The sequence below is a fragment of the Zingiber officinale genome, chromosome 1B, assembly GCF_018446385.1.
Source record: "Zingiber officinale cultivar Zhangliang chromosome 1B, Zo_v1.1, whole genome shotgun sequence".
NCBI lineage: Eukaryota > Viridiplantae > Streptophyta > Magnoliopsida > Zingiberales > Zingiberaceae > Zingiber > Zingiber officinale.
Window position 1 is genome coordinate 109,357,587 of NC_055986.1, and position 144,179 is coordinate 109,501,765.

The window sequence follows — 144,179 nt, forward strand, 5'->3', positions numbered from 1 at the left end:
AAAGCTCGAACCAAGCTCAAGCCAAGCTCAAACCAAGCTCAAGTCAATCTTGAATTGAGAGCTTGATAATATGTAAATAAACCAAGCTCAAGCCAAGCTTCAAACAAGCTCAAGCTCATAAAAAATAAATCAAGTCAAGCTTGAACATTCATTTCAAAAGCTTGGTTCATTTTAAGCTCGGCTCGGCTTAGCTCGGCTTGGTTACGTTATCAAACAAGCTTGAACACCCCAAAGCTCAGCTCGGCTCAGCTTGTTTACAGCTCTAGTAGAGACAGAGGCGGTGCTGCGCCTTTATAAAGATTGGCTCGACCGACCAGAATCGTCCGATCTAGGGCACAAGAATCGAGGTACACATCCAGCCATTGAATTCAAACCGCTAAACGTCATATCTGCAGCTGTCACCTCGAACGTGCGGCGGCTGCGGCAACGACATGTGGCGCCCTCCCACAGGGCAACATTTAATGGGTGGGGGCGCGTGTTAGACCTTAATGGGGGTGATTTGCACGAATTTCAAGGAGATTCAAGAGACGTCAGCATTGACCGCGCAGGTCGCGTCCATCCGAAGATGCCGAAAGAGAAATATCCCAAGTCCTCAGGGTGTTGAACGACCTAGGAGATTAGCCCTACATGGACCGATCAGGACGCAACCAACCCATTGGTCGATCGGCCAATCGGTCACCAGACTGTTAGGACCAAAAGTAGCTAGAAGGGGGGGTGAATAGCTCGTCACGTTGGCTCGTTGCTCGGCGTTGCTTGTTTCTTCAAAGATGTGCAGCGGAAATACAAAGAAACAATCACACAACGCTAACACGGTTGGTTTACTTGGTATCCACCTCACAAGAGGTGACTAATCCAAGGATCCACACCAACACACACACCCTCCACTAAATAAAACTCTCCTTTATGGTAACTACCAAGGGCGGAGAAGCCCTACAAGTCTCAATACAAGAAGAGAGGGAAAGGATACAAGAAATACAAGCTTACAAGCTTACAATGAGTATAAACCCTAACCCTAGCTTCTCTTCTTGGCTTTGATCCGCCTCTTGACTTGGAGAACTTCCAAGATCCTTCAAGAACTGGCGATCTGAGCTTTGTGAGTGCTGTGGAGGAGCTGGCGAGAGATCTGGAGTGAATCGGAGAAGCGATGCCGAAGGAATCATGCGCCTGCGGCCTTTATCGACGCCAACGGTCGGATCCCGATCGATTCGAATGTTCCCAATCGATCGGGGAGGCTTTGGATCGATCCACGGATCGATCCAGAGCGCCTCTGTGCTCTGGGAAAAATGCCTGGATCGATCCATGGATCGATCCAGCGCTTATCGCGCGAAGCAGCCGCGTCCCAATCGATCCACTGATCGATTGGGACATCTGGATCGATCCACGGATCGATCCAGAGGCTCTCTGTTCGCTAGGAAAGGCTTGGATCGATCCACTGATCGATCTAGCTCCTGGATCGATCCACTGATCGATCCAGTACTTGGTTTTTGCCCAAAACCAAGTCCCAAGCCTACCAAACCAACACCCGGTCAACCTTGACCTGTTGGTACACCATGCCTAGCATCTGGTCACTCCTTTGACCTGCTAGGACTTCCCACCAAGTGTCTGGTCAATCCCTTTGACCCACTTGGACTTTTCTATTCATGCCAAGTATCTGATCACTCCCTTTGACCTACTTGGACTTCCTCGTGCCAAGTATCCAGTCAATCCTTTGACCTACTTGGACTTCCCAACACCAGATGTCCGATCATCCTTGATCCATCTGGATTTTCCCTTGCCTGGTTTCACTCACCAGGACTTTCACCTAGCTTCACTCACTAGGGTTCTCCATCTGCCTAGCTTCACTCACTAGGGCTTTCACCTGGCTTCACTCACCAGGACTTTCATTCTACCTAACATCCCAGTTAGGACTTCCCAGTCAAGTATCCGGTCAACCTTGACCTACTTGACTCTTCTTCAATTAATTTCTTATTGTCAAACATCTAAACTCAAACCAAGACTCAGCTTGGTCAACCAGGTCAACCTTGACCTGAGGGATGTTGCACCAACAATCTCCCCCTTTTTGATGTTTGACAATACCACAATAACACTTACAATACCACATGTAAGTTAGGCTAATCCTATAGCCTCAATCTTCATGCCACTAGGTAATGAACACATAAATTAAGCTCTTCATTCTCCTCCTAAGAGGGCACACTCCCTCTAGATAATGAAAGCCTAACTTACACCCATTCACAGGTCCTTTCATTCTCCCCCTATTGGCACACATCAACCCATCTTTGGGCACACATCAACCCATGCCCCAATTTTAGGTACACATCAACAAATCAATTTGTTGACGACTCTCCCCCTGAAGAGTTGCTCCTCGTTGTTCACAACATCACTTGTTGTGATCAACACGATAATGAAGGTCTCATACCCTTCATTTATCCTTAACTTCTCCCTCAATGTAGACAAATACCCAACCTTGAGTATTTTCTAACCACTTGAGTTCCCACTTGAAATAATGAGGATATCCACTCCCCATTTCAAGTTCAAAAACTCATACATGAGCATTTTCTTTAAAAAAGGTTAACCACCTTCCAAGGTTTATGAAAACTAATTTTTCATGTCTTTAAAGAGTCCCTCCCCCTAAAGACATGGTGGTAACTTCTGTCATTGCACCAACAATGACTTGGAATCTCTAAACCTTTAGGAAACCCAAATTTAGAAGTTTTGAGGTTCAAATACTTAAAATTTGAAACAAACCTCAACCTAAACTTCAATGAAGCCTTCCTTAACCAATCCATCCTTGTTTTCACATGAAAACACCCTTGTATGTATACAAATATATTTTGGGGGGTTTGGAATGGTTACCTAGACTCAAAGGGGTTCAAAGATGCTGAAATCAGGCCTTCCCAGCCAAAATCAGCAACTTGGATCGATTGGAGTTGGGTTCCAATCGATTGAACCTTTCTGAATCGATCCACTGATCGATTCAGACTACCTGGATCGATCGGCTGATCGATCCAGCGAGCTTCTGCTCGCGGGGGACTTGCCTTCTGAATTGATCCACGGATCGATTCAGGCACTCCAATCGATCCATGGATCGATCGGAGCTCTGATAGTTGCTGAAATTCCATTTCAGTCAACTTCAGAAACCCCTAGAAAATTCTACAAAAATTCAAAAATCATGAAATTTCGTGTAGACATTATTTAGGGCATACTTAATCATGGAAAAATAGTTTTCTATGAAAATACATCATATTTTCAAAGATTGACACAAGATTGAAAACTTGCTAAAACTTTAGCGTTTTCTTTAAGTTTGTGTCTAACTATTCAATGGTGATTACTATCAAAAGATAGCCTTCACCATGGTTTTCCAAAAGCATTTTTAAAACATTTTTAAAACCAATATCCCATCATGTTCCTTGGGCATAATGCACATGACTTGTACATTAGCTTTCCCAATGATGGGAAAACACATAACTATGTGTTTTGATGAACCTAAAAACTCAAAAGAATGCACTAAATCAACATCTTGAGCTTTGTTCATCATCCTAACATCTCACTTGTATCTAATGTGCACTAAACCACATACAAGTCACCTTATAGTCTTTGTGAGATGTAGATTTTGGTTTTGCCCTAATCTAGGGATCATGCATATCTATCTAGGCATTTTAAAGATATTAGACATCCACCTAGGATGTCACTTGTTAATAAGTGTTGCTAAAATGTCATTTGTCCTTAATTACAAGGAATTAAACTAATGCATGATAATGTTATGGCATACATCAAAATAAAATAACTTTCAAAAGAAAGATTCCTATAACTACATGATGTATGAATGTCATGACATGGTATTTTTGGATTTTGCATAATAAAACATGAATGCAAAAATAGACATAATGTCATGGCATATGATGGGCAAACAATCATGGCAAGATTTAGCATAAATAAAATATACCTAGATTAACTATCTAAGTATCCTTAAAATCTTAGCTAATCTTACAACTTAAACCTAGATTGCCCTAAAGTGCTTCAAGAAAATGCCAAAGCCTAAATTGACATTTCTAATTTCCTTGATTAATTTATGCCAGTCGAAATTAAGCATATCCTCAAATGTTGGCATATTTCATTTTTCACAAGAGTAGCACTTTTAAATTAAGGCCCGGATTGCCTTAAATTTCCTAAGAACATACCAAAATCTCAACTTGGTAGTTCTTCTGAATTTTCCAATATGCGCCATTTAAGATTAAAATCAATTCTTCCACCATTAGGCACATTTTACTCTTTCAAGGAGTAAATAATACTTCCATTTCATTTTCAAAGGTTAACAAAACCTTGAAAATGCTCCTTGAGTGTCAATTTCCTCAAAGTTGGGTTAACTACCCTTCTAATCGGAGTTGACACTCTCTAACCCATTTATGGGGTAGAGAAAATGCTCCTAGGAACCCAACACCTATTGGTGCTCCTTGGATGCTCTAGGTACTCACTAGGGATAACTTCCCTAGAAACCTTCCTAGTGACCTTGTTGGGCTTCTTAGAAGCCTTGGTCACATTTTCTAGGTCAACTCTAGGGATAGCCTCCCTTGTGACCTTGTTAGTGACTTTCTTAGACTTCTTAGAAGTCTTAGTCACTTTGGTTGCAAAGAGACTTCTAGGGATATCTTCCCTTGTATCTTTGACTTGACCTCTAGACTTAGGGTTTGTTCCATAGCTATATGGAACCCTATGATAACTAGGCACATCCCTTTTAGCTTTGGGTTTGTATCCCAAACCTAGGTTATGCTCATTTTGCACTTTTAGAATATTTTCCATCCTTTTTAGGGTCTTTTCCATTTTATCAAGTCTTGATCTCAAGACTTGATTTTCTATCATTAAATCCTTAGATTTTGATTTTTCATTACACCCATGAGCATTTTTGTTTTTGGGCTTGTACCTATTTTCCTTAGTGTTCTTGCCCAAGTGTCCATCTACCTTCCTAACCTTAGATTGGGTAGTTTTGGCATGTAGGGCCACATGTTTTTCCTTAAAGCCCTCATGCTTCCTATTCTTATGGTAAATCGCATTAAAATGATAAAAATTAGAACTATCATGCTTTTTACCATAATGTAAAGGGGTAGGCTCAATAAAAGATACCTTCTTCTTTACCTTGGAGGCTCCCCCTTGACTAGTGCCTCCTTGAGCCTTGACCACCTTCTTCCCCTTGGGGCATTGACTTCGGTAATGCCCCTTTTGATTGCAAGAGAAGCATATAATATGCTTCTTGCTCTTCTTTGTGTTGGGGATGATCTCCTTGGGCTTCACCTTGCCTTTTTGTGCCACTTGGCCCTTCTTCTTGGCCAATTTAGGGCACTTGCTCTTGTAGTGCCCATGTTCCCTACACTCAAAGCATATAATATGATTTTTATTATTAATTGAAATATTTATACCTTTGCTTGTAGGGGTGGCATTTTCTTTGGATCCGGAGGTAGAAGCTTCCTCTTGATCGGACATTGATTCTCCTCCATTTGATTTTTCTTGACTTGTGGAGGTAGAATCTTCTTCCTCCTCTTTGTCTCTTGACCCGGATGTAGAAGCTTCTACTTCTTCTTGATCCGGCGTCACCAAGGATTGCTCCCCCTCAATCCTAGAGGTGGAGGCTTCATCATCTTGAATATGAAACAAGGAGTATGCTCCCTCCTTGTTCCCTTCGTTGCATTCCCTTGAGGATGAAGCTTCTTGGATTTCCTCTTCTTCGGAGGTTGAGCATCTCTCAACCTCGGAGTCCTCCTTTTGGTCTTGCTCCAAAGAGTCACCCTCTCTGGATACTTCTTGCTCTTGTACAGTGGAGGGGATCTCTTCATGAAGCTTGGCCAATTTGCTCCATAATTCCTTTGCATCTTCAACTTCTCCAATTTTCTCCAAGATGTTGCTCGGCAATAGATTGACCAAAAGCTTGGTCACTTTGTCATTGGCCTCACATCTTTGGATTTGTTCTTGGCTCCATTTGCTCCTTTTGAGAACTTTGCCCTTTGAATTCCTTGGAGCCTTAAAACCTTCCATTAGAGCAAACCATTGCTCTATCTCCATCATCAAGAAATTTTCAATTCTTGATCTCCAAGAATCGAAGCTTGTGGATGTGTATGGTGTAGCCACCCTTGTATCAAATCCAAGTCCATCTTGGAATTGCATCTTGAAGTTGAGCTTCTTGAATTCTTTGACTTTGATGAATTTGCTCCAACTTCTTCACCCTCTAGCTTTGCTTGTTATGTTTGCCCCTTCCGGCGGTGATTCCGGTGAAGAGCAACCTTGCTCTGATACCACTTGTTAGGACCAAAAGTAGCTAGAGGGGGGGTGAATAGCTCGTCGCGTTGGCTCGTTGCTCGGCGTTGCTTGTTTCTTCAAAGATGTGCAACGGAAATACAAAGAAACAATCACACAACGCTAACACGGTTGGCTTACTTGGTATCCACCTCACAAGAGGTGACTAATCCAAGGATCCACACCAACGCACACACCCTCCACTAAATAAAACTCTCCTTTATGGTAACTACCAAGGGCGGAGAAGCCCTACAAGTCTCAATACAAGAAGAGAGGGAAAGGATACAAGAAATACAAGCTTACAAGCTTACAATGAGTATAAACCCTAACCCTAGCTTCTCTTCTTGGCTTTGATCCGCCTCTTGACTTGGAGAACTTCCAAGATCCTTCAAGAACTGGCGATCTGAGCTTTGTGAGTGCTGTGGAGGAGCTGGCGAGAGATCTGGAGTGAATCGGAGAAGCGATGCCGAAGGAATCATGCGCCTGCGGCCTTTATCGACGCCAACGGCGGATCCCGATCGATTCGAATGTTCCCAATCGATCGGGGAGGCTTTGGATCGATCCACGGATAGATCCAGAGCGCCTCTGTGCTCTGGGAAAAACACCTGGATCGATCCATGGATCGATCCAGCGCTTATCGCGCGAAGCAGCCGCATCCCAATCGATCCTCTGATCGATTGGGACATCTGGATCGATCCACGGATCGATCCAGAGGCTCTCTGTTCGCTAGGAAAGGCTTGGATCGATCCACTGATCGATCTAGCTCCTGGATCGATCCACTGATCGATCCAGTACTTGGTTTTTGCCCAAAACCAAGTCCCAAGCCTACCAAACCAACACCCGGTCAACCTTGACCTGTTGGTACACCATGCCTAGCATCTGATCACTCCTTTGACCTGCTAGGACTTCCCACCAAGTGTCTGGTCAATCCCTTTGACCCACTTGGACTTTTCTATTCATGCCAAGTATCTGATCACTCCCTTTGACCTACTTGGACTTCCTCGTGCCAAGTATCCAGTCAATCCTTTGACCTACTTGGACTTCCCAACACCAGATGTCCGATCATCCTTGATCCATCTGGATTTTCCCTTGCCTGGTTTCACTCACCAGGACTTTCACCTAGCTTCACTCACTAGGGTTCTCCATCTGCCTAGCTTCACTCACTAGGGCTTTCACCTGGCTTCACTCACCAGGACTTTCATTCTACCTAACATCCCAGTTAGGACTTCCCAGTCAAGTATCCGGTCAACCTTGACCTACTTGACTCTTCTTCAATCAATTTCTTATTGTCAAACATCTAAACTCAAACCAAGACTCAGCTTGGTCAACCAGGTCAACCTTGACCTGAGGGATGTTACACCAACACAGACTACTTGTCCAATCAGTCGGACTTGCAACTTCCTTCGACTAGACTTGAGGGAGAGACACGTGATCCGGTGGTAAGGTGGGGCCCGCCTAGCAGGAAGTCAAGGTGGTCAGTGCCCTGGGAGTTCATCCGATCAGGCGATCCATCTGCCAGATTGGCACGGGGGATATCCGACTCGACACTACGACAGCTCATCCAGATACCGAGCTTCCAACACCTAAAAAGCCCAAGTATGGAGGAACGGAGGCAGAGTGACCGACCTGCTCGGCCGAACAGCGGACACATCCCCGACCTAGTAGGCATGGCTCCCTCTCTCGACAGGATGGAGCCAAGATACCAGACCATTGGCCGAACGGACATCCCACTCGGCCCATCGCGATATCAGCCGGATGACAGACTGGCTGAGCGGCTCCCCTGCTCGGCTCAGTAACGGACAAGAGGAGCAACTGGTGATATCCTTCTAGGAACCCTCGCTACTAGTAAACGGCGTGGTCAGCGCATGGTCAGGCGGAGGATTGTACGGTAGAAGCTTCCGCTGTCTTGTCAAAGACAAGCGTACACGCGCGCTCCCGGGGGTCCTATATAAGGAGACCTAAAGCTTCATTAGAGGTATGTTCACTACTATAGCTACAGTTATGTTGCTGCTCTTTTCTCTTCTCTACTTCATTCGCTTGCCGTCGGTGACTGACTTGAGCGTCGGAGGGTCATCGCGGGGGAACCCCTCCCTAGCTCGGCACTAATGACTTTTGGTTGCAGGCTCAACTCGTTGGAGGTCCACGTCATCTTCAGTCTACATCCAGTCAACGTGAGAGCCATCTCCCCAGCGTCCGTCGACTCGATTCTCGGATAGGATCATCGTATGATTTTGTAGATCTCAGGGATGTCTGGATTGAATTTAGACACCTAAAGTTGAATCTAAGCATCTAGATTCAATCAAGGTAAGCAAATTGTATTTTTTTTTTTGTTTTTAATTTATATTTTGTTAGATATATTATGTATATTTATGGTTCAAAATTTTAAAATTTAAGGGTAAGATTATAATGTATTTGAATAATTAATAAGATTTTTCTTCTATTGTTCATACTTACCTCTTAGTTAATAGTGTTTAAGATTAACAGTTTTAGATTCTCATGAGGTATATTATATGGATTTAGAGTTTAAAATTTTAGAATTTAGGAGTTGGATTATAATAGGTTTAAACTAATAAATAAGATTTTCCTTCTAGGGTCAAGACTTCCATATTGGGTTATAGTGTTCACGATTAAAAACTTTAGATGTTTACAAGGTATAGTATTTTCTTAGGGAAATATTGATTAAAAAAATCTAGGTGTCTGGACTGTGGTCCAGGCACCTAGACTACTGTTGCACAATTCATAGTAGAGATTTTATGTCACACATCTAATATAAACCTAAAATTTTTTTCTATTTGAAATTTTTCGCAACCAGTGGTGGGCAGTGGCGATGGTGACCGACAATGACATCTATGACAGCCGACGTCAGCGGCTATGACGGAGGCAGGCAACAGTCGACAACAGCAGTGGCCTCAATGACCGGTTGGTACAAGAAATAGACTAGGGTTATATTTGACATTTAAAGTTTAGTTAAATATTGAGCTTGGAATGTAATTTGAATTATGTGTTGTTGGCCTTATAATCCAGATTACAAAACTTTATTATCTTTTGTAATCCAGATTACATTATGATACAGTGATGAAGAGGGGTCTTACCAAAAGTAGGCCAAAGTAAGGAAAACCGGCTGATGAGGAGGTCAAAGTCAAACAAGGTGTCAAAGTCAGCTGAGCGGATCAGTTATGGTTGCACGAATGGAAGGACCGAACAGACGAGCGAGGGCAAGCAGATAACACAAGATCAAGAGGCGAATAGACAGTGCCTTCCCCGATCATCGTCCTTGCCAAGCAACTGACGTGTTCGTCCGGGTAAAAGGCGGCCCTCCGCTTAACGAAGAAGACGAGCGGAGGAAGATTGCTCTGTTCAGCATGACCGAGCGGGGGTGCCCCGACCGAGAGGACGCTGATCGACCTACAGCGGGACCCACTTATGTATCTCCTTGTACCCTTTTGGAGGTTTGTGTCATTGACAACAGAGCATGTTCCGTAGGTAAATCATACTTTAGAAGCTTCCAACCTGTTGCATCAAAGATATGCATGCTTGCTTAAAGAAAGGTATCGGTGATACTTTTTGACTTGTCTTTTAATAGGACACTTGGGAAAAAGTACGCACGCTTTGAGATACGTGCGCAGACCTTACAGTTTGAAATCCCAAGGATACAGTTGTACGAGCCTATAGAACAGATCATGTTCAAGTAAGGTCGTAACCTTACAGTGATACTATAAAAGGGGGATCCCATTTACAGGTGGAGATATGTACAACTTCATTATTCTACACACTTTAGCTACAGTTTTCCACTATTCTCTACATCACCGGAAACTAACTTGAGCTTCGGAGGGCCAACACTCTGACCTGGCACTAACGATTTTGTGTTGCAGGACTACGCGGAGTCTTCGTTTCGTCAAACTTCCAGTCACATTCCAAGCTTTCCATCTTCCCTGCTTTCGGATAGGAATATATTTGGCGTCGTCTGTAGGAATCTTTTCTTGCATTCAAATCAAAAAGATGGAAGATGCTGGACGACTCACCACCGTGACGCTAACATAATAAGAGTTGGAGATGCTCATAAATGCTCGAGCTACAAAAATGGTGCAACAGCAACAAGAAGCAACGACTGAAGGCTGAGTGCCAAATGACCTTGTCGTGTCATCGACGGTTTAGCAAGCTGATCCCAGAGGCCGAGCGGAAAATCCTGCTGTGCGCTAACCAAACAACATGCCGACTGGTGTCTTCGGAGAACCACTGAATGCACTAATTCCTTACCACCATGCATTATTCCGCATGCCATCGGAAGAGCAGAGTCGGGTGAAAAAACCACAGAGTTCCTCTTCAAAGGATGTGCTCCTCCGGGATGGACGGAAAGGAAAAGCACCTCGACTTGATGACTCTCCCAATCGGATCAATAAGCAATTCTTTCAGGAGATCCTTGACGACCAACTGCCATGTCATTATAGACCACTGACGATCGGGAAATACATGGGGGTAACCGACCCCTAGGATCATCTGATCAAGTTTGACAACATGGTCACGCTTCACTAGTACACTGATGGACTCAATTGCTGAGTATTCCTCACCACGCTCTCCAGATCAGCGTAAAGGTGGTTCAAATGATTGCCGATCAGATATATTCGCAACTTTAAAGACTTTCGAACGGTGTTTATTCATCACTTCGCAAGTAGTCGCCGCTATCAGAAGAAGAATGTCAACCTATTCGCGGTCAAATAAGGGCCCAAGGAAACATTACGGACTTATATTAAGAGATTTAACTAAGTGACCATGGAGATTCCATCAGTCACTCCAGAGATCTTAGTGAGTTCTTTCTCACAAGGACTGGTGGATGATGAATTCTTTCGGCCACTCATCAAGAAGCCCCCGAGAGGCTTCGATCATCTACTCAGGCGGGTTACCGAGTACATCAATGTCGACCGGACGCAAGACCGATGAAGTAAAAGAAAAGAGATTTCAATGTGGAGCATAATTAGATCATCCAAGCGGAGGTAGATAAGTTACTTGAAGTCAGCCACATATGCGAAGTTCAGTTCCTAAGCTGGCTCACCAATGTGGTGTTAGTCTCTAAGCCAGGTAAGAAATCGCGAGTCTACATCGACTTCCGTTATCTGAACAAGGCTTGCCTGAAAAATTACTACCCACTGTCGCTTATCAATCAGATGGTGGATTCTATGGCCGATTGTGAGCTGATCTGCATGTTGGACGCATACCATGGCTACCACTAGGTTCTGCTCACCAAGGAAGATCAAGAGAAGGTCAGCTTCATTACGGCGGACAGAGCCTTCTACTATAATGTCATGTCGTTCAGGCTGAAGAACATTGAAACCACATATTAGAGGGTGATGAACACGGTGTTTCACCACCAGATTGGCCAAAATATGGAAGTATACGTAGATGATATTTTGATAAAATCCCTATAAACTACTAACCTCTTTGCAGATATAGAAGAAACCTGTCGAATGCTAAGGAAGTATAGAGTCAAGCTCAACCCGAGCAAATGCCTATTCGGGGCATACAAAAAGTGGAAGATTCCTCGGTTATATCGTCACCGAGCGGAGGATTGAAGCAAATCTGAGAAAATTGAAGGCACTCCCGGACATATCTCCTCTGAGCAACTTGAAGGAGGCCCAGCGTTTGACTAGACGGATTACGACCTTATCAAGATTCATCTCTAAGTCATCCTATCGTAGCCACCCATTTTTCAAGGTGTTGTGCCAAGTTACGAAGTTTCAATAGGACACCGAGTACGACAAGGTGCTAGAGAAGCTTAAAAGTTATTTAACTTCTTTACCTGTACTACAAAGCCCATTACTGGCGATCCGCTCTAGATGTACTTGTCGTCCACAGAGAGAGCGGTTAACTTAGCGTTGGTGCGACAGAATAGCGTTAAAGAACATCCGGTGTACTTTTTAAGTTACATATTGAAAGATGTTGAATGTCGCTACACCTGTCTCGAGAAACTGGTGTACGGGCTCGTCCTAGCTACTCAAAGGTTATGCCCATACTTTTTTGTCACATCCAATAATTATGTTAACTAACAACACTTTAGGAAGGGTTCGATACCTTGAATTGGCCAGACTCGCAGCTCCTTCAAGGTAGGTCGGCGAGCTTCGGTTCCTCATGAGCGGAGGAGGTTAGGACAGTTCAATCTGCCAGCTAGTCAAAAAGGTTGGCCGAGTGGGTAAACACACATAGAAATAATGCTTTTTCAGTGTTTATTCGAGGAGGGCATTTTGTCAAAATATACAGCGCCCACTTGGGCTTGGAAAAGGAAGGTTCCCGGATTGAAGAGCTTCAGGTAATAGAAGTAATGAAAGACACGAGGCACAAGAGGAATCCCGTACAGATGAAATAATACAACAACTCCGCACAGTAGTCTGAAGGAGTTGGGTACTAACTGATACATGAGAATGTGAAAGTATGTGTAAATTTCAGAGAAAAAGGGATGGATGGGAAAACATAGGCCAACGTAAAATTGGTCCTTGAAAATGGGCAAAAAAAACATCTGGAGGTGTGTGAGGACGATCGTGTGCAGAGGGAATGACAATTTGATAACCGCCGGGGATAGGTAAGTTTCATTTGATAGGCCTCGTCACCATTAAATTTAGACTCGGTGCAGATATATCAAAGCCCAAGAACAACCAGGGATGGAGGAGAGATTGCCATGAAATTTTAGGTCAAAAGGGAGAAAGGAGAAGGAACTTACCGGAGAGAAAGAGATCGCCGACGATGAACTTAGGCTGAGAAGTAGGAAAGAAGAAGGCAGGAACGAAGAAGACAATGAGGTGAAGAGAGATGTTTAGGGTTTAAAATCATTATCTGCGATCGCCTAGAGCTGTCCAATCCAAGGATTTGGAAAATGAGGCTTCATTATGACCGTTGAATTCGAAAAGGCAACCATCACATCAAATCCAAATAGTCGCTTGTCACATCACACATGCGGCGACATACAAGGGTTGTTGGTGCAGTTTACACTAACGATCTAACTCATGTTTTGATAAATGACATGTAAGTTAAGTTAGGTTTTGTTGTGATCTAACCACTTGATTAAGTGTGCATGAGAAGTCCAGATAGGTCGACAGGTTGACCGGATATCTGACAGAAAATCTAGCTAGGTCAATGGGCCGATCAGATAGCTGGTACGAAGTCCAGATAGGTCGACAGGTTAATCAGATATCTGGCAAGAAATCTAGCTAGGTTAACAGGCCGACTGGATAGCTGGTACAAAATCTAGATAGGTTGACGGGTTGATCGGATATCTGGCAAGAAATCTAACTAGGTCGATAGGTCGATCAGATAGCTAGTATGAAGTCCAGACAGGTAGATGGCCTGACCAGATGTCTGGCAAGTTGTTAAGGTAAGTCACTGGAGGAAAGTGACCTTGTGAGGACGCGTCCCGGTTAAGGGACAGTAGGCGTCGATCCAGATTAGGTTCATTTTGGATCCCTAATCTGAGACCTTGACTAGTTCCTAGTTCTGGGAGGACAAGAACTTAGAGCATCCACATCAATTACCCTAAACTAAACTTTTACCTTAAATTTTACATTTTGCATTAAAAAAACATCCGCATCAGGTACCCTACTCATTCCCTAAATATACATTTTATGAATAGTAGTTCTTTAAATTTAGGGAATGGATTTCATTCCCTAAACATTAAAATACTATTTCTCTCTCCTCCCTTTAATAATAAAAAATTTCTCTCTCCTTTCTCTATTAATAAAAAATTTCTCTCTCCTCTATCTCTTTCCTCCCTCTAATAATAAATAAATATGAAGGAAAGAGAAAAAATAATAAAAAAAATAAACATATGACAAATTATAGGGAAGCTGATGTATCATGCAGTGGAAAATAGATATCTAAATTTAATAAAGTAGTTCTTTTACCTTAAATTTTAGATTTTGGATGAGGATACTGATGTGGATGGTCTTATTAATACTACTCATTATTATTGTACTAACATTTGTCTTGCAGGTTATTATTTTGTTTATTGGACTAACGTTGTTTTGCAAGACAAAGGAGTACATTTGCCTTCGGATGAACAGTGTCCGAAGGCGCCTTCAAGCTTGATGGAAGACGCCTTCTTACTGTTCATCAAAGGTGTCTTCCATGGCTATGGAAGGCGCCTTCCGCAGGGTGAAATTTTGACCGCACCGCGGATAAGCACCGGGTTGTTCGAGATCAAGTTTAACCCATTGAAGGCGCCTTCAGCGGCTATGGAAGGCGCCTTCCATGCCTTATATAAGGTTGTCTCGAGAAGGTATTCACACAACAATGATATACGAGCTACCGCACATCCTTTTGAGCTTCCGAATGCCCCAGGCTTCTGCTACGACTCTGCTGCGAAGCTACTGCACCCGACAACTGCTCCGAGAACTTCTAATTGCGGCTGGTAGACCGACACCGACACACGAGTGCTCCTACATCTATTTCTAAAAGTGTTGGTAACATTTCATTTGTGTATTTGATTAATGCAAAAGGACAAGTGCAGTATGTTGCACTTGTTCGAACTTTCTTTGTACTCGATTTTCTCTTCCGAAGGTACTAGAAGAGGACTTTAGTGGATTACCCATCGATAGATTCGCGGGACTTGGGTCTTGGAGTAGGAGTCGCCGAAGGTTCCGAACCAAGTAAACCGCTTGTGTCTTTCCGTGTCTTTTTTTTAATTTCGATTTCACACTTACTCTCCGCTGTGCCTACTTTTGATTTTAAAACCGACAAAACAAGTTTTTGAAAACCACGAGATTCATCCTCTCTCACGTGCAATCGATCCAACAAGTGGTATCAGAGTCAGGTTCTACTCTGAATTAGTGCAACCACCAATCAAGCCGGGGGAATTATTTTTTTTTTTGTTATTTTCCGCATTCTATTTGAATTGGTAAAACTTTACTTATTCAGATAATTTTTTTCGTTCGATATTAACTTGAAGTTGGTGCAACACCTCTAAAGTTCTTTTATATTTTTTCTTTATATATCTCAAACTCTGCTAATCCAAGACCAAGTTTTGGCACCTCTTTTTAGTTTTCTATCTACGACTGTGAAATGACCCAAAACAAAGGATACAACACCGTTCGCCCCCACTCTTCAACGGTGACGACACGAAAAATTGGAATTCCAATGGACAGCGCCGAAATTCCAATGGACAGTGCCGAAATTCCAATGGACCCGAAAAATTGGAATCCGGAAATGAAGAAAAAAATATAAATTAACTTCAAGACCCTCAACATAATCTAATGCGGGATAACAAAAGAAGAGTTGAACCGCATCGGACCTCACCAAAATGTCAAAGAACTATGGGACAAACTTATAGAACTACACGAGGGGACCAACGACGCAAAGGTAACAAAAAGAGACTTATATCTAAATAAATTATTTAATATAAAAATACAGGAAGGTGAGACTGCCAGTCAGCTGCACGTGAGAATAAAAGATATACTCAATGAACTTCACACCATTGGCTACCAGATGGAGAACCGGAATTTAATCAAGTATGCTCTAAACGTGTTTCCTCGAAATGCACTGTGGGCACTCATTATGGATGCCTATAAGATTTCGAGGAATTTATCAAAATTAAAATTAGACGAACTATTTTATGAATTAGAACTACACGAACAAACTAACACCAAAATCGAGAAAGATATTGCTCGTATTGCAGGGACATCAAAAGAAAAGTCCAAAACCAAACCTGAACCTGAAATTGTGTCTGACCAAGACTCAGAGGATGAAGAACACCTGATGAAGCTGGTAAGAAAGATGTCACCAGGAGAAAGAAGAATTTCAGCAAGGACATACAAAAGATCAACTCCACCACCAATTCTAACAGCAAGAATGTGACCTGCTTGAGATGCAACAAGAAGGGGTACTACAAGACCGACTGCCCGAATTATAAGAAAAAGAAGGCCCTCAAAGCGATGTGGGACGAATCGTCCGGAGATGAATCAGATGGTGGAGAACCACAGCACACCAACTACCTCGCGCTGATGGCTTATGAATCAGGATCGAAGAACGAATCAGAAGACGGGTCTGAACTTGAATCGAGCCATAAGTCCGCACTCGATTCTGAAGGTTCTGATGAAGTATACTTTACTTTAAGTAAAAGTTTTTTTTCAGAATTATTGCATGTTTAAATAAGAAATTAACTAACTCTGAAAATTGCATAATGAACTAACAAAAAAAAAACAAACTTAATGAACAATTAAAATCAAGTTCAACAATTAAACCAATTCAACCTGAAATCCCAACTCAAGTTGCAAAACTTGAGGATGATAATTTCAGACTAAAAAATGAAATAATTGAATTAAAAGAATTACTACAAAAATTACAACTAGATCCAAGTACCTTGACATGATACTTTGATCACAAAGAGCTGTGTACAATAAGTCCGGACTTGGATACAAGTCCAGCTCAACCAACAAAACTTTTATTTCTTTAGTTAACCAAAATAAAAATCAAATTAAAGCTTGGGTTCCAAAAGCGTGTCTAACCACGCAAGTAAGACTCAATCAATATTATTTACCTAAAGATAAAATTCATTACATAAATCAAAATAAATCAAATGACTCTCCCTTAAATTCTAAATTAAAACTTTAAAAATAAATACAAATCAAAGGAAAAACCTTAAGTTAATTAAACCTAACTTAAAAGAATACAACATAAACACAAGCTATAACCAAGTACACTATAACTATAAAATAAATCGACGTAAACTCAAAACTTAAGCCCAAATGTTCAATAATTCAGGGGGAGACTCAAAATTAGTTGGCACCTCCAAAAATCAATAACTTACCCAGCTGGGTAATTAGGACTAGCCAAAATAGGGATAAAAATTTAACTTGACCAATAGTACTGGTGAAGTTTTAGATGATAGTAGGTTAGGGAAACTCTGTCTATGCATGTCTAAGAAGATATGACTTCAACCTGGTGCATTTAACTTAGTGGAACTAACTGTAGCTACCCTTTACGAATTCTAACTAGTTAGACCAAGATTTTGTACTAAGTTCAGTGGATGAAACTATTTGGAAAACCTCGAAGGAATGATTATTCTAATGATGTCCAGGTGACTCACCATAGCCAGAAGTTTATCCAAAAAATGTCTATTTGTTGAATCTAAAACTAAATTTGAATCTAACACAAAGTTAAACTAAACCCTCAAATTAAACTTAACTCATCTCACAAAATTATAAAATTTCCTGATTGAAAACGTAGATCGGGTGAGATGACTAAGGATCTTAAATTTAATTTTTAAATTTTAATTTTAAATTTAAATTTAAAATTAATCTTAAAATTTAAAAAAATTAAACTTAATGTTAAACTTAACTTATTCACCCTAATCGAATTCCAACTCATGTTCAATCTAAATTAGTTTTTAACTTCTACATATTGTAGGAAACTAAGTGGATATTAGACAGTGATTGTTCCAAACACATGTCTGGGGATCACACCAAATTCACTCAATTAATATATAAAAATTTAGGATTAATAGTTACCTTTGGAAACAACGGGCTTATCATCTTCCTCGCTTTCGGACAAAAACACATTACATTACAACTTTAAAATAAGGGAACATCAAACAAAATAATTAATATTATATAATCTTAATTATATTATAGTGATGATTACCCCTCATCAAATATAATCTTAAGGTTGAAGAGTTGGATTATAATAATAAACATACAAAAAAAAATTAAATTGAAAAAAAAAATATTAGGTTCTCATGAACGTGAAAGGTAAGATGTGCACCCAAAATCTTATCGGCGTAATCAGATAACGGGAATTTAAAAAACTATGTAGGACGATGCTGATGGTTATGCTTGGGTTGAGTCCCTGTCAAGGTTGGCACAGCCTAGGAGAGCCACTCCGGCATGATCTGCACCACTGGCAAAGCTAGGTACGACAGAAGACGACTATTGTTATTTGGAGCACAAATGAATCGAGCTTTTCAACCGGTTCAAAAAAATACTTAATTTGTATTTCAAATTATCAAATTTGAAGATATTTTTTTTTAATCCGAAAGATTATTCACGAACTGCAAATAAATCAAACTCAAACCAAATTCTCTATTTATTTTTACACAATTTTAATTTAAATATATTTAAATTAAAACTCGAATAACTGCAACAAAACTCAAATTTAAAATTTCAAACTGTAGTTTAGTTTAATTCTACTAGAATCCAAGTTCAAAAAACTCTAACAAACTGGAGGTCCAATTTCATTTTGAACTAAACTCTAGCAAAAATTCGAATGTCTATATATATATATATATATATATATACGGACTTATTACTGTGGAATGCTACGGACTTGTTGATGTGACAAAATTGCATCATTTTTTTTTTCTAAATTCCCCCTTTCTCCTCCCTCCTCCCCTCAACAATCAGCATGTCGCGTGCCACCACGGGGAGAATCCACGACGTGCTCGCGATGGGGTTCTGCACGACCTCGAACTTGCCGACGCCTTCCTTCAAGAGGAGGATGGTCTCGACGACGAAGCAACCGTCGAGGAGCATCATCTGGACGAAGTCGTTGCTGGTGATGGAGGCGAGGTTTGTTGCTATTCGAAGGCAAAGTCTTCGCTGCCGGCAAGCGGCACTAAGTCTTGCGAGGGCTGAGTTTCAGCAGCAACAACTGCTGGCCGGGACAGGGCTGTTCGACGACCATTAACTCAGCAGGAATAGAACTTCTAGTAGCACAGCAGCATGGCTGGGCGGAGCAACCCATCACCGGTGGCACAACTCATCTACGGAGGTTTAGTAACCACGTACTAGCAACAAATACTCTTGGCTGGAACAGGACATGCTGGGCGGCACAGCTCCTTGGGTGGAACAATTTCTGCCGGAGGGAGCAGCAATGCAAAGCTTCCACCAGCGAGAGCAGCACCTTGAATGGAGGCAGCAACCTGGATAGCAGAAGCAGCCTCAGACGGTGACAGCAACAATTGCTGGCGTCGATAGCAGCCTTAGGTGATGCCCCTTTAGCCAGAGCAGCAACGGACGCCGAGGGTTGGCCAGCGTTCGGTAGACAGCGGCGGCAGCAGGAAAGCTTGGGCGGCGACAACACAAAAGGCTAAACCCTTTTGTTGTGTTCTATTCTGTTCCATGAACCGTCTCAAGTGGCGCAGCCTCAAGAAGTTCCTCGGTCGTAGCACCTGCTACGCGCTCGTCGGCTACCTTCGCCACATCAAGGTCTCCGAGCGTCGCGCCCGCGCTGCGTACGCCGACGACCTCGCCTCCATCACCAACAACGACTTCGTCCAGATGATGCTCCTCGACGGTTGCTTCGTCGTCGAGACCATCCTCCTCTTGAAGGAAGGTGTCGGCAAGTTCGAGGCCGTGCAGAACCCCATCGCGAGCACATCGTGGATTCTCCCCGTGGTGGCACGCGACATGCTGATTGTTGAGGCGAGGAGGGAGGAGAAAGGGGGAATTTAGAAAAAAAAATGATGCATTCCGCAGTAATAAGTCCGTAGGATAACAATTCTTTATATATATATATATATATATATTAAACTTGAATATTGATATTTTAATAGTATTCAATTCAGCTCATTTCCACCCTATTTGCGCTCGCGCGCGCTCTCTCTCTCTCTTCAGCTCATTTCCACCCTTTTCTCTCTCTCTGAATTCATCACCTAGGAGCATCCATAATAGTTTGAGATATTTCTCCCAAGTATTTGTGGACTTCACTTCCACATCAACTTTCAAATATCTCACTATTCAAATATCTCAACTTTCACAATGAAATATCTCACCATCCAAATATTTATTTGGTCCCACCAATCAAATATCTCACTCTCAAATATCCTCAACTTCACAATCAAACCTCTCACCAATCAAATATTTATGGGTCCCATAACCATTTTATTAACTTACATATATTTTTGTATTTAAATAAAATTAATATATATTTTTAATATATTTCGTCTATCATTTATTCATAAATATATTTTAGACAATTATTCAATATAATTTTTTTAATATTAATATTTTATTTAAATGAAAACAATACAACATCAACAATACAACATCGAGCGTACACATTTAAAAAAAAAACTACAACATAGTTCAAATATTTCACAAAATTAGAATTGAATAACTAAATATTTCATATATAATAAATTAGTTATTTACTCGTCACGATGGCATATTTCCCATATGTGTTCAACCAAATCATGACGAAGTTGATGATGCACCTGAATATCACGTAACTCGAAATTTCTTCAAATGTATTCAGCAAATTCACTGGTTGAGCCATGATTCGCTGTGATTGTATCTTGCACGTATACATGATTTCTTTGCATTTGTCCATAAACAAATGTCGCCCTGGACCTCTTATAATTGCCCAACGAGCTTGGAGTACCCCAAATGCCCGCTCGATATCTTTTCTTGCAGCCTCTTGTCTTTCCTTAAATTTAATTCTTTTCGGATCCAGAGGGCAGGAAAAACTCTTGACGAAAGTGACCCATTCCGGATATATACCATCTGTTAGGTAGTATCCTTTTGTATATTGTGTACCGTTCACAATAAAATTAACTTCCGGTGCATTTTCTTTCAAGACATCATTAAAAATAGGTGACTCATTAAGCACATTGATGTCATCATTGCAAGATCCAGCAACTCAAAAAAATGCATGCCATATCCACAAATCGACAGATGCGACTGCCTCAAGCACAATTGTTGAATAGCCATGATCGCTTCGCGTGTACTGTGCCCTCCACGCAACCGGACAATTTTTCCAGACCCAATGCATGCAATCAAGACTTCCTAAGATCCCAGGGAAACCATGCTTTTGCTCATGCATTTCAAGCAAACGAGTGATGTCAGTTGCATTGGGTTTTCTTAAGTACTCACCTCCATATATTTGTATCACGCATTGGCAAAAGTTGGACAAGCATTCGAGGGCAGTTGTTTCACCCATTCGCAAGTACTCGTCAAATTGGTCGGCAGAACCGCCATATGCCAGTTGACGGATAGCCGCCGTGCATTTTTGAAGCGACGACAGACTTTTTCTCCTTGCTGCTAGGGGTGGAATCGGGTAGGGACCCATCCCGTAACCATCTTACCCAATCCCCGTCTCGATAATAATTGGAAATCTTTTTTTTCTCCCGATCCCGTACCCGACATGTGTCAGGACCCAAATGTTTGGGATCCCGAATGTTCGGGATCCCTACCCGTTCGGGATCCCGTCGAGTAGGGAGATGATATCCCGAATGTTCAAATATTTTCAAAAAGAACTAATGAAAACATGACGCTGGTCTTAAATTTAATAAAAAAAATCAGTTGGCCATTGACTAAATTATGAGCTGCATTTCATTATGCAGTAGCATTTTGCCTCCTACTGGATTCACATTGCTTAATGAGTCCGTGACCAATTTGCATGCAAGAAAAATAACAGAGATACATATCAATAGCTCGCTCACAACATAAAATGGCTCAAACTATCCAATAACAGTGCATAAGCAGTGAAACACAATGATATCCGCATATGACTTTGAGTCCAAGATAACAACCATTATATATTGTCAAACTCCATTGTCAAGGAAGTTAGCTCAATCAAACTAATCCAGTCTAGTGTTACATTTTGATGTAGTTTGTATGCCAATGATGTAGTTTGAAACATGAATTGGACCACTAGTTTTCTGGCATGGAGCTGGTAGAAAAATCAATCTGCTTCACCTTAAACACAAATTGAAACCTGCAACCAAAATAGAGGACATTGATCACTGAGCCTGTAGAGATTGAAGTAATACTTCTGAATAAATTGAAGTCTAAAATGTTACATTTGATTACATCCAAGACAACGACCTTAGAGAAGGCTATGCGCAATAGGATAAAAATGCATAATTCATATCTGAAGTTCGTTCAGAGAAATTTCTTAAGCTGACATGAGCTTCAGTTCCTACAATCACAATTTACATGGTACAATAAATCTGAATACAGTCAATGCATAAGTATCCAATAGATTAGATGTCCCATAACTTCTATGATATCATATCATTTTACATATGTTTAATGAACCACAAACTGCAAAATGTTTAACATGCAAAACTTGAATGCATAATACTAAGGAAAGCACCTGATATGGGAAATAGGTAACAAAACATCCTTATGCATTGGACTACCAAGGAAATTGCACCGGTGTCTCTTCATATTCACAAAAAAAAATGAGCACCAACCCAGAATGATTCACAATGAAAATCATTGCAATGATAAATTCAAGCAATAATGAGTAAATATGTAAAAAGTTTATTGATGTTCAGCTGATGATGATAACACTAAGATGAAACAATTTTTTAGTTAATCACTTAATCCAAGCAAATCTAAAATAAAATTTAACATATCAAGTCATTGTCTCGTTAAACAACTATATCAATTAGTTATTCTTTTACCATAACTTCATGAGACCTTTAGACTTTGGAGTTTACACTTGAGAAGGATGCATTACTTTGTCATGTCAATGAGGGTACCTACAAACAATAACTATCATATAAGCATAATCTATAGTCTATACCAAGATTAAAAATTACAAATGAAAAACTAAAGCAATTATCTGATCAAACAATAAATCCAAATGAACATGCCATCTTTTATAGTTACTGATTACTAGGTTTACCTAACTAAAGAGTAGCTAGAAATACAATAATTACATAAACCATAAATATATATTATATACCAAGCACCAACAATAAATCAAAGTACTCATAAAAAATAAAATTAATAAACAAGTTAAATATTTACTTACTTGTGACCACTTCTTCACAATCCTTATAAAAGTTGAATTCATCTTCTGTCGGCTCCTTGTATAAGTTAATTTCTTCACCTCTAAGCCAGTCACTAGTACACACTAGTGCCTCCACCATTTTAGGATGCAATGATGCCCTAAATGGATCTACAACTCTCTTCCCAAGGCTAAAAGCATTCTCACTAGCAACAATAGATGAAGGAATTGAAAAAATATCCTTGGCAATCTTAGAAATGACTGAAAATGTCGTTGTATTCCCTTTCCACCATTCCAAAATATCAAAACTTGAACTCCATTTCACAAAAGGATCTGAGAAGTACTTGTCCACCTCATTGGTTATCTCTGCTTGCTTTTGAGTTTTTCTTACTTGAGCCATTTTCAAATGGTAGTTTAGTTTAATGGGATCATTCTTATACATTTCCATCAAATCTTTGTCTATATCACCATCATCAATCCCATTAATATCATCCAAAGGCAAATTTCCTTTATATGCATGATACAACTCCATTAGACAATTCTTTAAACTGTCAACAAAGGATTGTATTTTACTAGCATCCAATTTCATATCTCCTAAATCGATTCCAATCATTTGAAGTTTATAACGAGGATCTAGAATGTGACCTAGGAAAATACGCTTGTTCACCTTCTCAAGATTACCCCAATACTTCTTGAATTTACTCTCCATTCTCTTAGCAACTTCTTGCAATGAAGGATCAGTAGTGTCAAGTATTTTCTCATCAATAACTGTTCTCATTGCAACTATTTCCTCCCAAATCAAGGGTGATGTAGTTTTCTTGGTAGTACTAAGTTGCAATGTAGTATCATGAAACCTCTTAAGAAAATTCACAAAGACTTGTGCCTTCTCCCAATCTTTTTCCATAGGAGGCCCCACTCTCTTTTTCTTCTCCAAACCATCTACCTCTTCAAAGTATTCAACAAATTGAACATTCTCTGTCATCCTAACAAACACTTTCTTAAACTTGTATGCAACAAAAAGCATTGTATAGGTGGAATTCCATCTCGTAGGCACATCCATTGGAACGGTTGACATTTTATCCATCTTTAATAGGATAGCACACTCTCTAAATTGGTCCAACCGTGCCCCAGAAGAGTGAATATACTTCACACAGTTTCTAGTGGACTCAACTGATTCATTAAGAAACTTCAACCCATTCTTGACAATTAAATTTATAATATGACAACAACATCTAATATGCAAGTACTTACCATCAAATAATAGAGTACCCATTTCCTTTAGCCTCTTTCCCATGTACTCCACTGCTTTATCATTTGTGCTAGTATTATCAACTGTGATAGTGAAAACTTTATCTATCCCCCAATTGCTCAAGCATGTTTCTAAAACTTTGCCAATGTCATCTCCTTTGTGAGAGGTAATCTTGGTGAAATTTATTATTCGCTTATGCAACTTCCAATCATTGTCTAAGAAATGAGATGTGATTACCATGTAATTGATATTCTGAATTGAGGTCCAAGTATCAGTCGTGATACTTACCCTTTGATCACCAATGACACTCTTTATCTTAGCCGCTCCCACTGCATATAATTCTCATACAAGAGATGCAATTTCTTTCTGTTGGGAATCTTGAATCGAGGTTGAGCTTCCTTCATCATCTCTACAAACCCTGCCCCTTCCACTACCCTAAACGACATCTCATCTTTAACAACAAATGCGACAACCTTTTCTTCAAGCTTTTTTTGGTTAAAGATGTGGGGTGTCAAAGCATTATTCATGGATGACTGTGTTAAGATTGGTTGAGAAGAGCCTGACTTCACCGCATTATGAGGATTCTTTTTGCATTGCTTCACATGCCCATCAATGACATTATTCCCATGTGTTCTGCTATGGGCAGGAACTTCAGTTTTACAATAATTGCAAACAGCAACAACAGCAATTACCTCATTTTTGTCATTTCTCTTTATAATTTTCTTGGCATGTGACCATACATCTGCTACTTTTTTCCTTTTGCCTCCAATATCTACTACTTCCTCATGAATGATTGGTGTTTTGGAGGGAGATGATGTGTGAGGTTGGGTGGTGGAAGGAGAGCTACCACTTCCGCTAGATGCATCCATGAATAACGATTTTGAACGTAGTTGAATGTGATGTTGAATGATATTGAACGAGAGGGGCTGTTGTACAGTTGTTGAATGGCCGTTGAATGCGGCTGTTAAGTAACAAGGTCTGCAGTTAGACAAAAATAAAACCAAGATCTTATCTTCTGCAAGTTCATATTTTTTATTTAGCACAAAAATTATCAATTGCTAGAGTGCAGATTCACAATGGTGAGATGGAGATCGAGAATGAGATAATGATGCACGAAGAATGGTAGGGAGCTTTACCTCAATTTTCAGCAGATCTGTATTTTGTGGCTTAATCCACGATGAGGAGGCAGTGAAAAGCAACCTGTTGCAATCAATCCAGTGGGAAAACAAAGAGATCGTAAGTCCAAACTCTCTATTCCTCTTACCCTTCGTCTTCCGTGGGAGATCTGGTCATCGTCAAAGGAAGCGATCCCGAGCGAGACCCCTTCGGTAGTTGGAAACGAGTGCCACCATCACAATATGGATGCAAATCTTAAAGCCTTAAATATTTGAACGGCGAAGGCGTGCGGCTGTTGAACCTTGAACGAGAATATGAGAATCCAGATGTGTTAGGGTGCTACACACTTACACGTTTTTAACCCTAGGCATTTTTTAAAAAGTCAAATTAAAAATATTAGTAATACTAATATTTCCAGATGTGTTACATGTCTTTAACCCTAGGCATTTTTTAAAAAGTCAAATTACTAAAAAAATTTAATTATATTTGGGTCGGGTCGGGTCGGGAATCCCGCCGGGTAGAGCTGGGGTCCCGATCCGTTTCCCGATTTTGATCGGGTCAAAAAAAATCCCGATAACTCGGGTCGGGTAAAATTCGGGTCGGGAAAAATTTGGGTCGGGAAAGGGTTGGGATTCGGGAAGGGTCGGGAATTTTGTCTCAAATGCCAGCCCTACTTGCTGCATCTTCCCTCCATTTAAAAAATCCACTAGGATGATTTTCCAAATGAGTGACTATGCGCAAAAATAACTCTTTTCTCATTCGGAATCGTCTTCGGAACATATCATCAGTATACACCGGCTCAACACAGAAATAATCATTGACAAGTCGAGTGTGTCTAACTACACGATCTCTGTTAATTGTTCTTCTTCTTTGTGTACTCCCATGATAATCTTACACGAATTCAACTACTCTAAATTGATTGTGTACTACCATCATAAATAACGCCTCACGGGGATCTGATATTGTAGATCTCATTGTGTTTTCGGGAATATTATGACGAACTTGAGAACCTTCTTCACTAGAATTTTCGTCGTTACTTGGAGAGTTGAACAAATCCATTTCTCTCTAAATTTTTGGTAGACAATGAATATGGAAATGATGAAAATAGATGAAAAAAAGGATGTATATATAGAGAGAAATTGAATGCTACCCAACGTTTAAATTTTCGAACGTTTATTTTTCTGAATGTTGTGTTTTCAAACTGATTTTACTTTAATTAAAAAATATATATAAATTATAAATAGTGACACCCACTTTTAATGTTTTGATTTCGAACATTTATTTCTCTAAATTTTTTAATGTTCTGATTTTTATTAAATAAGTCACCCACTTTTTTGGGTGGGACCCACCGTATTTATTTTTAAAAAAATAAAAAAATTGTAAATAATGGCAGTCCACTAAAATGGTGGGCCCCACAAGGGGAAATCACCGAGCACTGATGAGTGCCCAGTGATTTTCATTACCCCATCAAATATCCCCTACAATGGAGGATATTTGGGAGTAGGGGATATTTAGAGAAATATCCCCTCCAAATATCCCCCATTGGAGATGCTCTAAGAAAATGCAGTCCTCGAAGTACGGAACAAAACAAGAATATCACGAATCCCGCAAAAATAAACAATGGAATTATGAACCATCAACATCTGACACTGAGTGCATACCTCCTTTATGTGCTAGTCATTATTCCAATGGCTAATAGCCGTCCGTGATTTGCCTCCTCCGTGTTAGCCCTGAGACAGATTGACGAGGACGCTGGAGGCGAGCGTATTCACCTTTTGCCACAATAATCCGAGAGCTTTTCGTCCCGGTGTAACATTGAATTGGTTAATATGGGATAAAATTATTATAATGTAAATTGCAATAAAGTCAAAAGTCGAGAAAAAAAAAATCCTTCTTGCATTAGTTAATTATAATTTTCTAATTTAATTTTTCATAGAGGATCATAGGACCGATCGTATGAGATCATTGGGATAACAGATTTCACCTTTTATTACAATAATCCGAGTGCTTTTCAAATTTATAAAAAACTTAAAGAATATATATCTAAAAAAATTCTAAAAGAACTACAATCCCATAGGTGGATAAGTTGGGGACCATAAGGACAATCAACAAAGTATCTTCTAAGGTGGTAAATAAGTCGAGTTCAAAGTTATTTGATTCGGTATTTGAGTAAAAGTCAAGCTTAAAATAAATTAAGTTTTTAAAATAATTATTTAAACTTGGCTTGGTTAGGGAAGTAAACAAGTCATACCGAGTCAAGCTTTGGATGTTCAAGCTTGTTTGATAAATTAACCGAACCAAGCCGAGTCTAAAATGAACCAAGTCTTTGAAATAACTGTTCAAGCTTGACTTACTTATTTTTGATAAATTTAAGCTTAGTTTGTTTAGATATTATCAAGCTTTCAATTTAAGCTTCACTTAGCTTGATTCATTTAGATGTTATTGAACTCTTAATTTAAACTTATTTAATTGTTTGAAACTTTTACTTGTTTAATTATTTAAATGATTATTGAACTTGATAATTCAAATTTATTTATTTATTTTTTTAAATTATTTATTTATCATGTTGATAAGAGTTTTATTAATGAACATGGTTCAAAAAAACTGTTCACAAATATTATTCATGAACATTGTTCACAAACGTTGTTTATGAACATTAACGAGCTGAACACATGTGTTTAACGAGTTGTTCAAACTTATTTATTTAATTGATCTTTTGTGTATTAAACAAACATAAACAAACTCTTACTAAATTGAGGACTAAGTTTAATAGTTTATTCATGAACGTTTAGTTCATTTACAACCCTAACCTTGATTTATTTTTTATAAGTTTGAACTTGTTTGAAGCTTGACTTGAGCTTGATTCATTAAGATGTCATCGAGCTTTCAATTCAAGTTTGACTTAAACTTAGCTCGACTTTAATTCATTTAGATGTTATCGAACTATTAATTTAAGCTTATTTGGTCGTTTAAAATTTTATTGATTATTGAATTTAATCATTCAAACTTATTTATTTTATTTTATTCTTTTTATTTATTTAGCATATTGATAACAATTTTATTAATAAATATGGTTCGTGAACATTGTTCACAAATGTTATTCACGAATATTAACAAGCTGAACACATATGTGTTCAAACTTGTTTATTTAATTTAACAGAATTGTTCAAACTTGTTTATTTAATTGATCTTATATATATTGAATGAACATAAACAAACTCTTACCAAATTGAATACCAAACTTATTCATGAATGTTTGTTCATTTACAACCCTACTAACACGCCATGGAATCACAAGATTAACGTTCATTAACACCCCTTTTGATCCTAACCACCTTGGTCTAATCAATTTATATGCCAACAACTATGCGTTTTTAGACTGCCAGTACAAACCATCGTGCTCATTTCTTAAGCGAATGTGAAGTTCCATGTATAACACAATCAATAAACCTATTAACAATGTGACAACAGTTGATTGCTCGTCCTCAACGTTCCTAGACAACACGGAGGAGATAAATTACAAATGACTAGTAGTCATTAATGTCATGGCTAAGACATGGGAAAAAACACTAAACCTATTACCAATCACATATGACAACTAGCCTATTAACAATGAAACGAGCACTAGTGGTATATAGGGCAGTAACTGAACATTAATTTGCATGATTCTTTTGACTTGGAGGGTGAGATTTGGTTGAGGGTGCAAGTGACTGACCTATGAATGAAATGTCTATAATCATCTTTTGGGCTTGAGAATTAATAAATAAAAGACAATATCTATCTAGACTACATTTCAGGAAGCCAGTAGCAAAAAAATGTGTGCATATTAGCATGTTGTGTTGTTTAGCATAGATAAGCTTTTGATCACAAAGATTTAGGTACAGGCATATGCACACATCTTTTTTAGCAATGACCACATCCTTGCCTATCCCTCACATTCATGTCGATAATGCAGTTCCTGAACAACAAATTTTATGTGTTGCTCTCAAATAATTCACAAAAAAAAAAAAAAAATCTGAGTTTACCTGATTTTTGTGTTTTGACCCACTCCACCAGGAACCTTTACCCTTTTCCAATAGGGAAGCAGTTTCTTCTCCGGTCACATATGTATTCGCACCAAACATTAATGTATTCTGAGAAGATCCAGCAAAGATAATATATGCTAACAAAAGTTCATCTCAAATAACTTCTGTCTATCAAGAATTCAGCTATCAGTTTCACGTTTGAAAGTAGTTTTGCTAACCTTGAGTTCGGCAGCACAGCCAACAATGCACACACACACAAATGTATTCAATTGCACACTTATACAAAAAGCATCCATGAGAAATAACCGCTGCCTCTGGGCTCCTAATGGCGCTGCTTGAAAAAACTGCAAGACATGCTTCTAGTACTAGTAATGTAGCACTGCCTATTTATCGGGCATCGTAGTATTCTGCAATATCTTGGGCCAAGTGTCAAACCTCTGGTTGATTCCATCTTTTTCACTATATATCATCATGTGTTCCCATAGTACCAGATCATCGACCATATACATGCCAGTCAGCCACATGACCCAAGCCATGTGGTAGATTTTCCCATATTACTAATAAGTTCAGATTAAAATACTATATTGTCAGTAATTTAGAGTTTATCCGCCACAACTTCATTAAGAATATATTCAGTGTCTGCAAGGTAGACTTTTGCATGGGGATATTGAAATTAAGCAATTTGTTTTAGGCACAGCAAAATGAAAGGAAGAGTTCCGGACAAGAGTTGTTATACATAAAAAATGGAGTAAAGTCACACCATACAACCCTGAATGTCAATCAACATCAACCTAAGATTATTCATAGTAAACCTAGAAGATACAATACATTTCCACCCAAAGTAGACGCATTGTATGTTTAGATTGGCTACACATGTGTGTTTCATGAAATTCAAGATCTGCTAGTTCAACATGATTATCCCAAGAGGCAAATATGAAACAAAGATGTCGGTTGGTTAATATAACTCACAAGCATTGTCAAAACTGCTTTCTCTTGCTCCTCAATATCTTGTCCTTCTTGGCATAGACATAGGAGAAACCAACAAGAAACATACCAAACAGGGAAAGTGAGGCCCATGGGAAGGGTGGATCCTTGAAACATACGAGTGAAGCCTCCTGCTTTTGTGATGCCTCATAAACTAGCGTGTGGATGGCATATAAATCATGATCCGATGACCGCATGAAGTACATGGCTTTGTCAAAATCAAAGTGGGAGACAGCAGAAACAACCTTTTCCAGCTTGTACTTAAGCAAGTTCCACCTTTGAACAAACTCAATGTGTTTATTTTCCTTAAGCAGCCTACTATGTCCGCCATGTGCAGCCAAAGATTGCAATACATCAATGGCACTTGTAATTGTGTAATTCAATGTGGTAAGAAGAACATTCCTCCGTGCTGCATCTCTCTGAGCAAATGACAGAGATAAAGAATCGGAGAAGGGGCCAAATGGAGTTTGACCAACACTCCAAGTGTAATCAACCAATGTATTGTTATGTTGTTGGCTCCATAACTGGTGAGTAGACGAAACTCCCCACATACTCTGAAGCACAGAGCCCACAATTGGACGGTCCAGGTTGCGCGTTTGTGTAAGCACATGCCGACCATTGCAGCTGTAATCACTTACTGTCTGTGAGTTCTTGGTTCTCACAGCAACAACCATATTTCTAAATGCAACTGACTGGTGATACCGATCGAGCAAAAGGAGCTTGTCATAATCTAAATCAAAAACATAAACTGGAAGGATTTTTCCATAATCTTGTTCATCAGGAATTCGTGCAGCACGGTGCACTTCTTCGACAGAGTCTGAAAGAATCTGATGCAAGCGCTTTGAGTCCAAATATTCACTCACAATTAGAGTGTAATTTTCAAAAAGGAAGCGTGAAGTGTATGAACTCATAGATCGGCTAATTGCAAAAGAGCAAATTGGGCACTCTGAAAACTTCACACTATATGATTTGAACAACAAAGATTGCCCTTTGTAAGCAAGCTCACTTTCTAGCAGTGTCTGTTTGATAATGCTCCAGTCAAATCCACTAGCATCTGCAATAGTTCCGTGAACATGGATCAATCGAATCAGGAGGGAGTTCTCATAGACGACAGGAATTCTCAGAGAAGGTACCAGCAGGGCTCGGTACGCACTAAGGACCACAGAGGCTAGGTCTGATATTAGGGTCCTTTCAGGTTTCGATCGCCCATGAAGTGAAGCCAGAGGATGGAATTCACCTCGGGGGATCACACCCTCGCCAGATATTGCCGGCCCATAGTCCACCGGTCCAGCAGCAAGGTCAATCCATACATACCTTTCTTTCCCAGTCCATAGAGTTCCCAAACACTTTGTGAAGGCCAAAGAGGGATCCCTGGAGTCAGCGGAATAGGCATATGGTTTGGATTGAGGCCCAAGATTCAGAAAGTAAATATAGATCCCTGGGGCATAATTCAAATTTTCTTTCTGAAAATCCTGCTCGATGATGCGGTCGACCGTGGAATACGGAACAGAGAGAAGGGCCGTTCGGTAGAGTGGTGAGGTGGAGGATTCAATGTGAGATCGGATCGCGTCCGATATCTTCGATCCCAGAAGTGACAGATCGGCTTCCAAGTGAAGAGTGTGCCTGACTGCGAGATGGTGGGGGGTGGCGCCGATAACGTTGAAGCGGTCTGAGATGATGGCCGCTGCAGCGAAGGATTTGAGGAGAGCAGGGGCGGCGGTGGAAAAGGTGCCCACGAGCTTCACATAAACAGGAACCGAGACGCTGTATGAAAGGAACTCGGAGATGAGGTCGGAGGACGGGACGTCTGCCGCGAGCGACCGCTTGAGGGACCCGGGAAAGGCAGAAAAAGAATCATTGGTGGCGGAAGGGTCACGGCGGGCCTCTGAGTCGAGGAAGGTGTTCAGACCGAGGGTCGCCGCTTCCGCCGCAAAGGAAGCGAGCGCGACCAAGAAGAATACGGAAAATAGGGTTTGGGACATCGCCGGAGTCGATACTCGATCGGGATCGGTGGAGGATCAGGGCTCCGAAGGAGGCGATTGTTAGGGTTTTGATGGAATCATTGATGCCACGGAGAAAAGCGAGTAATAGCCATGACTCGGCCGAATGGAACTGAGTTGTGGCAGTCTGACTCGATGTGACTTGAGACTCAAATAGAACCGTTCAGAATATCGCACGATTTAATTCTATGTTTTTTTAAGGAAAAAATATCTTTAATCCCTATAATTTTTTATCTAATAGTATTTTTCTTTCTGTATTTCAAAAACACATTTAATTCTCGTAACATTTAAAAAATTATAAAAAATAATTATATCCTCATCTTTTCAAAATATATATACAATAATGATATTATGCGCGTACTTAATTTGTGCGCCTGTGCACAACAGTAATGTTGCATCCCACTCGTTTGTTTTTTTTCTTTTCTCTGCCGCGTCATTTGATATTTCCTATGATTTTCTAAACCTAACTTTTCATTGACGAAGTTCCCGTGATGCCGCTCACACCTCGACGTTCCTCTTCCTCTCTCGTCGATCCCTGCCGTCTTTCATCGTTGTCGCTGTTGTCGCTGTCTGTCGAGAGCCCCCTTCTTCGCAACAGTAAATCCTCGCAGCCCTCGCCCCGGCGTTCCTCGCAGGCAGATCCCCGCTATCTTTCGTCGCCGCCGCCATTGTCTGTTGAGAGTCGACGACGCCACGCCGCCCCTACCACCGTCTCTCTCCGTGAAATCCCTCCTTATTTTGTTATCATAATAGCAAAACTTTTTCTTGCAAGACAACTCTGTTGTGCTTATCCTCTTCACTCTCAGATATAGGTTCCTGCTTGAATCGAAGCAATCTTTGTTGAATAAGTGTGAATGGAGAAGAGGTGGAAGAGAAGAAACTCCATTGTGAATGGGACTTTAGTCCCACATGGGAAGTTTTAAGGCAAGTTGTTGGTTTATATTGATTCACATGCATTGAGGATATGAACAAATGCACGGGGAGAGACTCTCTCTCATGCGTGGGTGTGCAGGGGTGCAAATCCAGGGCCCGGATTGCACTGAACTGTAATGATCATAGACAAAACTGTCGAGATTGCTCTGCAGACCTGGTCTTCTATTTTGCAAATCTGCTCTAAACAAACCAGCCCCTGTTGGCAGCCTCAAATTATCCGTAGGTCATCTCTACTGTAAATTGAATTTAATTCAGTGCAATTTAAATTCACATTCAGCTAATACCCCGTAAAATCTCCGACAACAGATTGTATTGACAACAGATTGTATTGTCTGACAATCTTCAGTTCTAGTAGTTCAACTTGTTTATAAAAATCATTTATTTTTTCATCCAATTCAATTTTGAGAAGTGTAACCTGTCGATGCAACTCTATCTCCTGCCTCTTTAACTTTTCGATTAGTTTGTGAAGAGTACTGCACCCTCCAGTAAGACTTTCAATTGTAACCTGCAGTTTTGTATTTGATCTACTCAATAGATTAGACTCCTCTAACCCTTCCAATAAGCAGTTTTTTTTTTTTTTTTTTATCTCTTGTAGCTTTTGTTTTAGTTCTGCTTTAATTCTTTAATGAAGTTCTGCTTATAGTTTCTTTAGAATCAAGGGCTGCGCTTTTGTTTTAGTTCTGCTTTAATTGTTTTAGATTCCTTTTGGATTCTTTGTCATTTTTTATGTGTCTTAGTTAGGCTTCTAAAGCAGATACAAGCTCTCTGATAGCTCGACATTTTCTTCTTCTAGCTGAGTGTTAAATTTTCTTGTACAAATGTTTCATCCAAGTATTTTTTTATAGAGCATCCAAGTATTTCCCACATGTAGCATAAAAGAAAATTTTCTTGTACAAATGTTGCCAAGCAGTGGATGAGTGTTAAATTTACTTTTTAAGCATTTTTTTTTCTCTTTCAAAAGATATTGTGCTAAAAAGGGATTACCAATAACAAAATGTGGTCAGCACTTGGAAACAAGGTTGAGGTTGTATATATTGTTTCGCTTACAAATAATTGAGATATGAAAGGTTGAAGGAATTTAGTGAATCTTGTTGGTGTTACGTTGAAGGTATTTTGCAAACACATGGGACTTTATTTGCAACGTTACAATCTCAACCATTGTTAGGGCTCTTGTTAAAATTGCTTCACAAAGTGTCAACTGTATATGAAGCTACTTTTCTTGGAAAGATAGTCTCTCTAATCATGTAACTATATTGCATTTTGCTTGACTTATGTAAACTAGTATAGGAGTCTTTTTCCAATGTGAATGACTTTCATTATGGTACAAATTAGACGGTTTCGAATTCTTAATGCTTTCTTGATTTTGATATTTAGCAAGTAGAATGACCTTCATCCTTGATTCTGTTGATAATTACCAATAGTTTTATTGACTTAGCACTTGCATAAATCTGTGAGCGATGCTGGTGTAAGAAAATAGCAAGCTTTCAAGTTTGAATAAGTGAGATGTATATGCTTTCAGTTTGATGCTGTAGGAGTCTGAAGATTTAATTCTAAAGAAACTATAAGCAGAACTTCGTTAAAGAATTAAAGCAGAACTAAAACAAAAGCTACAAGAGACAAAAAAAAAACTGCTTATTGGAAGTGTTAGAGGAGTCTGATCTATTGAGTAGATCAAATACAAAACTACAGGTTACAATTGAAAGTCTTACTGAAGGGTGCAGTACTCTTCACAAACTAATCGAAAAGGTAAAGAGGCAGGAGATAGAGTTGCATCGACAGGTTACACTTCTCGAAATCGAATTGGATGAAAAAAGAAATGATTTCTATAAGCAAGTTGAACTATTAGAACTGAAGATTGCTTCGATTCAAGCAAGAACCTATATCTGAGAGTGAAGAGGATAGACACAATAGGGTTGTCTTGCAAGAAAAAGTTTTGCTATTATGATAACAAAATAGGGAGGGGTCTCACGGAGAGGGACGGCGGTAGGGGTGGCGTGGCGTCGTCGACTCTCGACAGATAGCGGCGACAGCGACGAAAGACGACGGGGATCGGCGTGCGAGGAACGCCGAGGCGAGGGCTGCGAGGATTTACTGTTGCGAAGAAGGGGGTTCTCGACAGACAGCGGCGACAACGACAACGATGAGAGATGGAAGGGATCGGTCACCGTGACCATGACCTCATGAGGAATGGAACTTATCACGAATAATATATATATATATATATATATATATATATATATATATATATATATATATATATATATATATATATATATATAACACGTTCACTTCTATTTTTTTTTGATATTTAAACTAGATAATTTAATATCCTAATTAATATTTCTAAGTATGCATTTACTAATTAAAATTAATAAATTTTAGATAACATCCAATAATATATAAAAATTAATATTTAATTATATGAATAAAATAAAATTAAGTAGTTTAAAATGTATATTTTCATCGCCCCAGCTACGTAGCCTTCGAATATAATATATAATAATTATTTTCTTCACTTTCCCCCTAAATTAAAATTTTTATATCTGCCCTTATCTATGATTATATTGTTGGTGCAACCTTAGGTCAAGGTTGACCTGGTTGACCCGACTCGAGTTGACTTGACTCGAGTTGTATTTTGATGTTTGACTTGGGAAGATTGTCGGTGCAACCTTAGGTCAAGGTTGACCTAGTTGTGTTGCATGTTGATGTTTGACACTCGTGAGAGAGTTCTATTCTTGATATGGGACAAGAATAGATGTTTGGGAGATTATTGGTGCAACCGTAGGTCAAGGTTGACCTGGTTGACCTGATTCGGGAAAAAGTCCAAGTATGGAGACTTGGCAACGGAAAAGTCCAAGCAGGGAGCTTGCTGGGAAAAGTCAAGTATGGAGACTTGGCAGAGAAAAGTCGGGGAGATTGGCGAAAAGTCCAAGTATGGAGACTTGGCGAAAAGTCCAAGTATGGAGACTTGGCACGGAAAAGTCCAAGTATGAAGACTTGGCACGGAGAAGTCCAGGAGTGAACCGAGGCGGTGGAAAGTCCTAACTGGGATGTTAGGCGGTTGGAAAGTCTGGTGAGTGAAGCCAGGCGGTGGAAAGTCCTAACTGGGATGTTAGGCGGTTGGGAAGTCTGGTGAGTGAAGCCGGGCAAGGAAAGTCTGGTGAGTGAAGCCAGGCGGAAAAGTCACGGTGAGTGAAGCCGAGCAGATGGAAATCTGGTGAGTGAAGCGGTGAAAATCCTAGTGAGTGAAGCTAGGTGAATGAGAAAGTCCTAACCGGGATGTTAGGCGGTGTGAAATCCTGGTGAGTGAAGCCGGTGGAAAGTCCTGGTGAGTGAAGCCGGGCAAGGAAAATCCAGATGGATCAAGGGTGATCGGACATCCGGTGTTGAGAAGTCAAGTGAGTGAAGCTTGGCATATGGAGTCGGAGAGGGCTCGGTAGCTCGTTCTCCGAACTAGGTTAGAGAGGGCACTCTAAAGCAGGAGTTGGATCGATGCAGTGGCCGATCCGGTGATCTGCGTTTGCCTGATCGATCGGTGACCGATCGAATCGGATCGATGGCTCGCGGTTGCAATCGATCGATGCGGAGACCGATCGGGAACCTCGCGAGAAGAAAACCGTGGATCGGTCTGCGGCCGATCACCCAGCTACCTGATCGGTCCCGGACCGATCGGGGGCGTGATGGCGTGCGCTGATCGGTCATGGACCGATCGGAGGTTCTGATCGGTCCACCCGATCGGGGCTTGATCGCGACACGATCGATGCGGGGACCGATCGGTGACAAAAGCCTCGTGCGCCTGGGCCGATGCGTAGACCGATCGTGTTCTAAGCCGTTGCGACACAGCGGTTAGTTTCTTGTTTCTTCTTCGCGGTATAAAGGATCGAGGCATCTTCGTGCGAAAAACTCTCCTTCTTCCTTCTTGCTGTTCTAAGTGCTGCTGTGCTTGAGCTTTGTTGAGCTCCTCCAAAGCTTCGCGTGAGCTTCCGGTTGGGTTCCTGCTGTTGTAGGCGTCGTGAAGTTGCTTCTTCACCTCCATCGACAAGAAAGCAAGCAATTGGTAGAGTGCGATTGTATTCATATTGTATTGCTTTTCTTCTGCTCTTGTACTCTTTGTTTGTTGTTGCAAAGTTTGTGGTGAGTTTCTCCACCCACAAGGAGTATATTGTATTAGCGGTTCTCGGGGACTCATCCACCGACGGATTGACCGGACTCGTCCACCTTACGGACACGCGAGGAGTAGGGCCCTAATCTCGAACCTCGTTACATCCTCGTGTTAAGGTTTGGTTTTCTTCTCTTCGTTTCTTTGTATTTTCCATTGCGACTAACCTAATTGTAGGAAGAAACGAGAGCGATTTGGGGCTATTCACCCCTCTCTAGCCGATCCTATCAAGTGGTATCGAGCGAGGGCGCTCTTCGTCGGATCAACACCCGTGGGAGCAAAGCTAGAGATGGATCAATTCGGAGAAGACATCACGATTCCACCCTTCTACAACGACAACTTCACATATTGGAAGGTAAGGATGATGTATTTTCTTAGGACTAATATGTTGAACTGGTTTTGTGTACAAGAAGGGTTTTCTCCTCCAATGGATAAAGAAGGAGAGCCTCTAGAGAAGAACAAGTGGACGAAGGAACAAGTCCACCAATCCACGATCAACAATGAGGTAACTAAAACAATTGAATTTTCATTACCTACTAATATTTTGTGTAAGATAGGTAAATACAACAATGCCAAGGAATTGTGGGATAACTTGGCCAAGTACCATGAGGAGAGCTCCACTTCAAGCCATGAAGAGGAGCCTAGTGAGCCAAGTAGCTCACATCATGGAGGGAGCAAATTGGGAGTTGAGGGCTACTCAACATCCAAGGAAGAAGAGGAGGAGAGTTCCTCTTGCTCAAGTTCGAAGCACGAAGAAGAAGCTTCTACCTCCGGGAGGGATGAAGAAGAGAACATCCATTCATCCTCAATCCTAGGTAACTCAAACACTTTAAGTTCAAGTAAATTGCATATAATGTGTTTTGAGTGTAGGGAATTGGGCACTACAAGAGTAAGTGTCCAAAGAGGGTAAGAAAGACTCCACCGCGCCAAAGGTCAAGGAAGCCGGGTCCACGCAAGGGCAAGGAGCACATCGTGTGCTTCCAATGCAAAGGGGACACTATAGGAGCCATTGTCAGGGGAGGCAACCTCACAAGGGCAAGAGACCGAGCACTTCTATAGGGGAGCTAAGGCAAACCCTAAGGTATCATTTAAGTCTCATTATTGCAATACTAGTAAGATGCATGCTAGAAATTTTATTGCACTAGTCAATAATGATAAGCATGATAACATTAGAAATCGATACACATGCTTAGGTGCCAAACATGTTAGCCTAGATAAGAACAATTCTAGAAATGCTAACCCTAGAATTAACTCATCTAAGGCTAAGGAGAACCTAGGTAGAAACCCCAAAACAACTAGACACATGCCTAGGAATACCTCAAAGAAAAATGACAAATCAAAATTGAGGTATTAGAGAAGGAGAATCAAGTCTGGAGGTCAAGACTTGATACTTTGGAAAAGGCTCTTAAGAACTTGGAGAAGTCATCTCTAGGGTTTAAGGGTCAAAAACCAAAGTCCAAGGACAAGAAAGGTTTGGGTCACAAACCTAAGTCCCAAGTGGTCAAGCCCACTTACCACAATGTTCCATTCGATTATGGAATAAAACCTAGGGCTAGGAAGATCACCACCAAGGTCACAAGGGAGTCACCCCTAGAGTTGATCTTGATGAGACCCAAATGACCAAGGCTTTAAAGCCTAAGAGGGTCATTAGGAGGGTTGCTAGGGAAGTTATCCCTAGTGAATATTTAGTGAACCCAATGAGCTCAAGTAGGTATTGGGTTCCTAGGAGCATTTTCTCTACCCCATAGATGGGTTAGAGAGTGTCAACTCCAATAAGAAGGGTAGTTAACCCAACTTTGAGGAAATTGACACTCAAGGAGCATTTTCAAGGTTTTTGGGAACCTTTGAAAATGAAAGGGGATAATCTTTATCATTCACTCCTTGGAAGAGTAAAGTGTGCCAAAGTGAGAATATTTTAATCTTATTTGGCACAATTTAAGGAAACCTAGAGAAAAACCATAATTGGGATTTTGGTTTTCTCTTAGGGATATATGGGCAATCTAGGATTAGAATTTAAGTTAACTAAGAGATTAAGGATACTTAGATAGGTAATCTAGGTATTTTATTTGTGTTAACTTACCATGGTTGTTGCCATATGACATGTCATGACATCATGTTTAGTTTTATCATCATTTGAAATGTCATGATAGTGCTAGGCTAGTTTATATGTCATGCTTTATTTAAGTTTTCAAACTTTATGCCATGACATCATGACATTGGCACATGTTTTTACTTATGATATCATTATATGCCATGTCATCATCTCTTGCATTATAATCAATGTAATTGATTTAAGGAAAAACACATTTTGATATTGAGATCAAATTGATGTTTAGAAAATGCATGAGAACTTAGCCTAAGTTGACCTTAACCCATATCTCACATCAAATTGACTTGAATGTGGTTTGATACACTTTAGATGTGTGTGAGATATTAGGATCATGAGTTAGGATCAAGGTGCATAATTCTTGTACCTAGATGACCCTAATTCAAGAAATGGAGGATCATAGGGAAAGCTTATGTACAAGTCATGTACATTTAGCCCTAAGATTATGGTCCTAAATTCAAATGGTTTTAAAAGCATTTTAAAATTGATTTGAAAAACCTTGATGAAGCTTTCCTAGTGATAGCATTCATCATTGAACATTATGATACAAAGTTGAGTTAAAACTTGAACTATTTCAAAGTTTTTGAACTTTGTATCAAGATTTGAAAATGGAAACTATTTTCATAGAAAATTATTTTTCCATGGTAGTGTATGATATGAGGAATGTATCCTCAAAATTTCACAATTTTTCGAATTTTCTGGAATTTATTAGGGGTTTCTGAATTTCGGGAGAGGAAAAATCAGAAATCCCTGTGATATCAGATCCCGATTTCAGAGGGCTGGATCGGTCACCGGACCGATCCAGTGATGATCCAGTGTGGATCGATCTGGGAATCGATCCAAGGGGTTCCTGATCGAATTCGATTGCATGTCCGAAATTTCGGCTGAAAGTTGGTTTTAGATTTCTAAAGGTTTGAAACTCTCAAGACATTGTTGGTGCAATGGTCAAGGGGAGTTGGCCTTTAGGGGAGTTTTAACTATTAGTCAAGGGAGTTGACTTTTAGGGGAGTTTTACTCCTTGAGGATTAGTGATATGGGATTATCACTAAGTGGACTGTTGAGCTTAGTATCAAGGGGAAAATAAGAGTTTCAATGAAAGGTATGGGACTTTTATTAGGAAGAAACTCTTGACCTTGATACCCTCCTTATTCTTTTGATGTGTGTCAAAAAGGGAGAGTGTTCATTGGAGAATTATTGGAGAACCCAAGTTAGGTTATCGGTTTAACCTAAGCTAGGGAAAGAATGTCAAGGAAGAACATTGGAATACTTTTGATGTGTGTCAAAAGGGGAGAATTATTAGAGAACCCAAGTTAGGTTATCGGGTTAACCTAAGGGAGAATGTCTAGAGAATGTTCAAGGAAAGAACATTGGACATTGGAAGATGGTTGGAAAACCTAAGTTAGGTTATCGGGTTAACCTAACTTGATTATGGTTTTGTCAAACATCAAAAGGGGAGATTGTTGGTGCAACCTGAGTCGAGTTGACTTGACTCGATTTTACTTGACTCGTGTTGTATTTTTATGTTTGTCTTGTGATGAATGTGGGTGCAACCTTAGGTCAAGGTTGACCTAGTTGTTTTGCTGGTTGATGTTTTACAGTCGGGAGAGAGTTCTATTCTTGATATGGGACAAGAATAGATGTTTGGGAGATTATTGGTGCAACCGTAGGTCAAGGTTGACTGGTTGACCTGATTCGGGAAAAGTCCAAGTATGGAGACTTAGCGGAAAAGTCCAAGCGAGGAGCTTTGGAAAAGTCCAAGTATGGAGACTTGCATTGGGAAAAGTCCAAGCGAGGAGCTTGGCACGAAAAGTCAAGTATGGAGACTTGGCTGGAAAAGTCCAAGTATGGAGACTTGGCACGGAAAAGTCCAAGTATGAAGACTTGGCACGGAGAAGTCTAGTGAGTGAAGCCTGGCGGTGGAAAGTCCTAACTGGATGTTAGGCGGTTGGAAAGTCCCGGTGAGTGAAGCCGAGCAGTGGAAAGTCCTAACTGGGATGTTAGGCGGTTGGGAAGTCTGGTGAGTGAAGCCGGGCAAGGAAAGTCCAGGTGACAGAAGGAAAAGTCTGGTGAGTGAAGCCGGGCAGATTGAAATCTGGTGAGTGAAGCCGGTGAAAATCCTAGTGAGTGAAGCTAGGTGAATGAGAAAGTCCTAAGCGGGATGTTAGGCGGTGTGAAATCCTGGTGAGTGAAGCCGGTGGAAAGTCCCAGTGAGTGAAGCCGGGCAAGGGAAAATCCGGATGGATCAAGGGTGATCGGACATCCGGTGTTGAGAAGTCCAAGTGAGTGAAGCTTGGCATATGGAGTCGGAGAGGGCTCGGTGGCTCGTTCTCGAACTAGGTTAGAGAGGGCACTCTAAGCGAGGAGTTGGATCGATGCGGTGGCCGATCCGGTGATCTGCGTTTGCGATCGATCCGGTGACCGATCGTCGGATCGATGGCTCGCGGTTGCAATCGATCGGTCCGAGACCGATCAGACCTCGCGAGAAGAAAACCGTGGATCGGTCTGCTGACCGATCCCCTGTGGACCGATCAGGTCATAATATGGCGGAAGGGAGGGAGTTCGATCGGTCTATGGACCGATCGGAGGTTCCCGATCGGTCCACGCACCGATCGGGCTTGATCGCGACACCGATCGATCGGGACCGATCGGTGACAAAAAGCCTCATGCGCCTGGGCGATCGATGCGTAGACCGATCGGTGTTCTAGCCGTTGCGACACAGCGGTTAGTTTCTTCATTGTTTCTTCTTCGCGGTATAAAGGATCGAGGCATCTTCCGTGCGAAAAACTCTCCTTCTTCCTTCTTCATTCTTCACTTTGCTTGAGCTTTGTTGAGCTCCTCCAAAGCTTCGCGTGAGCTTCCTGTTGCTGTTGTAGGCGTCGCGTGAAGTTGCTGCTTCACCTCCAGTCGACAAGAAAGCAAGCAATTGGTAGAGTGCGATTGTATTCATATTGTATTGCTTTTCTTACTGCTCTTGTACTCTTTGTTTGCTGTTGCAAACGTTTGTGGCGAGGTTTCTCCACCCACAAGGAGTATATTGTATTAGCCGGTTCTCCGGGGACTCATCCACCGACGGATTGACCGGACTCGTCCACCTTACGGACACGCCGAGGAGTAGGAGCCCTAATCTCCGAACCTCGTTACATCCTCGTGTTAAGGTTTGGTTTTCTTCTCTTTCGTTTCTTTGTATTTTCCGCTGCGACTAACCTAATTGTAGGAAGAAACGAGAGCGATTTGGGGCGGCTATTCACACCCCCCTCTCTAGCCGTACGAAAGATCCTATCATATATAAGGTTTCGTGAAAATATGTGAAGGTTTAATTTTCTTTTTCTTTTCTTACACAATAGTAAATTTTCTTCGTCTTCTTCGAACTCTTATACTTTTTCATACATGCACGTGAGCCTCACATCTTAATTCATCACTGACTTGACCGTCAAAGAGAATAAAATTGACAACGTCAATCTTTAATTGACAAGCTTTACTTTACAGGACATCGAGAGTGGATGCATTGACAAACCAACATCAACCACATATCCGAGCCAATGACGAAGGGTACCATCACTACTGGATGATTCTATATTTTTTGGGAAAATTTGCATGCAGTCCCCATTAGCAAACACAAGTTTACATGCACTCCTCATTAGAAAAAATCTTTCTTTTCACTCCCTAGTCTAATATACTTACCTAATTGCCCCTGATATTTTAAGTATAAAAAGTCTAAAAATGAGTATAAATACACTTAAATTTAGTACAATTAAACTAGAATCTAGTATGTTTTCTATCAAATTGAGTACGATTTTTTTCCACCTCAATTGGATGAAAAATATACTAGATTTTCTTTAAACGATACTCAATTAGATGTAAAATATACTAGATTTTCTTTAAATGATACTCAATTGGATGAAAAATATACTAGATTTTTTTCAAATGATACTGAATTTAGGAAGAATTATATTAAATGGGAAAAAAGTCTGTACTCAATTTAATAGAAAATATACTCGATTCTAATTTAAAATGCTGAATTTAATAAGAATTATACTCATTTTTAGACTATTTATCTTAAAATATATGGAGGACAATTTTAATTAAAAATATACTCGAACATACTAGATTTTCTTTAAATGATACTCAATTGGATAGAAAATATACTAGATTTTCTTTAAATTATACTCATTTTTGGACCTTTTGTACCAAAAAAATCTGAGGGGCAATTAGGTCACAATATTTGCATGAAGGAGTTGAAGCAAATAAAACTTTGCATGCAGGGAGTGAAAACAAAGTTTTTTATGAGTGGGGATTGCATGCAAAATTCAAGTTCTGATTGGGGATTTTTCTCTACTTTACTCATATTTTTATTTTTTTTTTAATTTTTTTATATATATTTTCTCCTTGCCTACACTATCGATTGAGCTGTAGACGACCCAATCCGTAGCAAGGCAGGTTGACCCATGGCGTGTCAACCATTTGATAGGGGGGCCGACCTAATATCTTGGTGGCTTAGGAAATCTCCAATTCAACCCAATCTAAGGCGGGTTGCGAGTTAGGTGGGTCAACCTGTGGGTCCATCAAAATTTTTTAAAAATTATAAAAAAATTTATATCTTCAATATTTTACTTCGAAATTCATAAATCAAATATATCCATAAATAAATGTTTTAAACATAAACTAGTATACAGATTTGATGAAAAATATTATTTTTATTTTAAAATTATAATAAATAAACATAATAAATTGAAATAAAACTTAGCTTACATGTGTTTCTTAACCCGCAGGTCAACCCAAGTCCTTTGCGAGTTGACCCGTGCAGGTCGCGAGCCTACGTATGTCGACCCGCGGTAGACTTTAGTTGATAAAATTTTAACTCAATCCATTTAAATTATTTGGTGGATGAACCAATCTAATAGATCTAACATAAATTGATAACATTAACTATCGATCCAACTAATCAATAATTAAAAAATCCATAAATCAATTCAATATATTTTCTCCTCTTAAGATTATAAAACAAAATAAGGACATAATTTTCTTTTATATATTTTTTTCACATTTGATTTTGATTAAAATAATGATTAAATATTATTTTTAAATACAAGAGGTAAAATACTACTTAAATGTATTTTTCTCTTTTTTTGTCATTTTAAATAAATCTGTTATTATTATTATTATTAAAACAACTAAATCTAAATTTCCATACTTGGATTGGATTTAATTACAAAATGTGGAGAAAGTTTGTCTTGATACAATAATGTACTTTTTAAAAAAATAATATAATAAAATAAAATTTGAGCATTTTGTAATTGTGATAATATCAAGATCGAGGATATATATTAAAAAAAAAGTTGTGGATGATAAAGTGGATTTGAAAATCTTTTTAAAAATAAAATATAGAAACCACCACCTCAAATAGCATTTAAAAAAATTATTGACATTAATTATTTATTAAAAATATTGAGATTAATTATATATGACAATTTATAAGTACTTTCGTATTTTGATTTCCCAATTTGCACCGCTGGACCAAAACAATATAATAGCTACCCTATCTGGATGGGAGTTTTTTTTAAGATTTCCTCCTTATTTTCCTTTTTTCTAGAACCACCTTCTAAGTCCAAATTCCAAATTTTTCCCCATATATTAAACTGGAATGTCGTTCTACTTTCTTTATTATGAAACTCGACCATCCGCGTTATTTTAATTTGGAACAAAAACCAACTTCATCACACTTTATAGTTATCAACACCAGCCAAAATGATAATCCCAGTTAATTTCATTAATTATCTATAGGGTGATCAGTCTAATCTTACAAAAATTTCCTACCGGCCACCAGGATAAATAAGGAAGCGCATACGACAACCAGCCCAGAAGCCCAACATCCTTTGATTATACTCCCCATTTCGAGGAAAAATTCCTGCAAATATACCGTAGCTGGGGTTTGAACCACGGGTGCCTGGGAGACAACCTAGATGTCCTATCGCGGCACCATTGTTGGTGCAGCGGGGACCAGCAAGAGGGGGGTGAATTGTCTGCAATCAAAAAGTTATACCCTCCTCAAACTTTCAACTCTAAAATAAAAGCAACACTAACAATTAAAGTAGTTAACAGAAAAGAAAAGAGAGATGACTCAGCTATTTGACTTGGTTACAACCGAGACGGTTATTACTCCAAGGCGGTGGAAATGCGCATTAAAAGAGTCTCCTTCTTTGAAGGCGGAGAAGCCTTTTACACTTTAAGAACACAGAGGTTGCTTGAAAAGTAATTACAAAGTTGATACTTTCGTCGTACTTCTGAACAGTTATTCGAGACCCCTTTATATAGGGGTTCCAAGACTTATCAGATAACCTGATTTTCGGGATCAGGTTTTGACTCGAGAGGGATCAATCGACCGATCCCCAAGTTCGGTCGACCGAACCTATTGTACCTGCCCAGCCTTCCGTTCAAGTACAGTCTCTCTGGATCGAGCTTGGGTTCGATCGACCGATCCTTGTGTTCGGTTGACCGATCAGCCAACGGTCTCTCTGAGTTGGCCCGATCAGTACGTTCAACTAACTCTTCTGGTTTATCTCAGGTTCGGTCGACCGATCAGAGGGTTCGGTCGACCGATCAGCCATTGGTTGCTAACGTGGCTGCTGATGTGTCTCCAACGGCTGGCTGCTGATGAAAAGGGGTTCGGTCGACCGATCAGAGGGTTCGGTCGACCGAACACTTGTCAAGTCAACATCCCGGTTGACTTACTCTGGTTCGGCTTGCTTGGGTGATTTCGGCCATCCGGAATTAGGCTCACCCGAACCTAGTTCCCGGTCTTCTCCTCGAGCAGTGTTCCGTCCCGACTTTACTTCCATCGAACGCCGCACACGTTCTTCACGCCCACCGGCGTACTCTTCCGCAGCTCTCTCGTCCTTCGGACGCACCGAGCCCGTCAGCTTCCTTCCCGTGCCATCCTTTTCGCTAGCTGCGTCTTTCGCTCAACTTCCTGCGCTCCTAAGTTCATGCACACTTAGACATAGGGATCAGACAAACAGGACATAACCTAGACTTGGTTAATCACATCAAAACAACCACGGGAGCTAACAATCTCCCCCTTTTTGATGTACATCAACCCAAGTTTAAGTTAGGGTAAAGACAAACAAATAGTAATTTTAAGAAAATTATTAAACTAACATTTTAAGTACAAACATGATAGAATTTGCAACATGAGTTAGAAGGGAAAAAAAATTAAAAATTTAATTTTTCCTAACTCCCCCTAAACCCCAAAACTTGTTACTAAACTCTCCCCCTTTGATCACAGCAAAAACGGGGTAAAAATAATTTTCTAAGTTATTTTGAAAAATTTGCTAAGTGAAAATATTATTTTTAAAAACAACTTAGCTTAGATAATTTTATCAAATCTAATTTCAGGAAAGATCTTAAAAAAAAATGAGAATTTTTCTAAGTAAAAATAAAAAAAAATTGGAAAATTTATAAGTAAATGTTTAAAAACTTTTCAAAGCATTATTTAATTCTAATTTTAATACTTTTATCAGAAAGTTAATTAAACATTTTATTTCGATATTTCGGCTTCCAGGTCGTGACGAGGCACTAGACATTCTTGGTTATTGGAGCAACAACTACTTCCTTAGACAAAGCTTCCATAAAGAAACTCATTGTTTAATTTTCTCACTGTAAGCTCTTAACAAAAAAATTTAAACTAGCAAAAATTTTGGAATCCAATATAGATTCCTTCCTACTGGGTTATTCAGAAATTTAGGGGGTACATAATTTCTGGGAACTTTCCTAAGTTGTCCCTGATGTTTTCTTATATACCAATTTAATTTTTTGTAGACTTTAATTTTTGATTTTTGAAATCGATTTGGTCTTAAGTATGCATTTTCAATTTTTCAAGTTCTAAATTTAATTTCTCATTTTCTAAGTTCAAATTCTTTAACATCGTTTTTAAGTTGGCAATTTCTTTTTCTGATTTGACTAAGTCTTAAGTAAGCACTTTGATAAACTTAAAAGACTGAGAGGGAGTGAAATTACGTACCTTACTTACTTCACTTGGTGATGCTCCCCCTTCGTCGTAGCTTTCTTCTTCTGATTCTCCCCCTTGATCAATGCTCATCTCTGAGTCCGAGTCTCCTTCGAAGAGATGGTTGGCCACCAGTGCTAGTCCCGAGAAAGCTTCTGCTTCTGACTCGGAGGATAAAGAATCATCCCATGTGGCCTTCAGGCTCTTGCGTGTAGAGGACGTCGATTTCTGAGGCTTCTCTTTGTTCTTTTTCTTCAGTTTGGGGCAGTTATCCTTGATGTGCCCTTCCTCATTACAGTTGTAGCATCGTATTACCCTTCTGTTGCGTTGATGCTTCCTCGACTGCGATTTAAATTTGTTAGATTTAAGAAATTTATTAAAACGTCTTACCAGTAGCGTCGCTTCGGTTTCGTCGATCAATGCTTCAGAGTCGAGATCATCCTTTTCGGCTTGTAGGGCAATGTTGAGGTTCGACTGCTCTACTGGTTTCTCTGCAAGTCAAGACTCGTGAAGTTCGAAGGTAGAGAATAAGTTTTCTAAACTGCTTACCTTAAAGTCCTTAGAGATGCAGTATGCATCTACTAAAGACGCCCATTCAGGAGTTCTGGGGAAGACATTAAGCGCGTATCGGATGGAATCTCGGTTTGTTATCGTTTCGCCGAGATTCGTCAGTTGCGTTATTAGCTCCTTGATTCTCGCTTGGAGTTGAGCTACTTTCTCGCCATTGTTCATCCGGAGGTTCGTTAGTTGTGTCTGAAGGATGTCGCGCCTCGCTAGCTTTGCTTCCGAGGTACCCTCGTGGAGCTCCAGGAATTTATCCCAGAGGTCTTTTGCGGAGTTGTAGCTTCCGATCCAATTTACCTCCTGGGGCGAAAGAACGCTGAGCAAGTGGAACTCAGCCTTTCCGTTAGCGACGAAATCAGCCTGCTCCTTCTTCGTCCATTGGTTTTCTTCTTTGTCTTTTGGAGCTGCAAAACCATATTTCATTGTAATAAGAATGTCAAAATCCGTTTTAAAGAATACCTCTATTTTTCGCTTCCATGTAGCGAAATCTCCATCGAACTTCGGGGGATGAATGTTCGCGCCGACCATTGTTCTGATCTTTGTGCTTCAGACGGCGGTTAGTCCTTCTGAGGCTATTGAGCTCTGATACCACTTATTGGTGCAGCGGGGACCGACAAGAGGGGGGTGAATTGCCTGCAATCAAAAAGTTATACCCTCCTCAAACTTTCAACTCTAAAATAAAAGCAACACTAACAATTAAAGTAGTTACAGAAAAGAAAAGAGAGATGACTCAGCTATTTGACTTGGTTACAACCGAGACGGTTGTTAATCCAAGGCGGTAGAAAGGCGCATTAAAAGAGTTGTAACGACCCAAATTTCCTCATTTCGAATCCTAATAGTACTTAAAAATATTTAGAAATGCTATAGAAATATTCTAGAGATTTTTAGAGTTTTTTTATGTAATTTTTGGAGGTCATTTGGTATTTTTACTAAACGAAAAAAGTTTCGACAAAAAATAATGTCCAAGCCGAGATTCGAACCCACGAGCTCCAGCCCGATCCAAACCTTAAGCGAATCCGACTGACCAAGTGCCCAAGCAGGCGGTGCTAATAAGAAGGGAAGCGAAAATTATTTATATGGTAGTAGATAACAGAAATACCTAAGTTATAAAGAGAGGAACTTAGGGCTTGATTTCTCTCGTGACCTAATTTCTAAAACCTCTCCTCACCTCTCTTGTGCGACGGCGGCAGATCGGGTGGAAGACAAAGCCGACGCTAGGGCTTCACCTCCGGCGACCGGCGAGCACCTTTCTCCGTGGGGTCTTCACACCTTCGTGATCCTCTCGTCAAGAGGAAACCGTGAGCACGAGGAAGGGTCGAAGCTTGCAATTTCCGCAAACCCTAGAAGTTTCCCTTCGGTTGTAAGTCCAAGAACACCTCGGTAAGTTGCTTCTCACCTGCGGTAGGAGTAGTTTCGAATCTTGTTTTCCTTGAATTCGAAGTATGTTGTAAGATTTTCTTTTAGTCTTTAACTTTCTGTCGTGTACCTCAAAGAAAGAATTGGGTTTGTTGTTTAGCTTGTGATTGTTTGCTTCGGACCTTGTTTCCTCTTGTTACTTCTTGTTTCTGAATCATGCCATGAAAGTGATTGATTTGGATTTGCTACCATGAGTTTTAAATAGAGAACATGAAAATTTGAAGTTCTGCTGTGAGTTTCAAGGGAACAGAGAAAGGAAAATTTGTGTAAGTTAGGCATGAAATTTTAAGTCCTTCCACCTTTATAAGTAGTGTATCAGATTTGGATGTGTTACAGATTTGGTTCATAGATTAGCCTTTCAGTTTTGGATTGTTGCTAATAATGAAGCAAGAGTTGAGTTGGATTTTGAGCATGTGTGCTATTTTCGTGGATCACTGCTGTTAACAGTGTTGATCTATATGCATGTAACACCTTAGTATTTGTTTTTCCTTCTTGCTGCCATGGGTAGAAATATGCGTCTAAATGGGTATGCAGTAAGGTTGTTTTGTACCTATTAGACCTTTCCTATTTAGAACTTATGAGCATGATTAATTCAGTCCTGTGAAGTTTGATTTGGTTTAGAGCTACTGTGCAGTTTCAGTTGGTATTATGAAAGGGTTACGGGCAATTCCCTTTAGAGTTTCAAGTGCAGATTTTATTAAGTTTACAAGTGCAGTTTTGATGGTTTAGCATTGGAAGATCCAATTAGATCTCTAGTAGCGTAATTAGATTTGCAGATTTTTTATTGTTCAACATTACAGATTTAAGTCTTTTAATTCGAAGCATGCAGTATAGGTTTTAATTCCAACAAGTTTTAGATTTAGTTTAAGCTTGTATGGTATGCAGATTTTTATAAGTATTGTTTGCATATTTTGGTAAGTATTATATGCAGAACTCCAATCTTAGAGCAGATTTTGATTAAACTTATAGTGTAGAATTTTGATTAAGCTTATAGTGCAGAATTTTGATTAAGCTTATAGTGCAGAATTTTGATTAAGTTTGTAGGCAGAATGTTGATTAAGCTTTTAGTGCAGAATTTTGATTAAGCTTATAGTGCAGAATTTTGATTAAGTTTGTAGGCAGATTTGATTAAGCTTATAGTGCAGAATTTTGATTAAGTTTGTAGGCAGATTTGATTAAGCTTGTATGCAGATTTAGTTTTAGTGCAGTTTCAATAAGCATTTCAGTACAGTTTTATTAAGTATTTCAATGCAATTCTGTTAAGCATTTCAGTGCAGAGTTAATAAGCATTTTTGTGCAGTTTTGTATGAGACATCTTTTTAATAAAGGTATTAACAAGTATAAGAAAGATAAAGAAAAGAAAGAAAAAGGCCAAGGCCTTAAGTAGATCCCAAGTCAAGACTTTAAAGATTTTGGCACACAAGGTGCTTGTTGAAATGTCAAAACATTTAAAGAAGAAGTAAATAAGATATTTTACTTTGAAGAGACTAGTACCCGACTTCCGAGGTTGTCGTTAAACAAATCCAGGTGACCAATTCCGAGGTCTTGGCCCTGGTAAGACCGAGGTCTTTACCCTCATAGAACTGGTGGCTCGCTACCCCAGTCTCTATTAGGGAGCGCGCTTTGGTACTACGCCTGGGCCCAAGAGAAGTTGATTATTATTTTGAAGTATTAAAGTATAAGTTTTAAATAAGTGAAATAAAAGAATAAGTTTTAAACTGTTGGAGTGTATACTGAAAGCCTAAGCTTTGTAAACATTCATTATGAATAAAGAATCACATTTGGTCAAATTGTCTACATTTTGTAGTTGTTCATTTAATTTATATTGTAGATAACATAGTATGTGGTGTCACATGCAGAAGATGATGTTATCAGTTCCTTATAAATTATAAACAGTAGCTCACGACCAAAATGGAAAGGAATAAACCATTAGAAGGTCGTAGTGTAATTAGGTATTAGTTTATCTTGACTATATAATTACACTAGTACACTCAGAGTATATTGAGTAGGACCATTTGAGGTCATTTCTTTTATACTGACTTTATAAAGGAACAAAGACCTCAGTTATTATGGAAGTGTGTACTCTTAATCCTAATATAATAACAAGCATATATATTTGATATTTATTTCTTTAATTTATCAATGGGTGAGATTTAGTTCGATGAATCAATAAGCCCGATAAGTTGGGAAATGATATCACTTATAGTGTGTGTTGTTGATTATAGAAGGAAACTGTGTCCTAGAGATACTAGGTTGATAATGTCCCCAAGAGGAGCTCATAAGGATTGTCATGTTAAACCCTGCAGGTGGACTTAGTCCGACATGATGATAAGGTTGAGTGGTACTACTCTTGGATTTAGATATTAATTAAATGAGTTGTCAGTAACTCACTTAATTAGTGGACATTCGATATCTTAAACACAGGGAGACTAACACACTCATAATAAGAAGGAGCCCAAAAATGTAATTTGGGATTGGTGCGGTAGTTCAATAATAGTTTTCTAGTGGAATGAATTGTTATTGATAAAATTAAGTTGTGTGTTCGGGGCGAACACGGGATGCTTAATTTTATCGGGAGACCAAAATCAATTCCTCCTCTCGGTCCCTATCGTAGTCTCTTATTTATAGAGTACTATACCCACCTATACCCACATCATACCCAGATGTAGGGGAACCAAGCTAGCTTGTGGATAAAATTGGGTGGCCGGCCCTAGCTTGAATCCAAGCTAGTGGGGGCCGGCCAAATTAAATTAAAAAAGAATTTTAATTTTAATTTTTATTATGTGGAAGAAATAATTTATTAAAGAGAATTTAAATTAAAATATCTCTCTTATAAAAGATCTACAAAAGATTAAAGAAAGAGATTAGATCTCTTTCTTTATTTGTAGATTGGTGAGATATTTTATTTTCTCTTTAAAAATTATTCACATGTTGATAAAATTAAAATTATAGAAATTTCTTTTTATCAACCATGAAGAGATTTTTGAAGAGAAATTTTATTTTTTAAAATTTCCGGAAACAAATTAGGAAGTTTTAATTGTTGATTGAAACTTGTCCAATTTGTTCCTCATGATGTGGCCGGCCACTTGAATTCAATTGGGGAAATTTTATTTTATTTTTCTCAATTAAATCATGTCAAGGAAATTAAGGAAATTTTATTGTAATTAAATTTCCTAATTTGCCTAGGCCAAGGAATATAAAAGAAGGGGTGAGGGTGCCTTCATGAGATACAACCTCTATTATTTTCTCTCCCTCTTTTGTTCCTTGGTGTGGCCGGCCATCCTTTCCCTCTCTTCCTCTTGTGGTGGTCGAACCCCTCTATTCCCTTGGAGCTCTTGTGGTGGCCGGATACTACTTGGAGAAGAAGAAGAAGAAGGAGAGGAAGCTAGCATCTCTTGGAGCTTGGTTGGTGTTTTGATTTTCTTCCTTGGTGAAGCTTCTTTCTTTGTGGCCGAACCTAGCTAGGAGGAGAAGAAGGTGGTTGGTGGTTTCTCATCTCGGAAGATCGTTTCCCACACAACGTCCGAGGTTAGAAGAGGAATACGGTAGAAGATCAAGAGGTTTTTCTACAAGGTATAACTAGTAATTTTTCTTTCCGCATCATACTAGTTATTTATGGAAATAATACCAAATACAAGAGGCTTACGTTCTAGAATTTCGAATATGTTTTTCGATGTTGTGTTCTTTTGTTTTTTTTTTCTTGTGATTTGATTGTTCTCTTTGGTTAACCTAAAGTTATTTTAGGAAATTAAATATTAGATTTCTATAAAAGGTTTTGTCTAGTCGGTGGTGGTTGCTCCCATATCCAAGAAGGTCATGTGCCTCGCCACGTCAGTACTGGGAACCAATTATGGAAATTAATATTTAATGAAATTAATAACTTAAGGAGACTTGGGTCGAACGTGTTAAGTTCCGCAGGAGATCCAAGTCAAAACCTAAAAGAACAAATAGATTAAGTTTTGGATCAAACGTGTTAAGTTCCGCAGGCGATCCAAAATTTAATTTAAAAGAACACATGGTAGCTAGGAAAAGGTTCAGACCTTTGTACAAAATTTTTGTACAGTGGAACCTATAGGTTTTCCGAGTAGCAACCAACATAAACAAGTGAAATAAAAGAATAAGTTTAGAACAAACGAAATAAGTTTTACTTTGTTTTAAAATCAGCAAGTTTAGTTTTCTTTTATGCTAGCATGTTATTTAGATTATCTTACTGTTATTTGCTAGTAGGTGAGCATGAGCAGCTTTACATGTTTAGCATTTCAGTTTGTTATTATTCCTTTACTATTAGATGAGCATGAGTAGTTTTCAGTAAGCATTCAGTTAGTTTATGTTATAGATATATGTACATGCATATCGAGATTTTGTGAGTTAAATAGCGCTTACTAAGCAATTTTGCTTATAGATTGCATTTCCTCTTACTGCAGATAAAGGAAAGAAAAAGTTATAGTCAAGGAAGGCGACAAGGAGGTGCGGATGGATGTGTGATGCCTGGACTATAGAAGTCTTGGGACTTAGTTTAAGAATTTGTTTAGATTAATTCTTTATTTAGGTTGATAAGAAAATTTTGGAGTTAGAAGTTGTATTTCATTATGTTTCCGCTATTCATTACTTGCATGATCTGATTTTATTAAATTGTGTGGTGATGTTATTTCTTTTGTGTATGTATGCTCCATATAATCACCGGTACAGAGGAGATGCTACCGAAATTTTTCGGTAGGAACTTTTCTGGGGGCGTGACAAAGTTGAGTATTGCTAATATTAGCATAAGTAACACTAGTAAGTAGAGTTAATAGTTAAGTAACGGTCACCTTAGAGAGTAGTAAGGAAGGTGGGTCGTTACAAGAGTCTCCTTCTTTGAAGGCGGAGAAGTCTTATACACTTTAAGAGCACAGAGGTTGCTTGAAAAGGAATTACAGAGTTGATACTTTCGTCGTACTTCTGAGCAACTATTCGAGACCCCTTTATATAGGGGTTCCAAGACTTATCAGATAACCTGATTTTCGGGATCAGGTTTTGACTCGAGAGGGATCGGTCGACCGATCCCCAAGTTTGGTCGATCGAACCTGCTGTACCTGCCCAGCCTTCCGTCCAGGTGTAGTCTCTCTGGATCGAGCTTGGGTTCGGTCGACCGATCAGCCAACAGTCTCTCTGAGCTGGCCCGATCAGTACGTTCAACTAAGTCTTCTGGTTTATCTCAGGTTCGGTCGACCGATCAGAGGGTTCGGTCGACCGATCAGCCATTGGTTGCTGACGTGACTGCTGATGTGTCTCCAACGGCTGGCTGTTGATGAAAAGGGGTTCGGTCGACTGATCAGAGGGTTCGGTCGACCGAACACTTGTCAAGTCAACATCCCGGCTGACTTACTCTGGTTCGGCTTGCTTGGGTGATTTCGGCCATCTGGAATTAGGCTCACCCGAACCCAGTTTCCGGTCTTCTCCTCGAGCAGTGTTCCGTCCTGACTTTACGTCCATCGAACGCCACACACGTTCTTCACGCCCACCGGTATACTCTTCCGCAGCTCTCTCGTCTTTCGGACGCACCGAGCCCGTCGACTCCCTTCCCGTGCCGTCCTTTTCGTTAGCTGCGTCTTCCGCTCGACTTCCTGCGCTCCTAAGTTCCTGCACACTTAGACACAGGGATCAGACAAACAGGACATAACCTAAATTTGATTGATCACATCAAAACAACTACGGGGTCCAACAACCATGACCCATGTATTGAAAAATAGCATGAGATTTAAGAGGTTGGTAGGAGGAGTAGGAAGAGAATAACACTATTTTTGATATTTTTTCTTAATTTTAAAATTAGGATGTTTTTTTTTTTGATAAATAAGAAACATAACCGCTCCTTTCGGTAACAAACTGTTTTGTTTTCAATTCATTTTTTATTTTAAGTCCGCCAAATTAGGAGGGCTAAACTGCTAAAGGAGTATGCACGTTAACAAACTATTTAAGCCCTCTATTTTATTTTCCCCTTAAATCCAATTCCACATCGGCGTCGGATTTCTCCGACCGCTCCGCGCCGACCGAAATCGTAGCCTACGGCATCGCGACTTCCTCTTCCCGACATCGCACTGACCTCTCTCGACGCCGCCCTGCCTCCGACCTCGACCTCTCTTTTGCCACTACATGGAGCGTCTGCCTATCCGCCTGCCGTAGCCAGCGTCGCCCTCTTCTGCCGCCGCTACGACAACCTTGGTCTTCTTCTGGTTCTCATATGCTGTTTAGATTCTCGATATTTGCTGTTCTTCTTGCCTTTCTCTGCTGCTCAAGGTATGAATTTGTTGTAGCCTCTAGGGTTCGCCCCTCCCCCCTTTACCTGCTAGTTGATTTGTTGTTGGAAATTAATTATCTCACTGTTTAACAGCAATAATGGTTTAGTGAGTGCGTCTAGAAATAGTAGCTAGCACTTTTGGTCCCTCCGAGCTGCTTAATAGTAGCAAGGAGCCAATGCACTTCCTGTTTGCGATCAAAGATCTCGAGCTTACTTCATAGAGAGTCTCTTTTTTGTTCGGTGGTCAAGGGATCACACACATTGGCAAGAATATACAATCTAGAACTAAACCGCACCTCTCCATCAAATTGATTACTTACAAAGGAAATCACTTATTGAGCTGCTAGATCACACATACCTTCACAAGAAAATGCAATGGAGATTAAAAACAGAAAAATATCATTACACATCAAAACAATGTTCAAACACAGAATCCACATAAATAGATAATAAAAGTGTAATCTTGGTGGTGGAGGTGGCCCACAAAAACATTCATTTCACAGATAGTAGATCAAGCAAAAAATCCAAAGAAATTAGGGAAGAGAGAAATTTAACTACCTCAAGGAAGACACTATTGATTAGGCATCTGCATCGTGCGAGGATGTTGTAACTCATATAAAATTAGAAGAGTGATATTAACTTGCTTTTAGATGATGAATTTGCCTGTGAAGAGAGATAATAGGTGATGATTTATCCCTTCTTTTGTAGAGCAAAGAATCTAGAACATACATGCAAACTGGGTCCCATAAAGATCAGATAAAATTGATGAAGGGCCCTTAAACTTCAGCTCAGCATTAGGCTCTGCTGTGAATGAAGATTGGGTCGATTTGACTTGGATTGGGAACTCATGGTCTTCTAAGGCACAAAAGTAAATACTACCTTTCAAGGCATTAATAGTGGTAATGGACAGAAATTTGAGGATCTCAACTTGTAGGGCTACTTTACTTTATTCTTGTAGAGGGAAAACAACTTTGCGCAAGGGGTGGCATCACCATTAGTGATGAAAGGGAACCACAAAGGACTTTGTGGAACTGGAAATGTGCAAATCATTTTGCTAAAGATATAATAGATATGGGGTATTATATATAATAGTTACCATATTTGTATATACTATTAATTACCATATATATATATATATATATATAGGTGAATTAGGCAAATTTATCAGTTAGCCTAATTATAAATATACCTACTCTTCAATAAAGAATATCTACTTTTTTCTCAAAATCATCATGGTATCAGAGCAAGGTTAGAGATTTAAAATTTAGGGTATTTGCTATTCTTTTTATCGCTGCTCTCTGGACGTTGTTTGTGCACAACGTTCTCCTCTGTCATCCCTAGTTTTCTGCAGCCGACCGCCTCCTTCCACCTCTCACCTATTCATGTTCTCTCCGTCGCCTCTCCTTCCAGTCGACTTCGCACTCGCGTATTCTCAGACGCGAGTTTGTTCCATTGCCTTCCTCTTACAGCCCGCGCGTGATGTCGCACATCCTCACATTTCCTCACCGACGCACACTGCATGTTCCTCCCCAGCATCCGCTGGTGCGGCTCCAAAGGCGCCTTCCTAAGCGCAGAGTAGTGTGACGCATCTTCCACCCTTGCGATCTGACATGTCAGCCTCTTCATTACTTCCCTCGGATCGTGATCTACACATAGATCGAACTGTCAATGCTATGGATTAGGATTCGTGAACAGAGTGAGCATAACATCCTTCTGCTTCTCTTGCCCTAGTTTTGGTCTTGGATTGGGTGCTTTGACTCCCAACTTTAGTTTCAGTTCATCTTTGTTGTTGTTCACGTTGGGCTATAGCAGCAACATTAGGAGCTGTTCGTTGAATCAAACAATAACCAATCAGCAACTTGGAGCCTCCAAACCAGCAACTTGGAGCAAACCTTTAGCTTCAACTCCCAACTTTAGCTTTGGCTCGTCTGCGTCGCTTCTTTGCTTCGTTAGCTAGTACTACACCTTTGTGCAGCCGTAGCCACATCTTGGTCTTCTTTTTGTACAAAACAAAGAAATTGGTCTTCCTTCAGCCTTAGCTCCTTTGACTTTTATTTCACAAATTTTGGGATAAAATCTTATGGCTAAAAATAAGCCTTTTATCGTGACGGATGTTGTGCTTGTGATGTCTAAAATCACAGACTATAAGTTAAATGGTTCAAACTATTTGAATTGGAGTAAGACTATTCGTCTTTATTTGCGAAGTATTGACAAAGATGGTCATTTGACTGATGACCCTCAAGATGATTCGAAGCAGACATGGTTTAGAGAGGATGCTCGCTTGTTCCTTTATGTTCAGAATTAATCACTGCCAATTTGTTAAAGAACTAATAAATTACTTAGAATTTCTATACTCTGGAAAAGGGAATCACCCTCGCATGTATGAGGTTTGCAAAACATTTTACCGTACGGAAAAACAAGATCAACCTCTGATCAATTATTTTATGACATTCACAATTGAGGAGATGAAAGTAAGGTGTATCTTCCATGAAAATAAGGTGTATCTTCTATGAAAGTAACATTAATTGAGATAAGATATTTGTTAATACGGGGACAATAACATCTAGTACTTCGTCATCAGATCAAGTCCCGAGCAATGATTTTTCTATTGCATTACTTAAGTGCACTTATCCTACTTCTTCTTTTGTTTCTTATAACGGCTTGTCGTCTTCCTCATATTCTTTTATTGCTTCACTTGACTCTATCTCTAATCCTAAAACTGTCCGTAATGCTACATCTCATCTTGGTTGGAAGGATGCAATGATAGAGGAGATGAATGATTTGGATGAAGACTTGGTTGATCTACTTTCTGGGAAACGAGCTATTGGATACAAATGAGTATTTGCAGGTTTGTATGGTTTAAAACAAAGTCCTCGTGCTTGGTTTGAAAATTTTAGTCAGGTTGTTGAAAAATTTGGTATGATGAAGAGCAAGTTTGACCATTCTGTGTTCTATAAGTAGTCAATAGCTGGTATCATTCTATTAGTTGTGTATGTGGATGATGTTGTTATCATTCGAAGTGAAACTACGGGAGTTTCATATATTAAATCTTTCATTCATACTCAATTTCATACGAAAGACTTGGTGCTGAAGTATTTCTTAGGTGTTGAGATTATGAGGGGTAAAAAAGGTATATACCTATCTTAGAGAAAATATGCTCTCGACTTATTAACTGAGATAAGAAAATTGGGGGCAAAGCCTTGTAGTGCTCCAATGACTCGGAACATTCATTTCACAAGAGAAGGGGAACTATTTGAACATCTTGAAAGATATCGAAGATTATTTGGGAAATTGAATTACCTTATCATAACTCGTTCGGATATTGCATAATCAGTTAGTATTGTATATCATCTCCAACCATTCATCGTTGGGCAGCATTAGAATAAATTTTGTGTTACTTGAATGCAACACCCAGACGAGGTATCGTATATAAAAATCATGGGCACACTTATATTGAATGTTTTTTGGATGCAGATTGGGCATATTCCAAAATGGATAGAAGATCTACTTCAGGTTATTGTATCTTTGTTGGAGGAAATTTAATTTCATGGAAGAGTAAGAAGCAAAATGTTGTGTCATGATCAAGTGCAAAGTCAGAATACAGGGCTATGACACAGTCTCTTTGTGAGATAATGTGGATATATCAACTCTTGATTAAAGTAGGACTTAAAATTTCAGTACTAGTAAAATTGTGGTGTGATAACTAAGTTGCTTTTCATATTGTATCGAATCCTGTGTTTCATGAGCGAGTTAAGCACATTGAAATTGATTGTCACTTTGTTCGTGAGAAAATTCAACAAAACTTGATTTTTACAATATATGTGAAGATTGAAGAACAACACGGGGACATATTCACAAAAGTTCTAAGTGGAGTTCGGGTTGATTATCTTTGTAACAAGTTGAGTATGATTAATATCTATGCTCCAACTTGAGGGGAAGTATTATATATAATAGTTACCATATTTGTATATACTATTTGTTACCATATTATCTATATATATTAGGTAATATATATAGGTGAATTAGGCAAATTTATCAATTAGTCTAATTATAGTTTCCTAAGATAGATTGTAGTTTGTATATAAATATATCTGCTCTTCAATAAAGAAGATATTCTTTTTTCTCAAAATCATCAGTGTAGTTTCAAGAAGATGTCTATTCTTACGTTCAGCCAAACCATTTTGTGATGGAGTATCAATATAAGAGGTTTCATCAAGCATGTCATTTTAACTCATATGAGATTGGAATGAACCGGATGTATATTCCTTGGCATTATCACTTCGTAAAGTACGGATGGACGTATTGAACTTGATTTTAATCTCAACACAGAAGACACAAAACAAAGAAAATAACTCAGAACGATTTTCCATTAAATATAACCAAGTTACACGAGAATAATCATCCACAAAAGTTACAAAATACCTAAAATCAGGTTTAGACAAAATAGGACAAGGACCTCAAATATTAGAATGAACTAATTCAAAAGGAATAGTAGCACGTTTATTTATTCTAGGACTCGAAGTAAGACGGTGATATTTTGCAAACTGATATTACTCACAATCTAATGAAGCCACCTTACCATATTGTGGACAAAGCTTTTTGAGCAAAGGGAGAGATGTAATTTCTACAACAATGTTTTCTCATTAATCGCATGTCATCCTTTGTTCTTTATGGTGAGATTCTTTACAAAATCTTTTTTCCCTGTAAGCTGTTGTTTCCTGTTAAACCTAGGATATTTGGTAGGTGGTAGCACTTGTTTTGTTTGAGATGTTCATCCGCATATCACTAAATTAGATCCTAAGTCTTTAAAGTATATCTTTCTTGGTTATTCTTGTCTTTAGTAAGGTTATAGGTGTTATTGTTCCAGTATTAACAAATATCTTGTCTCAATTGATGTTACTTTTATGGGAGATACACCTTAGTTTCTATCCTCACCTATTTCGACTTGTCAGAGGGAGGATGATGATTTGTTGATGTATTCTATCACATCCTCTACACTCGTCCCAGAATCGACTCTTGTCAAGCCTCCTATTATTTAAGTTTACTCTAGACATCAACCTCTTGATTCATGTCCTACACCTACTACATCGTCATCAGATCAAGTCCCGAGCAATGATCTTCCTATTGCGTTACGTAAAGGTAAACGCCAGTGTACTTATCCTACTTCTTCTTTTGTTTTTTATAACAACTTGTCATCTTCCTCGTGTTCTTTTATTGCTTCACTTGACTCTATCTCTATTCCTAAAATTGCCCGTAATGCTATATCTTATCCTGGTTGGAAAGATGCAATAATATAGGAGATGAATGCTTTGGATGACAATGACACTTGGGACTTGACTGATCTACCTTATGGGAAATGGACTATTGTATGCAAATGAGTATTTGTAGTTAAGGTGAATCCAGATGGATCGGTTGCCAGATTAAAAGCACATCTTGTTGCTAAAGGCTATGCTTAAACCTATGGTGTGAATTATTCTGACACTTTTTCTCCTGTCACAAAGTTGACATCTGTTCGATTGCTTATTTCAATGGCTGCTACTCATAATTAGCTTTTACATTAACTTGATATCAAGAATGCTTTTCTTTATAGTGATCTTCAAGAGGAGGTGTATATGGAGCAACCTCCTAGGTTTGTTGCTCTAGGAGAGTTAGGGAAAGCTTGTCGTCTTTGGAAAGCTTTGTATGGTTTAAAACAAAGTCCTCGTGCTTGGTTTGAAAAATTTAGTTAGGTTGTTGAAAAATTTGGTATGATGAAGAGCACGTCTGGCCATTCTGTGTTCTATAAACAGTCAGTAGCTTATATCATTCTATTAGTTGTGTATGTGGAAGATATCGTTATCACTGGAAGTGATACTACAAGAATCTCATATCTTAAATCTTTCATTCATACTAAATTTCATACGAAAGACTTGGTGATGAAGTATTTCTTAGGTGTTGAGATTATGAGGAGTAAAAAAGGTATATTCCTATCTTAGAGAAATTATGTTCTTGACTTATTAATCGGGACATGAAAATTGGGGGCAAAGCCTTGTAGTGCTCCAATGACGCAGAATATGCATCTCATAAGAGAAGGGGAACTATTTGAACATCTTGAAAGATATCGAAGGTTGGTTGGGAAGTTGAATTACCTTACCGTAACTCGTTTGGATATTGCATATTCTGAGTGTTGTCAGTCAGTTTATGTCATCTCCAACCATTCATCATTGGGCAGCGTTAGAATAAATTTTGTGTTACTTGAAGGGAGCATCCGGATGAGGTATCGTATATAAAAATCATGGATACACTCATATTGAATGTTTTTCATATGCAGATTGCGCATGTTCCAAAATGGATAGAAGATCTCCTTCTGGTTATTGTATCTTTGTTAGAGGAAATTTAGTCTCATTGAAGAGTAAGAAGCAAAATATTGTATAACAATCTAGTACAGAGTCAGAATACAGGGCTATGACATAGTCTGTGTGTGAGATAATATAGATATTTCAGTATCAGTAAAATTGTGTTGTGATAACCAAGCTGCTCTTCATATTGCATCGAATCTTGTGTTTTATGAGCGAACTAAGCACATTGAAATTGATTGTCAATTTATTTGTGAGAAAATTTAACAAAATTTGATCTCTACAGGATATGTGAAGACTGAAGAACAATTCGGGGACTTATTCATAAAAGCTTTAAGTGGGGTTCGAGTTGATTATCTTTGTAATAAGTTGGGTATGATTAATATCTATACTCCAACTTGAAGGGGAGTATTATATATAATAGTTACCATATTTGTATATACTATTTGTTACCATATTATCTATATATATAGGTGAATTAGATAAATTTATTAATTAGTCTAATTATAGTTTCCTAAGATAGATTGTAGTTTATGTATAAATATACCTACTCTTTAATAAAGAAAATCATCTTTTTTCTCAAAATCATCATGGGGGATGGTGGGTGAAAGGAAAAAGAATCCCTCGTGACGAGGTCAAGTAGATGAACTCCAGCTTGATGTGGGTTGGTGAGATCAAGTAGATGAGGTTGAGTAGACAAAGTTGGCAAAGAAGATGTATTAATGGGGGTTGGCAAAGTGAAGACTCAGCACGAGTGGCGACAAGTAGGCTTGGTGGGGACTGCCAATGGTAGAGTCTTAGTAGGGGTTGAAGATGATGGAGGCTCAATAATGGTCAAAGATTAGCAGGTGTGGGTGTAGGGACATGCAATCTGCAGAGAAGGCGTGATTGATGGTTAAAATTGCCTATTGGCGCTCAATCCCTTCTCTTCCATCAAACAAGTAGATAACAGTAGATCCTCTCCTTTCCCTCCATCCTGTTCTTTACTCCTACTTCCCTTTAGCTTCCCCTCCTTAGATTACACAGAATGTAAGGAGAAAATTCCTTGTTGGATCTGGGTTATGCTGTAAATATGACCAGTTTTGTATAATATCGGATGTCTCCGAAGAGACTCCAATTTTGTATAATAACATCTATTGATTGTGGTTTTATAACAGTCCCAGTAGTTGCCTTTTAAATTTTCAGAAGTGTTTACATTACTCTACTGTTGTATATTTACAATTTATATCTTTGATGGTTTGAATTAATTGAAAATGCTAGAAATGAAATTCAAAATTATACTAGAGAAGTTATGCTAGATAGTACGAACGACCAATAAATGTTTTAATTAACAAATACGCACATTAAACAAGGAAGAGGAAAATCAAAGAAGACTTTGTTAGAAAATATAAAACAAGATAATATTTATTTAAATATAGATGACGATATAATAGGGGATAGAGTCTAATGACGTAGAAGGATCCATATAGCTTACTCCACCTAGTAGATTAAGACTTGGTTGTGGTTGTATGCTAGAAAAGTTATTTGAAATACAATCTTTACCATACATTGTTATCTTCTATGCAATCCTCTTAACTCATCTAAATGCCAGTCTTAACATATATGAAGCAGGTAGCTTAAAACAGTCAATAAAGAGGCTGATTATAACTGACATCAGAACTTTGTGCAATCATGGAGCAAGGTAGTATCTTCCTTCAGTTTTATCTCTGAGCATTTCCTCATGGTTAATATTTTCTTGTTCTCTAGTGCAAAACTCTAAATAACTGACACCATGTTATATAATGCCACTATTTTTCTTAATAGAATTAAACTTATCATCATCATTATCATCCAACTGCCTAATATTTTGGATTGGCTATGTGGATATGAAGAAGGGGAGCCTTAGCACAACGGTAAAATTATTGTCGCGTGACCTTGTGGTAACGGGGTTGAGTCGTGGAAATAGCCTTGCAATACAGGATAAAACTATGGACAATAGCCAATGTGCCTCGATCCTTGTTTAGGATCCCGAATTGGTGGGAGTTTCGTGAACTAGGCTGTCGTTTATGTGGATCTGAACTCTATGCGACACTAATAGTAGTATTATTGCTGGTATATTGTGAAAATTGATTGGTTCAAAAGTTGAAATTCTCCTATTTGGTAAGAATAAGGGTGGCTGTTATATTCAGAGAAATGTATTGCAGCATTGTAGCTTTTGCTTGAACTTTACAAGTTCAGTGTAGACTAATGATAGTTGACGTGCCAAATTAACCAAAGTGTTCTCATAAACCCAATACACACACATTTGATACAAGGATGAACTTTGCATCTGATGCTGAGTTTAGATCACTGATAATTGATGTGCTAAGTTCACCAATGTGAAATCTTATATGTTTAACAAGTCTCTTGCTGTTCCAATTGCCTGCATTCATCACTTGATAGTTTTTTTTGGAAGCCTATTCTGAATGGTTAGATAAGAAATGGCTTGGACATCAAGCCTTTCTATTTGTTTCCAAAAATGAAAAACTTAATTTATGTGAAATAAGCATTCTATGAACTATCATATCATGATTTCTAAATGGGGTGTTAACTTTCTAGTTGTAAATTTGTGAACCTTGTAAGATAAGGCAATTGTGTTATTATTCTAAAGATTCAGAATATATATTTTTTCAAACAATTTACCATTGATAAATTCTCATGTCTGATTACAGGGAGATCTCATGATTATAGGAACCATGGTGGAAACTATATTTTGTTAAGAGATGAAGATCCTCGACTGACAAAGTTTGACAAGCGTCTTCCATGCTTTGGCTGTGGTATAGGGTGGTCCTGGTTAGTATACTTCTTCCTAAGTCTCTTATACTCTGCTGTGTTCATATTTTGACCTATCTTCCCATCTTTCGCAGTTTGCTTTTGGGATTTTTGTGCCCATTGATATGGTACTGTGCTGCAATTTTCTATCTGTGCAAATACTACGACAAGGATCCACGTGAGCGAAGTGGGCTAGCTGCTTGTGCAATAGCTGTCAGTCGCCTTTGCCTTTCCCTTTCTTTGTTTCTTTGACTCTGTAGAATCCTTTATAAAATTTTAGATACTCTTTACTATAAACACAATCTGACCACTTGCTCCAGCATTTGTAAAGAAATTACTTTGTCCCCTCGGGGCGGTACGGTGATTAAGGCATGTTGCCACTTGCCACATTAGATCATGGGGTCGAAATTCAGCATGTTCGAGTATATCTTCTCCCATGCCTTAGCCATTGCAGTAATAGCTAGTAGTCATCCGTGATTTACCTCCTCCGTATTAACCTAAGGACAGGTTGACGGGGGCGAATGAATTACCTTTTGCCTAAAGAAATTAATTTACTTGCAGAATATAAAGAAATTACTTAAACCTCAAGGATCATGTTACATGGACAAGTTTTAACAAATTTCTTACCATATACTCTTGAAGATTCATGTGGACATACCTCAATTTTGAGAGTTTTTTATTTTATAAGCTGATAACAGTTGCATATTACCGTTATGTTTTTGCATCCAAATCTTTATGTGATAATTGCTGATGAAAAGTAATGCCAACCTTTTGGTTTCTGCAGGCATTGGTCTGTACAATTCTAGCCTTCATCGTGGTAGCTGTATTCTTCTTCTAGTCGATCTCCAATTTTCGATCAAATTTGGGCTGCATTACCCCCATAGAGTCACCTGAATGGGAAGATAAAGGCACTGCCAATCTACGAGTTTCCCCATCATTCAACATATGTTCATTTCTTTCATTCTATATACTCATGTTGTATCATTGTAGGAAACTGCATTTACATATGTATGTGTGTGTTTTTGCATTGTATCAATACCGACATTTTGAACTGAGGCAAACAAGAAATTGCAGCCATGGTTCTATTACTGGCGTGTATTCTATGTACCAATGTTCTCTGTGGAAGATGAACAATCTTTTCCGGTTTAACCTTTAAATGATGCTCAGTGCTCAGTTCTAGTACCTGTTATTCTAGTGCCCATAGGGTGTCGGCTAGAGGGTGATAACTTTATCAGAATAAGACAAGGGATTAATTATATGAACTCCTAAGCACTCCTAATTTCTATATAAAAATAGATAATTGTTATATGATCATGTAGTTTCTGACAAAACTAAATTATTTGTGATATTTTTTGGGCAAAATCAAAAGGGTATCTACCACTTGACAATTATGGGCATTTTCTTTCCAATTAAAATATACTATTCGTAATACTCTTATACTGATTTTATGATTAGTTAGGTAGCAGTTGGTTGTTAGCTTTTATAATAATATTATTATTTTATGTTGATTTTGTTAGACTTGTATAAATACAAGTCTAATACTTATGTGAGTTTTGTGTGTGTGATTAAATCACTAGGCTAAATTAATGTTTTAAGGCTTTTGGTATACCAAACGTTATGTGATCTAATTAAGAAAAGGCTTTTGGTATTCTTAACGGTATGGAATTAATGGGTAAAGATTTTTGGGCTCTTGGGTTTTAATGGGAACCCTATTGGAATAATATATAAAGGTCTTTTGTGGTTATGGTCCCCAAGATATCAAACCATATTGGCACCCTAACTCTAATCAATGCCATCATTGAAAGAGAACCATTAGAGTCGTCCGGTGGTTTGATTGAGGAAGACCAACAACCTCTCCTATAGCATAATTAATCATTTTCACGATGAATTCAGGTATGTGTTATTGTCGTTTATTCTAACAATCTTTGGCATGATTTAGATCTTGGTGTTGTTCTTGGTTTAGAACATATTAAACGCAATTGGTTTAACAATTAATATCAGAGCGATAAATCGTGCTTAGGTTGTTAGATTTATTCTACATATGTTGAATTCTTCGTCTATTCGGAATTTGGGTGATTAATATGTGTTAATTTAGGTTCATGTTTATATGAATATATTTGTGTATGTTCGTTCATATTTATGTTGATGGCTGAAACAAAATGTTTTGATTCATAAAACACTATAGAAATTTCGTCTGTTGTGTTTCTGGATAGCTTTATTTTGGGGTCACGCACTAGCACAAGACGTTCAGGAATTGTTTACGCTGCGGCGTTGGTTTATGCGTGTCTTGTATTTCAAATTGTATTAATTAAAATAACATGTTGCCAAAGTAGCCTCTATTATATAAATTAATCTGTTTTGAAATATGAAGATGTGTATATTTATTATTCATGCGGATAATAATCGACCCAAAGGAAGACTATTATTTGGCCGAATAATACATATGCGAGTGGTAATGAGCATGTGACAGTTGTAAGAGTTTTACTCATGGGGATAGTAGTCGATCCAAAGAAAGACTATTATTTGACCGAGCTTATTGTCAATGCTTTGATTACTACATGGAGAGTACTGCTTGCAAATTAATATTATTGCCCAAAGGTTAAATATTAATGTTGTGTTTAGTATCTTGTTTAATTGGGCTTTATGCTATTAGATTATGTCTAACATAATATATTAATTGTGAGTTTATATATTGTTCTAAATTCAGTTACTGCGGTTGCCTCACATATATCTACAAATTTGAACTCGATCCCTATGCTGAATGGGTCGAACTTTAAGGCTTGGAAAGAGAACGTGGAAATCGTTCTAGGATGCATGGATCTGAACCTTGCATTACGAACTGAAAAACCCACTGCAACTCCGGAAGACCCTAATACGGTCAATATAGAAAAGTGGGAACGATCTAACTGCATGAGTCTTATGATCATTAGGCGTTCCATTCCAGAATCTTTTCGGGGCTCTATGACTGAGAACAGTGATGTCAAGAAGTTTTTAGCTCAAATTGAGACTTACTTTGCCAAAAATGATAAATCGAAAGTGAGTAGTTTTCTTAATTCACTCATTTCCATGAAGTATCAAGGCAAGGGGAACGTTAGGGAGTACATTATGGAAATGTCTCATCTCGCTGGAAAACTTAAGGAATTTGAGATCGAGATTAAGGAAAATCTTCTCGTCCATTTGGTTCTTATCACTCTTCCTACACAATTTAATCAGTTCAAAATAAGTTATAATACTCAGAAGGAAAAATGGAGTATTAATGAGCTGATTTCTGAGTGTGTACAAGAAGAAGACATGCTTAAGCGAGAGAAGACTGAAAGTGCTTATTTGACATCTACTTCTCATAATAAGAAGAGAAGGAAACCCGAGTATGCTGATAAAGTTACATCTGACCAGAATAAGAGAAAGAAACAACATAAGGAATTTGTCTGTTATTTCTACAAGAAACCTGGCCACTTCAAGAAGGATAGCCCAAAGTACGTCACCTGGCGTGTATAGAAGGGTAAGCTTCTCATTTTGGTTTGTTCTGAAGTTAATTTAGCTTTTGTACCAAGACATTTTTGGTGGGTAGATTCTGGTGCTACTACTCATATAAGTATGTCTATGCAGGGTTGCCTGTGGAGCCGACCGCCAAATGATGCTGAAAGATTTATCTATGTGGGCGATGGCAAAACAGTTCTAGTTGAAGCTGTTGGAAATTTCAGATTATTATTAAAAACTAGATTTTATTTAGATTTGAATGAGACTTTTGTTGCTCCGTCGTTTAGACAGAATTTAATTTCTGTTTCTTGTTTGGATAAATTTGATATTTCTTGTTCTTTCGGAGATAGTAAAGTTAATTTCTTTCTCAAGTTAAATCTTATTGGTTGTGGTTCGTTAATTGATAATCTGTATATGGTTGATTCTATTGCTTCGTATAATGAAATTCTGCATACTAACTCAAGAGGTACAAAGCGTAAATTGGAAGAAAGTTCTGTAACTTTATGGCATAAGCGCTTGGGTCATATTTCAAAAGATAGAATTCAAAGACTTGTGTCAGATGATATCTTAGATTCCCTTGATTTATCAAATTTCGAAGTTTGTGTGGAATGCATCAAGGGAAAACAAACCAATAAAAGAAAATTAGGTGCTAATAGGTGCTCGAGTGTCTTAGAACTGATTCATACGGATATTTGTGGTACATTCCCTACGGCATCTTGGAATGGACAACAATACTTTATCACGTTCATAGACGACTACTCGAGATATGGATATATTTACCTAATTCACGAGAAGTCACAATCCTTGGACGTTTTTAAATCCTTTAAAGCTGAAGTTGAGCTTCAGCTTGATAGGAAAATTAAAGCTATCAAATCTGACTGTGGAGGAGAATATTATGGTAGATATGATGGATCGGGTGAACAACGTCCAGGACTTTTTGCCAAATACCTAGAGGAATGTGGAATTGTCTCCCAATACACAATGCCGGGCAAACCTAGCATGAATGGTGTTGCAGAAAGACGAAACCACACTCTTAAGGACATGCTAAGAAGCATGATAAATCATTCTTCTTTGCCAGAATCACTCTGGGGTGAGACACTTAAGACTGCAGCATATATTCTCAATAGAGTACTGAGTAAAGCAGTAGCTAAAACCCCTTATGAGTTGTGGATGGGGAAGAAGCCTAGTATAAGGCATCTTCACGTTTGGGCTTGTCCAACTGAGGCTCGAGCATACAAATCTCAGGAAAGAAAATTGGATGCAAGAACTATTAGCTGCTATTTTATCGGTTACTCTGAACGATCACAGGGTTTCAAGTTCTATAATTCCACTACTAAGTTAATTTTTGAAACGGGTAATGCTAGATTCTTTGAGGATTGTAATTATGAGAAGGGAGAGGGTTTAAGGAATGTTGTCTTTGAAGAGGATTTTATCTCTCTTCCTGAGGTGGTTTCAATTGATGTCCAGGCTTCAATGACTAACGTCAATCAAGAACCAATTGTGGAACAAGACAACAATCAAGTTCCTCAAGAAGAACAAAATCATCAACCTCAAGATAATATAGAAGTGCTATTAAGAAGATCCACTAGAGAAAGAAGGAGTGCAATTCAGATGATTATTATGTATTTCTTTAAGAACATGAGGAAAATGTAGGCATAATGGATGATGATCTTGTAAACATTCACCAAGCCCTACAAGGTTCTAACTCTCAAAAGTGGATCATTGCAATGGAGGAGGAAATAAAATCCATGAAAGACAATGATGTTTGGGATCTTGTCGAGTTGCCATTCGGTGCGAAACCTATTGGTTGTAAATAGATATTTAAGACCAAAAGGGATTCACAAGGCCAAATCAAGAGATATAAGGCTCGTCTTGTCGCAAAAGGATTTACTCAAAAGGAAGGCATTGATTATAAAAAAACCTTCTCTCCGATATCGGCGAAAGATTCATTCAGAGTAATCATAACACTTGTAACTCATTTTGATCTAGAGTTGCATCAGATGGATGTAAAGACTGCGTTTCTCAATGGAAACATTGATGAAACAATTTATATGGTGCAACCAGAAAACTTTATATCTGGAAATTCAAAGTCTATGGTATGCAAATTAAAGAAATCCATCTATGGCATTAAGCAGGCGTCCCGTCAATGGTATTACAAATTTCATGAAGTTATTATCTTGTACGGTTTTGAGGTAAATTTAGTAGAAGATTGTGTATATCACAAATTTAGTGGAAGTAAGTTTGTTTTTTTGATTTTATATGTCGATGATATACTGATAGCAAGTAGTGATGTTGACTTGTTGCACGACACCAAGAATTTTCTCAAAAGAAATTTCGAGATGAAAGATCTTGGTGACACCTCTTTTGTATTAGGAATTGAGATAATACGAGATCGCTCTCAAGGTATTTTGAGATTGTCACAAAAGAGCTACATCGATAAAGTATTGCTACGATTCGACATGAGTGGTTCTGCACCAGGAGACAACCCAGTAGCTAAAGGTGATAAATTTTGTCTCGGTCAATGCCCCAAGAACGAGCTTCAGAAACAGGAAATACAAAAGATTCCTTATGCATCAGCTATAGGAAACCTTATATATGCTCAAGTATGTATGCGTTCGGATCTTACGTTTATAGTTGGGATGTTGGGTAGATATTTGAGTGACCCAGGAATGGATCATTGGAAAGCAGCAAAACGGGTTATGAGGTACTTGCAGAGAACAAAAGATTATATGCTCACCTATAGAAAATCAGAAATTTTGGAGATCACTGGGTTTTCTGATTCCGATTTTGCCGGATGCCAAGATAGTAAGCGATCCACTTCGGGCTATATCTTCATGTTGGCTCAAGGAGCTATTTCCTGGAGGAGTGCCAAACAGACACTCATAGCTTCTTCAACCATGGTGGCGGAGTTTATAGCTTGTTTCGAGGCATCCAATCATGGTTTATGGCTTCGTAATTTTATCACAGGGCTGCATGTTATAGTTGGAATTGAAAGACCATTGAAGTTATTTTGTGACAATAAATATGCGGTGCTGTATTCAAATAACAACCGAAGTACTACGAAGTCTAAACATGTGGACATTAAGTTCATGGTTGTGAAGGAAAGAGTTCAGAATGATCAAATTTCTATAGAACACATAGGAATTGGTTCCATGCTTGCTGATCCTATGACTAAAGGTTTACCACCCAAGGTCTTTCATGAGTATGTTGCTAATATGGGTATTGTTTTGTATGATCCTTTGGTCTAGTTGGAACAAATAATTTTGTGATTGTTTTGACCATATTTCAATATTTTATCTATATAGAATAAAGTTGATGGCTTATGTTTTACTCACTGAACTCGTTTGTACATGTGTGTGGTTTTGCATTAAGGTATCTTGCGGTTTTGCGCTCAAGGGACTTAAATTTTATGATCTCACTAAAGAATGAAGTCAAGGACCAGTTGGAAACAGACATGATTATGATCACTTTACATGTAGTTTCCATGCTACCTATCCATACTTGATCTATGTCATTGAATGTGTTTGGTGTTGGTGACCACGGAAGGTCTAGTCACGTTAAGTGTGACGAAAGCTACTTTGATCCCACACTAACTCATAAGATGGACCAGATGGAACTAAAGAAATTAATATTAGCCTTAAGAAAGAGCTCTCTAAGGTATATGTGATTTTAAGGTATTAATCACACAAACAAAACCCAAGTTGGAAATTGTTAGACTTGTACAAATACAAGTCTAATACTTATGTGGGTTTTGTGTGTGTGTGTGTGTGATTAAATCACTAGGGTAAATTAATGTTTTAAGGCTTTTGATATTCTTAATGGTATGACATTAATAGGTAGAGACTCTTGGGCTCTTGGGTTTTAATGGGAACCCTATTGGAATAGTATATAAAGGGCTTTTGTGGTTATGGTCCCCAAGACATCAAACCATATTGGCACCCTAACTCTAATCAATCCCATCATTGAAAAAGAACCATTAGAGTCGTCCGGTGGTTTGATTGAGGAAGACCAACAACCTCTCCTATGGCATAATTAATCGCTTTCACGATGAATTCAGGTATGTGTTATTGTCGTTTATTCTAACAATCTTTGGCATGATTTAGATCTTAGTGTTGTTCTTAGTTTAGAACATATTAAATGCAATTAGTTTAACCGATTTTACTTGATAACTTAATTAAAATAATATTTTAACCAATATTTTAACCAGTAAAATAAATTAAGAACACTATTTCAAGATATCTATTATATTTTAAATAAATATTATTTAATCACAATGAACTGTATATAGAAATTAGTAAATAGTCATCATCTTATATTATTTTTCTTATTAGAGAATAATAATTTAATTAAAATAATATTTCAATAAATAAAATAAATTAAGAGTACTCTGCTACATTTCAAATAAATATTATTTAATCATGTTCAATTATGTAGAAACTAGCAAGTAGTTTTTATATATTGTAGCAATTATCCAATAATTTTTACATTGTATAACAAATATAGATAGTTACTATAATAATATTGGATCAAGGATATTTTTAAGATAAAATTATTGATAAAGTGCTCATTTATTTCTCTTAATTGGGAGAACGTCATCTAAGTTTTGCCCATTTATTTTCGACTATGAACTCTATATTTAAAGAAAAAAATAAAATAATTTAGTTTGTTTTGTTTTGTTTTGTTTTAATTTCGTTCAATCTAAATAACAGCGATAAATAATAAAGCCATATTATCTAATGTAAATGTCTGTTGATGTCTATTTGGATTCAACAGTCAACACGGTGAAACCGTCTGCTGTGTGTGATTCGGAGATCAGAACTAAAGCCATCAGTTGCTTGTTTCATCGAATCGCAATGGCCGCCGCAGCCGCTAGGTCGGTGCTTCGCTCGTCTTCGCTTAGGGGCCGGACGCCGCGGGTCGGCCGCGTCATGCCTGCAACACCTTCTCGCCATCCGCTTCGGCGTCTCCCCAACCAGCGGCCGGCCGTCGCTGAACGTTACCTCAGGTAGCAACCAGACTTCAAGATGTCTTATTTTCGCTGGTGAATCTTGATCTCTTTCCCCTTCTTTTTTGAAATCTCGCAGGGCCCCTCTTGCCGCGAGTTTTTGCGTAGAATCGCTGATGCCTCTGCACAGCGCGACTGCAGCGGCCCTTTTGACTTCGATGTTGGGAGTTTCGCATGGGAACTACGGGGGGCTCTATGAAGGTAGGATCTCTTCTGCTTTTTGTTTTGTTTTTGTCATTTATCGGTGGATTTTGTGAGCGTTCAAAGTAAATGTTTTATTTGAGAACTTTATCGATCAGTGTGCATTTTATCTCCCGATGGTTAGCTATTTTAGACGATAATTTTCATTAGAGAAAACTGTGTATGAGTTATTTCTTCTATTTTTTTTAGTTATAGTAGTTCAACTTTTGGTAATGATTTCTTGTTGGCTTGCTTGAGTGATCGAGAGTGAGAAAAGGATCACATTGCTCTTCTCTAAGGAGCTTGTATTGGTATGGCCTTAGATGTGTGTAGTGCCTTGATTAGGAGAATAAACATGGGTTCTCTTCATCAAGACAAACTCAAGTATATGGATTGTACTTTAGAACTAGCAATCTATGTCCAACCACATTAGTTGTTGAATGTTTTCGCTTGTTGTAAGTTCTTGTTTGCAATCATACATTATCATCCAGTTATCATCCGGATGTTTGAGAAGCACGTTCTTGATCTATGTTGTAATGAAACTTGACATGCATTTCCCATAATAATACTGATTGGACTTTTCTTCAATTTTCACCATGTCGAATTTTTGTATTCCTTTTTCATATTTGCTGTTGTTAATTCAATTGACTTAGTGAGTTAGTTAACTAGATGTGGAGACTGTAGACTATAATGCTCATTTGATTTTGTAACTAAGATGTGTTGACAATTACTGATACTTGTAGCTTGGACATTGTCTATTAGTGTAGGTTGTGATTATCTCTAGCAATCACAATCAACATGAAGAAGCCGTTTGAATAACATAGGGTGCTTGTACTAAGTATTTTTAGTTTTCTTATGCATTCTTTCTCTTTTGTGAATCAAACTTATTTGGTGTCCTATTCTTCTCTTTTATCATTTTTTTTTTCTTTTTGTAGGACAAGATGAAACTAGATGAAGGGCACATACCAAAAGGTGATAACATGAATATTTATCAAGTGCATCGTGATTTAACAATGTGCCTTTAATGGGATAGTATAGTCCTTTCATATCTCGCATAGTTATGGACAACAAAATTTTTGAAATTACAATGCTATGTACGGTTTGTGCTTAGCATTCACATCACAAATTTATTGCTTTTGCTCTCTATCACAATTTTTGTGGAAATTTGTGCTGTGGCTTTCAACTGCTCAAGCTCTATATAGCCTTGTGTCATATGCTCGCATGGTTATTTGTAATGCATCACACTTTTAATGTTCACAATTTCTGTACATGGTACATAAAATAAAAAGTATTAACCTATCGATTGAACCAACAATTTTGGTGATGTGTGGATATTGCTAGGTCTGGAAACAACCTCTTACAAAAAGCAGGGTAAGGCTGCGTACAATGTATCCTTCCCCGGGACCCCACATAGCGGGAGCTTCGTGCACCGGGCTGCCTTTTTTTTTTTTTGTGGATATTGCTAGGCGCAATCTAGCAAAATTTCTATGCACTTGTGAATACAATCACCTTTTTTGGTACTTGCATCAAGTACACATGCTTGTTTACTCAATCTGTGTGGTTTAACAACATGTAATCTAATTATGAGTATTTATTACTACATTTTTTTTGTTTGAGTTAAATTTGATTAGCAATTAGGAGTTTGATTCTAGATGTGTGACAATTGTTTTCCTCCTGGACCTTAATGGTATGGAATAGGGGCAAGAAATTGAATATGAATAACTATTTATTAGTTTGGTTCATGGACTGGAATAAATTATGTTTGATTTGTAAGAATGTTATAATGAATTTATAAAATTCTATATAATGATAAAATATCTGAAAATTTTCATTTGACTCACCTTATCTAGTTTAGTATGAACGATCTACCTTACTCTCCTAGCCCACCCTGCTCGATGAGGTCGGTTAGCTAATTGGCCCCCCTGAATTAGACTGCTCAATCCTTGCTGGTTAGCTCTTCTAGTTGATTAGTTTGTTTGATTCTCTTGACTCACCTTCTTTGATCAGAGCGCCTGCTTGGACTAACTGAATTTGTTCCGACCCATTTAGATTGGCTAGACTATTCATCCGGTCAAACTGGATTGCTTAAACCACTTTGACACTTTTGGATTGTCTAGTTGTACTTGCTCATTTAGATGGTTTAGTGATATTTATTCTATATCGTTTGGTCATTTTGGCTAGCCTAGATCATTTGACTTATCCAACCCACATGATTTAGATTGTGTACCCCAATCGATATACTCAAAATTGTGTTACCTTTTGGACTTGCCATTGAAATATTTTGTAGGTTCATAATATATTGAAGGAATAGGGCACAGTAATTAATTTTTTTAATCATAAATTATTCAAGCTGGTGAAAGATTTGTAAGAGGAATATGACACACTAATTAACTTTCTTATGGTTAGAAAGAGAGAGAAAGATTTGTTAGAGGAATATGACACACTAATTAACTTTCTTATGGTTAGGAAGAGAGAGAAAGATTTGTAAAGATTGTAAGGTCATCCCTGGTGAAAGCTTAACTACCTAACATAGGTTAGTAGTATTGAATATATGCCTGAAGCATAGTATCACTAGAAGAAAAATATATACGACCCCTAGAATTAAGTGGTGGAAGTTAAAGGATGGAAAACAAAATATATTTAAGAAGGTAGGAGTATAAGCATTAGGTGAAATATATAGTGACTTTAATATGACATGAGATAAGATAGCATGTTGAAAATAGTAGCTAAGAGTATGCTCGGTGAGTTAAAGGGACATGCACCACTAAATAAAAAATCTTGGTCATGGAATAAGAAAGTACCAGAAAAAGTGAAGGAAAAATGAATAACTTATAATGAATTATATATTTGCAAGAATGAGGAAAGTTTAAAATAATATACAATATCTAAGAAAGAAGTTAAGAAAGTAGTAAATGAAGCAAAGAGTGAAACTTTTGAACGATTATATCGAAAATTAGATATAAAGAAGGGGAAAGAGACATTTATATAATAGTTAAAGTGAGATAAAGGAAGACAAGACATTTTATTCAAATAAAATATATTAAAGATGAATGCAATATAGTACTAGTAAACTATGGAAAAATAAAAAAGCGGTGGAAAAGGTATTTTCATCAACTTTTTAATGAAGGTTTAGGTGATCTACTTAATTTAAGTAATTTATGTAGGTTAAATGAGTATAGAAATTTAAATTTTTATTGTGTAATTCAAACTTCAGAAGTAGAATAAGCTTTCAATGGAAACACAATGGAAAAGTCGTTGGACTAGATAATATTTCAAGCCGTTGGACTAGATGATATTTCAATAGAGATATGGAAGTGCTTAGAGAAATAAGATATTAAATGACTTACAAAATTATTTAACATGATATTAAAGATGAAAAAAATGTTTGATCAATAGTGCGTAAGTACTCTAGTTCCTTTATATAAGAATAAGAGAAACATACAAAATTGTGCAAACTATAGAAGTATTAAACTTTGGGAAAGAGTAATAGAAATAAGATTAAGGAAGGAAATCACAATGATCGAAAATCAATTTGGGTTTATGCCAAGAAGGTCGACAATAGAAGCTATACATTTTCTCAGACAACTAATTGAAAAGTATTGGGAGCAAAAGCAAGATCAACACATGGTATTTACTAAGAAAAAGCTTATGATAGAGTCCCAAGAGAAAATATATGAAGAATTATAGAAAAGAGAGGTGTTAGCGTAACATATATTGAATTAATTAAGGATATGTATGAGAATGTAACGACCAGTGAAGACTTCTGGCGGATTAACTTCTAATAAAGATAGGATTAAATCAAGGCTTAACTCTTTTTTTTTTCATTAATTATGGACGAACTCACTAGACACATTCAAGATTTAGTACCGTGTATATATTGTTTGTTGATAATATTGATTTGGTAGATGAGACATGTAAAGGAGTAAATGCTAAACTAGAATCTTGGCCGGAAACATTAGAAATGAAAGGTTTTATGCTTAGTAGAGTATAAATATAATATATTAAATTTAAGTTTAGCAATATTAGGCGTAATGAGACAATTGTTAAGATAGGAAATGACGAGTTGTTTGGAACTGAGAGCTTTAAGTATTTAGAATCATTTTTTAAAATGATGGAGGGATTGAGAAAGATGTTACAAAAATATAAGCAGGATAGTTGAAATGGAGGAGAGTATTGAGTGTTTTATGTGATCGTAAAGTACCTCTAAAACTTAAATGGAAGTTATACAAAATGATGATTAGACCTGCTTGTTAAATGACGTTGAATGTTGAGATATGACTCTAACACATGAGCAGAAGATGAGAGTTGTAGAAATGAGGATCTTAAGGTGGATGTGTAGACATACGAGGATGAATAAAATAAGAAATGAGAGCATTAGAGAGAAAGTCGGAGTTAGCATCTATTGATGGAAAACTTCAAGAAATATGTTTAAAATGGTATAGACATATACTTAGATGTCCAATAAATGCTCCAGTTAGACGATGTGAAACTATAATAAATACACACATCAAATGAGGAAGAGGAAGACTAAAAAAAACTTGATTAGTAACAATAAAATAAGATAAAATTTATTTAAGTATACATAATGATATAGCAGAGGATAGAGTCCAATAGCGTAAAATGATCCATATAGCCGACCCCACCTAATGGGATAAGGTTTGGTTGTTATCTTTATATTCAAGCAAAGATATTAGTTTACAAAGGAGAAATCTCCATTTCAATTCTCATCATCAATTTTTGTTTGCTAATAGAACAAAACCTTAGCAGCCTTATTTAGGGCCTGCCCCCATACCTGTCATTCTAGCTCGAAACCAACTTTGCATACCTGACGGGGAAGACATATTTTCTAGTTTCTTCTAAAAGTGATAAGTCAATTATTAGCAAATAACTACAAGTGGGTAACTGTTAAATAATTTTGCATCCATCATTACGTCTTCACGACGTCTGTCTATAGAGTAATTTTTTAACATTATGTTTTAATGCTTATAACAAGTGTTTGATTCTAAGACCACAAAACTATAGATTACATCTCTTTTGGTACTTGTCATGAAATTGCTCATCACCGATCGTTATACTAGGGCTAAAAGCTAGGCTCATAAAATTTTCTTTTTATTTGGTAATATATGAATCAAATTGGATTTGAACTGATCATCTATGATTCAACCATATGTGTATGTAATCTTCTGCAGCATCACTTCATGTTGCATATGCAATGTTGTTCTAAAGATAAAATTTCATTGAACAGAATTAGTCTTGATGATACCATCTGTCTTAGAACCCAAATGCCAGAGGAGATCCATTAGATAAACGTTGAACATTGGAACTTTCACTTGTTTTGTAACCAGGAACCAACCCCATGATCTTCTATAATGTTTTTTTCCCCCTTCTAAATTTGATGATTAATTTAAACTGATATTCTAATCTTGTGTATTCAAATCAGCTGGCAGGGGTAATGCATGAACTCAAGCTGTACTTGTGATTCAGAACTCTGTAAGGATTTTTTATTTTTGCGAACGAGGCAAATGACTATTTTGTCATTGAAGAATCCTCTCGCTGATCAGAAAGCTCATTTGTTTTACTTTTGTTCATGCTTCTTGAAATGTTGGAAATTTTTTGGGTTGATATGCTCTATCATTACTTCGATACCAATGTCATTTGTGTGATTACATTAGGCTTAGTTTTTTTTTTGTTTCACTTCGATTAGACTTTCTTTTAATCCATCCAATTGTTTAATCTTTGGGCACTTACATATACAAGGTTAATTTATATCACTGGTAGGGTACTCTGTGGCCTTCTAAATATTTTTGATTTAATTTTTAACTACGATGCACGGTAAGGTATTTTTCTTTTGTGGGATGATAATTCTAAAATGTTGGGTTGTTGGACACCCTTGCAAATTTATTTTGAGGGTTGGTGATAATTTTTTTTTATGAGCCGGATCAGTTATTTTTAGGATTAATCGATTTGAATGGTATTTTAGCTTAAAAAATTGAAACTGGATATGGGGAGCCATGGTACACACTGTAACCTCATTTGAGCCTGTGTATCGATTAGAACTTTTAAAATATAAAATGATTTCAAAATATTTTTTCTTCCAAAAAAAACATAAAAATCTTAAGGTTTGTAAACTAATCTCAATGCCTGTAAAGTTAGTTTTCAGGATTTTCTGTATACCAATTTTCAAAAATTAAAAAGTATTATTTATTTATTTGTTTAAAGGGTAGTCTGGTCACAATGGTATCGTGAGTGTTATATATTTTTTTTAAAGATTATAAAAAAAAACAGTGATGTGAGCTATGGAGCTCAAGTTTTTTTTTTAAAAATCTTTTTTTACTTTCCCTTCATAACGTATATTGTTGTGTTTTGTGGTCTAGTGTGGACAGTGACGAGGGAAAAAATTTAAATATGGAGGGATCACCGTGATTTAAATTGAGTATGGTTAAGTTTTATAAAAAGTAAGGGATGATATTTTTCATCTCTACTAAATAAAATCTCATAATATTATAGGTTGCACCATCGGTAAAGAGGAGTGACTGTCGATGTCGCTCCTGTTGAATCCGTCCCTGAGTGTGGGCAACTGGTTACACTAGCACGAGGTGAATTCACACGCTCAGGGGGTCACTTACATGGCTGCACGAGGCTGCTAACCGTGTCCTGCAAGACCCAATTGGGAGTTAGTTTGAGAAATTCAACTACAAATACACATGAAAGCGAGTTGGGAGCAACACACGATTTAAATGGATAAAAAATATCAAAAATTAATGCTAATGAATTTATAAATTCGTCTATAAATTGAATAATAAAAAAATATTTATTTTTTTTATAAGGGAACAATTTTCACAATAAAATCTTTTCATAGTTTTTATTTTTCGTCAAAGCCTAGGAATCATAATAAATTTAAGAATAACATTTCCAAAAACTTGCGTCCAAAAAAACAAAACAAAACAAAACAGTAAGGACTCTTTTTTGTTAACTATCAAAACCAGGCCTATAAAAGTCCATTTTTGCATTACTTCGGCCCAATTAAAATCCAATTCGCTTCGGACTATCACCTTAACCCTAATTGCACTCTATAAAATCTATCCGCTGGCGGTGGCGGTCCATTTCGCAGGATTGGAGTCGCGGCGGCGATTGGCGAGAATCTTTTCGGATCGTAGCCGGCAGCAAGGCTAACAAGAAGATGGTGAAGTTTCTGAAGCCCAACAAGGCCGTCATCATCCTCCAGGGCCGCTTCGCCGGTCGGAAGGCGGTGATCGTTCGGGCCTTCGACGACGGCACGCGGGAGCGCCCTTACGGCCACTGCCTAGTGGCCGGCGTCGCCAAATACCCTAAGAAGGTCATTCGCAAGGACTCGGCGAAGAAGACGGCCAAGAAGTCGCGGGTGAAGCCCTTCCTGAAGCTGGTCAACTATAACCACATCATGCCCACCCGCTACACCCTCGACGTGGATCTGAAGGACACTGTCACCCTCGATGCGCTCCAGTCCCGGGACAAGAAGGTTTCTGCTTCCAAGGAGACGAAGGCCCGCTTCGAGGAGCGATTCAAGACCGGAAAGAACAGGTGGTTTTTCACCAAGCTCAGGTTTTAATCTAATGATGTGCCTTTTTTTTTGCTTCATTTGCATAACCAGTTCTACTGCGATTAGCGTTTTGTAAGATCTGTTAGCTGTCATGTCGATCAGCCGTCTGTCGAATCGTTGTGATTCATGAATAGATCGACATTTAATTTCGTTTTGTCGCTTAGACTGTTATCGATTATCGTTCAACTTTAATTTGCTTGCGATTGCATCCCTATTTCTTTCTTCATTCAACCTGGAAACCATGTCTGCAAATTCACATTCCTAAATTTCTCAATGTTTCTAGTCCAATGAATTTATGTTTGATACAATTGATATGGTTGATTGTTTTGGATCTCATGGCCTTCCTACCAATCCTTGTGATAGGAAGTTTTCAAAATGAGCTACAATCGGAGATTCATTCATACTCATCATTAGATCAGGGTTGATTTTAAACCTAGTATGTTAAATTGAGGAGTAGTATTCCGTTCTCTATCTCGAATATTTGCACACGCCTGTTTCTGAATTTGATTAATATGTTTTAATCTTTACAATCCTCATACCTTGATTCCTTTATTTCATTTCGCAAAAGGATGTTGGTAGAAATATGCTTCTGGTCAATGTGACTAGTGTTAAATTTCTACTGTTTCTAGTGTATTGCCATCTACTGGATGAACTTTATGCAGTTATAGGCCGGCTCTAAACCCATTTAAGCACTTAATTGACTCGGCATAGGGATAAATGATCTCAAGCTCATGCTCACCTTTCGCCCGTCGCTTCACTATGACCAAACACATTTTGCTAGACTAACCTGCTCACTTAAATTGGTCAACACGACCGTCTGATGAATCTGAAAAGGAAAGAGACGTCAACTGAAGAAAGGTGAAAAAGTGGCGAGTAATTTGGAAAAGATTCTTCATTTTCCTCCTAACATTCCATTTCCAGAACAGGAAGACATTTTTTTCCCAATTGTTTCAGTTTTACTTGAAACATAAGGAATAAACAAACTGGGCTTGAATCAATTCAAAGATTGAAAGAAGAAATTCCAGCATTGACCGTTTCGTTCAGTTGCACATTTCGAAACGATTCCATCGGAAGGAGCAGAGGAGATGGTGTCTCTGTTCAATATAGTTTTTCCTCGTTTGCGCTTTTTTTAAACCGAATCTCGTATCAGTTGAAAATCGCCTAGTCACAATCGTGGTCGGAAAGGATGCTGAAGATGGGGTCCTGATGACCGGACTCGTCATCCGCCTCCTGGTTGGAAAAAAAAAACTATCAGGTACTCGACGGTGAACTGATCACCGCCTCCTCGGGCATTCTTGTCAGCTGCACAATGCCAGTTTCCACTGCAGAAGAAACTGGTGGTGAAGTACACCGGCTCTTCTAGAGATCTAAACGAGTTAGATGTAAACGAGTTGAACAGTATTAAGTTCGAATTCGGCTTGTTTATAACTAGTTGAACAGTATTAAGTTCGAATTCGACTTGTTTAAGTTATATTTAGGCTCGAGATTGGTTTAACCTAACAACTAAAATAATATAAATTAAATACATCATTGAATATCTCAAATTGCTACATTAAACTTCCAATTTCAAATAAAAATAAAACCACCTTAAAATCCATTATCAAATGTCTCACAACACAATCATAACACTTCAACTTCTCAATAAGTTCAAGTGACAGAATAGAGAAGCCATGAAACCCATTAGAAAAGGAATTGTGAAATCATCTCTGATAACAACTGCCCTCCCCATTCCATAAAAAAGATTATCAATTCAATCAAGAAACATATAATATATTTAAATTCTTAAAAATAAATAACCTTCACCAATTCAATGGCAACAAATATTACAAGAGCTTTTGACTTCTAAAGGTGCATAATTTGTTGTAAGCTATGCTCTTGCTTTTCTATTTCCAAGATTTTAACGGTAAAATTACAAGACTATTTGACATAATTTTTATTTTGAAAATGATGCAACACTTTCAGTGATTCAAATTGACCCCGATCTTCGTTAAATTCTGTCATAGGCATGTTTCCTAAATTTTGTGGCATGGTGCCCATGCGTCTTATATTGAGCATAAGAAAATATCAACTTACCATTCTCACTTGGTCGACTGTAAACTTGAACTATTATGAAAGAGACAGTTTATACTTTATATTATGTTTTGTTAAAACTATCCACAAAACATTGAGGCATGTGTTCAACATGCTCACACTTTAGTTCCTCATCGCGTCACTATATAATCATATTGAAAGTTTGCATTGAATTGTAAACAATACCAAGTTTGCTACAGAGTTCAGAAACAGATTGTGAGCTGAAAGCCAGGTTACAAAAGAAAAACAACACTAAACAGTATTTATTTGGTGGATACAAGGGAAGGCTAATAAGATTACCAATCACTACGACAGCAGATGATACCACTCAACAGAGTTTTATTCGGTTGACTTGAAGTCAAACGGATCTCTTTAAGCCCCGACAAATACAAAAATTCAAAATGTTAATATAAATAATCAAATTTAATAAAACATAAGAAAATTAGACATGTAACATATATAATTAATAAATGCACAATTAAATTAGATATTGATTAACTTACATGTTCTTTTCTCTTGATTTGGTAATGGGCGCGTATCAATTTTATGCTTAAAGCAACATTTTAATCGTTTATACTCTTAAATTGGTGCGATATGGATCAATAATTCTACCATCCGCACTGAAAGTTGATTCAGAAGCACAGAAGTTTTTGGAATTGATAGTACGTCACACGTCATCTTTGACAAAATCCTAAATTTTAAGTTGTTCATCTTCCACTATGACAATGCATCAAACTCATGATCATCTTCACAAAAAACAACTCTTTCCTCAAAGTACACCTCAAGCTCAGATTTCACTTGTTGCACACTGTTAACATTCTTAATGTAGTTGGCATATTGTGCTCTCACTTTACCATTTCCTTTTCCACTAAGGATACTTGAACCACTAGAGATTTCTTTTTGAGTATTATCTTGAACATCTTTTTCAGCAATATCTGTTATGTAAGCCTCAACATATTTAGTATACAACAAACACAATGTCTCATGAACTGTAATAATGTGCTCAATTGTATCAACTTCAAAATAGATCTCTAGAAAGCACCATTCAATCAATTTCATCTTATTCCTTGGATCTAATACTACTGCTATAAAAATTGACAAGTTGCAGTCACCCCAATACTTTCGAACTTAGTCTTCATCTTCTTGACCATATTTTTCTATGAAACTACCTTCATCCACTTTTGTATCATTCAACAACTTTTTTATATTATAAAGTTCAAGAAGAAACAAATTCGAAGTTGGATACTCAAAACCTGAAATAAGGTAGGTAGTTTATTAGATTTTCAAACAATAAACAAGTTTCAAGATGAATATTCATTACTTGAAATGATGTGGGTAACTTCATTCAATTCTTCAAGAAAAGCACAAACTAAATGAACTTTCTTCCAATCCTCCTCACTAGGCAAAGAGTTATAAGTAGGATCCTTTTGTTGATATCTTGGAAAGACATCTTTGAACTCTAAAATAGCAGACAACATGCAATATGTGACATTCCATCTAATGTAACAATCCATTACAAGTTTCTTTGAAGATAATTGTAAATGTTTTGTAATTTCACTGAACATATTAATACAAAGCTCTAAGGCAGATATGTGTTTCACACGTTCCCGTACATTGAAAATTATAGTTTGGATCTTTGAAAGCTCATCTTGTACCAAAAGATTCAATATATGGGCACAACATCTCACATGGAATAATTTTCCACCAAGAGGAAGGATGTTTTTGTAAGAGAGATTTTCTTTTAACATTCGAATAGCTACATCATTATATGCAACATTATCGACTGTGACTGTCCACACCTTGTTTTTGATTCCCCATTCAACCAAACACTTGTTTAAAACATTACAAATAACAATACCTGTATGGAGTGACGGGACTTTACAAAAATTTAAATTTCTCTTTTGCAAATTCCAATTAGAGTCCCTGTAATGACAAGTGATAACCATATATGAAATTTTTTGATCAGACCTCCATAAATCAGTAGTCACACTGATCCTATTTACGTCCTTTAATGTTGCCAATAATTTTTTTCTTCTCTATTTCATAAGTAATACAATCTTTCTTTGTAATGACACGATTGACCTTTTGAAAATGTGAAGAAGTATTCTTCATCAATAAGTTGAATAATTCATATTCTGCAAAGACGAATGACAGTTTATGAATAATAATCATGTGAGAGATACTCTCTTTGATCTTCGCTTGATCATATTTGAAATTCTGCACCACACTAACAGTTTTTGACTCGGAAATGCTTGTGATGACACTTATATTTTTTTTGCCCAGTCTTATTCATCTGCCTCCTCATGCATCCAATATTATGCCTGGTCAAATGTGATGTACAACCCGAAGTAGTAATTGATAATCGATATTTACAATGAATACATTCGGCCTTCATATTCCCATTGGGAAGAGTAATTTGTTTAAATCAATCCATGCTGGAGATGTGCGTTTCCTTTTCTTCCGGCAATATGGATTGTTTTCCCCATCTTCATTATTATCAGTTACATCCTTGCCTTGAGAAGCTTCATTGATATCATTTATACTTGCTTGAACTCCTCCCATAACTGGAGTTGTGCTCTTGAGTTGATAATGTGTTTGGAGTTAACATGTTTGGAGTAGATGAGCAACAATAACTACATCAATTACTACAAAGAAAATGTTTAATATAAGAAATAAAAGAATTGCTTAAATAAACTGAAAGAAGCATTTTTACAACAGGTTTTATAATTTAAAACACATAACAAGGTGATATGGAAACAAATCTTAGTAGATAGATGAAAAGTTCACAAACTTATATATCCTTAAATATGAAAACTCATTAAAAAAACAGAGGCCAAGCATGCATTTGACTCAACCATAAATTTATATGTCAGTAGAAGATTAATGCAAACATTACTAACTAAAGTTGTCAAGATGTGATTAGGAATGAAAAAGAAAAGGGAACAATTAAAACTAATAATTTGTGTATTATGAAAAACAAAAAAAAAACAAAATCCAATAACGAAAGCTCTTGAAATGTAGTAACTATCCAATCAATAGAATACAAACTAACTGTGTCTTGATGAATTTCCTTCAAATACCTCCAATTTATCCACATAGGCGGTCCTAGCACGAGGACAAGGGGACTCCGGACTCACCTCGGGAGCAATGAGCTGGATCGAGCGATGGGGTCACGGGATGAGCTGGATCGAGCGACGGGATAAGGGAGGAGGGAGGGCTGAGCAGGGAGGATCGAATTCGACGGAGATGCTGAGTCGCACCCTCGTAGGTGCTCGGCGACAGGAGGACCAATGGAGAGATGCGAAGACACGACGGAAGGAGAGAGGGTTGAGCAAGGCAGACTGGCCGAGTTGCAACCTCGTAGGTGATCAGTGGTTAGAGTCAAAGGGGATTGAGTGATGGGGTGGGAAGGGGTCCAAGGGGAGACGCGAGCGGTGAGCGAATGAAATGAGTAGATCTAGGATTTATGGTAAACACTTTAAAACCCTAGCCACGCATCCCACATTCCCACGTTGAAGTTACGCTATTACCCTGGTTTTAAATCCGGTTTAGGTTAAAATTCATTTTTTTTATTTATTTGAATAGACAACTTTTAAACTGAATTCGAACATAGAAAACTGAAATAACTGATTTATTTAACTGGATTAACCGAAATTTCAAAATAATCAAACCAAATTTAAAAAATTGATCGGTTCGATCATTTTGTTCGGTTTAACTAAAATTTTGTTCACCCTTAATTATAATAATCTCTCTATCTTTAATCTTATCTATCTATCTATACTACATTTATTGCCATTTTTTAGGTCAATTATTGCAATTTATAATGCAAAAAATATCATATATCCGAAATTTAAAGTTTCGTATAGGGGTGGCAATTTCTAACCCGAAACAAAAACATGATCCGAACCGAACACTAAAAAATCAAGTTAGGGTCAGGCCTTATTGGGTTCATGTCGGGTTTGGATCGATCTGATTGACACGATTAAGAAATTGATCGAGTTTGGGTCAATCTGAAAGAACCCGATTACAATTCGTGAATCCTTTAATAAATATTTTTGGATCGGGTTTAAATCAAATTCTAATTGAGCTGGGGTTAAAATAAGCATATTTTAATAGAATGAGTCTTTTCAGGTCGGATTCGGATTAAGATGAACATATTTTTATAAATGGGTCATTTCAGATCATGTTTGGGTCAAATACAGATAAACGGTTGGGTTTGAGTCAAATAATTTGACCCAAAATATTAATCAGATCAAGTTCGGATTTTAATGTTCCAACCTGCGCCAATTCGCTATCCTAAACCCGCTAACCCGAATCCGATCCTAATTATCACCCCTAATGGTAAACATATCTATAATAAAATTACTACAATTCATACATATAACTATCAAAATATGAGATTTTAATTTTAAAAAGAATTAAACGAGAAAAGTTTACCACATTCAAGTATTTTACACAAAAGAAATTTAAAAATAAAAACTGACAATTGGAAAATCACTAATTTACTTGAGCTGCATAATTATTGATAATTTGCTACACTTCATATTTGAATTTCTTGTCATTAATCCAACCAGATATGCATTAGTACATAAAACTTCAAATAAATTTTATCAATAAATTTTTTAAATTATTACAATAAAATCTCCATTAATGCTTCATACGAGGCTTTGATGTATTCAATGATCTAAGTTTATCATAGATCCATCAACTAATCTCACATAAACCACTAATTACGTTGAGTTATAAACAAAAATTTCATATTACCATAACTTTTTGAATTAAAATTTTCATAAAAATCTCAATATTATGGGTTGAATTTCAATTGCAAAAAATTATTCAAGAAAGCAAAAAAACTATAAAAAAACTGAAAGAGGGAATAATTACAATTCATGAGGGAATGATATCCATCTTCATTAGAAATTTCATGGTCTCTTTTGAAATCGCTAATTTTATTGTTTTATCTTCTCCCTCAATAATCTTTAAATTTTGAATGCAATGATATTTTTCCCTTAAAAGAAAGCAAAATAAGTGAGAAAAAAATAGAAAGAATTTAAAATTGTGAAATCAAATATTAGAAATGAATGGAATGGCTTGTAGGGTTATGAAAGGACAATTTAGTCTAATAAAAATGATATGTAATTAAATGAGGGTAAATCTGTAAGTCAAGATAATAATTAATAAAAATGGAGTGTGAGAATCAATTTTTGGAGTGGGAATAACACTCCTCTCTCTATATATAATATCAAGATTGTCATGTACTAACTATATGATTTTTTATTTACAGAAAATACACTTCATCCTATGATAGTGTCAAACTCACTACATATAAAGTTAGTTTTATGACTATTTAATCGATTTTTTTTAGATATATAAGATTTGGATAATATTTTATTTATTTATTATGTATGATTTAGTGATGTAAATTTAATCGATATATATAATTATTTAATCAAAATTTATTGATTATATATAATTATTTAATCGATTTTTGTTGAGTTTTTTTTTTTTTACTATGTTAGTTTTTAAATAATATTTAAGTATAATAATTTGTAAATTTACTCAATGTCATAATGTGCATATTATTTAGGTGTAAAATTTTAGGAAAAAAGAATAAGCTGGTGCATTTTGTTAAGTTATTTTATTTATTGTATTTTCAAGAATATTTTAATATCATGATCTGAAAGTTAAATGCAGAAATACAAATTATGCATATCTTCATTATATTCATATTCATCCCAATCATATTCATTTTGTTAAACAATAGTGAATTCATATGCTAAATGCTAAGTTTTAATCAATCACTTACTAATAATAAGGTTAATTTTTAATTTATATTATTATTCTATGACTCTTTTTAATTATATATAATTATTTAATCAATTTTTAAAATTATACGATGAGACAAATGCCATTATAAAACTTAGATTATATTTTATTTATTTATTATGCTATGACTTAGTGGTGCCGTGGGCCCGTGGTGTAAATTTAATTTATATATATAATTATTTAATTAATTTTTCTTGATTATATATAATTATTTAAATGCTATATATAATTATCAATCAATTTTTTTGGTTTTATTTATTGAATATGTTAGTTTTTAAATAATATTTAAGTATAATAATTTTTAAATTTACTCAATGTACATGTGACTTAGTGGTGTGGCTAAGTGGTGTGAATTAGTCTTTATTTCTATAAGATTTTGTGTTCAAATCTTGCCATTTATCCTAGTTTGAGCTCGCTTACAAGCCATATAGGCGAACATATTCATGAATAGGTAGATAAACCAAGCTTTAAGCAAATAAACGAGTCAAATTCGAGCTTGAGCATGTAATTCATATAAACAAATATGTTTTCATGTTACCCTAAATGAGCTAAGTTCACAAGCCTATAAATGAATATATTCATGAGTCCTTTAATCGAGCCGAGCTCAAGCCCGAGTTCACAAGTCTATAAATGAATATGTTTGTGAGCCCTTTAATCGAGTTGATTTCAAGCTCTTTAAACGAGCCGAGCTCGAGCTCATTAAATGAGCCGAGTTCGAGCCCGAGCTCGCGAGCCTATAAATGAATGTGTTCGCAATCTCACGAGTCAAATATCTTTAAGCTTGAGCTCGGCTCAATAAAACTGTCAAGCTCAAAATCGAGCTCGAGCTCTGCTCGATAAGATAAATAAATAAATTAGAACGAGTTTTTTATCGAACCGAGCTCCGAATAACTTGCGAATTGTTTGATTCATTTATATCCCTAACTCCTTCATTCTGTGGGTGAAATTAGGGTTCACCGTGAGAGGATTAGGAAGCAGTAGCGGAAGAAGGCGTGATAGATTAATTTGTAGGTGCTCGTCGCCGAGAAGAATTCTTCATTTCACAGGAAGCCCAAAATACCCCCACCAATTTAGTCATTTACCGTCCTACCCTTCATCTCCCAATCACTTCTCCCTTCAACCCTGTATCCGATGTGGTGCAATTCCCGCTCTCGCTACACGCGTCGGTCATCCATTTGAAGACGCATGGATTTTGACGGCCTTTATTACTACACCAACTAGGGTTGGTAAATGAGCCAAGATGAACCGAGCTTTGGAATGTTTAAGTTTATTTGATAAGGTAACAGAGCCGAACCGAGTCGAGCTTAAAATGAACCAAGCTTTTGAGATGAGTTTCAAGCTTGACTTGGTTTATTTTTTATGAGCTTGAGCTTGTTTAAACTTGGCTTGAGCTTGGTTCGTTTAGATGTTATCGAGCTTTTAATTCAAATGTAGATCCGCTACATTAACGACCCCCTAGTGCTGATTCCACGGATATCGAGCTATCAATTCAAGCTTGGCTTGAGCTTGATTCGTTTAGATGTTATCAAGCTCTCAATTAAAGCTTGTGTGATTGTTTGAAACTTTTAGTTATTTGATTGGTTATTGAACTTGATAATTTAAATTTATTTGTTTATTTTATTTTATTATTTATTATATATTGAAAAGAGTTTTATTAATGAATATTGTTTACGAACGTTGTTCACGAACGTTAACGAGTTGAACACATAGATATTCAAGCTTGTTTGTTTAGTTTAACGAGTCGTTCAAACTCTTTTGTTTAATAATCTTGTGTATATTGAATGAACATAAACAAACTCTTACTAAGCCGAACACCAAGTTTATTCACGAACGCTTGAATCATTTATAACCCTAACACCAACGGCGAGTTCGGATTCCAAAATACTGTAGCAGTCAAGATTAGTGTTGGGTTCGGAGCGCAGCGGAAGACATATATTGAATCATGGATCTTTCGTGGTACATATAGTTTTACAGAAAATAATATAAAAACATACCTCGAGTCATCGATAGGTGTGAACAATATCACAGACAGATAAGATAGATAAGAGTCCCACGTGTGACTCCTCAAGCGGTATCCATGCGCACTAGATCACGAACTTGACACGATCCGTTAGGTGCCAGCCTCTTAGATCGACAAAGCCTTGGAAGCACTACGATCTCTTTCAAACGAAGAAAAAGTTGACGAGGGAAACTCGGAGAGAATGAATTCCTCTTGCATCTTTCTGAGGATGGCTACTTATAGCCTCCAAGGAATACGAAGAGTTAAGTTCTCAATAAATTCATCATTTATGATCTTCATTAATTAGGAAGATGAAGAGTTATAGGCTCCATAAATTCTTCATTTATAACCTTCATTATGATAACTCTTCAAATTCTTCATTAATTATCATTATGAGGACTCTTTGAATTCTCCATTAATCATCATGATTATGGCTATTCGAATTCTCTCTTCTTTGTATCAAATAAATCCATATTTGATCTTGATCTCGACTAACTTCCGATACCTTTGTTCATGTCTACGTGCTATGCGTGCGACCCTCTAGGTTTTATACACGAAGGCAGTGTAAATCTATACATAGACTAAGGTAACCATCTAGCAACAATTTTTAGCTATCCAACGCGATAAAATTAATATCAGTCATAAACTGTAAACCACTATGAACCGATTACTGTGTAATTCAATATCTTCATCTAAGCTTACATCTCAATTAATTCGATACATTATGCATCATTATCAAATTAATTGTTTTACTTTATTTCCAAGATATAATAGACTCCTCTTGAATGATAAATCATTCCTCCACCATGGATTTTGAGTCACTAATATCTTTATCAAGTGGCCAGGATATTAACTCCTAATCCAAGAGAGCGATAAATCCTCTATTGACTCAACACTATTCTCTCTACGCTTTGTCATACACCCAACTACCGTATTAATCACAATCCGATTAAAGACTGCTTTTAACGGCGTCAAAGCACATAACTCCACGCATAAAATAAATGAATGTCTCAAGTCAAAAGATCAATTACACTCATTCATAAGAGGAATAACCAATGATGCCTAATATGTGGTCGCTTCTTGAGCAGACCTTGTCCAGTGTACCTCTAAACTCAAGGCACCCCCAAGTACAACTTGGATCCCTCCAGTCTATCTCGACCTAGTTATACTCAGCGTTGATCTAGATATCCATGTCCCCTCTAGATATCTATCCGATTAAGGACAGTTTTCATATTAATATACCGATTAATCTGTGAGACTTTATCATTAATCATATACGTACAGAAAAATAATAATTAATGATAAATTCTTGTCTTTATTAAATAATTATCCAGAAAATACATAAGAAGTGTCTTGGCACATAAGTGCACACACTAACAATTAGCATGTGAGTTGGGGTCGTACGTCACGTGGCAGACTCTAGGGAAGAGTATGTTGGGGGTGCAAGGTTGCAAACATAGTCCCATATTGGAAACACACGGGAAATATCATGGGTTTATAAGAGAAAAGATATCTCCATTGACATGAGACCTTTTGGGGAGAACCCAAGAGCAAACCCATGAGGACTTAGGCCCAAAGTAGACAATATCATGCAATTGTGGAAATATCTAAATTCTTTTCGATCCTACAGAGTACGCTTATAATGATCTTTTCCTAAATTTAATATCTCCCATGTTATATTTGAGTCGGGATGGATGACCAAAGGCTATTCGGAGACCGTCAGCAATGGGCAAGTGATCAGGTAGCCTGATGTCGAGCAGGAGCGACCTCTGGCCACTCGTCCCATTTCAAATTATAATCTTAAGGGGACGTGATTGTGATTTCTTCCTTGATTTAATGCCTCCGCCCGCCCATCCCACTTTAAATTATAATTTTGAGGGGACGGAGGGAGGGATCGGGACCAGGAGACACGGGAGGGGCAATAGTTCGGTTTTGGGCTCTGGTAGTGAATGCTACCGTGGAGCCCATAAAGAGGCCCTAGAGATATAATCCACGAATTAGGGTTCGAAGCTATCCTGATCTCGAGCCCTATATTAGGGCGAGGTTAAACTTGAAATTTGCGAAGCGATCTCCTTCGGCTTCCAAACGGAGCGGCGGCCGCGGCAGCGGAGGTGTTCTCCATTTCGTCTCTTTTCTCTAATATTTGATCTCGACGCAGTTGTTTTATCGTAGATCAGTTTTCCTAGTGGCGGTGGAGGCCCTGACGAAGAAATTTGCGCTTGTGTAGACGCTCTCTGCGCATGATTTGTCATATCAATCGCTACGTTCTTGCTGAGCCTTCCCTATCTTTTCTCTCTGTGTTTTTGCGATCTGCTTTCGCTCTTCCCCCTGCTTTGTTTTCCTCCAACTGAGATTTGACTGCTAAATCGGGAAGATATCGAATTCTATGATACGCACATATGTTTCTGGCGATTCACCGTTCTTGCTAGGTTTTGCTCTTCTTGATTCTTGAATCTTTCCGTCACAGAGTATTAGCGAGGGAGAAGACCTTCGTTAATCCCAGATAAGCGATGTCGCTAGTGCTTATCTGATTCATAGGAGGTCGACATCAATCCATGGCAGTTTCGCTGATAGCATCTTCTTTTTTTTTTCCTCTAGTGAAGATGTTTCATTAGTAGCTCGCCATACACACTAAAAGGCTTGATTCCTGAATGCTTTTGTCAATCTGACGAATTTTCGGATTCAAATTGCCAATCTTTTAGTAGTTCAAGCACAGATCGAAGGCTTGGAGGCGCGTTGACAACGCTTGAAAATGCCTAGTGAGCTCAAAAACTGTGCGAAATAACGCATGTCTGCTTGTCTTACAGTATCCGGCCTCCATTTTTCTTATTGGAGCTCGACGAAAGTAAGGCAAAAATTTTGTTCCGAATAGAAAATTTCTGGGATTTCCGAAACATTATATTCTTTAAGTTTTCGTTGATATAGATGGTCTGCAGTTACCAATCTTGTAAGGCAAACAGGACATAAAGCAGAATGTCTTCTTTTTTTTTTTCTGTTCTTTTTAAATTTTTAATAAAAATAAGGATAAATTTACCTGTAAGTCCTAATCATAAATTCATCTTTTTGCATGCGGTCCTTATTTATAAAAATTTTTGATTTCACTCCTTAATTAAATATATTTATTTAATTGTTCATGATAATTTTTGGTATAAAAAATTTAAAAATCAGTATATATTTTTTAAATTTAGTACATTAAATTAGAATTTAATATATTTTCTATCAAATTAAGTATGATTTTTTTTTACTTAAATTGAATGAAAAATATATTAAATTTTTTTTAAATGATACTTAATTTAATAAAAAATATATTAATTTTTTTTAAATGATAAATTATGTTGAATTTATGAGAAATTATATTATGCAAGAAAAAATTTGTGTTCAATTTAATAGAAAATATATTTAATTTTAATTTAATATTTTAAATTTGATAAAAATTAAATTTATTTTTAGATTATTTGTATCAAAAACATATGAAGGTTAATTTTGATAGAAAATATACTTGATTCTAATATAAAATATTGGATTCTAATGTAAAGTATTAAATTTAACTCCCTGCATATTTATTTTTAGACTTTTTATATTTAAAAAATTGTGGGATAATTTAGGTAATAATATTTACATGAGAGAATTGAAAAGAATTTTATTAATAAATATTGTTCGTGAACATTGTTCATGAACGTTGTTCACGAACATTATTCACGAATGTTAACGAGCTGAACACATATGTGTTCAAACTTATTTGTTTAGCTTAACGAGCTGTTCAAGCTTTGTTTGTTTAATTAATCTAATATATATTGAACGAACATAAATAAGCTCTTACCAAGTTGAACACCAAGCTTGTTCATGAACGCTTGGTTCATTTACAGTCCTATTAATCCCATTAGTTGTATGAACACAAAAATATGTATTATAAGATATAAAATTGTAATTATTATTACTAGAATATATATTTAATGTGTAAAAATATTGAGCATCAATTATGGTTTTGTAATTCTTATAAGATATTCACAATTGGAGCTCTTTCAGATTCAGGTGGTGGGTTGAAAAAAAATTCTAAAACAATTAAATTCGATTTCAATCTGAATGTAATTTGAATCCCTAAACTTGGAGATAGGATTTCTTGGACTATTTTTTATAGTTCAGAAGATGTGTCATTCGTATTTGTGGTTGGATCGCGGTCACGATCCAGTCCCAAATAGTTACGATCTCTTTCTGGATTTATCGTCCTCATCAAATTATAATTTTTATTCGGAACGGACGATCGGAGATCGTTCAGAGGACATTCTCGTTTGACACTTAGTAACTTGGTCATTTATCTTAATATTTAATTATTATCTTAATATTTAAATATTTTAATTTTTAAAATAAAATTTTATTTAATTTAGATAAATTCACAAAAAATTAAATTTGGATCAATCGGAATTTAATTCAAAAATCTCTAATCCAGAAGCCTTTTAATTTGAATCAATCCAAATAGGTTTCAATTTGAATCTAACTTGTATTTAAAAACTCCTAATCCAAATTTATTATTATTTTTTAAAAGATTGATTCGGATTGTTGGGTTGGATTTATTTTTACACTTTAATTGGACATGATAAGGGAGCTCCCTCCCAAATTGTGAGGTAGCATAGGAGGGAGCTCCTTTGTTTTCGTTAGGGAGCCGCTCCTTTAATTTATTATTTTTTAAAATGTGTGTTTTAGTTTTTTAAAGAAATAAAAATAATAAAATATAAAAATTATTATCTATTGAACAATGTTATTTTTTAATTATTGTTCAATGATTAATTTTTATTTAAAATTTTTTCTATAAATATATTATCATCATTTTATTTTTCTATCATTTTTTAACTCTCTATTTTTTTAAACCATTAAAATATCTATATTTGTTCCTAATGATTGAAAATCTAGATTAATTTATGCTCTATGAATTTTGGAAAAAAATAAATTGATAGAAGATGTGGAGAATATTGATGAATAAAAAAAAATGCTCTGGTTACGAGTAGTGATAATTAATATGTCAGATAGTTCAAAACTCTTTCGACATAATATAAAGGAAAAGGTTTTTGAATCAGGATTGTGAAATCGGGCATGCTCGTTTTTTTGATGATTATTTCTCTGATGGCTTGATATATTCTAATGACATATTTTGATGTTGATTCTCAATTCAAAGAGAGTTAATCCTTTGTATAATCAATTTCTTGAAAAATCATTTAGAAAAGTTGATGTGATGGAAAAAAAAATTTATCGTCACTTCAGAAATATATAACGGTTATTTATCAATTAGCGTATTGAGTTATTACTGATCATTATAATGAGTACCTAAGAATTATTGAAATAACTGTAATCCAATGCTTATTTAACTTATGTCAATGTTACTTGAAGTGTTCGAGGCCTAATATTTGAAAAGACATGATTATACTAATATCCAACACTTATTTGAAATGTGTGAGCAGAGATACAATTTCCCTAACATGTTGTGTAATCTTAATTGTATGCATTGACAGTGGAATAATTGTCTCGTCGTTTCGAAATACCGGTTTACTCGATGAGATTATGATGTCCCAACACTTGTGCTTAAAGCATTATCATTTGTAGACTTGTGCATATGATATGTTTTTTTGGGATTACATGGTCACGTAATGATATTAACATGTTTAACGAATCATCTTTTTTCAGCAACGTCTTATAAGGAAATACATCCGAGGTTGATTTTACGATTAACAATACACAATATATAAAAAGGATATTATCTGACTAATAAGATCTATCTAGAATGAGCTACTTTTAACCTTTTGATATATATCAAAACTTGAGTTTGATTATTGTTAGGATCCTACGTACTCGGCTAGAGAGGAGGGTGTGAATAGCCGTCCCAAATCGCTCGTTTCTTCCTACAATTCGTTAGCGCAGCGGAAAAATAAACTAGAAACGAAAGGAAGAATATCAAACCTTAACACAGCGATGTACGAGGTTCGGAGATGATGCTCCTACTCCTCGGCGTGTCCGTAAGGTGGACGAACCCAATCAATCCGTCGGTGGATGAGTCCCCGGAAAACCGGCTAATAAAAACACTCCTTCTGGGTGGAGAAACCTCGCCACAGACACTTCTTGCAACAGCAAGAAAAGAGTACAAGGAAAACAAGAAATAAAGTACAATACAAATGTAAACTTTCTTGCCTTCTCTTCGACTGGAAGAAGCAGCAGCTTCCAAGCGCCTACAACAGCAGGTGACCCAGCCGGAAGCTCACGCGAAGCTTCAAAGCAGCTCAACAAAGCTCAACAGCAAGCTTAGCAGCACCAAGAACAAGAAGAAGGAAGAAGAAGAAGTTGGAGGCTCGCAGCAGCAGCCCTCCTTTTATAACCTGCGAAGAAAACGAAGAAACACAGAAGAAATCTAGCCGTTGCGTCGCAACGGCTAGTGCCTGGATCGGTCTGTGGACCGATCAGACTCTATGTGGATCGGTCCACAGACCGATCCATTCCCTCCTCCTTCGCTTGTTTCGCCCTCGATCGGTCCATGGACCGATCAGGAACCTCCGATCGGTCCGGACCGATAGCCGATCGGTCCCCGCATCGATCAACCCCTCTGCGCCTCGCTCCTTTCGGCCGATCGACTCGATCGGTCACCGATCGTTAACACACGATGCTATCGATGTGTTATCGATCGGTCACCGCCGATCGAATATTTCAGATCACCGGATCGATCATCGATCGATCCACTCATGGTTTTCGCCCAAACCAAGTCCAAACCAACATCCGTCAATCTTGACCTGTTTATTATGCCTAGCATCCGGCCACCCTTGACTGCTAGGACTCCCCGCTAAGTGTCCGGTCAATCCCTTTGACCCACTTAGACTTTTCTCTCCGTACCAAGTATCCGGTCACTCCTATGACCTACTTGGACTTCCCATCACCAGATGTCCTATCACCCTTGATCCATCTGGATTTTCTCTTGCCCGGCTTCACTCACCAGGACTTTCACCTAGCTTCACTCACTAGGGTTTTCACCTGGCTTTACTCACCAGGATTTCCACAACTGTCTGGCTTCACTCACCAGGACTTTCCAACTGCCTAACATCCCAGTTAGGACTTTCTCATTCACCTAGCTTCACTCATTAGGATTTTCACCTGGCTTCACTCACCAGGATTTTCCCGAATGCCTGGCTTCACTCACCAGGACTTTCACCTTCACCTAGCTTCACTCACTAGGATTTTCACCTGGATTCACTTACCAGTATTTCCCGACTGCCTGGCTTCACTCACCAGGACTTTTCAACTGCCTAACATCCCAGTTAGGACTTTCCCACTGCCTGGCTTCACTCACCAGGACTTTCCACACTGCCTAACATCCCAGTTAGGACTTTTCCGTGCCAAGTCTCCATACTTGGACTCTTCACGTGCCAAGCTCCCTGCTTGGACTTTTCCAGTGCCAAGTCTCCATACTTGGACTTTTCTAGTGCCAAGCTCCCTGCTTGGACTTTTCCGTTGCCAAGTTTCCATACTTGGACTTTTTCCCGAATCAGGTCAACCAGGTCAACCTTGACCTAAGGTTGCACCAACAATCTCCCAAACATCTATTCTTGTCCCATATCAAGAATACAACTCTTCCACGAGTGTCAAACATCAACATGCAACTCAACTAGGTCAACCTTGACCTAAGGTTGCACCGACAATCTTCCTAAGTCAAACATCAAAATACAACTCGAGTCAGGTCAACCAGGTGAACCTTGACCTTCCAAGGTCCAAAATCTCCCCTTTGATGTTTGACAAAACCCATAATCAAGTTAGGTTAACCCGATAACCTAACTTAGGTTTTCCAATCATCTTCCAATGTCCAATGTTCTTTCTTTGAACATTCTCTGGACATTCTCCCCTTAGGTTAACCCGATAACCTAACTTGGGTTCTCCAATAATTCTCCCCCTTTTTGACACACATCAAAAAGAATTCTAATGTTCTTCCTCGAACATTCCTTGACATTCTTCCCCTAGCTTAGGTTAACCCGATAACCTAACTTGGGTTCTCCAATAATTCTCCAATGAACACTCTTCCCTTTTTGACACACATCAAAAAGAAAAAGAGGGTATCAAGGTCAAGAGTTTCTTCCTAATGAAAGTCCCATACCTTTCATTGAAACTCTTAATTTTCCCTTTGATACTAAACTCAACAATCAACTTTGTGATAATCCCATATCACTAATCCTCAAAAGTCTAAAAGAGTAAAAACTCCCCCTAAAAGTCAACTCCCCCTTGACAATTAGGTAAAACTCCCCCTAAAGGTCAACTCCCCCTTGACCATTGCACCAACAATGTCTTTGTGAGTTCCAAACCTTTAGTAATCCACAAAACCCAACTTCCAGCTCAAATTTCAGACCAACAGCTGAAAATCAGAAACTGGCACGCTCTGATCGGTCCCCAGACCGATCAGGCCTTCACCAGATCGCACCAAGCTCTCTAGTTCTTACTGGATCGGTCTGCAGACCGATCCATGCTTCACTGGATCGGTCCACAGACCGATCAGGACTTCCCTGGATCGGTCCCCAGACCGATCCAGACTCTGACAGGAAATTTCTGAAATTTCCTTCCCGAAATTCAGAAACTCCTAGAAAATTCCAAAAAATTCGAAAAATTGTGAAATTTTGTGGATACATTCCTCATAAACATATACTATCATGGAAAAATAGTTTTCTATGAAAATAACTTCCATTTTTCAATCTTGATACAAAGTTCAAAACCTTTGAAATAGTTCAAGTTTAACTCAACTTTGTATCACAATGTTCAATGATGAATGCTATCACTAGGAAAGCTTCATCAAGGTTTTTCAAATCAATTTTAAAATGCTTTTAAAACCATTTGAATTTAGGACCATAATCTTAGGGCTAGATGTACATGACTTGTACACAAGCTTTCCCTATGATCCTTAATTTCTTGAATTAGGGTCATCTAGGTACAAGGACAATGCATCTTGATCCTAACTCATGATCCTAATATCTCACACACATCTAAGGTGTATCAAACCACATTCAAGTCAATTTGATGTGAGATATGAGTTTAGGTATCTTAGACTAAGTTCTCATGCATTTTCTAAACACAAATTTGATCTCAATATCAAAATGTGTTTTTCATCCTTAAATCAATTCAATTGATTATTAATGCAAGAGATGATGACATGGCATAAAATGGTATCATAAATGAAAACATGTGCCAATGTCATGATGTCATGGCATAAAGTTTGAATTTTAACTAAAGCATGACATATAAATAACCTAAGCATTATCATGACATTTCAAATGATCATAAATTAAATATGATGTCATGACATGGCATATGACAAACAATCATGGTAAGTTAGCACAAATGAAATACCTAGATTACCTATCTAAGTATCCTTAATCACTTAGCTAATTTAACATCTAATCCTAGATTGCCCTTATATCCCTAAGAGAAACCAAAATCCCAATTATGGTATTTCCCTAGGTTTTCCTCAAATTGTGCCACTTAAGATTAAAAATGATATTTCCACCATTAGGCACATTTAGCTCTTCAAGGAGTAACTAGTAATTCTATTTCATTTTCAAAGGTTAACAAAACCTTGAAAATGCTCCTTGAGTGTCAATTTCCTCAAAGTTGGGCTAACTACCCTTCTAATCGGAGTTGGCACTCTCTAACCCATCTATGGGGTAGAGAAGATGCTCCTAGGAACCCAATACCTATTCGAGCTTATTGGGTTCACTAAATATTCACTAGGGATAACTTCCCTAGCAACCCTTCTAATGACCCTCTTAGGCTTTGAAGCCTTGGTCATTTGGGACTCATCAAGATCAACTCTAGGGGTGACTCCCCTTGTGACCTTGGTGGTGGTCTTCCTAGCCCTAGGTTTTGTTCCATAATCGAATGGAACATTATGATAAGTGGGCTTGACCATTTGGGACTTAGGTTTGTAACTCAAACCTTTCTTGTCCTTGGACTTGGGTTTTGACCCCTAGACCCTAGAGTCAAATCCTCAAGAGCCTTTTCTAGAGAGTCAAGTCTTGACCTCAAGACTTGATTTTCTTTCTCTAATACCTCAAGTTTTAATTTATCATTTTTCTTTGAGGTATTCCTAGGCATATGTCTAGATGATTTTGGATTCCTACCTAGGTTTTCCTTAGCCTTAGATGGGTTAATTCTAGGGTTGGCTTTCCTAGTGTTATCCTTATCTAGGCTCACATGTTTGGCACCTAAGCATGTGTATCGATTTCTATAATTAACATGCTTATCATTCTTGACAATAGCAATAAGGCTACTAGCATGCATCCTACTAGAATTGCAAGAATGTGCCTTAGAGATTACCTTAGGGTTTGCCCTAGCTCCCCCTATACATGTGCTCGATCTCTTGTCCTTGTGAGATTGCCTCCCTCTCGGACATTGGCTCCGATAATGTCCCCTTCGCTTGCATTGGAAGCACACCACGTGCTCCTTGCCCTTGCGTGTTGGGACTCCGGCTTCCTTGACCTTTGGCGCCGGTGGAGTCTTTCTAACTCTCTTTGGACATTTACTCTTGTAATGTCCATACTCCCTACACTCAAAGCACATTATGTGTAATTTGCTAGAACTTAAAATGCTTGAGTTACCTAGGTTTGAGGGTGGATGAAAGCTCTCTTCTTCATCCCTTCCGGAGGTAGACGCTTCTTCTTCTTCTTGCTCCGAACTTGAAGAAGAACTCTCCTCCTCTTCTTCTTTAGATGTTGAGTGGCCCTCAACTTCTAAATTCATTCCTTCATGAAGTGAGCTCCTTGGCTCACTTGACTCCTCTTCATGACTTGAAGTGGAGTTCTCCTCATGGAGCTTTGCCAAGTTATTCCACAACTCCTTGGCATCGTTATACCCACCTATCCTACACAAAACATCATTAGGTAAAGAAAATTCAATGATTTTCGTTACCTCATCGTTGATGGTTGATCTGTGGATTTGCTCCTTCGTCCACCTCTTCTTCTTGAGAGGTTTTCCTTCTTCATCCTCCGGAGGAGTGAAACCTACTTGCACACACCTCCAATTCTCAAGATTAGTCATAAGAAAATATTTCATTCTTACCTTCCAAAACGCGAAGTCGTCGCAATCGTAGAAGGGTGGAATCGTGATGTCCTCTCCGAGTTGATCCATCTCTAGCTTGTGCTCCCTCGGGTGTTAATCCGGCGAAGAGCGACCTCGCTCTGATACCACTTGTTAGGATCCTACGTACTCGGCTAGAGAGGGGGGTGTGAATAGCCGCCCCAAATCGCTCGTTTCTTCCTACAATTCGTTAGCGCAGCGGAAAAATAAACTAGAAACGAAAGGAAGAATATCAAACCTTAACACAGCGATGTACGAGGTTCGGAGATGATGCTCCTACTCCTCGGCGTGTCCGTAAGGTGGACGAACCCAATCAATCCGTCGGTGGATGAGTCCCCGGAAAACCGGCTAATAAAAACACTCCTTCTGGGTGGAGAAACCTCGCCACAGAAACTTCTTGCAACAGCAAGAAAAGAGTACAAGGAAAACAAGAAATAAAGTACAATACAAATGTAAACTTTCTTGCCTTCTCTTCGACTGGAAGAAGCAGCAGCTTCCAAGCGCCTACAACAGCAGGTGACCCAGCCGGAAGCTCACGCGAAGCTTCAAAGCAGCTCAACAAAGCTCAACAGCAAGCTTAGTAGCACCAAGAACAGGAAGAAGGAAGAAGAAGTAGAAGGCTCGCAGCAGCAGCCCTCCTTTTATAACCTGCGAAGAAAACGAAGAAACACAGAAGAAATCTAGCCATTGCGTCACAACGGCTAGTGCCTGGATCGGTCTGTGGACCGATCAGGCTTCATGTGGATCGGTCCACAGACCGATCCATTCCCTCCTCCTTCGCTTCTGTTCCGTCCCTGATCGGTCCATGGACCGATCAGGGAACCTCCTGATCGGTCCGGGGACCGATCAGGCTTTGTGCTGATCGGTCCCCAGACCGATCAACCCCTCTTGCGCCTCGCTCCTTTCGGCTTCTGATCGACTCCTGATCGGTCACCAGACCGATCAGTTAACACACAGTATGCTACTGATGTGTTACTGATCGGTCACCAGACCGATCAGAATATTCTCGGTATCACTGGATCGATCACCAGATCGATCCAGCTCATGGTTTTCGCCCAAACCAAGTCCAAACCAACATCCGGTCAATCTTGACCTGTTGGTACATTGCGCCTAGCATCCGGTCACTCCCTTGACCTGCTAGGACTCCCCGCTAAGTGTCCGGTCAATCCCTTTGACCCACTTAGACTTTTCTCTCCGTATCAAGTATCCGGTCACTCCTATGACCTACTTGGACTTCCCATCACCAGATGTCCGATCACCCTTGATCCATCTGGATTTTCCCTTGCCCGGCTTCACTCACCAGGACTTTCACCTAGCTTCACTCACTAGGGTTTTCACCTGGCTTTACTCACCAGGATTTCCACAACTGCCTGGCTTCACTCACCAGGACTTTCCAACTGCCTAACATTCCAGTTAGGACTTTCTCATTCACCTAGCTTCACTCACTAGGATTTTCACCTGGCTTCACTCACCAGGATTTTCCCGAATGCCTGGCTTCACTCACCAGGACTTTCACCTTCACCTAGCTTCACTCACTAGGATTTTCACCTGGATTCACTTACCAGTATTTCCCGACTGCCTGGCTTCACTCACCAGGACTTTTCAACTGCCTAACATCCCAGTTAGGACTTTCCCACTGCCTGGCTTCACTCACCAGGACTTTCCACACTGCCTAACATCCCAGTTAGGACTTTTCCGTGCCAAGTCTCCATACTTGGACTCTTCGCGTGCCAAGCTCCCTGCTTGGACTTTTCCAGTGCCAAGTCTCCATACTTGGACTTTTCTAGTGCCAAGCTCCCTGCTTGGACTTTTCCGTTGCTAAGTTTCCATACTTGGACTTTTTCCCGAATCAGGTCAACCAAGTCAACCTTGACCTAAGGTTGCACCAACAATCTCCCAAACATCTATTCTTGTCCCATATCAAGAATACAACTCTTCCACGAGTGTCAAACATCAACATGCAACTCAACTAGGTCAACCTTGACCTAAGGTTGCACCGACAATCTTCCTAAGTCAAACATCAAAATACAACTCGAGTCAGGTCAACTCGAGTCAGGTCAACCAGGTCAACCTTGACCTAAGGTTGCACCAACAATCTCCCCCTTTTTGATGTTTGACAAAACCCATAATCAAGTTAGGTTAACCCGATAACCTAACTTAGGTTTTCCAATCATCTTCCAATGTCCAATGTTCTTTCCTTGAACATTCTCTGGACATTCTCCCCTTAGGTTAACCCGATAACCTAACTTGGGTTCTCCAATAATTCTCCCCCTTTTTGACACACATCAAAAAGAATTCTAATGTTCTTCCTCGAACATTCCTTGACATTCTTCCCCTAGCTTAGGTTAACCCGATAACCTAACTTGGGTTCTCCAATAATTCTCCAATGAACACTCTCCCCTTTTTGACACACATCAAAAAGAAAAAGAGGGTATCAAGGTCAATATATAAAAAGGATATTATCTGACTAATAAGATCTATCTAGAATGAGCTACTTTTAACCTTTTGATATATATCAAAACTTGAGTTTGATTATTAGTACTAACTGCACCAACAATTTGTTAAGAGCTTTCCGTGGCTTCAAGATTCCAAGAGAAAAATGTTTAAGGAATGACAAAAGATCACAAGAAAGGATGTTGAGCGGACATTTGAGGTGTTCCAGTTTTGATGGGCAATGATTAAAGGTCCAAGACAATTTTGCTACTAGGATAATTTGAAGGATATTATGTATACATATATTATTTTGAACAACATGCCTCCATGAGTATAGTTGAGATAGTAAGTGGATGGAAGTTTGCCATTTGAAGTTGAGGGGTCGAACCTTGGGCTTGGCGGGACGTTAATTCCTTCACCCTGTATAATTCACCCAAATCCACTTGTCTCCTCTGTCATAGTTAATTAGTCGGATGATGAATGAGATCTTCCATCACAAATATTTAAAGGTTCTACTCAAGAATTTCAAGAATACTTCCAAAGAAATTAAAAGTTACGTGATAATCAACTGTATCATCAATTTTGAGACGACTTGATTGAGTATATTTAGGTATGATATGATTGTAATTAGTGAAAAAAAATATTTATTAATTGTGATATATGTACTGTAAAATTTATGTATTTTTTTAATTATAAATGTTATTCTACGTTAGCCATTTAAATTTTATAAATGAGAGATGAGAAATATATATAATAAAAAAATATGAGATAATTATTGAGAGTTTTTCTTAAAAAAAAAACTAAGGATGTGTGAATATTATATTTTTGACGTGGTTCCCATGTCCAGAATGCTCTAACTAGGGATGGCAATGGGTCGGATTCGGGTCGGATTCTATATCCTCCGTACCCATACCCATCGGGTATAGGATATCCAATGGGTATACCCATACCCATTAAAGAACCGGATATATTCTATACGTGTAATTTTTCTTCTTTCTATCGAGCTATTATCATTCAACAAAAATATATTAAAATTAACATCCTATTAAAATATATATATATAATTAAAAAAAATAGATTAAACATCTATATAGGCCTACTAATATCAACAAAAAATAGTAAGTTGATTTTAGAAAAAGAAAATTTTCTTTAATATATGTATATATATTATTTAATCGGGTATTCGAGTCGTGTATCGGGTATTGATAGTCCCTCCATACCCTCCTCCATTCGGGTCGGATGTCGGATCCTCCATCGGGTTCGGGTGAAATTGTCATCCCTAGCTCTAACATGGATTTGATTTGTTAGGCAATCTCCAACCCATAACATCATATTTGGTGTAGTTTTCATACTAAAATAGTATAATTTTAGTACCAAACATTATTTCAGCTCAATCCACTCATACCATATCATACCAAAAAAGAATATTCTTTAAAATATTCTATTTTTTGTATTCATAATTTAATTATCAACTTACATTTAAATTTATTATTATTATTATTATATGATAATTATTCTATTTAAAATTAATATTTCATTAATATTTGATAAATTAATTTTTTTAAAATTCAACATCCAATTAATATATATAAAAAATTATGATTTTTCATTTTTAATTTTTATTACATAATTGTCCAGGCATAAATAAATTTTAAAATATTATAAAATCACACAATTATAATAAAATATTTTACGATTTTTATTTAAAACAAACAATACCACTTAATTGAAAATATAATATTACAAGATTTTAACTATCAAAATTATTATATTATTTTCATAAATGCTCAGTTAATACATTTCAAAGCACAATATGAGTTTCTTTATCTTTGATTTGTCTGCATTGAGCTAAAAACTCTTCCAATCGACTATTATCATTTACTGTGGGCTCAACATCTAGAGTCAACACCTCAAAGTGTTTTATGATTAGTGCATTTAAATCATGTTCATTTTCAAATATCATATTATGCATAATAATATATAATGTTAATATATCAACTTGTTGAGGTAATGAATGTAAGTATTGTTGTTACTAAAAAAATGACAAATATCATGATTTACAAGGAAGAAATTAAAATTTTGTTCAAAGATTTTAACCCGATCTCTAACCCGATGATACGTGAATATATTCGCAATAAGCAAATTAAAATTATGCAAAAGAAAATGCAAGTCCAACTACCTCACTCAGAACATCAAGGAGAAGGATCTCAAACATTTCCAATACAAGGAGAAGAATCACAACTCTATCAATACCAAGGTGAAGATCAAGAATTTCAAAATCCTACAAATATTTTCGGATAATTTTATAATTATTTTAGTGGAATAGGGAGTGATCTTTTCGAATATTAGTATTATAATATTATTGAAGTAATTTTAAGCTTAGGTGTACTTTATTAAGTATGGTTTTTATTTGTTAAGTTTAGTTACTCATGTTTTTAAGTTTTTATTAATGATATTTTGATTTGGTGTTGTTACTATTTTTATTTTTTATATCACGTAATGTATTTTACATTTATGCATATAATTATTTTAAAATATTTTCTTATATATATTTTTTTATGAAATTAGTGATATAATTTATAAATGTAATTATAATTAAAATTATAATTTTAATAAATTAAATCTTTACAAATATACATCATAAAATTTAAATATGGTACTAAATAGATTTATTTTACATTTATAAAAAATAATAATTATATTTAATTATCTTATAAGTAAAGACAGAAAATAATAATTCTAAATTAATTACATTTACTTTTATATCAAATATGGTTATATGAATAGTGCAATATCAAAGATGATATTGTACCATTCATCATACTATATTTGATATTTGGTGTAGAATTTAGTGTATGGATTAAAATATTTTGGTGTTAATTTTATATAAATTTAATGTTTTGATGATTGATTGGAGAGGCTATGTTAATTATAGAGAATAATAATATCGAAACAAATGATTGGCGGGGTTGGGAAGTCCCTTCCTTTAATGTTTTGTCCCACTCTGAATTTCAACGGCAATCTTGAGGTTGAGAAGCGAGCTTATCCTAATGCCCCTTATCGCTTGGTTGGTTACTTGAGAGCGGCCCCGGGCAGAGCAAAGAGCTGCAAAGACAATGAAGCCAACGGTGGTGCTTTATCCCATGACCGGCATGGGACACGTCGTCCCCATGGTCGAACTCGCGAAACTCTTCCTCCTCCATGACTTCGCCGTCACCGTCGTCATCATGCACTCCCCCGTTAACCACCCGTCCTTAGACCCCTTCCTCGCCCGTGTCTCCGCCGCCTACCCTTCCATTTCCTTCCACCGCCTACCGCCGCCTACCGCCGCCGACCCACCCGCCGGCAGCAGCTCCTTGGCCTCATTCTTGGAGAACATCCGACTCAACAACTCGCAGCTACTCGACTTCCTCGTCGCCCACCGCCTCACGGCTGACGTCCGCGCCGTCGTCCTCGACTTCTTCTGCGTCGCCGCCCTCGACGTCACAGCCGAGCTCCGCCTCCCGACTCACATCTTCTTCTCCTCCAGTGCCGCTAGCCTCGCCATCTTTCTCTACCTGCCTGCCGTTGAGTCGACCACCGAGCTCAGCTTCCGCGAGCTTGGCGACGCGCCGGTTCACTTTCCGGGACTGCCACCAATCGCTGCGTCTGATATGCCCAGTCCCTTGATGGACCGCACCGGAGAAAGCTATGAAAGGCTGGTTATAATTTTCCAGCGCATGCTCGAGGCTGACTCGATCTTTATCAACTCGTTCGAACCGCTAGAATCGGAGACCGTCCATGCTCTGCGCTCCGGGGCGTGCGCTCCCAGTCGCCGGATGCCGGAAGTGCATTGTATCGGGCCGTTGATCAGCGGCGGCGGCGATGGAAATGAAAGGGCGGAGTGCCTGAAATGGTTGGACGTGCAGCCACGTGGCAGCGTGGTGTTCCTCTGTTTCGGGAGCATGAGCTCCTTCTCGGTGGCGCAGTTGGAGCAGATCGCCGCCGGCCTAGAAAGGAGCGGGCAGCGGTTTCTTTGGGTGGTACGGACGCCCAAAGATTCGCCGGAGTCACATGAACTGGACGTTTGCTTGCCGGAAGGCTTCTTGGAGCGGACGAAGCAGAGGGGGGTGGTGGTGGAGTCTTGGGCGCCGCAGGTGGAGGTGCTGAACCACGAGGCGGTGGCTGCGTTCGTGACGCACTGCGGGTGGAACTCGACTCTGGAGGCGATCGCCGCCGGGGTGGCGATGGTAGCGTGGCCGCTGTACGCGGAGCAGAGCCTGAACAAGGTGTTGCTGGTGGAATGGACGGGGCTGGCGGTGGCGATGGAGGGTTACGAGAAGGGAATCGTGACGGCTGAGGAGGTGGAGGCGAAGGTGAGGTGGGTGATGGAATCAGAAGGAGGAAGGGAGTTGAGGGAGCGGGCGGCGGCAATGAAGGCGACGGCGGCGGCGGCTGCGGCGGAAGGCGGTTCGTCGCGACAGGCTTTGCTGGAAATAGTCAAATCGCTAAGGAATTCCAATCCGCAAGTGTCCTAGTCATAATGAATTCCAATCCGCAAATATCCCAGGTGCAGTTTATGCCCTTCAGAGTAAATCAATATAATTTTAGGGTGTAAGTTTCAATTAGACGTTAACAAAATGAATTAAATGCATTGAGAATATAAATATATAGGACAATCAGCCGTGCTAGCGAAAATGGTACTCAAGGTCCTCATGATCGCTGCGAAAAGAACTACCGCCCAAAATGTTTTTATTCACGGGGGAAAAACAATAATTTTACGTCAAATCTTACCTTTTAAGAGTAGAGCAATGCTCTCCAGTGAAATTAATTCAAGAAATCAATAAAAGCCGGACAATATCCCAGTTATTTTATTGACCCATAAATTCCTCGCCAACATTAAGCCCGTTGTACGTGATTCTGGAGTACTGGACTTATTTGAAGTGCGATCAAGCAACTGTTTGATCGAAAAGATGCTTCCGGATCTGCATTAGAGACAGAGGAAGATGTTTTCTTGGTAAGCTGAAGGCAAACCAAACCCAATTGTGTGTAATTATCTTAGCAAGAAAATTCATCATAGTGCTAAAAACATGAAGAATGCTTAATGAAACTATCTAAACCAAAATCTGATTGATTAAAGCGAGGACACAAATCTCTCAGGGCATGTACAGTTCATATAGTAATGAGCTGTTGTAAGAAAAAAGATAGATACAAGTACAGGTAAATACTTCTCAAATTTGAACATTATCTAGTAGTTTGTAACAACAAACAAACAAGATCAAGTTAAATTTTGTGGTGAATATGTATCTAATGAAACAAGAGAATTAGAGTATTTAAGTTATGATCTTAGTGAATTTGGTAGATACTGGCAAGTTCGAAAAACATTTACCTAAATGCTTTAATTTGATGACTATATCTTGATGAACAACTAACTATATTGCTTCTCTCACTCTAGTTTTACTGCAAACTAGGAAACGAGTGAACTTGATCTATCAATTACTTTGGGACAAATATATTCACTAGATTTAATCTGTTTCTCAACATAATTCGTTTCTGAGAAAGTAAGAGGATAAAGTGAAAATTGAGAGTACCTCGGGGAGTTTCTTCCGGAAGACAACATCAAGCCTTGCATCTAGTGTGTTCTCACAGACAATTTTACCATCTCTAGATGCCAAGACAACACCTCCAGAGCTGAAGCACCGAAAGTATTTGGTTAGTGGAGACTCAAGTTAATAGATTTAAGTAAAGAGGAACAAGTTTCTAATTCGAAAATTATAATATTTAAAACGCAGACAAAAACTTAAAAATGAATGAATGTTAGCTGTCGGAAGAAGTTATAGAAATATAAGCCCATTACATTCACAAAAGAAATTTAAGTTAAGAAGACAGTCATGAAGCTAAAAACTAAACTACTAAACTCGATTATCAAGCATAACTTCCATGGTTCATGGTATGTGCAATCCAACAAAGAAGTGGAGTGGATTGAACACAATTTTGGAGGTATCAGTGTAAATCTCTATAGAGTCAGCTTATTTTAACTGGAGCAGATACACTAGACAGAAAAATATAACAAGAAAGAAATTCAAAGGTCTATCAGACATCAGGATGTCAATCATATTGAGTATAAACCTCAATCATGTAATAAATAAAGAGTTTCAGCATGTTACATTGTTATAGGATGCTGTTTATTCCAGCTGTTATCCAGGATTTGAAGCAGGCACAAAATAACCATAAAAAAATAGGCACCATAATAACTTAAATTAACTGAAAGACACATCTATTACTAAGAATTAATGAGTGGTTTACAAATTCATGACATAATATAATTGATCATTTTAATCAGTATATTACTTCTTTTTTTCTTTGAAAGCTTTAACAACAACAACAACAACAACAAAATTATATCAGGGCCTGAATTCCACGTAGCATACAGGTAAAAGAAGGATAAGCAGCTCCATGATTTTAATACTTTGAGTCTCAGTATAATATGGAAAGAAAAAAAATACCAATATGAGCCATGAGCATTCTTAGGATTCAGAGGTGGTGGCAAGAAAATGTTCTTGTCTATCCCAATGTCAGGAGGATTTGCACTTGATTTGTCGGCATATTCTTTCTTTGCCAAGGTTAAAACAGATTCCACAAGGTCAAGGTCATCTTTGCGACAACGCAATACAACGGCTGGTTCTTTCAGTCTTAGCAAGCTCTGCATGGCAAAACATTAGTGGTGTTTCTACCCCAAAACTTGTAAAATGCAAAAAAGGAAAGACGAAACAAATAAAAGAAGTCAACTTATTTTCATGCTAATCAGTAAGTATGCCCTTTAGGTTAAAAAAAATAATTCTGAAGTACATTTGAATGTTTGCTAACATCTAATATAGATATTGTTTTTTAGAATAGCTATCTTTCTAGATGATTGATCAGATAAGAATCAGAAAGAAATGTCTGAATTGCATCTGTCCTAAAGTTACCTGGACTATCAGATCTTTCAGGAGCTTTGCATAAGCTTTCCGGTTGTTGCTCACAAGCAGGAGCTCTTTTGCTGCCACTTCTTTCATGGAGTTGACCAAGCCATCCTGTGCTTGAAGAACTTTTATACGAGAAGCATTCAGCTGCATGGAGTATTCGCTGTAAAGAACAATATATAACAACTTCAAATGGAGATTGAAATCAGATAAATGTAAATATTAAGGAATTTTGCAATTTTCAACGAAACATCTGCACAGAAAATTTCAACAGGATGATCACAAGTAAGTTTCCATGTGACACTGCCGATTGTTTACTCCAGGATGCTACTAAGGCACAATAAGTGGGTGTATAATTGTATGATTGCACCAACTTAATGATCAATTAGACCACTAAATATCATAGGATATTTACAAATCTTAGTAGGATTGATACGAAAAGAGAAAGAAAGACAGTGTTAGAGTATCTCTCAGTACTCTTATATTTTTCTTTACTGGCATATGGTCGTGCTAACTTTTGAGTTCCATCTATTTACTGCAAAATTTTAGTTAGATTTAGCTGTTTGTAGTATACGCCGAGTATTCTTATTTAAGTTAACATATTGTCTATTACATAATTACCACGATAACTACATAGACAGATCCAGCTGTCCGTATTATATGCCCACTATACTTATTTTAGTTAAAAGATCATTCATTAATACATGGTTGAGATTACTACATCAGTACACAAGTTCCTACCCTTCAAATCCTGCCAGTGGCCACTGTGGATCAGCAGCATAATATTTTCCCCTAGTTAGAGGCATATGGAAATGGTTACTAGCCTCGCAAAAGGAGTGGGTTGAAGAGGAACTAACCATATTGATCGAACTGGACCTTGTACTTCAAATTGATTTGCAATGGAGAAGTACCAGGATGAATATCTTTTTCCAAACAAGAATTTCATATTGTTTCAAAACTCACTAACTTCTAGAATCACCAGGATGTGTGATAATTCGCAGCTCTATCTCATCAATGTTTTTAGAAAAAAACAAAGGACAACTTGTCGACTATCATGAAAACAAAATTCATAGTAAAAACAAGGCAAGGCACAGTAAGAAGCCATTTAAAGAAGGAATGCCAACACAAGAGAAAAAAAAAGTGTATTAAAGGAAGATGTAAGGCACATTACATTTTCTTACGAATCTCAATTTGCTTCTGCTTTCGTTCATATTCTTGCCTGATCTTCTTTCTATCAGCCTCAAGAAGTTGCAGTTTTTCAATGTTAAATTCCTAAGAGAACCAAAAAGGTATCAAAATATTCATTTAATAAAGGGAAACATTTTACCAAGACACCACCAAGGTAAAATGCGACATACTAGAGCAGGCATGCAACAATATTATGAGATAGAAGGAGAGTACCATGTTAAGGGAATTAAACTATAACGCTATTGTCTCCTGGAATTGTTCTTGGCATGATAAATGAGTTTAAATTTCTTTAAAATGCAATTTTTAGAACTTCAGCCTGAAATTGAACACATATGATAGTTGGTATATACAATACAATGTCTATGTATGCATGATGCATCTCAATTGCGTCTCAAAACATGTAGTAATGCTCCTCGGATTCACACATAAAACAAGCATATGAAATTTTTAAAATTATACATAAACAAATTGTATAGATCAAGAACAAAATGTCAACGAAATCCCTATTTTCGAGCAAGATTAGGATTATGTATCGCTAGGAGTTGTTGATGATGGAGATAAACCTGCATCTCACATCAATTCGAAAAAAACTAAAGTAGCATCCACTTTTTTTAGCAACTGGATGCAGAATGTCCCTTTTCTATCTAAAACAGGGATCGGAGACCCTTTCAATCAAACGAAGGGAAAAAGAAATCTGACACCCGAAACACTTAAGATGAAAGATCTTAATGAATCTAAAACAATTAGAACCTCACGGAGGAATGATCATACCTCCTCGGCGGCGACGTTGATTTCGTTCGCCTTCTCCTCCGCCTCCTGGCGGATGAAGCGCACCATCTGCAGGATCTGATTGGAGACATCCGCGTCATTCATCTTTGACTCGATCAAACAGCAATCCCTCGATTGAGGAGGAGGAGGAAGAAGATTGGATGTGAAGGCACGCTGCAACGGAATGCCTCCTCACGGCCTGGAAATGGCTATATATAGTTCGCCGGATTGCCTCGGTAGCGGTTGCGAGGAGGACAACCAGGGTCGTATGCGATCCGATCCTTTTGCGTTTTCATTCTCATTGTTAGAAGGCCAGTAAGATGCGACCTGGTGCGGTGTCACCAAGGACGACGAAATTAAAAAAAAAAAAAATCCCTCAGTTGGACAAATCTCCAATGATCAGATTTGATTCATACTTTTAAAACACGCCCGTGAGTAATACGGTAAAGGAGCTAAGCTTAACCAAATTTTACTATATTCAGTCTTATTTGATAAGATCATTAACTTAAGTCGAATTGACCTAGATGAATTAAGCTTAAATGATTATTTAAATTTAGCTTAGTTTATTTTTTATGAGTTTGAACTTAGTTTAAGTTTGATTTATTTAGATGTTATTAAGATCTTAATTCAAGCTTGTTTAAATATTTGAAATTTTTACATTTTAAGTTTGTTTGATTGTTTGAAATTTTTACATTTTAATTTTGTTTAAAACACGTTCATGAATAGGGCTGTAAACGGATAAAATTTTATGATGTTTAAACTTGTTTACTAAGGTAACCGAACCAAGTCGAGTTGAGCCCAAAATGAATTAAGTCGTTTAAATGATTGTTTAAGTTTATCTTGGATTATTTTTTATAAGCTTTAACTTGGTTCGTTTAGATATTATCAAGCTCTTAATTCAAGTTTGTTTAAAACTTTTACATTTTAAACTTGTTGATTGCTTATTGAGCTTGATAATATAAATTTATTTATTTATTTTAAAATTTTATTTTTATTTATTTAGTATGTTGATAAATGATCCTATTTGAAAACTGAAGATGTGGTTGTCCGACCGAAGACTTCACGATGGGAAGAAAGATGATGAATTGGAATAGAAAGAGAACTCCAAGCACCTTTCTCTTCTCTGTACACACTCAAGAGAGCAGACATAACGTTAGTGCCCAAAATCAGGGAAGGGGTCTTTGGCGAAGGCTTTTCGAAGCTCAAGTCAGTAGAATGTCCAAGTGGAAATTGGGAAGATCAACAGTAAATGCGTGCAACATGTAAAGTATGCGTACTTTGCCAACGGAGAGGACCCTCTTTTATATACCACCTCTCATAACCTCCGCAATCATGAGATCATAGAGAATGTTAGAGTTATCGAGTAAGGTAAGACATACAACCTGGGATAATGTACAATAACCTTCCGAGGAATCTTTCGTTACCCATATATTCACCTCTTTTGTCTTTTGTAACTTACATAATTAATGAGACGATTGAAGGAATATGTTGTTAATCCTGTCCAAAAGCGGTGAAGGTGGTTAGCTGGGAACATGGTTTTGCTGTTGACCAAAGGAAGACTCCGTGTTGTCCTGCGTAACATAGAAAACGTTAGCGCTGGGCTAGGGAAAGGGTCCCTACTGTTGACCCTATGACACTCAAGTCAGTGATGGAGTTATGAGAAAGACGATGGTGGAAGAAAACTGTAGCAACGAGCTCGTAGAATTATAGAGCATCGCATTCCTTCGCCTGTAGATGTGGACCCCTTTTTATAGTATCGATTTTGTACTTATACACGCATTCCAAAGCACTTATAAGAAAGGACATACCATAAAGTGACTCTGATACCTTTCCTAAAATGAACTCGCAAATCTCTATGATTTGATAGGTTGGAAGCTTCAAAAGCATTTATTTATAGGATATCCTTTGTCCTTTATGACACAAACTTCCAAAAGAGAGTACGAAGCCATTGGGCCATAGAGGCCACAATGGACTGACCGACCATCACTCAGGAGGACCGCCCGCTCAACCTTGCGGGACATGATGAGTGACTCGGCCTTTTCGTTTGCATCAAGGGCGCAATATGTCCGCGGTCTGTAGGTATGATCGGATAATCGGAAGGCCCAGTCGGCTGGGTTATCACTGCTTATTGCACCCTGAGGTTAGATCGACCATCCAAGGTCTGATCGGCTGCTCGATGGTCAATCATCCATATGGCCTATTCAGGTGTGCCCCTGCCCCAATTGATGATTCTGAAGGTTGACCATTTCTTAACTTTGACTACCTCGTCAGCCGATCTTCCAGGTCTTCACCTGCCTTTTTTTTTTTTTTTTTGGGGGGGGGGGGGGGCACCCTTATCATTGTATCAAAAGTCTTCCCCTTAAGTCTAATTGAAGGAGACTTCAAGTCCGACTGACTGGATCTCTAGTATTATTTACAATCCTTATCCTCAGCCAGGCATTTACTTTCTTGACTGTCGTTCGGCTTGACCAAATATTATACTTATCTATCATTGCTTCGTGAATTCTTTGTTCTCTGACTGGGGAATACATAATAGAATGTCACTCAGCTCGAATGTCGAACATGCTTAGGTGTCGTTGTTCACCACTTCCTTTTTCTCCCGATCGGATTTCACCTCTCAAGAGTGCTCCTTGCTTACGGTCAATGTCATTTTAATTTCTTGAAAACTGATCAAATCACCTATCATTAATGCACAACACACCGAGCATATTTTTTCATCCTGAACTTGCTAATTACTCTCATCCCCTATAAATGCACCCTGTGATTTGCCACCACATATCGCATTCTCACATCACCAAATATTCGATGTGACAGGCAATTGTTGGGATCTGATGTGATAGCTAACTTTTCAAATTCAACGACCCAAATTAAATCTTGCTCTTCTAAGCTCTTGATCGAACGACTTCAGATAACCCTTACTAGGGTTTTTAAAGTTCTCCCTTTTTGATGCACTGCATTGTTTCCCACAGCATCTTCCTCTTCATTCTTCTTTGTCTTTTGTTTGTCGTCGACGATTAGCATTCAATAAGTTTCCTCCTCCTTTCCTTAACTTTCGATCTTTATCCTCCTCTTCCCATAACTACTTCACCTTCTCCTCTTCCCGTTGTACCCAGTTTATGTAAAATACCGTAATAAAATAATAAGATTTAATAGACGAATAACCTTAACAGAATTTTTAGAAATTTTTCGGAGCTCGTATGATGAATTTAAGACGATGAATTAATAGGCTTAGGAAAAGTCTATTTGGATATTCCATTAAGTTAGGGAGTTGATTGAGGAGTAAACTTAGGTTTTGATTTGCCTAAACCTAAGTTCAAATTATATTTTTGCCGATCCCTAACTCTCCCCTCCCGATTCCTCACCCTCTCCCTCTCGTGCACCAACCCTCGCTTCTTCTCCACCGCAACCACTTCCCCACCTCTGCCCGTCGTCTCCCCACCGAGGAGATCACGATCGCGTCGACGCCGTCTGACTCACCGCTGGTTAGGATTCCCATTACCTCCAGTACTCCTTGCCGCGGCTTTGCCTTTACTCTCTCTTGTATGATTTTCGCCGCGTCAGCTGGCCGATGCATCGCTGTTCCTTCCGATCTCCTCTCGCCAGAAGCCAAGCACCCAAGTTCTTCATTTTTCTGTGCCCTAGCCACCCTCTGCCCCTCACGGCGATGACATCTCACTGTTTCCTCTTCCTCCGAGCTGCCCTGTGCTGGGCTGTCTTCGGCCAAGAGCAAGGAATCCCGACATGCTCTAGTTTTGGATCCACCGCTGTCGCTGTCTCCGTCCGAGCCCAACTTAGCCATTTGGTCACCTCTCTTCCGTCCATAAGAAGGTACACTGTGTTTTTTCATTTCAATTCTTCCTTCTGTTCAAGTGCCGACCATGGTATTCATCTGATCTGCATATGGGATGCAGATCCAACCTATAACACCATATGACCCTGCTAAATTCTGGTCAGTAAGTGTTGTTTTGGGATACTTGGCATAGAGGACAGTAGTTTCACAATCCTTCAGCCATAAGTTCTCACAGTTATCGCTTCGGCTGCAAGTCAACAGAAGAGTGTACAAAATTAGGTGAGTTTTGGATTAATTTATGCTTGAATTTATATCCAGATTGGTTGGTGACATGGCTAGAATTGTTAATCTAAGTTGAATAAAGATTTAATTGGTAGATGGCTACTGATCATGTGATGGATTATGTATGTTGGGTTTATGATACTTAGTGGTTGATACAATGAATTGATTTGGATGAGTATAGATGTGGAATTCGTTAATCTGATGTGGTTTGGATTAACATATGAGTTCACAATGGATGGTGATGTTAATTGAGTATTGTTGTGATGGATTATGAAATAGGGTTAGTCAATACTTATATGAATTAAGTGTAGTTGATTCATGAGGGGTTTGATTTTTAGATTAGAGATGATTCATGTATAAATCTAATCTAATGAGGAGAATGAACGATTGATGATGGATATGAAGGAAACAGGAAATTAATTGAGGTTAATCATTAATTAGGGTTAATTAATAATTATATTTTAATACGAATTATCCAAAATAGGTTTGGAAATTTGATTTAGCTATTTAATTCATATGTAAGTAGCTAAATCTGTTTATCATATGATTTGCAGGACGTTGATTCGAGACGAGCATCTCAAAGTGGGATTGTTAGCACGATCGACAGATAAAGGCGGGTACCTTTGACTTATCTTTTGATATTGTTATTCTGATATGTTTAGTAGGTTATAACTAGTAGTAATAGTTATGTTTATATCTGTTTGGTATGTCACTACTTGATACCTATAGTATGCTCATACTTTTACCTGTTATGCATTTATGATTATGTCTTTCTGTTTCTTGCATTGTGTACTTATATAGTGATATACAGTGCATTACCAGATACAGGTCTGGCTACTAGTTTATACTTGGCATGTGTACCTTGTTTATTACTTGGCATGTGTACCTTGTTTATTACTTAACATGTGTACCTAGGTTTACTACTTGGCATGTGTACCTAGGTTTACTATTTGACATGTGTACCTAGATTATTGTTATGGACTTGGGTTCCTTTTTGGTACACATTATGAGGAGGTTGGTATTTTCAGGATTTACATGCTTAGTGTCATGCACCATCTTGCATGATTGCACGCTGAGTTATTGTCAGCTCCATTATTATTGAGCATATCGCCAGTTGCATGATCTGCACACACACCCACTCATGGGTTAGTGGTTTATCAGGCAAGGTGTGTGGCAATTTTGCTCTGTCAGGCTCCGTTGGCCCACTCATGGGTAGTGTTGACTGCAGTGTGGTAGCGGGCAGGGATCCCTCCTCTTGACTATGACACAGGGAGATGAGAGCTTTGACTCCCCCACTCTGTTTGGGGTAGGAGGATAGGTGTACTCCAACAGCATCCTGTCCACTCGGTCACTCAGGAGTAGTGATGGCAGAGTGCACAGTTGTCATAACCCTACCCACTCGGTCTCACTATCGTGTGTGAGATGGCTGACTTGCGTCAAGGGTGACCATGTTATTTGCATCATATGAATGGATTACATTTATTGCTTATGATTACTGCATTTTGGATGTTGTATTTTGGTGGATGCATATATTTGACATGCATACAGGATACATTATGTATTTGGTCTGATGGCCCTGCATCTGTTGGTGAGGTTCACACCCTTATGTTCGGATAGGAGGTCTTGGTGAGTATAGTTTCTTCTATTATTCAGTTTTTCATTTCATGTTATTAGTCAGAAGACTGTACTCCATGATTATTATTAATAGTTATATTTTACTATGCATGTCCGCTTGATACCCGCTGAGTTGTTGAACTCACTACCCCTTATTTTTCATGTTGTTTTCAGGTTAGCACATAGATATGTCGTGTCACTTGGAGTATCCTGACTGCTGGTCCCATGTCACATCAGAAGATGGTTTACCTCTCTCTTGATTTCTTTATATATATTCTTTATTGATTTAGCTTTATATTAGTGTTTAGCCATGTGACTATTTTATTGTTTTGGTATTGTATTTGTGTTTAAGCCATGCCGACACACATTGTGTTGTTTTGGTTGTATGGACTTCCCGTTTATTTTCCCGCTATGTTTTTAGCATAGCCGCGTGAGTTGTTTAATATATATAACTGCGTGGTTGTATTTTTAGTACAACCGTGTGAGCTATTTAATATATTTAACTACATAGTTGTGTATGTTAGAGTGTATACTGAAAGCCTAAGCTTTTGTAAACATTTATTTTGAATTAAGAATCACATTTGGTCAAATTGTCTACATTTAGTTGTAGTTGTTCAATTAATTTATATTGTAGATAACATAGTATGTGGTGCCACATACAGAAGATGATGTTATCAGTACCTTATAAATTATAAACAGTAGCTCACGACCAAAATGGAAAGAAACAAACCATTGGAAGGTCGTAGTGTAATTAGGAATTAATTTATCTTGACTATATAATTGCACTAGTACACTTAGAGTATATTGAGTAGGACCATTTGAGGTTGTTTCTTTTATACTGAATTTATAAAGGAACAAATACCTCAGTTATTATGGAAGTGTGTGCTCTTAATCCTAATATAATAACAAACACATATATTTGATATTTATTTCTTTAATTTATCAATGGGTGAGATTTAGTTTGATGAATCAATAAGCCCGATAAGTTGGGAAATGATATCACTTATAGTGTGTGTTGTTGATTATAGAAGGAAAATGTGTCCTAGTAATCTATGTTGATAATGTCCCCAAGATGAGCTCATAAAGATTGTCATGTTAAACCCTGCAGGTGGACTTAGTCCGACATGACGATAAGGTTGAGTGGTACTATTCTTGGATGAAGATATTAATTAAATGAGTTGTCAGTAACTCACTTAATTAGTAGACATTTGACATCTTAAATACAGGGAGACTAACACACTCATAATAAGGAGTCCAAAAATGTAATTTGGGATTAGTGCGGTAGTTCAATAATAGTTCTCTAGTGGAATGAATTATTATTGATAAAATTAAGTTGTGTGTGTTGGATCGTGAAACGTCGATAGAGGGGGGGGTGAATATCGATTCGAAAAACAATGAGTATAAAAGAGTTAAGCACAGTGGAAATAAACAGCTTAGACAGATGAACACAATGTTTTTTACTTCGTTCGGAGCCTGTGACGACTCCTACTTGAAGGCCCGTACTCCGTGAGTACTTTCGTTGGGCAATTCACTAGCAATTCGAAATAATGATTACAAAAACAGTACAAGGAATGCTAATTAAAATTAAAACAAAGCTATACCGACAGAAAGAAAACCACAAGGACAAGAGAACGTTGTCGGAGCTTCGTTAGTGTCGTTGGAGCGCAGAGCAGCAGAGCAAGCAGTCTAAGAGTTCTGAGTTGATTCTGATCTCTGCCTCTGCCCCATCTTTTATATGAAGCTCGGGGCGCCCTGGATCCCTTCCAGGCGCCCTGGTTAGACGTGGAAAGTCCAACCAACGAGCTCCATGTGGCGACGCGCGGTCAGGATAATTTTTGCCTCCAGGGCGCCCGGGTGCCTCCCGGGCGCCCGGATCCCCTCCGGGCGCCCGGACCACCTTTTTCCAGCGAACAACTTTCCTGCAAAACAAGGTTAGTTCGAGACAAAATAGATCCTGCAAAATAAAGTGTTAGCATAATTAAAGTCCGATACCGGAATCTAGTCACGATCTCGACTTAGATATCCGAAATGGATCTAAGCCGGATCGACGCCTAATGTTCCCTTCCCGGGAACGCGTCTTCGCAGTCACTCCCCTCCAGTGACTTACCTCACTTACCTGCCAGACGTCCGGTCAGCCCTTCGACCCGTCTGGACTTCTCGCCAGCTATCCGGTCAGCCCGTCGACCTAGCTGGACTTCTCGCCAAGCGTCCGGTCAGCCCGTTGACCCGCTTGGACTTCTCGCCAGCTATCCGGTCAGCCCGTCGACCTAGCTGGGCTTCGTGCCAGACATCTTGTCAGCCCGTCGACCTGTCTGGACTTCTCCTGCACACTCGATCAGAGTGTTAGACAACAACAGACTAACTTAACCTGATTTGTCATTCATCAAAACCTGGGTTAAATCGTTAGTGCTAACCGCACCAACAGTGTGTTCGGGGCGAACACGGGATGCTTAATTTTATCGGGAGACCAAAACCAATTCCTCCTCTCGGTCCCTATCGTAGCCTCTTATTTATAGAGTACTATACCCACCTATACCCACCTTCGTATCCATGATATAGGAGCCGGCCAAGCTAGCTTGTGGTTCAAGCTAGGGTTGGCCAAGCCTTGGTTCATGGGTGGCCGGCCCTAGCTTGAACCCAAGATTAGGTGGCCGCCCCCCATTAAATTAAAAAGAATTTTAATTTTAATTTTTTCTTATGTGAAAGATATAATTTATTGGAGAGATTAAAAATTAAAATATCTTTTTTAAAAAGATCTACAAAAGATTAAAGAAAGAGATTAGATCTCTTTCCTTATTTGTAGATAGGAAAGATATTTTATTTTTCTCTTTGTAAATTATTCACATGTTGAAAAATTAAAATTATAGAAATTTCTTTTTATCAACCATGAAGGGATTTTAAAGGGAAATTTTATTTTTAAAATTTCCGAAGACAAATAAGGAATTTTTAATTGTTGATTGAAAATTATCTTGTTTGATCTCTATGAGGTGGCCGGCCATTACAAGGTTAATTGGGAAATTTTATTTTATTTTTCTCAATTAATTCATGTCAAGGAAAGTTAAGGAAATTTTATTGTAATTAAATTTCCTTATTTACCAAAGCTAAGGAATATAAAAGAGAGGGTTGGGGTGCCTTCATGACACATAACTTTTATTATTCTTCTCCCTCTCTTCTTCCTTGGTGTGGCCGGCCCCTTCAAGTTCTCTCTTCCTCTTGTTGTGGCCGAACCTTCTCTTCCTCTAGGAGATTAAGTGGTGGCCAGATTCAAGCTTGGAGAAGAAGGAGAGAAAGCTTTATCCCTTGGAGCATTGGTGGTGTTTTCTCTTCATCCTTGGAGGAGCTATTGACTTGGGCGAACCTTGCAAGGAGGAGAAGAAGGTGCATTGGTGGTTTCTCATCTCGGAAGATCGTTGCCCACACAACGTCCGAGGTTAGAAGAGGAATACGGTAGAAGATCAAGAGGTATTTCTAAAAGGTATAACTAGTATTTTTCCTTTCCGCATCATACTAGTTATTTTTGGAAATAATACCAAATACAAGAGGCTTACGATTCTAGTATTTCAAATTTATTTTCGATGTTGTGTTCTTTTGGTTTTTTCTTTTCCTTATGATTTGATTGTTCCTTTCGGTTAACCTAAAGTTATTTTAGAAAATTAAATATTAGCTTTCCTTAAAAGGTTTTGTCTAGTCGGTGGTGGTTGCTCCCATATCCAAGAAGGCCATGTGCCTCGCCACGTCGGTACTGGAAATCAATTTTGAAAATTAATATTTAATGGAATTAATAACTTAGGTGATTTGGATCGAACGTGTTAAGTTCCGCAGGAGATCCATGTCAAAACCTAAAAGAACAAATAGATTAAATTTTGGATCAAACGTGTTAAGTTCCGCAGGCGATCCAAGTTTAATTTAAAAGAACACATGGTAGCTAGGAAAAGGTTCAGACCTTTGTACAAAATTTTTGTACAGTGGAACCATTAGGTTTTCCGAGTAGCAACCAACAGTGTATATTCTAGCCGTGTGGGCTGATGTATTTTATTTATGATGTATTCATGCTTTAGATTGTCACCGGTATAGGGGAGATGCTGCCGGATTTTTCTTTGGCAGAGACTCCTTTGGGGCGTGATAGTTTATGACACACTTCTACTTCATCTGACTTCAATGAAGATGAAGTGGACCAAATGAAACTCACGTACAATATTCCTTCCGATCATCAAATTGTCATTCCCTTGGCGTATGCCCGTCCTCACACACCTCCGACCAATTTTGTCTCTTTTTTCAAGGATCAACTCTATGTTGGCCTCCGTTTTTCACTATATTCATTTTTTTTAAAGTTTGTAAATATTTCCACATTCTTCTCCAACAACTAGTACCTAACTCTTTTAGGTTACTATATCAAGTCGTGATACTATTCTGTTTGTACCAAATCCCACTACATCTATTCATTTTTTTATTATTTCTATTACCCAAAATAATCTGAGCTAGACGTCTTTCTTTTCCAAGCCTAGGTGGGCGCTGTGTCTTTTGACAAAATGGCGTCATCCAATAAGAGTTGGAAGTCCCATTATTTTTACCTTCGACTCCCGACCGGGCAATGTTCCCGACCGATTAGCAAATAGAATTACCTAATTTGTTGGTGCAGGTTGCACTAACTGTCTGACTTTGATTGACTTTGATGTACAACAAATAAGTTAAAGTTAGATGTGTCATTTATCTAACACTTCTACCAAGTGTGCAAGAGTTGACTGGTCTGAAGGACTTGACACCAAGCTGAATCTAGCTAGGTCCGTGGGGCTCGATAGCTGGTGGGAAATCCAGCTAGGTCTGCGGGGCCCGATAGCTAGTGGGAAGTCCAGATAGGTCCACAGGGCCCGATATGGCGAGAAGTCCAGTTGGGTCCGTGTGACCTAACAATTGGTCAAAGTCCAGTTGGGTCTGTTGACCTGACAACTAGCGGGAAGACCTGGTATGTCAGAGGCAAGTCAAGTGACTGCAAGTGGTAAGTGAAGGTAAGCAACTGGAGGAGTGATATAGTGAGGACGCGTTTCCCGTTGAGGGAACTGTAGGCGTCGATCCAACTTAGGTCCATTTAGAAAACTTAAGTTAAGATCTTGACTAGGTCCTGGTTTCATGAAGACATGATCTAATTAATACTCACATTTTATCATGTTATGCTAATTCTATTTTGCAGGGTAAATATATCTTTTGATTGCATGGACTAACCTTTTCTTGCAGGTGGAAGATGTTGAAGAAAAGGGTCCGGGCGCCCGGAAGAGGTCCGAGCACTTAAAAGGGGTCCAGGCACCCGAAAGGAGTACAGGCACCTGGTGCTGGTCCAGGCGCTTGGAGCAGGCTTGCCCAGCGGGTGCCGAGGGTGCCCAGGCAATCCAGACACCCAGACTCGGTTCAGGCGCCTAGATAATTCTTATGTTAGCATTGTTTGTTTCTTCCGTTTTCTGCTACGTAACTTTGTTTTAATTCGAGTTTTTCGACGATCGTTATTCACCCCCCTCTAGCATTCTTTCCGATCCTTCACAATCCTCTCGAGCTGGGTAAATATAGATGGGAGCCAGTCTACCTTGGAATCACTACTCAACTGACTAGCTTAAAGTATCATATCGATAAGTTCCTGCTTGAGAGCGTGCTATACATGTTTGGGCTGAGTCCCATTTGTGCTCGGTTGCCTGACTCTTTCGGTGAGAGATTCTTCCATCTGTTATTTTTGAATCTAACTGATTTCCTTTCCCTTTTTATAGCTAAAGTAATGTGAAAGGATTTTTTAAGTGAATCCACCTAGTTGACCGATGAGGAACTCTAAATTCATAGAGTGGTCGAGTTGGAGAGTCACGGGCTCCTACCGGTTGGACCCTCTGAAGGGCCGACTAGTGAAGAAGGAGCAAGTCAATTAGCGGGGAGTGATGCCGCTGCCAACAATGAGAAGTTGCCCCCAGAGCGCCCTTCCTTATGTTGGTTGCTACTCGAAAACCCAATGGCTCCACTGTACAAAAATTTTGTACATGATCTGAACCTTTCCTAGCTACCATGTGTTCTTTTAAGTTAAACTTGTATCTCCTGCGGAACTTAACACGTTTGATTCCAAGTTTAACTTATATGTTCTTTTAGGTTTAGATTTGGATCTCCTGCGGAACTTAACACGTTTGATCCAAATCACCTAGGTTATAAATTCAATTAAATATTAGTTTCCAAAATTAGCTTCCAGTGCTGCATGGCGAGGCACTTGGCCTTCTTGGATATGGGAGCAACCACCACCGACTAGACAAAACCTTTTAAGGAAAGTTAATATTTAATTTCCTTATATAACTTTAGGTTAACCAAAAGGAACAATCAAATCACAAGGGAAAAAGAAAAAGAACATAACATCGAAATTAAATTCGAAAAACAAGAATCGAATGCCTATTGTATTTGATATTTATACAAAGAAAAATTAACTAGTATGATGCGGAAATTAAATACTAGTTATACCTCTTCCTTGTATGCTAAAAACCTCGAGATTTTCTGCCGTATCCCTCGCCTCCTCTTAGACGTCGTGTGGGCGACGATCCTCCAAGACGAACACCACCCGGAAAGCTTCTCCTCCTTCTCTAGAATTCGGCCACCACCACCACAAAGGAGCAAAAGAGAGCAAAGGGAAGAGAGGGAGAGGGGCCGACCACTTGATGATCTCCAACAACACAATATCAATTGTTATGTTTTTAAGGCCTCCCCTTCCCCCCTTTTTATATTAGTTTCCCAACGGAAAGTTATGGAAAGAATTTTATAAAAATTAGACTCATTCCTATTTCCTTTTAATTTTTTTTCTTTCCTTTTAATTAATCAATCCTAGATTGATTTATTAATTAAACAACTATTTGTTGATGTTTAATTATTTGACCAGCCCCTTGCTTGGGCACCAAGCAAGGTGGCCGACCATTTATTAAAAGGGAAAGAAAGAAATTTTTTTTATAAAATTTTAAAAGAAGAAAACTTCTAATAAAATTTTACAAACTCTTTTTTTTTTCTAATGTGGATATTAAAAGGAAAGTTTTGAAATTTAAAACCAAGTTTTAAAATTTAAAACATCTCTAATAATATTTCTTTTTAAAAGAAAGTTTTATTAATTTTATAACTCTCTTTTAAAACCTTGTGGCCTAATTTAAATTAGGAAAATTTTATAAATTTTTAAAATCTCTCTTTTTACAAATTGTAAATATTTGAGGAGATTTAAAAATTCAAAAACAATCTTCCTAATTTAAATATTGCGGCCGGCCCCCTTGCTCAAGGCAAGGGCCGACCACTTCTAGAGAATATGTGGCCGGCCATTGCTTGGTCACCAAGCAATGAACCGACCCCTTCTTGGACACCAAGATAGGCTTTTCTTTGGATGGACTTGACGCTTTATTGAGGCTACAACAGGGACCTAGAGGAGAAATTGGTTTTAGCCTTCCGATGAGCTTGAGTATCCCGTGCTCATCCCGAACACACAACTCAAGTTCATCGATAATAACTCATTCCACTAGAGAGTTATTACCGCACTACCGCACCAATCCCAAATTACATTATGGGCTCCTTCTTATCATGAGTGTGTTAGTCTCTCTGTGTTTAAGATTACGAATGCCCACTAATTAAGTGAGTTACTGACAACTCATTTAATTAATATCTAGCTCCAAGAGTAGTACCACTCAACTTTATTGTCATGTTGGACTAGGTCCACCTGCAGGGTTTAACATGACAATCCTTATGAGCTCCTCTTGGGGACATTCTCAACCTAGATAACTAGGACACAGATTCCTTCTATAATCAACAACACATACTATAAGTAATATCATTTCCCAACTTATCAGACATATTGATTTATCGAGCTAAACCTCACCCTTTGATAAGTCAAAGAAATAAATATTAAATATACATGCTTGTTATTATATTAGGATTAAGAGCACACACTTCCATAATAACTAAGGTCTAGTTCTTTTACTAAGTCAGTACAAAAAGAACTTACCTAAATGATCCTACTCAATACACTTAAAGTGTATCAGTGTAATTTATTAGTCAAGATAAACTAATATTTAATTACACTACGTCTATTCTGATGGTTTGTTCCTTTCCATCTTAGTCGTGAACAACTGTTTATAATTTATAGAGAACCGACAACATGATCTTCTAAGTGTGACTCCACACTCTATGTTATCTACTATATAAATTAATTGAACAATTACATTTAACAAATAAATGTAAACATTTGACTAATGTGATTCTTTATTTCAAAATAAATGTGTACAAAAGCTAAACTTTTAAGTATACACTCCAACACCTTAGTGCCCATTGTTGTTCCTTTGGAGTCCACTACTTCTGTTGAGCTGTTGATCCAATGCTAACGTCGTAAACAACCCTACCCAGCAACTCCTCCCTGATCGGTGACATATGCTCCACAAACATCTACTGCCACGTTGACCATATGCTCACCTTTTGACCGGGGAGAAAGCTCTACCTCCACAGTTCCCACGAGAGTAGCCGGTTGGTCCACTCCCCTCTTCATCTGATTGAGCTCCTTCTTTGATTTAGTTTTCGACCGGCGCTATCATCGCTCAAACTATATCTTATCTGATGCCCCCACCAAATGAATGAATGCCCCCTCTCTGCATGATATGTTCAACCCCTCTATCCAAATCAAAAAGCAAGGGTAGCTCGGAGCCCATTGGCTTGGACACGCACAAGCACATCATGACCGACCTCAGGCTACCTACAGACGAATGACGTCATCCATACCCTAATGAGCCAGGCTCCCCCAAGCACAAAATTAGAATTCAAGGTCCCTTGGCCCAAACCTGGACGGACACCAAAGCCCGAGTGACGACAATTCCATCTGAGGAACTGATCGATCACTTTAGTCAAAATTCCACTAGGGCAAGTCTACTTAGTATTTAAACATTTATGTTTTCCTGTGTGCTCCACCTGACCTGTTAGGATGTATACTAAAAGCCTAGCTTTTGGTATAAACATTTATCTAGAAATAAGAATCACATTGGTCAAATGTCTACATTTATGATAAATGTAGTTGCTCAATTAATTTATATTGTAGATAACATGGTGTGTGGTGTCACACACAGAAGATCATGTTATCGGTTCCTTATAAATTATAAACAGTAGCTCACGACCAAGATGGAAAGGAACAGACCATTGGAAGGTCGTAGTGTAATTATGTAGTAGTTTATCTTAACTATATAATTACACTAGTACACTTAGAGTGTATTGAGTAGGATCATTTGAGGTCGTTCATTTTATACTGACTTTATGAAGGAACAAAGACCTCAGTTATTATGGAAGTGTGTGCTCTTAATCCTAATATAATAACAAACACATATATTTGATATTTATTTCTTTAATTTATCAATGGGTGAGATTTAGTTCGATAAATCAATAAGCCCGATAAGTTGAGAAATGATATCACTTATAGTATGTGTTGTTGATTATAGAAGGAAACTGTGTCCTACTAATCTAGGTTGATAATGTCCCCAAGATGAGCTCATAAAGATTGTCATGTTAAACCCTGCAGGTGGACTTAGTCCGACATGACGATAAGGTTGAGTGGTACTATTCTTGGATGAAGATATTAATTAAATGAGTTGTCAGTAACTCACTTAATTAGTGGACATTTGACATCTTAAACACAGGGAGACTAACACACTCATAATAAGAAGGAGCCCAAAAATGTAATTTGGGATTGGTGCGGTAGTTCAATAATAGTTCTCTAGTGCAATGAATTATTATTGATAAAATTAAGTTGTGTGTTCGGGGCGAACACGGGATGCTTAATTTTATCGGGAGACCAAAACCAATTCCTCCTCTCGGTCCCTATCGTAGTCTCTTATTTATACAGTACTATGCTCACCTATACCCACCTTCTATACCCACCTAAAGGGGGCCGACCAAGCTAGCTTGGGAATCAAGCTAGGGCCGGCCTAAGCATGGTTTATGGGTGGCCGGCCCTAGCTTGAACGCAAGCTAGAGGGGGCCGACCCTAATGAAATTAAAAAGAATTTTAAATTTTTCTTATGTAGAAGATATAATTTATTGGAGAGAATTAAAATTAAAATATCTCTTCTACAAAAGATTAAGAAAAGAGATTAGATCTCTTTTCTTATTTGTAGATAGGAAAGATATTTTATTTTTTCTCTTTGTAAATTATTCACATGTTGAAAAATTAAAATTATAGAAATTTCTTTTTATCAACCATGAAGGGATTTTGAAAAGAAATTTTAATTTTAAAATTTCCGGAAACAAATTAGGAAGTTTTAATTTGTTGATTGAAACTTGCCTAAATTGCTTCTCTAGATGTGGCCGGCCATGATGTGGATTAATAAGAAATTTTATTTAATTTTTCTTTATTAATTCATATTAAGGAAAGTTATAAAAATTAATTGTAACTAAGTTTCCTTAATTACCAAGGCTAAGGATTATAAAAGAGGGGGTTTGGGTGCCTTCAAGAGACACAACCTCTATTATTCTCTCCCTCTTTTTCCTTGGTGTTGTGGCCGGCCAACCTCTCCCCCTCTCTTCCTCTTTGTGGTGGCCGAAACTCTTCCATTGCTTGGAGCTTTTGTGGTGGCCGGATACTACTTGGATAAGAAGAAGAAGAAGGAGAGAAAGCTTGCATCCCTTGGAGTTTTGGTTGATGTTTTCTCTTCATCCTTGGTAAAGCTCTTGATTTGGCCGAACCTAGCAAGGAGGAGAAGAAGGTGTTGGTGGTTTCTCATCTCGGAAGATCGTTGCCCACACAACGTCCGAGGTTAGAAGAGGAATACGGTAGAAGATCAAGAGGTCTTTCTAAAAGGTATAATTAGTATTTTTCCTTTCCGCATCATACTAGTTATTTTTTGAAATAATACCAAATACAAGAGGCATGCGATTTTAGTATTTCGAATATGTTTTTCGATGTTGTGTTCTTTTGTTTTTTTTTCTTTTCCTTATGATTTGATTGTTCCTTTCGGTTAACCTAAAGTTATTTTAGGAAATTAAATATTAGCTTTCCTTAAAAGGTTTTGTATAGTTGGTGGTGGTTGCTCCCATATCCAAGAAGGCCATGTGCCTCGCCACGTCAGTACTGGGAACCAATTTTGGAAATTAATATTTAATGGAATTAATAACTTAAGTGATTTGGATCAAACGTGTAAAATTCCACAGGAGATCCAAGTCAAAACCTAAAAGAACAAATAGATTAAGTTTTGGATCAAACGTGTTAAGTTCCGCAGGCGATCCTAAATTTAATTTAAAAAAACACATGGTAGCTAGGAAAAGGTTCAGACTTTTGTACAAAATATTTGTACAGTGAAATCTTTAGGTTTTCCGAGTAGCAACCAACAATTGGTATCAGAGCTAGGATTTTGCCTCTGTGTATTTTGGTATTAGTTTAATTATGCACATGCCATACATAATTTAGGCAAGTTAATAGTAGGATGTGCTAACTTTGTGAATGCAGGATCCAACTATTATGACTTTTAGTTATTATGTGTGTGATTGGACCCTTGGACATGTCAAGGGCATTTTATTGTGTGTGCATGATTGTATTATAAAATACAGCAGGAGCTGTATTTAGTTTTATTAGGATTTTATTTTTTGATCTAGTTACATGTACATTTCTTTTATGGAATATAGGATCGATGGATGTAAATTTTATTTTATGTTCGATCTAGTTTACATGTACATTTCTCTGAGGAATATAGGATCGAAAAATGTAAAATTCTATTTATGTCGCGGATCGAATTTTGCAAGGCGTGGAACCTTTTGAGGACCAGAGGCGCAGTGGAACAAGGAGCAAGATGGATGCGACAACTAGACCCGGTGGCGGTGGCCAAAGATGGCAGCAACTAGGGTTGGCGACACACGGAGGACAGCAATAGATAAAAGCCATAATAGTTGAAAATTAATTTTTCTATTTATTGCTTTTTATGCTGTGTTGTGTGTGCTTGTTAGTATGCATGTTAAGTAAGCTAGCATAGTCAAAAATTCCTCACTTTAAATAACTAAGTGGGAGAGGAATTTATTTTTAAATAAATTCCACGGTCTCCATTACTGGTTTATAAGTGATGCAACAAGCTTGCGCGTTGGCTCTGAGTGCCTTCCTCCATATCGGATGAGCTTGTTTGCGGATCACTAGATTAAACTTCCATTTTAGATGACTATAGGAAGTTAATTAAGAGCGTGTGATCTTCCCTATCGGAAGGGGCATAATCTTATTAATGGACTAAGTGTCAAGTAATGGTATACACTTAGACACGTCTAATAGTATCCTCCCCATCGGAGTCACTGCTATTATTTGTATGACCGAAGAAAACCAACTATTAATTTGTCAAAAAGATAAGTTGACAGAATAATAAAATTAAAACCCTCTCTTACAAATGTTGAGTTTTTGTATACGTCCACACTATCGTGGCATACAAAAATTCACGGTGTATGAGGTAATTTTATTTGTCAGGTTGACGAGAAAATAAAATTAATGGGAAAACCTCCTCTTACAAATGTTTAATTTTTAATACGTCCATACTATCGTCGCATACAAAATTTATGGTGTTTGAGGTAATTTTATTTGTCATAAAGATTTATTGACAAGATAATTAATGGGTAAACCCCTCCTCTTACAAATGTTTAATTTTGTATACGTCCACACTATCGTGGCATGCAAAATTCACGGTGTTTGAGGTGTTGGCGAATTTAAATAATATTGTTTGAGGAATCAATGTTATTTAAAATTCAAAAGTTTTGACCAGATATTTGATCAACGACAAATCAACTATTAATTTTATTTGTCATAAAGTAAAGTTGACGAGATAATAAAATTAATGAATAAAATCTTCTCTTTGATTTTGTATACGTCCACACTATCGTGGCATACAAAATTCATGGGGATTTTAAGGAGTTGATCTTGACCAAATATTTTTGTGATTCTTAGGATTTAAAATGTTTGTCGATTCCCTAGTTGTTATACTATAGAAAAGACTTAGTAGTCCCAATTGAAATGATTGGAAATAGGACTTGGACATTAAGGTAGACTGTCCTCTTAGAATTAAGAACAAGATAGGTGTATTTTATTCATTAGTTGATACATGTTTAGTGGTATCTACCGGTACCTGGTGTGTAGATACAGGAGCCACTAATCATGTCTGCAATTCATTGCAGGGGTTCCAGGAAACCCGATAACTATATGAAAGGTAAATCACCGTCCACATGTGCACTACTGTAAAAGTGGTAACTGTTACAGTGGGAGATGTTTATCTTTTGATAAGAATAAAATATGGATTTTAAGTAATTGTCTTTACGTACCAAGTTTAGAAAGAACTAGTTTTCAGTTTCTAGATTATTCAAAGAACTTGATATTCTGCCTCTTTTAATAACAATGTTGTTATTAAGAAAAAGAGGGAAGTTATCTGTTCTGATATGTTGGTTGGCAATTTATAAATCCAATAACTCCCACGATGCAACAAATGGAAATTAGTAACACATCTTCTAACTTTAAGAGAAAGGAACCTTCGGAAATGAACCAATTATATCTTTGGCATCTAAGGCTAGGTTATATTAACTTGAGTAGGATTCATTGGTAGCTGATGAACTTTTGGGTTCATTAGCAGTGGAAATCTTTCCAAACCTACGAGTCTTACTTGGAAGGAAAAATAACCAAGAAGCTTTTAAGACGAAGGGGTATGGAGCCAAAGATATGTTAGAATTGATTCATTCTGATTTGTGTGATCCTATGACTATCCAGACAAGAGGTAGTATCGAATATTTCGTCCATTTTATAGACAACTATTCAAGATACAAATACATTTACTTAATGTGCCGCAAGACTAAGTGCTTTGATTAGTTCAAAGAGTACAAGGCTGATGCGGAGAAATGTTAAAGTAAAAAGTCATTATGGAAGATCGTAGTGGCAAGTACCTCTTGGGAGATCTTAGGAGTCACTTATTAGAAGTTGGGATTCAATCCCAACTAACTGCACCTGGTACACCCCAATAGAATGGTGTAGTAGAAAGAAGGTATATGACTCTTATGGAATAATTAGATAGATGATGAGTTATTCAAAAAAATTACCAAATTTATTTTAAGGATATACTCTGAAAACGAAAGTGAACATAGTACCTTCCAAGTTAGAACTCTCTACTCATATAGAATTGCTGAATAGGTGTAAACCTATTTTGAAGCATATTCGGATTCAGGTAGTCCAACACATATGTTAAAGAGAGACAATGATAAGTTGGATAGGAGTTCACTTGTTTGTAAGTTATCCTAGATAAACAAAAGTAGGAAGGTCATTGTTAGCATCAATGACTGATTTTTAGAAAAGGACTATATAATGAACCACAAACTCATAAGTGAATTTGTTCTTACAGAAATAATAAAAGACATGTCTAATCTAGTACCAACTGTACAAGATGAGATACCACAAGGAAACTGCAACATGTATCACAAATGATACACAATTGCAGAAAGTGCATCGTCATAGTGGGAGGGTTGTTAGGCAACCCAAAAAGATTCATGTTTTGGGAGAGTTTTTGGACTCGATCCCTGGAAGACATGAACTTGATCTCCAGACATATGACGAAGCACTCCAGGATAAAGATGCAGCATCTTGGCAAAGAGTAATGAATAATAGAAGTAGAATATATATATTCTAATAAAATCTGGAAGCTTGTAGAACCACCAAATGGTGTAAAAGCCTTTGGGTGTAAAAAGGTCTATAATAGGAAAAGAGGGATAGACATGAAGGTAGAAACTTTCAAAGAAAGGCTTGATGAAAAAGGAAACTTTTTCACTGGTAGCCATGCTTAAGTCTATCCGGATTCTTTTATCTATTTGGCAAGAGGATGTCAAGACAGTATTCTTTAATGGAAGTCTTGAAGAAAACATCCATATAAAGCAACCAGAAGGGTTCATTGCAAAGGGCTAAGAGCATCTTGTGTGCAAGCTCAATCATCTATGGACTGAGGCAAAGCTTCAAGGTCTTGGAACATCCGGTTTATCAAAGTAATCCAGACCTATGGATTTATTTAGTAACCAGATAAGTCTTGTGTATACAAAAGGTGTGATGGAAACGTGGTGGTATTTCTTGTACTATATGTAGATAACATTTTTGGTAGTTGGAAACAATATCAAAATGTTGTTAGAAGTAAGGGTATGGTTGTCTAAACAATTTGATATAAAGGACTTGGGAGAATGTATATATTCTTGAGATCAAAGTAATAAGGGATTGTAAGAAAAGAATATTTTACTTATCCCAAGCTTCATATATCGGAAAAATCCTTGCTCGTTTTAAGCATGCAGAACTCTAAGAAAGGTTTCTTACCTTTTAGGCATGGAGTAGCTTTATCTAAAGAGATGTCTCCGAAGACATTAAAGCAGATAAAGGACATGAAGGCAGTTCCTTATGCTTCGGCTCTGGGAAGCCTAATGTATGCAATGCTGTGTACGAGACAGGATATCTGTTTTGCCGTGGGCATGGTTAGAAGATATCAAAGTAACCCTAGACAAGGACATTAGTCTGCAGTAAAGCATATATTGAAGTACCTTAGAGGCACTAGAGATTATATGCTAGCTTACAATGCAGCTATTTTGGTCCCTGTGGGTTGCATGGATTTTGACTTCCAATCGGATAAGGACAATAATAAGTCAACCTCGGGGTTTTGTGTTTACTTTAGGAGGTAAAGTCATAACTATGGAAGAGTGATAAGCATAGGTGTTTTTCTGGACTCCACCATAGAAGCTTAGTATATAGCAAGCCTCTGAGGTAGCCATAAAAGCTGAATGACTCAATAACCTCAAGATAGACTTAGATATGATTTCTAGTTTGTCCAAAGATTATTACAATTTGTTGTAATAATATTGGTGCAGTAGCAAACTCGAAGAAACCATAAGTCTATAAGGCAAGTAAACACAATAGAGCGCAAGTACCACCCAATACGAGAAATTGTATAAACGAGGAGAAATTGTTGCCGCCTAGATTGCATCAGGTGATGACCTATAGATCCTTTCACTAAGGTCCTTAAGGCAAGAGCTTTTGATGGGCATGTTGAAAGGTTGGGAATCAGATGTATGGTAGCAGATATGACAACTTAATCTTTTAGTATAAGTGGGAGATTGTTAGGATGTATACTAAAAGCCTAGCTTTTGGTATAAACATTTATCTAGAAATAAGAATCACATTGGTCAAATGTCTACATTTATGATAAATGTAGTTGCTCAATTAATTTATATTGTAGATAACATGGTGTGTGGTGTCACACACAGAAGATCATGTTATCGGTTCCTTATAAATTATAAACAGTAGCTCACGACCAAGATGGAAAGGAACAAATCATTGGAAGGTCGTAGTGTAATTAGGTAGTAGTTTATCTTAACTATATAATTACACTAGTACACTTAGAGTGTATTGAGTAGGACCATTTGAGGTCGTTCCTTTTATACTGACTTTATGAAGGAATAAAGACCTCAGTTATTATGGAAGTGTGTGTTCTTAATCCTAATATAATAACAAGCACATATATTTGATATTTATTTATTTATTTTATCAATGGGTGAGATTTAGTTCGATAAATCAATAAGCCCGATAAGTTGGGAAATGATATCACTTATAGTGTGTGTTGTTGATTATAGAAGGAAACTGTGTCCTAGTAATCTAGGTTGATAATGTCCCCAAGATGAGCTCATAAAGATTGTCATGTTAAACCCTGCAGGTGGACTTAGTCCGACATGACGATAAGGTTGAGTGGTACTATTCTTGGATGAAGATATTAATTAAATGAGTTGTCAGTAACTCACTTAATTAGTGGACATTTGACATCTTAAACACAGGGAGACTAACACACTCATAATAAGAAGGAGCCCAAAAATGTAATTTGGGATTGGTGCGGTAGTTCAATAATAGTTCTCTAGTGGAATGAATTATTATTGATAAATTAAGTTGTGTGTTCGGGCGAAGATGTAATTTTATCGGAGACCAAAACCAATTCCTTCTCTCGGTCTCTATCGTAGCCTCTTATTTATAAGTACTATTATACCCACCTTCTATACCCACCTAAAGGGGGCCGACCAAGCTAGCTTGGGAATCAAGCTAGGGCCGGCCTAAGCATGGTTTATGGGTGTCCGGCCCTAGCTTGAACCCAAGCTAGAGGGGGCCGACCCTAATGAATTAAAAAGAATTTTAATTTTAAATTTTTCTTATGTAGAAGATATAATTTATTGAAGAGAATTAAAATTAAAATATCTCTTCTACAAAAGATTAAGAAAAGAGATTAGATCTCTTTTCTTATTTGTAGATAGGAAAGATATTTTATTTTTTCTCTTTGTAAATTATTCACATGTTGAAAAATTAAAATTATAGAAATTTCTTTTTATCAACCATGAAGGGATTTTGAAAAGAAATTTTAATTTTAAAATTTCCAGAAACAAATTAGGAAGTTTTAATTTGTTGATTGAAACTTGCCTAAATTGCTTCTCTAGATGTGGCCGGCCATGATGTGGATTAATAAGAAATTTTATTTAATTTTTCTTTATTAATTCATATTAAGGAAAGTTATAAAAATTAATTGTAACTAAGTTTCCTTAATTACCAAGGCTAAGGATTATAAAAGAGGGGGTTTGGGTGCCTTCAAGAGACACAACCTCTATTATTCTCTTCCTCTTTTTCCTTGGTGTTGTGGCCGGCCAACCTCTCTCCCTCTCTTCCTCTTTGTGGTGGCCGAAACTCTTCCATTGCTTGGAGCTTTTGTGGTGGCCGGATACTACTTGGAGAAGAAGAAGAAGAAGGAGAGAAAGCTTGCATCCCTTGGAGTTTTGGTTGGTGTTTTCTCTTCATCCTTGGTAAAGCTCTTGATTTGGCCGAACCTAGCAAGGAGGAGAAGAAGGTGTGTTAGTGGTTTCTCATCTCGGAAGATCGTTGCCCACACAACGTCCGAGGTTAGAAGAGGAATACGGTAGAAGATCAAGAGGTCTTTCTGAAAGGTATAACTAGTATTTTTCCTTTCCGCATCATACTAGTTATTTTTGGAAATAATACCAAATACAAGAGGCATGTGATTCTAGTATTTCGAATATGTTTTTCGATGTTGTGTTCTTTTGTTTTTTTTTTCTTTTTCTTGTGATTTGATTGTTCCTTTCGGTTAACCTAAAGTTATTTTAGGAAATTAAATATTAGCTTTCCTTAAAAGGTTTTGTATAGTTGGTGGTGGTTGCTCCCATATCCAAGAAGGCCATGTGCCTCGCCACGTCAGTACTGGGAACCAATTTTGAAAATTAATATTTAATGGAATTAATAACTTAGGTGATTTGGATCAAACGTGTAAAGTTTCGCAGGAGATCCAAGTCAAAACCTAAAAGAACAAATAGATTAAGTTTTGGATCAAACATGTTAAGTTCCGCAGGCGATCCAAAATTTAATTTAAAAGAACACATTGTAGCTAGGAAAAGGTTCAGACCTTTGTACAAAATTTTTGTACTGTGGAACCTTTAGATTTTTCGAGTAGCAACCAACATGACCGTCCTTTGATTTTAACAGTTCTAGGTGAGCAGTTTGGCCATATGCCAAAGGCTAGACGAGCTATGTTATGAGCGCAAGCAATCACAAGATTTGGCTGGGGGAACAGGTACCTCTCGAGCTTTTGTTGAGCTGTTGTCTGCTGAGGTAGCTCAGGTAAAGGAGGACTTGGAGAACCAGTCCGACAGTATCTTTTGGGGTCTGAGTGAGCGCTTACTGTGGAGAAGAACAGAAAACACAACTAAGCCATCCAACTCAAAAAGTTAACGAAGCAGGCCTAAAATTCTAAATCATGCATCAACTCGACCAATATAGGAAACTCAGAGCCATCGAGGACTTGGACATCAAAAATAAAGAAGCCTGAGCCCTGACCAAGAAGCTTGAAGAGACGGAATCCACTCTGTTGGCCAAATAGGTTAGCCAAATGGCCGAATAGGTGGCACAAGAACTTCAGCTAGGGGAACATCAGAGGATCATTAATGAGAAGGACACCAAGCTGAATGCTTTGAAAGCTGAACTGGAGGTCTCCAAAGCTAAATTTGCCAAGTATAAGGAAGTAGAGCCTGATCGGCGGGAAGCCTTTAGAGTGGAGTACCTGCACTCTTGAAGCTTCAATCAAATGTTGGTCGGTCGGACAAACAAAATGTTTGGATACAGCTTGGAGGGGACCATTAAGTTGTTAGTTTTAGCCCTAATACCAATTATGAGATTATTGTAAAGGGCTCATTTTGTATCATATATCATTATTAATAAAAGGTAAAGTTAGTTATTATATTTATTTCAGTTCAGTGCCGATTGAATAAGTATAATAATGTCCTTGGGTAGTGATCCGGCGGTAAAAATCCGGAACCCCATAAGGAGTCAACGCTGAGGGGAGGTCACAAGGTCCAATGGCTCGCCGGAAAAGGGCGAGCCGACCGGACTCAGAAGAAAGGAAAATCTGATAGTAAAAGGCACCCTGGTAGGGACCAGGGGTCCGACGCTCAAATAAGCGATGCGTAATGGCCGGCGGAAGGAGGTGCTGCTGGCAGTATGAAGAATCAAAGGCCGCCCGGACGGCGTTCATCGCCCGCTCGGGCGGGCACCTAGTCGACGGTGGGTAAAGGCGGGGACATCTTGACGGCGGTAGTCAAGTCGTATGGGCGTGCCGTACTTCTAGTCGACAACGGGTGGTCTGCAGTCCCATCAAAGAACATGCTCGGGGCGTGGCGGCATGGTGTCGAGTAAGCTCTCGGCGGTGCATACCGTGGTATGAGTTCGCGACACGTCGCACCTCGGTGGGCGTGCATCGGTTCCTTCTCCGTCTTATATAAAGAGGCTATTACTTGCCAAAGTGCGAGATCACAATTTGGCGACCACTTTCTCCAACACTTACGACTTGGCGTGGAGGACCGTCGGGACACCCCTCGGCTCGGTTTTGTTGCGAGTTCGCGGAGCACTCGAGGATCAGCGAAGGCGCCACGTGCCCGGCATCCGTGACTCTTGATTCAGACGGGATCAAATTGGCGCGTCTGTGGGCAGCTCTGCATCCGTCGGAGACAATGGGCGGCGATGGGCGACAACACGGTGGCGCTTTCGGCAGAAGAACTTCGATGCTCGAGTCGAGATGAAGGCCGCCAAACTCATGGGCAAAAACAAAGCATCCGGTGGGGGCAACAAGCAACATTTGCGTCGGTGGCGGCGGAGCACCTCGAAGCCACCGTCGCATTCCATCGGGCCTTATTCGCACCCTGAAGCCATACCGGCCGAAGATGAGGATCTTCCAAGGCGGGGCAACGGGAAGGAGAAGCTCCGGCGGACTCCTCCCCGAGCGGATCGATCGCGATTTTCGGAGGCTATCCTCGAGACCCTCTTCCCAAGCACTACGTGCCCTCGGCGATCGGCGAATACAATGGAACCAGGCCGGTGATTCTTTACAAAGAGGGATATCTTCCGCCAGTCACGATGATGGGAGTAGCCAAGTGTTGCTTCATGACATGGATGTTATCGGAATGGCTTGTGGTTCTTTGCGGACGGATCCATCATGAGCTTCAAAATTCCGAGCGGCCTTCCTCCACCACTTGCGATGGTCGGCGTTATCAAAGACAAGTGTCGGCTTATTAGCCATCGAGCAAGGCCAAGAGATCGCTTGAGGCTATATTCGGCGATTGACCAAGTGGCGATGGATATCCCCACGGCCACATCGGAGCGATGATGAATGCCTTCACGCAAGGCCTTGTGGATGGGGACTTCTTGGATCGCTCATCCGAAAACCGCTTGAGATTATGATCACATGTTATATCGGGCCAGCGAATATATAAATGTGGAAGAAGCGCAAGCCGCTTCGGAAAAACTCGGTAGGCGCACTGTTCATCTTAGGCGGAAGCGACTGCAGCTCGTGCCACCCGGAGGACCGAGGCGAAGCGATTCGATCCTCACGTCGGATCGCGCGTACAAGTGGGCTGCGCTCGTAAAGAAGAGGTGGACCCCTATGTTACAAATTCCACAGACGGATCGCACAACACGAGTTGCGAAGCCTTCCCTTGTGTCGATCATTCGGGAAAGCGAGCAGTCGCCTCCCATCGACGAGGCGTGGGACTCATGAAGGCGGCGGACCCCTTGGGGGCGACATCGGCCGAAGACCCGTCGACACCGATCCCAGGCGGGAGAATCGCCGGGACGTCCGAGCAGTCACGGACCGTCACTCGGGAGGAAAATAAGAACAATACTTCGAGGCGAGATCAGCGTTATTCTTTGGTGGGCGAAGGAGATTCAGCCAAGGCGAGAAAAGGCGTCCGTGACTGCGGATCCACGTCGGTGAGGCGGCGAAGGCAGTGGACGAAATCACTTCGGACCGGGGACTTAGAAGGTAGAAGTGCCACGGCACTGCTCATTAAAGATAATATGCAAATTACACCATTCACCTATATTTGTTGACACGGGGGCTCGGTCAACGACATCATATTGAGAAGCGTTCGATCGGTGCCAATAGATCGAGCGGACTCTTGCTATAACGACCCGCTCTCACGGGTTTCACAGACAGCAATTCGCCAGTCGGACAAATCCGGCTAGCCACCTCATTGGGAGAACCGCTCGGGAGGACGAGGACAATAAACTTCGTGGTGGTCGACTCTCCTCATCCTCAACGTCGTTTTGGGACGATCGGTAGCTCGTGAATTCCAGGCGGTTGTCTGACCTTCCACCGAAGATAAAGTTCCCGTGGAGGACAAAGTAGGAGAAGTGCGGGGAGATCAGCAGCTCGGCGGTGCTATATAGAGATGATCGGCGGAAGCTTGTTCCCTCGGGAAGGCGCCAATTGAGTACACGCCATAGCAGAAACCTTACGCTAATTTATGATGAAAGGAGGAAGTCCGGATCCATCAGCCGATCGGAGGCCCGACTTTTATCGCCTCGATGCGGAGAGAAACGAAAGGAGAAGGCGATTCAATGCCTCCAGCGAAATCATGATGTCTTGTAAATGACACATGAATTACACGGAATTTCCCCGAGCCTAATGCATGTTGCATGTCCGGTAGGGCCTCGCGATGAAGCGAGAGAAAAAGGACTTTAGCGCGGCGAATGCCGTTATCCGGCGGAGGTGGAAAAACTTGAGCCGGCCATGCATCGAGGTGCGGTTCGGTGGCTAGCAGTCTTGGTCTCCAATGGGCGGCAAGTGGAAGTGCACGCGCTTCGAGTTGAACAAGGCATGCCCCAAAGTTTTATCCTGCCCGGATAGATCATTTGGTGGACTCCACGGCGGGCTGCGAACTAATTGCATGCAGCGCTTACGAGGATATCATCAGTACTGCTCGCTTGGGAAGATCAAGAAAAGTGCTCTTCATATGTTGAAATCAGCGGGCAGGTGTTCAAGGTGGGCCAGGAGGGCCTGGGGCAGGGCAGCCTTCAGCCTGACATCCTGGTCAAACGTCAGGCGTTTCTTGGGGTATATAGTTGTGGCGGGGTGAGCTGAAATGGTGGTGCCAGTGCAATTGGTTGAAGATATCTTAATTCTGGAGCGGTGGGGGTGAGTCACTTTATATGTATGTCAAGTCAGGCAGGCATTTGTGGGCTCGGCCTTGTGAAGACAAGCGAAGGCGGGTGTATTTTCTAAGCCACATTTTAAAAGAAGTCTCGTTACCTGGGCTCGAGAAGTTGGCCTTTGCTTTAGTTCTAACCGCTCGGCGCCAAGTATTTCTTAGCTCGTACCATTATTGTCGGACGAGCAGTCCACTTGGAAGAGTCTTTGTTGAATCCGAGCGTCAGGACGGCTTATCAAGTGGACAGAATTAAGTGAATTTGACATCCAATATCAGCCCTTTCGGCGATTAAAGCCCAATCCTTGGGTGATTTTGTGGAAGTGCAAAAGCGGCCGGAAGCTATGTGGAAGAATATGTGGATGGATCCTCCACTCGGCTTGGAAGTGGGATCGAGAATATTACTACTCACCTCGGGAAGAAAGATGCCCTCTCAGTCAGGTTAGATTACAAGCTACTAACAATGAGCGGTATGAGGCCCTCATGGGATTCTGAGCAACCACGGCATGTGGGAGGCGGGTGGGTGACACTCTATTCGATTCATGGTTGGCAGCTCGTGACTTTCCGGCACCTTTGAAATCAAGCGTGTTAGGCTCAAACTCTGTTGAGGCCTTTGAAAAACTCAAAGCTACTTTGGAGTGCTATAGAAGATCCCCCGAGCGGAGAACCAGTTGCCGATGAGTTAGCCAAACTCATGAGCTCAATAGCGTCGGTCGCCGTTCGGCAACCAATTGAAAAAAAGCGGCTGGTGGCGCATGTCGACGGATGCAGGCCTCGCGTTTCCAAGTGGCGGAGGACACCTATTATAGAATTCCTCAGTTCGGGCACCACCATCCAATGAATATGCGGCCCGGCTCCTCGGAAGAAATCGGTCGGTTTACTCATCGGACTAGGCTTTACAAGCTTTCGTGCCTTTTCTTTGAAATGTAAGATTCGGAGGACTGACACATCCTCCGGGAAGTACATCAAGGATCATCTGGGGGTCATCAGGGCGGACTCATTGGCAGAAGATCCTCTTGGCCGGATACTTTGGCCTACAAGCAGATGCAGCTCGGACGGTATCTACATGCCTTTCATGCGAAGTATCACAACTTCTCCCACCGGCCGTGAGAGGAGATGAAGGCATCAACCATCTCATGTCCGTTCGATCAATGGGAATGGATATTGTGGGTCCATTTCCGATGGCGACCGGGCGAGGAAATTTTACTAGTGGCGGTGAACTATTTCTCCAAGTGGGTGGAGCAGAGCCGCTGGCAAGATCAGCCGAACAAATGGTTAAAAATTCATGCAGCACATCATTTGTCGGTTCGGCATCCCTCGCCGACTAATGTAATAAAAACAGCAGGCGGCGATTCACGGTGTTAGAGGATTGGTGCAAAAGCTCGGCATTGAGCAACATTTCCGTCCGTGGCCTATCCTCGAACAGCGGTCAAGTTGAAGTATGCCAGGAAATTCTTAGTGATACAGCTCGGCTCGACCATTTGGGAGGAGTTGGTAGGATGAAGTGCGGCGTCTTGTGGGCCATCCGAGCGCCAAAAGAAGGGGCAGAGTCACACACGTTCCATTTGGTATATGGCGGTGAGGCTCATCACGGTCAGTGGCGTTGGTCAGGCCGGATCGAGCTATGATGATGACAGCGCGAGCGAAGAAACATGGAGGTGGACTTTGTAGAAGAGAGAGGCAAAGGCGTCCGTTCGGTGATGGCATACCGTCGTGGATGAAGCAAAACTACAACCGTGGCGTAATTCCCGGATCGTTCAAGTCGGTGATCTTATGCGGAAGAAATCAAGGCGGTCGTGACGTCGGCAGCTTGAGCTCCATGGGAGGCCCTTTCAAAATCATCGGCTCCGCTCGGGTGCGTGTTATCTGGAGAGCGAGGATGACAGCAGCTAGATGGGCGTGTGGGCGAACCACCTCCGGCCTTGCGGGCGGGGTGAAGGTGTATCCTTTGTAGATCACCATGTGTTTCATTTGACTAAATACTTGAAATGCAGGAGATGAAAAGTCAAAGAAGCGAATATAAGGCATTATCATCGTAAGCGAAGGCCCCAGAGCGATCGTGGAGGTTTATATCGGTGGGAGCTCGAAGCGAGACCCAGAGGCGATCGGTGGGAGGTTTATGTCCGTGGGGGCTCGACGAAGGCCCCAGGCCGATCGGCGGGAGGTTTATATCCGAGGGAGCTCGAAATAGAAGGCCCGAGTAGATCCGGTAGGAGGTTTATATCGAGTCGGGGCGTCGAGCGAAGGCCCCAGGCCGATCGGGGGAGGTTTATATCTGGGAGCTCGGCAGAGGCTATAAACATCCGGGCCGGCGAGCCGTCGTTAAAGATCGAGGGCCATGCCGATCGGCTATAAACATCCGGCGACACCGTCGTTAAAGATCGAAACCGCGCCGATCGGCTATAAACCTCGGTGTGACGAAACGCAGAGTCGTTAAAGATCGAGGCAGCGATCGGCTATAAA

General features: G+C 38.5%; 7 protein-coding genes, 1 long non-coding RNA gene and 1 other non-coding gene across 14 annotated transcripts; 6 read left to right on the forward strand and 3 right to left on the reverse strand.

The window, feature by feature from the left end:
• Positions 1-20,895: 20,895 nt before the first annotated feature.
• Positions 20,896-21,324, reverse strand: LOC122040950. Its single transcript, XM_042600443.1, has one exon. The coding sequence runs from the start codon at positions 21,322-21,324 to the stop codon at positions 20,896-20,898; it is 429 nt and encodes a 142-aa protein (XP_042456377.1).
• Positions 21,325-30,087: 8,763 nt separating this feature from the next.
• Positions 30,088-32,514, reverse strand: LOC121971626. Its single transcript, XM_042522979.1, has one exon. It carries the CDS (start codon positions 32,349-32,351, stop codon positions 30,363-30,365), a length of 1,989 nt encoding a protein of 662 aa, XP_042378913.1. The 5' UTR covers positions 32,352-32,514; the 3' UTR covers positions 30,088-30,362.
• A 23,019-nt stretch (positions 32,515-55,533) lies between these two features.
• LOC121971632 (60S ribosomal protein L18a-like protein) lies at positions 55,534-66,037 on the forward strand. 4 transcript variants are annotated; one of them, XM_042523005.1, is made up of 5 exons: positions 55,534-55,823; positions 63,768-63,840; positions 64,850-64,970; positions 65,045-65,162; positions 65,734-66,037. In XM_042523005.1, exons 2-5 carry the CDS (start codon positions 63,831-63,833, stop codon positions 65,785-65,787), a joined length of 303 nt encoding a protein of 100 aa, XP_042378939.1. In that variant the 5' UTR covers positions 55,534-55,823; positions 63,768-63,830; the 3' UTR covers positions 65,788-66,037. The 4 variants fall into 4 exon arrangements, with proteins under 4 accessions (XP_042378939.1, XP_042378925.1, XP_042378947.1 ...); XM_042522991.1 differs by having other exon boundaries at positions 63,771-63,840; XM_042523013.1 differs by having other exon boundaries at positions 55,534-55,748; positions 63,771-63,840.
• Positions 66,038-73,187: 7,150 nt separating this feature from the next.
• LOC121971660 (protein NUCLEAR FUSION DEFECTIVE 6, mitochondrial-like) lies at positions 73,188-79,348 on the forward strand. Of its 2 annotated transcripts, none has more exons than XM_042523034.1 (4): positions 73,188-73,431; positions 73,511-73,632; positions 74,547-74,583; positions 79,059-79,348. In XM_042523034.1, exons 1-3 carry the CDS (start codon positions 73,280-73,282, stop codon positions 74,564-74,566), a joined length of 294 nt encoding a protein of 97 aa, XP_042378968.1. In that variant the 5' UTR covers positions 73,188-73,279; the 3' UTR covers positions 74,567-74,583; positions 79,059-79,348. The 2 variants fall into 2 exon arrangements, with proteins under 2 accessions (XP_042378968.1, XP_042378959.1); XM_042523025.1 differs by having other exon boundaries at positions 73,189-73,431; positions 79,052-79,345.
• Positions 79,349-80,684: 1,336 nt separating this feature from the next.
• On the forward strand, positions 80,685-81,416 carry LOC121971670 (60S ribosomal protein L27-3-like). Its single transcript, XM_042523048.1, has one exon. It carries the CDS (start codon positions 80,792-80,794, stop codon positions 81,197-81,199), a length of 408 nt encoding a protein of 135 aa, XP_042378982.1. The 5' UTR covers positions 80,685-80,791; the 3' UTR covers positions 81,200-81,416.
• A 12,165-nt stretch (positions 81,417-93,581) lies between these two features.
• Positions 93,582-93,717, forward strand: LOC121995106. Its single transcript, XR_006115842.1, has one exon. It is a non-coding gene; the product is annotated as a small nucleolar RNA snoR83 (small nucleolar RNA).
• A 13,985-nt stretch (positions 93,718-107,702) lies between these two features.
• LOC121971676 (anthocyanidin 5,3-O-glucosyltransferase-like) lies at positions 107,703-109,210 on the forward strand. The gene has a single exon (XM_042523059.1). The coding sequence runs from the start codon at positions 107,723-107,725 to the stop codon at positions 109,121-109,123; it is 1,401 nt and encodes a 466-aa protein (XP_042378993.1). The 5' UTR covers positions 107,703-107,722; the 3' UTR covers positions 109,124-109,210.
• On the reverse strand, positions 109,028-113,866 carry LOC121971686 (V-type proton ATPase subunit E-like). Of its 2 annotated transcripts, XR_006109193.1 has the most exons (7): positions 113,507-113,866; positions 112,719-112,819; positions 111,554-111,710; positions 111,092-111,288; positions 110,177-110,276; positions 109,380-109,570; positions 109,028-109,169 (listed from the first exon to the last, which is right to left on the reverse strand). XR_006109193.1 is itself a non-coding variant. In XM_042523075.1 (6 exons), exons 1-6 carry the CDS (start codon positions 113,606-113,608, stop codon positions 109,535-109,537), a joined length of 693 nt encoding a protein of 230 aa, XP_042379009.1. In that variant the 5' UTR covers positions 113,609-113,866; the 3' UTR covers positions 109,368-109,534. The 2 variants fall into 2 exon arrangements, 1 of the variants encoding a protein (XP_042379009.1); XM_042523075.1 differs by lacking the exon at positions 109,028-109,169 and having other exon boundaries at positions 109,368-109,570.
• A 2,930-nt stretch (positions 113,867-116,796) lies between these two features.
• Positions 116,797-118,903, forward strand: LOC121986849. Its single transcript, XR_006113427.1, has 3 exons — positions 116,797-117,331; positions 117,415-117,572; positions 118,130-118,903. It is a non-coding gene; the product is annotated as an uncharacterized LOC121986849 (long non-coding RNA).
• Positions 118,904-144,179: the final 25,276 nt, after the last annotated feature.

Bases quoted from the DNA above. Each gene is read 5' to 3' on its own strand.
- LOC121971632 (XM_042523005.1), top strand. The intron at 64,971-65,044 runs GTTAGTATACTT...CATCTTTCGCAG, and splicing joins TGTGGTATAGGGTGGTCCTG to TTTGCTTTTGGGATTTTTGT. The intron at 65,163-65,733 runs GTCAGTCGCCTT...TGGTTTCTGCAG, and splicing joins TAGCTGCTTGTGCAATAGCT to GCATTGGTCTGTACAATTCT.
- LOC122040950 (XM_042600443.1), bottom strand. From the start codon at position 21,324: ATGGGTCCCTACCCGATTCCACCCCTAGCAGCAAGGAGAAAAAGTCTG.
- LOC121971676 (XM_042523059.1), top strand. From the start codon at position 107,723: ATGAAGCCAACGGTGGTGCTTTATCCCATGACCGGCATGGGACACGTC.
- LOC121971660 (XM_042523034.1), top strand. From the start codon at position 73,280: ATGGCCGCCGCAGCCGCTAGGTCGGTGCTTCGCTCGTCTTCGCTTAGG. The intron at 73,432-73,510 runs GTAGCAACCAGA...GAAATCTCGCAG, and splicing joins GTCGCTGAACGTTACCTCAG to GGCCCCTCTTGCCGCGAGTT. The intron at 73,633-74,546 runs GTAGGATCTCTT...TTCTTTTTGTAG, and splicing joins CTACGGGGGGCTCTATGAAG to GACAAGATGAAACTAGATGA.
- LOC121971626 (XM_042522979.1), bottom strand. From the start codon at position 32,351: ATGTCCCAAACCCTATTTTCCGTATTCTTCTTGGTCGCGCTCGCTTCC.
- LOC121971670 (XM_042523048.1), top strand. From the start codon at position 80,792: ATGGTGAAGTTTCTGAAGCCCAACAAGGCCGTCATCATCCTCCAGGGC.
- LOC121971686 (XM_042523075.1), bottom strand. From the start codon at position 113,608: ATGAATGACGCGGATGTCTCCAATCAGATCCTGCAGATGGTGCGCTTC. The intron at 111,711-112,718 runs GTAATGTGCCTT...TGTTCTTTACAG, and splicing joins ATTGAGATTCGTAAGAAAAT to CGAATACTCCATGCAGCTGA. The intron at 110,277-111,091 runs GTATTTTTTTTC...TCGGTGCTTCAG, and splicing joins AATGCTCATGGCTCATATTG to CTCTGGAGGTGTTGTCTTGG.